At 31.9% G+C, this 120,320-nt stretch overlaps 3 protein-coding genes across 12 annotated transcripts; 1 reads left to right on the top strand and 2 right to left on the bottom strand.

Moving 5' to 3' along the window:
* Positions 1 to 44,293: 44,293 nt before the first annotated feature.
* Positions 44,294 to 61,018, bottom strand: LOC148603125 (transformer-2 protein homolog beta-like). 5 transcript variants are annotated; one of them, XR_015916436.1, is made up of 13 exons: positions 60,927 to 61,018; positions 58,329 to 58,501; positions 56,480 to 56,554; positions 55,706 to 55,720; positions 55,252 to 55,348; positions 54,052 to 54,096; positions 53,434 to 53,562; positions 52,306 to 52,365; positions 51,286 to 51,401; positions 49,583 to 49,597; positions 49,054 to 49,145; positions 45,156 to 47,068; positions 44,294 to 44,737 (listed from the first exon to the last, which is right to left on the bottom strand). XR_015916436.1 is itself a non-coding variant. In XM_088552105.1 (12 exons), the coding sequence occupies exons 1-12, from the start codon at positions 60,942 to 60,944 to the stop codon at positions 47,058 to 47,060; spliced, it is 846 nt and encodes a 281-aa protein (XP_088408231.1). In that variant the 5' UTR covers positions 60,945 to 61,018; the 3' UTR covers positions 44,294 to 47,057. The 5 variants fall into 5 exon arrangements, 4 of the variants coding, with proteins under 4 accessions (XP_088408231.1, XP_088408233.1, XP_088408232.1 ...); XM_088552105.1 differs by having other exon boundaries at positions 44,294 to 47,068; XM_088552107.1 differs by having other exon boundaries at positions 44,294 to 45,479.
* Positions 61,019 to 64,843: 3,825 nt separating this feature from the next.
* On the top strand, positions 64,844 to 71,361 carry LOC148603124 (aquaporin-11-like). 2 transcript variants are annotated; one of them, XM_088553987.1, is made up of 3 exons: positions 64,844 to 64,903; positions 66,844 to 67,480; positions 68,970 to 69,347. In XM_088553987.1, the coding sequence occupies exons 2-3, from the start codon at positions 66,847 to 66,849 to the stop codon at positions 69,209 to 69,211; spliced, it is 876 nt and encodes a 291-aa protein (XP_088410113.1). In that variant the 5' UTR covers positions 64,844 to 64,903; positions 66,844 to 66,846; the 3' UTR covers positions 69,212 to 69,347. The 2 variants fall into 2 exon arrangements, with proteins under 2 accessions (XP_088410113.1, XP_088410112.1); XM_088553986.1 differs by lacking the exon at positions 64,844 to 64,903 and adding an exon at positions 65,279 to 65,392 and having other exon boundaries at positions 68,970 to 71,361.
* Positions 71,362 to 77,619: 6,258 nt separating this feature from the next.
* On the bottom strand, positions 77,620 to 114,254 carry LOC148603123 (nostrin-like). 5 transcript variants are annotated; one of them, XM_088553982.1, is made up of 15 exons: positions 114,121 to 114,254; positions 106,036 to 106,121; positions 101,789 to 101,869; positions 101,123 to 101,185; positions 98,955 to 99,036; positions 95,586 to 95,648; positions 92,976 to 93,083; positions 90,779 to 90,895; positions 89,594 to 89,701; positions 89,057 to 89,176; positions 87,715 to 87,823; positions 86,480 to 86,568; positions 85,155 to 85,410; positions 83,264 to 83,356; positions 77,620 to 82,783 (listed from the first exon to the last, which is right to left on the bottom strand). In XM_088553982.1, exons 1-15 carry the CDS (start codon positions 114,145 to 114,147, stop codon positions 82,680 to 82,682), a joined length of 1,506 nt encoding a protein of 501 aa, XP_088410108.1. In that variant the 5' UTR covers positions 114,148 to 114,254; the 3' UTR covers positions 77,620 to 82,679. The 5 variants fall into 5 exon arrangements, with proteins under 5 accessions (XP_088410108.1, XP_088410107.1, XP_088410111.1 ...); XM_088553981.1 differs by lacking the exon at positions 114,121 to 114,254 and adding an exon at positions 108,969 to 110,024; XM_088553985.1 differs by lacking the exon at positions 114,121 to 114,254 and adding an exon at positions 109,804 to 110,002.
* Between the last annotated feature and the right edge of the window lie 6,066 nt (positions 114,255 to 120,320).

Below are 120,320 nucleotides of genomic sequence, written 5' to 3'. Positions count from 1 at the left end.
GTTCAAGTTTACGCCTTGTTCTCCCAACATCAAAATGACTGTACAAATAAAATCACTTTATCATACAACTACTGAAAGCAGGTGATAAAATGATGTGATTCTAAGCTTGAATATCCTAATTCAATTTTTTTGCTTCAATATTGATAGAAAAAGGAACATATGAATCCGTGTATGTATTAGCCAAAATATGTAAGAGGAATCAACAATTGTTAATGAAAAGTCATTTGCTTTTTTATTTCCCTTTTTCTGCCATTAATGTTGTATTTTCATTAGATGCTGTTTAAACGTATTGATTTTTTCGTCAGAATCATACTTTTGGTTTGGAGTACTGAAACATATGCAATCATATTTTATTTATGACAGGAAAGCAAAACGTCAATGTAAATAGGTCGGCTAAAACTATTTGCATAACTCTCAGAGATAAAGATAGGTTATTTTACGATATTGCCATATCAAAATAGATTTTAAAAAAATGAAAGTATTATCATAGGAAATAAAACCGTATCAATATCAATAATCACCCAACATTATCGTGATTGAAACTCATTCTTTCTCTAACTTCTTTTTCCGCTTTTCCCTGATTATCTGCTAAACTAAATGTTACTTTTGCTGTAAAGTAACCCTGTTGAGAAATAGCAATTTTATCTTCATTGAAACTGTCTAATACACTTACAACTAAAATTTACTTTACACATCGTTTTGGTCACGTAAAGTATTACGTACAAATTTGCCTTATTATTTTTCGGTATATTGTGTTTCATTTTTTTTATTCGACCGTATTTAGGGAGATTTGCTATTGGATTATTCTGATATGTAATACTAGATAATATGTGAGAATTCTACCTCGTTAGATTTTTTTGTGATTTGAAGTAGCTACTATTGTCCTAGGAATTCCTATAAACAGAATATGTTTTGCAGTTAACCTCCATCAGACATTGGTCATCATTAACCAAGATGTTCAGTTGATTATCCTTGTAGCGATTGTTAGAGACAAATAATTGGATTATTGTTGTTTTTCGTCTAATAAAAGAAGGATGGCGTATAATATGTATTAGAAATGAAATCATTTTTAGTATCCATAATCTTTTTCCAACAGCGACAGGTCAAAAGGCTATTCTGTTATCTTTGCCAACTAAGCAATTTTAGGTTACTCGGTTATATTTCTTGTCCTGAAACAAAACACGAAAATCCTCATAAAACGGAAATAATTAATGCTACTAACACATTCCACTTTGTTATCAAATAACACGCCATGTTAATTTACAAATTAACTTTTCTCTATTGCGATCGAACATTCTTTATCTCAGTATGCACAGTGAACTCTAAACAATAAAACGTGAAAAAAAGGTTTTAAAATGCTTCCATTTCAACGCACACCTTAGCTATTTCTCATACTTGTAATAAGCAAATGCCTTGTCTTAAAGACTGCTTGTTACATTTTTGTTATAATATATTTTGGTTAAATCACATATCGTCTTAACCAGCTACATCGAAACACTGAATACCAACGTAACAACGATTTAAAAAGAAGGTGTTACAACATTAGAAGCAACAAACAAATCTCAGGCGTCCCGATTTAATAAGCCGAGTTTTTTTAAAAAAAGACAAAGGCTTATTTATTCATGTCCAAAAAGACAACAAAATTTACAGTTCGCAGCAGTTGTGGTTAAATGACGTACAATTATGGCACTGTTATGACGTCATTACAATGAAATAATGCTACAAAGCATTATTTTCCTTATATTTATATATTTTACTATGTTATTAAAAAAATTATGTTATTACAACAAATTTGATATTTTTTAGGCAATATTCATAGTTTAATGCATCTACACCGTTACAGATCTGATTACCGACAGGAGCTATTCTTTGACAAAATTTGAATATGTAGAATAAAAAAGGGTCGCTTTTGGGTGCGGCTTTCCCCACTTTGAATCCCCTCGGTCTGAATTTTATATGGGTTGAAATTTAAGGAGTTTTAGACTTGTTGAACAACAAATTATAAAGGACAACGCTTATTTACACTTCTTTTTTTTTTCATATGAATAAGATTTTCATTAAATGCTACGAATATATCCGAAAAGCATTAGAATAATTCAGATGTACGTGTTCATTAGTTACATATGTGGTTATTGACAACACGTTAAAATATACTAAAATTTACATGTCAAAATCTGTATCATCCCGAAACTCCTACATCACTTCAAGGTCCATCTGCCCCTGGCGTGACATAATAATGGGTTGATGCCGCATGTGATAACAATTTTGACATGCCATGTTAATCATATAATAAATTTTACTATAATTCAAGTGTGTTCTATGTAGGGGTACGATATAGGATGTGATAAAGATTATGCGAGATAGATCTAGAGGTTTGATAAGTGTATGCAATATAGTTCTAGTGTTGTGATATAGGTAAATCGATATTAGGTCAAAACAATCACATATAATGCATATACAAAAATACAATTAAAATTTCCCGAGGTTCGTAGAATAGCGGAAAATATTTGTATTAATGTTGCGTAGAATATTTTATTTTTGGTCACATGTTCTATTAGAAAGTGCGGGAAGATTTTTCTGTTAAAGTCACTCTCTACTCGACATTCGTTGTGTCAAGTTTCTTTTTACATACATTTCGAATGTAATGTTCACATAAAAGAATAATATTAATATATATATATATATATTTTAACTTATATGATAATTATTTTCTGAATCACAGATTCGTTCCGTTTTAGTTGGTTATTAATTGGACCCAATTTATTTTTTTTTCATTTCATGTAACATTGATATATATTATCTGTAAATCGATCGTGTTATTATATAAGATTAGTTTTATAAAAAAGTATATTTAAAGTAAATGTATGATATAATGGTATATGTGACTTTTCAGTATTATAAATTAAATCGATGTAATTGTATGTAAAAAACTTTTTCTCTGGCTTTGATTTTAGTGGAAAAAATTCAAAAAGAATCATTATGATTTACATGATGTCAAGTAGCACATGACTATTTTTAGTGGATATATACATATACAGTTATAAAATGTAAATGTAATTTTATTTCGGAACAACACATACAGATTTGGTTTTATTTTCACTTAAAATTTACAGGAAGAAAAATTTCTAAACACATTTCGTTTTTGGTATTTATACACTTTATACCCCAACTTAATCAATATTTTCTTTCACCGATATACATATACCGGCAAAAGCCTTGGGACTGAAACATTATTTAATTAAACACGACACATACAGAGATGAAAGTATGAAGTATATGCTGTAAACGTACTAATTTCGGCGGTGTACTAATTTTCGCTATTTTCGCGCTGGACAGAAAATTGCGAAAAATAGTACACGCGAAATTGATTTTTAATACTATATAACGCTAATCATGTTTTGAAAACCGCGAAAATTGATACTCGCGAGTATGTTCGCGTGATAGAATCCGCGAAAATTAGCAACCGTGAAAATTAAAACGCTTACAGTAACTGTTTAAGATATCTTATGTCGATGCCATATTGTATAGACAGAAAACAAACTACTTATAGTTCAATACAAGGATGTTATTTCCATGTGTGTTTCTCTTAATTTATCTATTGATAACGTTTCGCTGTCAGATTATTTCAACCGAAAGAAACTGAGTTGGTTTTGCATGTCAATAATATAACAAATGATCTGATCTAAAATGAAAAAAAAAGTTCTATATTAATAACAAGGTTATAACGGCTTTTTATCAAAAGGAAAATTTTAATGAATTCGATTATCCGCTAATAAATAACTGAAAATGCAATAGCTTTAATACATTTTGGAAACATTCATTGGCAGGAAATTCAAAAATAATCTTTAGGCGGTTTCTTTACATATTTCGGATAAATACTCCTCACAATGTCAAAAGATATGCATAACTTCTTCACCTGCTACTATATATAAGGGATTTTGATCGATTATGAGGAGAAACCGGGAGATGAGGATACCGAATGTTGATTAAGAGTAATCAAAGGAACAAAGATTCTAGTTGAAATCAAAAGAATGTAATCCAGGGACAAAGACCAGACATGAAAGAGTAATCAAGGGAACCAAGGTTATAGCGGTAATCAAAAGAATGTATTCCAGGGACAAAGACAAGACATGGAAAACAGACATACACAACAAAGAACATAAAGTAACTAAAATCATACATACAAAGTAACAAAAGTAAATGAGCAACTCGGACTCCTCTAAAAACTGGGAGCATGGACCAGGTGCACCGGTAGGGTAAGCGCGCAATCAAGGGAACCAAGGTTATAGAGGAGATAAAACAAATGTAATACAGGGACTAAGACCAGACATGGAAAACAGACACACACAACAAAGAGCATAAAACAACCAAAATGATATATATAAAGTAACAAAAGTGAATGAGCAACTCAGACTCCATTAAAAACTGGGAGCATAGACCAGGTGCACCTGTAGAGTATTGAGAAATCGTTTTATTCTAAAACATTTATTCGATTCAAAATTTATAGAATTAAATTTCAAAAAATGAATTAAATGCAAATGTAATAATGTATTATGTTAAAATACAATTCTATATTCAAGAAAATGCAAGAAGAATTCTTCCACGAGATTTTTCTTTGGCATGGGGATGGGTTTATTCCGAAGTTCAAAAACTGCAGGTGGTGTATAAAAAAAATACCTAAAAATGTGTGTAGACACGCAAATGCATATATGAACTATTTTCATTTTTACTTTAATTATCATTTTTACTTGCTTATAATTAAACTTTATCGAATGATATGACAATTTAATTTAGTGAATCGTGTATTACCCGATGTTTAGTTTTTGCCATGTAACTTTTTTATTTCTAAATTCTTTCAGCAAAACCATTTTGATATGTTTGATTTTGAAAACAAATGGAATGGGGTTTTTACGCATTTGTAGAGTCATTATAGTTATTTCTTATTTATTTCTTCACCTTTTATCATTATACAATATTTGTTTATTATTTTTTTAATTTGTTGTTTTGTTTTTTTTTGTGTTGTTTTGTTTTGTCTGTTTGTTTGTTTGTTTTTTGTTGCTTTTTTTGTTGTTGTTGTAGTTAAGAAAATAAGAATTTCCGATAGTTAGAACGTTTAATGCATGTAAAGTATGTGAAGAAAGGTGAAACGTTTAACCGTCAAACCTCGCCTGAAAAATTTAAGTCATACCTCAGCTGATACATTTTTAATTAATTGAAACTAACTTGTCCCTGTTATTTCATGTCACGACGAAAGTAATTATCTTTTTATATGCCTAAAGTTCTGGATTTTCATATAGTGACAGTGTCATATTTTAACGACTCAGAGGCGTCTAGACAATTATTTGATTTTGTTTTTCCAACAAACTGCGATCAAGTTTCTTTACAACTGCACTATCGCTGGATGGTTTAATTTAAGTACAGGAAACCAGTAGTAAATAGAGTACCAGTCCATATAAAATTCAGACATTGCCTTTGGTTTAGGTGATTCATACTGTAGATAAATCCACCGAAATGCTTTGTAGGTCTTTACATAACGATAATGCTTTTTGTATTAAGAACTGTAATTATAGTAAATCATACATACATCTTCCACTTAAATCGACCAAATCGAGCCAATTCCATGTACAAATTATATAACATTTATCTCAAAAGTGTAACACCCAATTGAAAAATTAAGACCAATTATGTGATCAGAAGAGGAATAAAAGCGAGTTCGATGGGTTTCATCTCCCTTTCGGTTTTTTATAAAGACTGCTACCTAAACTTAAGATATGAAAAACTATAAAATCGTATACATATAAAAATTTCATTTTTGACGGTTGTATATGAGTAAACATATATTTGTCCTGATATCATTCTTGTCATGAGCATATAGACATATCGATTTAGTTATGTCAAACACAGTTAGTAATCATATCAGAAACACAATACGAGTTAAAGTCAGTAATTGTTGACCAAAGTGGAAGGTATATATAATTATCTGAAATGGTCGATCGTATTTGTTTCTAATTTTATGTTTGCAACATGGTTATCTATTTCTGTCCACCATACGCAAATATAAAGATTTATCTTTTGAAAGGAGACTTTGTGTTGATAATTTGACGTATTCAATACAAAAATACCAATTGATATTGCAAGTATTGATATACTATAGGACTAATTTTCAAAACTGCTTCATTAGAACCTAATCATTCTGAAGTCGTCAAGATTTAAGAGGCTCTGCAAGGAAGCAACAGGAAATGGTGTTCAATTCAAAACTCTTTTTTTTTCTTTTATTTTTTTTTTTTTTGAATTCCATATATTTATTTAATGAAACTGAATAATAAAACATTCACGTATTTGTCTAATAATTTGTACCATTTGTACCATTTCTTGAATTAATGTGCAAGAAAACTTATGTATAATATAAATCTATGGGAAATTTTGTTTTGTTTTGTTTTTTGTTGTTTTTTTGTATTTGTTTTTTTTTATTGTTTTTTTTTTCTTTTTTTTCTTCGGGGGGGGGGGAGGGTATCATTAAAAAACGCAAAATGCCCAAAACTTTGATACAGCGACTAATACTAAGAGTTGACTTTTATACTTAAAATATGTATGATTTGGGAAAAATGCGATTATTTGACATATTCATTTTTTCGACCCTTTTACTTGTCTTAGTCATACCTTTTTTTATCTTTCAACATAAATTTTAATTATTCGGTATACTAGTAACAACTTAAGACATACAATTTCATAACAAGAGTTTTTACCTTTGGCCTTTACCTTTGAACCTACATGTAAGGTTAAATAACAGCTTCTTAGGTGTTAGTCCCTGTAAGAATCAGGCAATAGGTGAAACATGAATAAACCCATCATTTTTAGGGTGTAATTTGACTATTTTCACCATCAGAATCAACGAAAACAGATAAGATTTTCCATATCATGCTGGACCATTCAGTTTCAATTTCTTTGAAATATACTAAAAATGAACATTCCAAGGGCAGATATCTCATTAAAAAATCTCATATTTCTAAGATTATACTGAAAAATTTCTCCAAATCAAATGATGCAGAGATCTAATAATGATCTTTTCAGTTTTTGTTTTTGGCTTCCAGTTTTTAGTGGAGTCCGAGTTCCTCATTTGATTTTGTTGCTTTACATGTATAATTTTAGTTATTCTATGATCTTTGTTGTGTGTATCTGTTTTCCATGTCTGGTCTTTGTCCCTGGATTACATTCTTTTGATTACCGCTATAACCTTGGTTCCCTTGATTATTCTTTCAAATGGATAAAGCATCCTTGAGTGATATTTTATTATTAAATCGGTGGGGTTTTGACATGCACTTAACAGCCGTTTTCTTGTTGTGACTTGGACTCTTTTACCTTTTCAGGCAGACTTTTGGCATTTGGTATGTGGATACACCACTTAACACGGTATGTTATAATATCATACTTGTTGAACTTTTACATTAACATTTGTCCTCAAGGTCAAAAACAGCATCTCTGACCATGCCTTTATTTCCTCCTTCGTTCAAGAGTATTCAAGGGATCCAAGATTCTAGCGGAAATCAATATAATGTAATCCTGGGACAAAGACCAGATATGGAAAATAGACAAACACGAGAAGAACATAAAGTAACTAAAATAATACATACAAAGTAACAAAAGTAAATGAGCAACTCGGACTCCACTAAAAACTGGGAGCATGGACCAGGTGCACCCGTAGGGTAAGCGTCGTCTGCTTATCTACAAACACCCACCGAGTTGCTCATAAAAAGTCAAGTTCTGGGTAGAGCAAAAGGGAAAGGAAAACCACGACACGTTGAACAAATCATTTTTCATGTTGCAGATGGATACATTGTAACGATCCACGAGTTGATGATGATGACCATAAAACTTCTGTAGTGATGACGTCAACCTTGTAGCAACATAACCTTGTTCCAGAAGCCTAATTGTATGAAGTCTAGCGCTATACAAAAATTCTGTGCAGTTACGGCAAGCTCTGGCATAACATATGAGTTGTAATATGAACACTCCATACGCAGGTACTAAAGGGATAATAGGAAAGCTTACAATACGGAATGAAAGTTATCACGTTTGTCGCAAAGTTTGGTCAATAGTTTTCTTTTAGTGTAAATCAAGATATGAGGCTGACTTCACAGTGTCTGTAGTATTCAAGTTCTTTGGGGTAGGTGCGATGTATCATATCCCCGAAACTAGGATTGTTTAACAATAATACGTCATCTATATAGCGGAAACTGAGATTAAAAGATCTAGCTAAACGATGTTTCGGATCAGATCAGCCATAACGCCGGCCTCATAAAAGTGAAGGAATAGGTCAGCAATATAACAGTATATAATGATTAAAGTTATTGGCTTCTTTCTGGCATGTTTTCATAAAATGAAATCATTTGCAAGCAGAACGTTGCTTCTAAAAAGAGTGTCCTTTAAAATGGCATGGCAAGTGCAAGGACAAGTACAAAATGAGCGATGTGAAGTGTATCCCCATGCCCCCAAAAGAACCTTGACTACCTCACATAGTTTATATTTTTGTATCCATTTTTTTTATAACATACAAAAGGAGAATACTAAAATATCTTAAAGGCGAAAGAAATAGCAATGCCTTATGTTTCAGCCTTTTTGATTTCATATGTATCAAAATTACTGATTTAAAATTTCATCACGTACAAGGTATTTTGTTTTTGGACGGGGAAAAATCAGGGTTCGATCAAAAGATTCCTCAATAAATTGTCAATGTAGAAGATTGATTTCCAATCGTAAAACGTATTAAGGATAGCCTGGGGAAGGTCAGATCATAGTTATAAACTATTACGTGAACTGATAATCTCCATAACAAATAAAAAAATGAAAAATCTGAACCTATAGGCACATGCATTTCTTTATCCTCCTTTGATTTGATTGTATCACTTCATTCTAGTTTCCCTTTCCTTTGTATATCAGATATTGACAGAAACAAAACATCTCAACCCTTCCCAGTTCCAAGTATCCTTCCTTTTTGTGGCATGAGAATGAGTCTAACATTCGCATACCATAACCCTATACACTGATCCTCGGATCAAATTGATGCAGGGAAGGTAACGTAAGCATAGACGGGTCTGAAAAATTCCCGACGATGTTAGAACTGTCAAATATGCGATTCCATTTTTTTTCTGTCGTTCCTTCGACGGTACTCGAATTTGAACCGCTGTGACATATATGGCAACACCGCCTACACAAATCCAGCGCCCTAGACCAATCGATCAATTAGGCTATATAAAATATAGCTTTCACTGGCCGGTTCATTTCTCCTCGTAGGATTAATCTAGGGCTGTAACTTAGTACACGATGTATGGTAGTACGGGACAGCTCATATAAGTGTTGCAATGTAGGATAGAAGAAAAACTTAACGATACATGCCACAACAAATTAATAGTATAAACTCACAATGTGACGACTTGATGTTTTGTTTTATTTAATTTTTTTTTTTATCTTTATTTATTTATTTATTTATTTATCTATTTATCTTGTCGTTCCCTCCGCTGGACTCGAAATCAAATCGCTGTGGCATCCATGGCAATTAAACTGAAGAAGAAGAGGTAACTGTAAATGCTCTAACATTTAATATCAAATCGGCGGCCACACCTTGGATTCAAGGATTAATTTGTGTCTATTTTTTGGGTTTTTTTTTTTTTGTGCAAAAATATAAATATTTAATTACGCGTATACCTTATTCCTTTTGTTGTAGTTCATTATACACTAATGATCTTTGTTCCATGTCGTTTTATTTGATGAATCCAGTATAGATTAAAACTTTGATAAAAAGTTCGCGCTGGGTGACCGAAGAAATAAAATACATGATATAGTTCCTTGGTGACATTGTCACCTGGGCAAATGACATAAAACCCTTTCAGCAAATCTATCCTTAATTTACTTGTGACTATAGGTAAAATAACAAAAATGATTAAAGATTGGAGGATAAGTTTGCAAGAATATAACACTATATACTGCCTTTAATATTGAATTATGATAATAATCTTATATCATTCTGGAACACGAATTAACTGGAACGGATCGAATTATGGGTGATCTGCTAAATTTGTTGTTTGACAAATGCATTTTGTTCGACTTGTCTGACAAGATAATCAAGTTATGTTTTTATTTTCAAAGTCGTTAGCTATATATTAAACATGATATTCCGAGTAATATATTATAAAAATGGTTTGTCTGTTTTGAAGATGATGAAATGTGTTCACCATTTGTCCCACACATACCTATATAGTACATTTACCGTATACACGCAAATAAAAATATATAAAAAGATTCATCGCAATATCCTTCAAGTATTTTTGTCTGATTCCAACTTTTCCGCTCCACAATGAAAAATGGTTACATGTTTGACATTAGTATGCAGAGAAACAAACTTTTATGATACAATGACAATGGATATGGTGAATATGTCAACGAGATAAATTCCCAGCCGGAATAGAAAGTGTCCGCTCAAGGCCAACCATGGGTCTTCAATGAATGACGAAGAAAACCTCACAGGGCAGACTGCAGCTTGCCCAAAAACAACGTTATACACAGGTACAGTGAAATAGTTGCCCCTATACACCCGAACAACATAAAATTAAACTGAAAGTGGAAACAAAACAGTAAATGTATGTTTTGTTATTGTGCTAACATAATGCCGTCTTATTACGATATCATTAGTTTGGTTTCATTTTACATTGTATGGGTGAAATATTGATGTTTGTGGCCTTGTAGATTTGATTGAGTGGTGATGAAATTTGACTTAGGTATCTAACAGTTGAGTTTTGATTTATATTTTGCCGCATTCAAAGAGGGGGGTTTGGCGTGCTGTGAAACATCGATTTGACCCACATTTTCGTTTGAAATGACTCAGACGAACCAAGATCATTGAGGTACCAGCTACTCCATTGGTGTTATATCTATTTTGTCACAATTAATTTGGACTTGACTTGATTATGGATCGGATTAGTTTTTAGACATTTTTATTGTTACCCTTAATTATTATTGCCTTAAATACTATAAACAATTTTGTTCACCTTTTGCTGATTTATTTTTCTAGTGTTAAAAAAACTTTTATTACCTTTTTTCTAAACAGTGTATTGATTAAAGTCAGCAGGAAATTTCCAATTTATTTTTACAGTGGAAGGTGGCATATCGTAATAACAGAAAAAAAACTGAATTGAAAATTTGGAAAAAAGTGGCTCTCCTCGAGAAAAGTGGCTTTCTTCAAATTATTGAAATTAATAAGACATCTGGTTTCAAATCTAATGAAAACAACGATGATTTTAAATTTAATTGAATAAGTTTTTAAAACACATAACTGCTCTCTTTGCAAGCGTCTCCTTCACTATGATTCATACTGACGTTATCGTTCAATCATTACCATCGTTTGTAGACATGCTTGGTAGTGCAAAAGACGATAACACTCTGTAACAGTTTATAACAGATTTATCACTTCTTTGCTTGTAAAAGGCTGTATTGATATAAATGGTTTACACATTATATTGTGTTCGGTAACTTTTGAAATGGTCATAATATCGGAAAGTATTTAAATATGATGTTTTCCTACAAACGATGCTTATAATCTTGTTTTTAGTCACTTTAATTCATGATTTATTTATTTATTTATATTATTTTATGTTTGTTTGTTCGTTCGATTTTTATTTGATTTAAGCAAAAATGAGGAAATAAGGGTACACCGAACAATAATCCGATCCAAAATCATGCAAGTCCAAAACAAACCTGACAAATTAGATATTACACCACTGGAACAGCTGGTACCGCAATGGTCCTGACGTGGTACAGGCATTTCAAACGAAAGAAAGATATGTTTCATAACATGATTTCAAAAAACTCATAAAGAATAATCTGTTTCTTTAAAATTATGCTACTTATATTTTCAGAAACGTCATTTGTTCAAAACATGTTTCTTAATATGTTTTCGGAAAATGAATCACACAAAGACTGAGCTACTTCCACATTATCAGAAACATAGGACACAAATTGTTTGAATTTTAAACATTTTATAGTGATAAATGTGATCGTTATGCGGGCGTTTACGGTCTAAAGCATTTCTTTTGATATTTTAAAAAAGCAAATTCTGGATACAAAGCCGGTCAGATAATGATAACAGCAACGCAATTGTCGAGCTTTCATATTTGTTTTGTCTCAAACGTATTTTACTTAAGGAGCAATCTTTATAAAAGATCAGACAGGAGGTGATTCAAGCATTTCAAAAACCCACCAACTTAACTGTTATAAACTAAGCAGACTTTTTGTATCGCGCTAGGGAACTCTAAAAATTAGGCTTCTGGAACAGGGTTATGTTGCTAGAAGATTGAAGTCATCACTACAGAAGTTTTATGGTCGTCATCATGAACTCGTGGATTGTTATGGCGTATCCATCTGCACCATGAAAACTTTTTTATTCAACGGGTCATAGTTTTCCTTTCCTCGTTTGTCCACCCCGTGTTAAGTTTTAAGTGGAGTCAGAGTTTCTCATTTGCTTTTGTTACTTTGTATGTATGATTTTAGTTACTTGTGTTATTTGTTGTGTACGTCTGTTTTTCATGTCTGGTCGTTGTCCCTGGATTACATTCTTTTGATTACCGCTATAGCCTTGATTCCTTTGTTTACTCTTGTGATCACTAATGAGATGTGCATAAAGCGATATAACTTCCAAAGGGTTGTGTTCCCATGTTAATAGCTAGTATGCTCAACATTTTCGAGACACACGAATTAAAAAATTGCAGTATCTTGGACTCAATACTTTACATTAAGGAAAATTAAGGAATAGCGAGGTAAATATGTAATTATCATCCAAAAATCATTGGCAAACTTCTCTGAATTTTGATGTTTTTTTATGCATATTGTAAACAAATCAGGGTATCAATACTCAAACTTTCACATTCAATCTGGTATTTCAATGATTATTGGCCATTAAATAATGGAAATATGTACAATTCAATCAAGGTATTTGTGTTTCTTTTGTTGAAAATAAAAGCAAGGAAACCATGTTTTAAAACAATAAATCTGTGATCCATAATCAAAGAAAAACTGTAAAACCACCATAATTAGAATAACCAAAGATTGATTGAGAGACCCGGTCCCACTAAGAACTGAAAGTGTGGACCAGATGTTACTTTAAGATCTTTTATTGGTATACTATATTGTCAAACTTTCAAATTTTATGGACTGTGCTAAAAATACGCTAATTTTGTAATTTCAGCAAGGTTATGTTTGATTAGGCTAGTTCTACAGGCTAAAAAAAGAAATAGTTACGGGTGAAGAGATTAAAATGGCATGCTACAAGATTGAAGTCATCACTAAAGAAGTTTTATGGTCGTCATCATGAACTCGTGGATCGTTACGGTGTATTCATTTGTACCATGAAAACTGATTTGTTCAACGTATCATGATTTTCCTTTCCTCTTTCGTCTACCCCGGACTTGACTTTTTATGAGCAACTCGGCGGGTATTTTCAAAAATCAGAGGACGCTTACCCTACCGGTGCACCTGGTCCACGCTCCCAGTTTTTATTGGAGTCAGAGTTGCTCATTTAAACTTGTTACTTTGTATTTTCTTTGTTGTGTTTGTCTTTTTTCCATGTGTGGTCTTTGTCCCTGGATAACATCCTTTTGATTTCCGATAGAATCTTGGTTCCCTTGATTACTCTTTTAGATCTACATTATTTTAGCAACATAAAACAAATGGAGAAATAAGATTTGATTAGACGTTTTCAACAAGGTTAAGCAAAATTCTAAATAAATATAAAATAGTGTCATTAGGTAATTTCCAGTCTAAATATAAATTTTATGGTTTTCAAAACTTTTCAAAACTGCATAAAAAAAATTATCTATCTGATGTTGTTAATTCAGTAATATGCCAAGAATTAAACGTTATTGCGTCTTAATGAGAGTACAGAACGACCTGTACTGAGAAAAATTTTCTAGAAAAAAAAACTTCTAAATTCTGAAAGGTTAAAGATGAGTTTCACATCTTACTGCCCTTCATACATATATACAATGAATCAAATGCAATGTTAGGTTTTTCTTGTTCCCTCTAACCATACCACAGTGACCTTGGCTTGGCTTTCCACGGGATTTTCACTATACGGTAAGATTTGAAATTAGTAGTGACATTATTTGAGGCATAACAATTAATGTTTTGGTAGGTTTTCGGCCGGGATCGTGTAATTTAGTTCAGCTGTTACCTGTAGATTCGAAATGATTATTTGCCTGATGTTTTTACAGGTATATGGTATACAATCCATAACTTAATTACCCTACACAGGTTACCAGGCTTAACATAAAATCAGTCCAGAACAAATATAACGCACCCAGGATAAGCCAGACGCAAATGATTAAAAAAGTCGTCAAAGAAAATGAGCCGAAAATGATTTCAACGATAGGATTGTGGTTTCATTCAAATGTACGTAGACAAATCTATAAGCCTTCATTTCCAGAGAATTGTATGTAACTATAATTCTAGTCAATAATTTCTGGCATTTACTTGTATAATCTTTCCCGTTTGTTAGCTCACTGTCTACAGTGAAGCTAAATTAATAGGTCTGTTTGTTTGGTTGTGACCGGAGTAGGGTTCGGAACTCATTTCTATTGTACAAAATCTAATTGATATCGCTTATTTGTATCATTCATTTACATATTTACAAATGATATTTACAGTTCAAGACAGATAATATCCGATATGGTTATCTGATATTTCAGGGTTTTAGAAAATATATTAATATTCATCCATGTACTTAATATCTTTATGTTTAATGTAAAAACATTTTTGAATTTGAATTTAAATATATTTATATGTTGGATGCATATTATACATGGAATAATTTAGTGTTAATTGATGATGCACACAATTCTTTTCAAATATACAGAAAACAAACGCTTGTGCCATATTTATGAGACAGCATGATATCTAATACAATTATTTTGTATTTTCATTTCCCTATAGCATGGCTGCGGGGTCATTACCTTTAATAATCATTTTCATCGCCTCAATATAGCTGAAATATTGCTGCTCGGACGTTAAACCCCAACATACAAACAAAACAAACCCATTTTAACCCTCATTGTCGAAAAGGGTGGGACAACATCCGATGCCGTGTCACGGAAACCATATGTTGACATTTCTAAAATATCAAATAAGTTTTTCTCATGTTATCATGTTATCGTAAATAAATGAAAGACGACGACAATGCGATACCGAAAACAAAATGCGTCTCGGGGAGGGGGAATGGTGAAAATATTCTTAAAACGAACACGTTTGACATTTGTTAACCGTTAAAGTAAGTTGGATCGAATTCAAGTTTGTCAAACAGAAAGCGGCCGTGTACATGTAAGATTTTTTTTTCAAATGATCAGACATGCTTGTGAAATCGGACGCTTTTGTAGAACCGGGCATGCATCTGAGTCTTACATCTTTGTGGGAGTTTTTAATTTTTTATCAATCATTTGGGTATATTTTTAACTATGGTTTTGTGTTGTACTGTTTTATTTGTTTTGAGAGGTTTCTGTTTGAAAAGTGTATAAAATTAAAGTATTTAACTCTGATTGTTTGACTTTATATCATATCCTATATCTGTTATACCTTTCATAAAAGTACCCAACTTCTTGCCTTTATCTTAAGTTTTTATTTGTCATTCATTTGGAGGTGTAAAATTTTTTAACGTCGTAACACTACTTTCTGTTCTTTTCTTTTTTTATTATTTAAAATTACATATATTTCCTGCAATACATCGAAATCCCCTTACCGCCCAGGTAACCGAATAAGGAGTTTCCTGTTCGTGCACGTCTCACAACCAGGGAATGTATGGGAGTAAAAATCACTCCCTTTTTTTTAAGTTTTTTATTTTTAAATAAAACATACTGAATGTATTTATTCCTTCTTTTTTATTTCTATCCTATCTAAATACTGTTTCAAGATTTTATTCTTGAGTATATGCTGAATGTCTGTTACTTACGGAATAGTGAATGACAAAAAATGCTAATTCTTTCTCGAATATTTTACCTCAACTGATTTGTTCTTGCGTTTTATAAAAAATCCCTAAAAGGGAGTACACATACTTATTTTTACAGACACCCTTTTAAATAAAGAGTAAATCTATTATAAAATTGATAGAATTGCCACTTTGTAGAGAATATATTAAAACAACGGAAAGATAAGTATATCAAAAGCAAATAAATCCCTACCTTTATTAAAACTCTTTGTTTTTCCCGAACATCATCCATGACATGAAATTAATAAATATCATTAAGATTATTGCGCTTTTGTTGAACATTTTACAAATTGAAGTATCAATAAAACATAATGAAATTCATTGATATTTATAAAATAGCATTAATATGATCATAAATGACAAAAATGAGAGGATGGAATGATTTGAAATTCAGCTCAAATTATTTTTACCCGTGTCTGTTTAATGTTTTGATATAAAAAAAAAGTAAGCATTTATGAAATCATACAAGAAGTCTATGTGAATATATTGAACATAAGCATAAATTTTAAGAAAGAGAGCAAATCTGAAAATATTCAATTATTAATACTGGCTAAATAAAATCTTCGTAGCTACATGGAACTGCACGTAGAATTTAACACAGAATACACATGTAAACCACCACTCTGTTTGACATCAAATGTCGACAACGTTCGTTTTTATTGCACATAATACTCGCGTTTTGAACATTGTGAATCATTTTATTGTTGACGCCTCTGTATTTTTTGGCCAATATTACATAATATATTTTGCTTCACCTTTTAAAACACAATAGTTTTGACTGTAAACAAGCCAATGTACTTATAATATTATCGTTCGTTATGCTTTAACTTCATTTCTAACTTCGTCTGAAAGTTTATTAGTGAAAGATCATGTTAATTCAGGAACACAAATTATACACGACTTTCTACTTTATTATCATCGAAATTTCATGTTGTCATAATTATGAATTGAATATTTAACCAGTATTTCGACGGCACTTAGCTTTGCTTGGTGTCTTTATTCACAACGTATTCTCGAAATATCAAAATGAATGCTAAAATTCAATATATTTATGTAACGCCGTTGAAGTAAATTGTCATTTTTGGCAAAACTTCAGCATTGATTCCAAACATTTTCAAACTACATTCCTTTTCATATTAACTTGTATGCGACAGTGTTGTAAAGAAATGTATAAGTTGCAGTAGTCTTTATAAGAATCAGGAGGTGATTCATTTATGTCAAAAGCTAAGATAATTTACTCCAGTATTTATTCATCAACAGTTGTAAATTTCAGAAGTAGTCATAGTTCGTCAAACGATTATTGCATTTTTAAAATAAAAATTAACTATATTGTGTATGAATTTGGCAGTCTGCAAGAGTTATCGTTCTTGTGGGAGCAAATGTATGATTTTCACAAAGTACAGATATGCATACAGAAAGGACTATAGTTACGTAAAAATTTTGCAGATGACGAATAAAATCGTTGTTTTCTGCATCATGAATCGACTCTGCCATCGGGTGTGTCTAGACTAGAAATGGATTTGTTGGTTTAAACAATCATTTTAATTTTTTTATATCAGTAATGAATATTTTATATCATTTCAAAAACATTGCATAATTTCATTTAACGTACGCAAAACATATCCCGTTTTTTTTCCCAATTGAACATCTACCTGTGTTCCTTCGACAATTGTGTCCCTTGATTGCATAAATACATGTAGAATATCAGAAAATATTATTTCTTTATCTTTAGAGGAAGAACAGCCAGAAATTGCAATGTTGAAAGTATTTTTTTCTTAAACTATGAAGTGAGCACGTTATTGGTTAAATAACGTGCGAGTTTTGATTGCTCTCGGGACGAAGTAAAATAAAGTGGGCGGCTGTTCACGCAGAGTTTACTTGAAGTGTAATTATATTACTAATTTTTGTTCAGCAAAGGCGTCTATACAAATTAAATTTCGATGTCGATAGAACAGTTCGGTTAGTATGATTAAAAACAATAACTTAATGATCCCACCTAGTATCAAACCAGAGATAGAACAAAGATTAGAAGATCAATTTAAACAGAAATGGTCAGGAAACATCAATAATTCTTAAAAATCCTAAACTACCGCTCATACAAGACATCACACTTGTATGAGAACTATTTTCACGCACATCATGATAAAGATATTATAACATTGAACATTGATCAATGAACTACCAATCAAAAGCGGCAGGAGCCAAAATACTCCCCGAGAATAGAGGATATGCCCGTTCTGTAGAGGAATTATTGGTTATGAATACCACTATGCAATGAAATGTTAACATGTACAAGCAGAAAGAAAGTTATTTATAGATCGAAAGTACACAACTCATCCTAATATTCTAAAATTCAATGCTGTCATGAACCAAAAGCAGCAATCAAGATCTGCAAACTGTAAATTCATTCAAGTTATCAATAACAGACTGGATTCTCTCTAATTTTCACCGCAACTATCTATTTCCCCAACAATTGTATAATTTATTGATATGTTAATTAATATGTTTTCCTTTATACCTTTGTCCAGACCTTCAACAGGAACGAATAAAAGATATAGGTTCTTACGCGAGTATCTTTTGAAGATCCGGAATTTCTTCCACGAGTGGGGCGCAAAGACGACGAATTTCTCACACGAGTGGAAGAGTCCTAGATCATCAACAAATGACGTGTGTAAGAACGTATTTCTTCTATTTTACAGCTAAATGCTGTAAAATTTTAATAAATATCAAAGAGTAATTAGCATATATTATGTGTCCATTACTAGGGACCGAGTAGCCATGTGCGATTAACAGTAACCACCCTGAAAATCCTGCTATAAAGTATTTTATTCTTAAGTTTTTGTATAATTTGAATATATTAACATACATTGTAAGACAAACATGTGGATCTGCTTACAAAAAGTTTGATTAATTTATTATTTAAATCTCTGAACTTTACTGGACTACTTTTCCTTTCCGTATTGCAAATGGCTATTTTACTCATGACAGACATGGTCGTGTGCACTTGTCTGTCATGGGCTGCCTGCCAGAATAACTACGAAAACAGAAGGAATGGTGTATTTAACCAGATTTTTGAGTGGCGCACTAATGTACGTTTTGAATTATTCACGTGTATGTACAATGTAACATTAAAGTTTACCTACCAATAAAACAACAACTTTTGACTTATGATATATATTTTAATACATTTATGTTACGTACGTTTCGTATTTCGTTTGAATATCGTAAACGAAAATGTCTTGGATATTAAGCTTACAGTCATACTACATGTAACAACTCTACGAACCTTTCTAAAAATGGCATTATCTAGCTTATTGTCCAGGTAAATTCGTTCAATCAAATTTTAGATCTGTATATTTTACAGATAAAGAATTTGTGTGAGTTAATTTTGTCTTTGCATATTTTGTAATTTCAGTAAATTGCATTAAATTATTTTCTATACATTTCGTAGCATTTGAGCAGAAAATATTTTACACTTTCAAGACATTTCATTAGAAAATCAAATTTGTTCCACTGTACAAAGTTACTGAATAACCTGATTTAGTGTCCTTCAATTTAATAGAATGTAGTTCTGAGAACTAATTAAATCATTTTTACAAGATTTTCCTTTCCATGCATGAAATAATGGATGTCATTCTATTCAGATTCTTTTGGTATGCCCTTTCCGTAAAGTTCAATAATTGAAGCGTTACAGTATGATATGAATGAATTTAAGTCCGTCTTTTTGGGGGAAATCTTATGGAGTCGTTGAGATCCCCCTTCCACACAAAAAAACATCATAAAAATTATATTTAGAATGCTGTAATAAAACCAACAGCTCAAACGAAAATGTAGTTTTACTTCATAAAGAAAACACGAAATAAACGAAGAAAAATCTGTCTTGAATTATTTTTTGGCTGTGATATAAATAAGGGCTATTGGAATACATTGCATAGTGTCAAACACATAAAGAACAAAAAAACAAATAAAATATATAAACAGCTTTTATGACAACATTTCAGTAAAGTCCTTGTGATAAGAAAAAGATACATGAACAGAGATGTTTATTTTAATATGAAAATAATTAGCATGTCAACTTGTCTGTTGAACTGAAAAACAAATAAACATTAAATTTTAAATAAAATGACGATATAAGATTAATATAAAAAGCTATTTCGAATTATTATTTGAAAGTTTAGTCATGATCAGAAAATGATTTGAGATATTTTCTTTAAAAATGTAAACTCAATCCACCATTAAAAAGACAAAGCTAAAACTTTGAAACTGAAACCATGTAATTTTCCAAAATTAAATTGTTAATTTCTAAATTTTGAAAACATTTCAATGTACTGTATATTGGTTGATTTTTAACCTCTTTGTCCTAATATCATTACAAAAAACCGATGTACACGTAAATAGGCTACATCAGTCAAGATACAAATCAGAAATTGTCTAGACATTTTATTTCTACTATTCAACGTACACTGGTTGTATAAAGCTGACATTGTCATTTATACACTGAATATCTTGTCATGAAACTAAGGTAATCATTTCCGATTTGACATTGGGTATGAATAAAAGATGAGTTTGCATTGATATTACTTATATATATTGCTTGTTGACAAATGTTTGAAAATGTCATTTATTTACGTTTACTCAATCAAAAAACAATTCAACCAATGTTTGTGTGCCTCTGAATTCGAAAAGTAGAACATAATTTTTTTTTCAAAAGATTTCATGGCTATCTGGGAAGACAAAACTGAGCTAAATATCTTACTATGATATTTCTAAAAGTGCCACAATATATTCTTTGAAACTTTTACTCAGACGAATGAATCGAAGAAACATGACTCTTCTCTCAAGTATAAGTAATCTGTTTTCTTTGTCATGTACTCATTAACGTTATTGACAATGTTGTAGATAAGTTCTTCAAACAATTACAAACGGGATTTGGGAATGGAAAAGATTGATTTGACCAGATATTTGCAATATTTAAAAAAAAATCGATGGAACGAAATTCGCCACCATAAATCAATTACATTAACTGCATAAAAGCATTCGACAGCACTGACAGGTACACTCACTTTGAACATTTTTAGGTCATGTCAAGACAATGAATCCTGCTTTTTAGCAATTTAGTTTCTTTACCTCACTTTCGGTTGAGATAGAAGACAATATTAGCATGATTGGCGTCATAATAAAGCGTTTAGACGTCTTCTAAATACGAAGGAATACCGACCAGCAGGTTCTTCTGAATAGATGTAATAATCACGAAAGAAACACTGCTAGAAAATGCAAGGCGACGACATCTTAGATGTAAGATTCTTTAATCATAACTAGCAAGAAAAGAGACGGATTTGTTTGCAGTTCACTGAGGAGTAAAACGCTGTTGTATCATCTCTCCTATCTTATTGCTGGTGATCTTAGACTAAGCACTGAGGAGATCTTCATTGACGAAAAAAGAGGATAACATGTTTAATGTTTAAAACTGTAAGAAAATGGTGTGTCGATGAGATCTTACACACGAACTACCTGGACAAATTGACAAACTCATATACAAGAGAACTGTCATTAGCCCTAACGACTTAAAAGATATGAAAATATATTGGCGAAATAATCTTCTTAAAAAATAGTGAAATCTGGAGATCAAACCCGTGAAGCAGAGAAAAAAAATAAAGTTATGAAACAGTAGTGTAAAGTATATGCTTTAAACGATTGTGAATATTGGAGAGTGACAAAAGAAGACGGGAGGTAACTTTTTAGTTTCCAACCGCTACAAACTTGCAGAGTATGTTCACGAAATACCATATCAAATTCAAACTCTTTAATCTATAATCGAAGTTCATAAAATATCAAACCAAACACTAGCACTTTGAGTGATTAAATGTTTTCAGCAAATGGAGAACATCAAGAAAAAACCCTTGGGTGGGCACTTCAAGATAAAAGACTAAACTGTCCACCAAAACACAATAACCGAAGAAAATAGATTAAAAGATCTGACATAACATGGCGTATGGCGAAAGTATAAGCTTAGGCACTCGCTATCTTTATCTGACGTTTCAATAGGAGCATAGAGGACAGGTCAGAAGTAGGTTATGCTGTTTTAATATGTCTATTTTGAAGTGAATAAAGCCACTACAGCCATTCTGAAATCGAAGAAAAGAAGGGTTATAAGAGTATACTAAATTGTTTGATATTGAAACTTATCGTATTTTCATTGATAGTTAAATACAGTAAATAAACTTCAAAAAGGACACCGTAATGCGGGTAATTTTTGCGTATTTTAGCGGTGTGTCCAAAACCGCCAATTCAACTAAATATAAACAATGCGCTTATGTGATTAGTGTACCACCGATGATTTTCCAAAATTAAAAACGCCAGATTTTTTTCGTATACACCGACATACGATATTATGGTAAAATAATAAAATAAGAAAGGAAGGAAATTGATAGAATTGAAATGAAATAGTCATAATGAATAGCTATATATGACAACAGGTTTTTTTTAATGCTCGTTGAAAATAATCATCTGGGTTGAACTGTAGATACTAGTGTCATATACTAGTACGCAGTTATTATATTACGTTCAGGGGAAAAGAAAAACAAATTAGTTTATCTTCATAATGACAGATCAATTAGGATATGCCAAATACATCGATCAAACATACCAAGAAAAGAAATAGGTGCTTGCTACCATTAATTATTGAAAAACATCGTAGACATGTACAAATCTTTGTCAATACAGGCTAATTGATTTGTCTGTGGAAAATAATCTTGATCATTATTGATTTGATTTCTGACTCATTTCTATGATTATCGATATCAGTAGAATGCTTCTTCAACAATGCCCATCATTTTTTGTTAGAAGTTGTTCATTTCCTGTCAAAAATGTAAGTACAACTTATGTTTTTGAAGTCAATACCTCAGTAAAAATATCTGACATAGAGAAGAGAACGCTATTGCGATGTCATAGACATCAGTAGATAGCTTCCGGTCTTGACTGGTCAGCATTACTCTTTAGGCAGGGAAATTCAAAGTTTTGGGCCGATTAGTAAAAGAAAACAAACATATTCAAAATTTAAAATGTCAGAATAAAACAGTCACAAATACAATAATACAAAGTGCCAAAGACAACAAAATCAACTAAATTGAAATATTATATATTAAAATATATTAAAATCAAAACAACATGTACAATTACGTATTTTTAATGGTGCAGACAAATCGAAACATTGGGCAACAAGCAATTAACTTTAAAGTGTATTTCTGCAATGCTTTTATTTCCTACATGTTAGGTAAAACATATACTTCATTATTATCTATTTCAATTTCAAACTTTCAATGAAAACAATGACTTAAATGAATGTTTCCCAGACAGATTGAATTTCATATTGCAATTACAAAAAGTAGAACGTATCCCGTTCTGAAATTGTGTAATGCAGAAAACGTAAGTTCGTTTATTATCATTTATAATGTACAGTGTCCGGAATGCAAAGCTATTATTTTAAAAACGGCAAATTTAAAAGCAACAATTTTATTTGAACAAAAAAAATTAGCCTTTTCTCTTTTCTGAAGTAATGTGTACAATTTTTCCCTCAATTATGTACACAAGTTAATAACCTTTAGCAAGGCACATATGTTCGCCAGTTTCTCGACGACCACGTAAATAACATCTATTTTCCTGTGAAAGAAAAGGTCTACTAATTCATTTGACACAAATGTGAGTGTTGTTTCCAATACATTGAAGGACACTTCACCGCAGGAATAGAGGACTAGGATAAAGGTATTTGTCGTTTTCTTGTGTCAAAATTAATTAGGGGAATTAATAACCATAGAGGTTTATTTCGTAGGTATTTCCAAAATCGAATTCAAAAAAGCTATTTATACAATTACTTTTCTTTTCCTTTATCATGAGCATATGACCGGTTTAAGAAAAAAAATGTATCTAGAAATGTTAGATATTTAATCGAATAAAACCAACATTTTCCAATAGGGTATGTAAGTCTCGTTCTAGTTTCATTTTCTTTACCGGAATTTACGACGTAGAATGTATTGAAAACCGATCTACATTTTATTGTTTACTTCCGTGTACTCGAAACGCTGTATAGCAATGTAAAATCTTCTATTTTATGTGTTTTCTTAATGCCTTTATCATGTGGATAAATATATATGTCATTTATTATCGGTATTTTTTACACAAAAAGATATTTTGCCCTCAACACTGAACTAAACGCTTTCTAAATGACAAAATGCTTTTGAATGGTAGACAAGGACCCATTTTCGTGAAATCACGTGGTCACATGACGAGACTTTACATGCCATTTTCAAAGTAGCAAATTATTATAAAAAATGACTTAGCATGCTTTGTTTTTTTTTTAAATCATAGATCCTATGTAATTTCTACCTTTTGTATGGCTAAATAATTGTACAAAACAGTGGCCGGTGTGACATATCACATCGGCCACGGTTTAGTTAAATGTAAAATAAAACATTCGCCGTTGTGTTTATTTACCAAAATGTTTAACTTGATAGTTTCTCACTACTAAGTTAATGAACTGAAATAGTATAACCTACTGGCTGAAAGAATGTCAACATTTTAATATCTTTTCAAGGTGGCCATGTTTATTTCAGATCCCCTATGAAGCAGATCACATATCAAATAGGAACATGAATTATTTTCACTATAACACCATATTCATCAGAAATGATAAAGTATAGTATTTGCATTATACTTAAATATACAAGCCAGTGTAAAAAAAATATCAAAAGGCAATTATGACTTCTTAGTTATTTTCTTTCCTTTTCGTTACAGTGTAAATAAAAATATATAATATATTTATTAGATATTCAGACCGTATGTGATGAATCTGTCATTTCTCACAATGTATTGGAAATAAATCGGCCCGAATTTGTCATCAAATCTTATCATTTATTCATGAATTGAGTCGAGACAGAAGTGATAACTGCAGAATTATGACACACAATTGAACAGCCAGACATTTCGGAAGAAATTTAGAATTCAGATACACCATTGTTATCTGGGTTCCCTTGGTGAAATTGTACTAGTTTCTGTCCTAATATTGACATATTTATACTATTCTAAATAGACGAGTGACTGTCAAGGTAAATTTTCATTTTTATGCATCACCCTCACATACTAATATGATAATTAATTGGTAAGAGTGAATAACCAAGATATTATCACGAGTGCCGAAGAACGGCTAGATTTAAGGAGTGTGCGGAACTTCAAGCGTTCTTGGCACGATGACCAATTGATTATGCTATTTATTATATAGATTTTCTTCATAATTTATCGATGTATTCAATATGAATTTTAAATTCTTTGAATGGCGGATTGATATCAAAGTTGTGACGTTTTGGCGGGAGAAAGCGCAAGAGTGAAATTACCGAATTTCTCTCACAGTGTGAATTATCAAAATTTATAACACTGGGAACATTCAATAAAACATTGTATCTAGGGCCTGAATCGCCTACCTGGCAAACCATGCCGTATTAACTAAGTAAGTAAAGGTATCATGCTTTGTTATCATGCTTGAAAAAAAAATTGCTGAAAAGAGCATATATTAATGAATGCTCTAAGTTCAAAACAGGCAATATAAAATGTTGGAAATGCATTCAAAGTGTTTTTAGAACCTCTGGAGTACATTTGGGCAGGGTCTGCCTATGTCCTGTCATTCCACCGGGTCTATGGGGGCATTAGCCCAGTATACAGTTGCTGAAAAAGAAGATAAAATGAAGTTAAATCATGGCTATCCAACATTTTCAGCATCACCATTCATATCAGGAAACCATGTTTACTATATAAACCAATTATCATTAAAATCAAACCAAGTATAAATATAAGCAAGAAAATGGTCGTACAGAACGATCTTTTATCATCATCATTCAGCTTGAAACACCTAGTGTCCTATTGAAACCAAAAACACAAATAATTAGTATCTGAGCAACTGGTGAAAATGGTCGCAAAATTGCCGCCAAAAAATTAATTTCAATGCTGCCAGTCAACTCAGAATATTATTTTTATCTTATGAATAACTTTCATTTTCATTATTCTTCAATAGCAAAAAAAAATGCAATTTGACCCCTATGTTCTATTCTTAGTAACGAAGGCCATGTTTTATTTACCAATGAAAAATTTTAGATGATCAGTTTGTGCAGGAAACCCTAAAAGAATTATGCCAACTTTTCATACATTTGCTAGAATAAGGGTGTTAACCATGCATTATATACGTAGTATGCATTCATTAGCCTAATTCAAAATACATGAAATACTTAACAAAGAATTTGAATATACCCATGATTTTGTTTTAGACCGTACCAAGCCTGTTGACGTAGTGTTTCCGGTATGTCATTTTGATATCATTCTTTTGAAAATAAACGATAAATTAAAATAAATATGTGAGACCAGATAACTATGCAAAAACTGCATTTATTCCTGTCTTATTTGTCTGTTTTCTTCAGATTTTGTTGTATAATAACAAAAAACAATGTATAATTTTCCTACTTGAAACGCTATTTGTATTTTCTCTCTGCTTTTTCTCTTTGGTCTACAGTAAATAGGGGGACATTAGAATAAAATTTTGTTGTTGTTGTTGTAAATACATAACAATATCTTTTTTATATCTCGAAATTTTCTGGAAAGCCTTACAAATAAAAAACATCTACATCTCAAGGCAAGTGTCACAATATTTTGTAAAACTCGAAAAGCACACTTCTCAAACAGTTTTGTTCAGGAATAAAAAAAATACTTTTTTTATATAAGAAAAACTCCTGAAGAATGACCTAATAATTCATTCGACAAGTCCAAAATATTGCAAATGTATCAAAGTTATGAAATAAGTTTACGGACCATTCCCTGAAAGAGTAATCAAGGGAACCAAGGTTATAGTGGTAATCATAAGAGTGTATTCCACGGACAAAGACCAGACATGGAAAAGAGACATACACAACAAAGAACATAAAGTAACTAAAATCATACATACAAAGTCACAAAAGTAAATGAGCAACCCGGACTCCACTAAAAACTAGGAGCATGGACCAGGTGCACCGGTAGGGTAAGCGTCTTCTGCTTTTCTAGAAACACCCGCCGAGTTGCTCATAAAAAGTCAAGTCCGGAGTAGACGAACGAGGAAAGTGAAATTGCGATATTTTTGAATCTCTAACAACATCCGTTTGAACTTAAAAGCACGTGATATTTTGCAGTTTAGAAAACCCTCACCTGTGTCAATAACTCAATATTTCTGCATATCACCCCGTACAAATATTGTTAATACTTAATAAATGTTCCGTTAGTTAATGTCTCTAAAATGATAATCTTGGAGTAATGTCAACATAATTTAAAATAAGATAAGCACATGATAACTAACAAGTTAAATAGATCGCTAAAGTATCTACTATTATGTCTAAACAATTTCTTTTCAAAATGCCACATGTTCAAAAAAATAATGGCAAAACATAAAAAACAAGTATATATTTCCAAAACATGAGACCTAGCTTGTTTTTTATATTAATTGGTACGATCCAATTTTCTTTAGTTCTACTTCCGGTTCGTCTGGTACGTCGACTGAGGCAAACCATTGGGTACGAACCAATAACGGAACACGAATCTGTTGTTCAAGTAGAACGAACCGTATAATGGAAAGCAACCCAGTAAACTATTTGACATTTGCATCCAAAATGTTCAATTATGAAAGGCTATTGCAGGACCCCAAGATTGAAGATTTGAATGCGAAACCATCTGTCTGTTCTTGCAAAAACTCTCTATTCAAATATGATCCTTCCGGTAACGTCATCACGGGAGATTTAAACATCATCGAAAACGAATCTCTCCGAAAGGTCCATTCTAAAGTACCGTAAACGGCGCTCCCTAAATTGGAATTATAACTTTAAAGTTCTAATGGTTGCCATGGGGGACTACGTAAGAAAATTAATAAAAAATAATAAAACATATGCATGTACTGCTACCACACTCTCCAAAAAGAAGATAGTGGAAAACTATTAGTCTATGCTATCCTCATTCGGTCTGTCTACCAACGACAATGATTGTGATCTTCCGTCTATGCACTGGAATCCTGAACTCCATAAGAATTCATACAAACAACGCTATATAGCTGGATCTGCAAAATGTACCACAAAACCTGTTTCAAACTTTTAACTCATAGCGGTCAAAGAGGGTCTCCAGTCCTACCACGATACGTGTTACTCCCGTAGTGGTATTAATTAAATGTGGATCCTGAACAATTTGAGATATTCTGGAAACTCTCAATTCAAGTTTATTATCAGAATATAATAGCATTAAAACCTGTGATTGTTGTTACTCCACAAAAGACGGTACACCTAGATACAAATGTGTAGTTCTTGGATGTAATTCCTCATACTTTGTGAAATAAAAACCCGAAAAGCAGAGGACGTTTACCCTATCGGTGCACCTGGTTTATGCTCCCAATTTTTAGTGGAGTCAGGGTTGCTCTTTTCTTTTGTTACTTTGTATGTGTTATTTCAGTTATTCTATGTTCTTTGTTGTGTGTTTTCCATGTCTGGTCTTTGTATCTGGACTACGTTCTTTTGATTTCCGATAGAATTTTGTTTCCCTTGGTTACTCTTTCTGATGTTTTCAATGAATGCCCTGTATATATTCATTTGATAAACAATCATATCCGTCTTTTCCATGAATTATAATAAAGTTATTCTTTTATAAACAAAATATCACTAAAATTTGGTTTTTTTCATCTTATTTTCTCTTGACATACATTTTTACCTGAGGATTACAAACACTTTTTGTTAAATATAAAATATGAACTTGTGTTCAAATTTAATTTTGTGAAGATAACTGTAATTTTTGCGGTGAACTGATTTTCGCTGTGGACTGAAAAGCGCGAAAAAATATTTCTTGCAAAATTTATTTTTAACATTATGGTCATTTTTTTAACATTATTGGTCATTTTTTTTAAACAGCGATCATTGATACCTGCGCATGTGTTCACTTTACAAAATCCGCGAAAATTAGCAGCCGCGAACATTATAACGTTTAAAGTTCCAGACGTTTAAACACATACGATGGAGCTGTGTAACAGATAATACAAATTCATAAAAGATAGTACTTGAATTTCTGGTTTGTATTCCGAAGCAAAATATTTTCCAATCATAATTTATAGTGAATCCAGTTGGTTATAATGCGATTCCGTTCCTTTTCTTTTGGCATTTATTGTCTCATAGAAACTGTTTAACAGCAGATTTTCGCGTACTTTTTTATTTTAAGTTCGTCTTTTATGTCTTAAATTGGTTAATACAACAATACTTAAAGCTTTATGGTGTGTATAAATATTAATCATTTTGGCGTTAACGTCAACAGGGAGTTAAAAACAATACTTAACAATGCTTATGTTGTAATTTTCTGAACTTAAAATAATTTAATTATCTTCTGTCTGTAGCATATCACAATATACTATAAAAGTTCACTATGCCATTTCCATGATTTGATCTGACTTTATCTTATCACAAATATTTTTTCATCTTCACACGAGGGGAATAGAATGATTTAATTTAACATGGTTTGGCGTTATCTAATCAAAACTTTGATCTGTTTCATTTTCAATAGTCTACACAAGGGAAATATTCCGCGAACACAAACATTTTGAAAAAGTCGTATACTTTTTGTTCGGACTTTTTAGGTTTTTTAAATTCAAAATGAAAATCTATTGCTGGTGAAACTAAAAATACGAATATTTATTGAAACATTGATAAATACACACAACAACTAAAAAAGGGAACAGAGTTTTCCATTTACTACAATTGCAATAGTGGACATCCAATACTAACTGAAATGTGTAAAAAGCAAATCAAATGAAATTTAATTTTTCCCGTCTTAATGCATTTGAACATTACGCCTGCAAATTGCATAGGATGAATATGAAATAACAAAATTACCGTGCTAATAAACTCTAGGCAAAGACAAAAGGAATTGTGAAATAGAAAGTAAATATAACAAGTAATATAAAGGCAAAAACCGGAAAGTTGGTAATGACTTGGTACATGTATTTTATTGGAAATGGTTGGTGAATAAAATGTTCATAGCGCGCTCAACCACCCGCATCCATTACACGCGAGGTTAGTTTTTTTCTGGTATAGTGCAACAGAACATAAAAAGATTCGTGTTCGTAGAGATTAGCGGAAAAATTAATCATACTTCGTCCCCCGATATTTTAAGTCTGATCAATTTGAGTGCTCCTATATCTCCAAAAGAACGACATATATGGTCCAATCTTCAGCCAAAAATGTCAGTGAAAAAATGTATTTAACCCTATGGTTTCACTAATTAAAGGTATGTTGCTAGTTAGTGTCACTCCGATAGTGATAAATATGTCAAGGAGTATTTCTAACACACTGACCTCCTATTGCTCGGTATTAGCAGCTTTTGTTTTGTTTTGTTTTTTGTTTTTTGTTGTTTGTTTTTTGGGTTTTTTTTGTTTTTTTGTTGTTTTTTTTTTGTTTGTTTGTTTGTTTTTGTTTGTTTTTGTTTTTTTTTTGTTGTTGTTGTTTTTTTTTTTTTTTTTGTTCTGTAGTGGTAAAATATATGGAATCTTAACCTTAAAAAAATTACAAGAATTGCCAATGTTTTGTGTGTGATTTCTATCGTGGGATAAGGTAGTATATAGTGTTAAAATGTCAAAATTTTAATTAAATTGATCTCAGCAAAGGAAAAATATTTGAGATTATCTAACAGATCTTTAGATTTGTTTTGAGAAACCACATATAATAAATACTACTAAGAAAATTTGCATTTTTTATGCTGTCCCTTTTTCATTGCGGATAAAATCTTGGTCAGCCGTACAAACAACACCTTTGGTGAACAAGTAGATAACCCTGCTCTGTTTTAATGTTTATATAGTCTTCTGAGTTTTTTTTTAATCTAGTAGTATTCAGACTTTTCACGTACAGATATAGTAAATGATGCGATAAAGGACTTGTGGTAAGCTATGACCATCCTCGTCAAAGGTTCTGCATTCGTATGTACGGTTACCCAAATTTTGGTTGATACCTATTTCTTTCATCGAGCATTCGTAGTAATACGCTTTACATGCGAAAACAATGTTGTTAGCAGATTCGTCTGCAGGAACAAAAACACACAGTTCAGGAAAGGAGACGTCATCTGTATGATTAATACCACTACCCTTTCTCAGTATTTTTGTTTTCCATCCTTGAGTGCGAACAAAATCTTGAAAACCGTAGGGACACTTTGATCATCTATTCCATCCATCATCTGTGTCAATAAATATGTATCATTGTTAAATGCAAGCTGACGGAACACACACAGTTTCGTCAAAGAAATGCAATTAATGTACAGTACTTGCATGGGATAATCGTCCCATCCATGAAAAACGTGGAAATGTTGATTTCGTAAATAGTATTTCAACTAGTGCCATGTGGTAGTTGTTGTAAGTAATTAAGGATCGCATACCATTCAAATATGTTACCCCCATATAATCTATGTTGTCCTGTGTTTCATGTTTAAAGTTTATTGAATCTATTTATTTAATATACAATGTACACTGTGATAACTATTTATTTCAACAGACTACATTTATTTCTGTACTTATTTTTTTTTTCATTTTATTTTATTCATTTGTTTGCTTATGCAATAATTGCTATTTTTTCTGTCGATGAAGAAATAACTTCAATCAAGTGGTGCATAGTGAAAAACCTGAGTGGCAAGTTATTTTTAAGTGTGCACCACGAGTATTGAGATTATTTTTAAAAGACCGAAAAATATAACAGTCATTCCTTCAAATTTAATTTTAGTACCGAAATTCAGCGAGCAAATCATTGAAAAAGGTTAATGACGTTACATTCACACACAAAATTCTTTAAATTATATTAAATTAAATATATATTAAATACATTAAATTATAAGCAAATATTGAAATTACTGCAAATTTGTGGTACGATTATTGGCATTATACAATATACACTTCTGCAAGGTAGAGCTTGGGTAGCTATACACAAAAACATTTCCTCGCGGAAGCGTATATTGAGCATGCTCTAAGCATGCTTATCGACTATACCACAGTTGGCACGAAAACGAAATGTTCTATTGATTTAGATGAAACGTACGTAAGATACATATTTTAATATTACACGTTGGATGATAAACAATTCGGGTTTACTATACAGAAATAAAATTTTACCAAAAGTAAAAAGAGTCATATTGTAAGCAAAGATTGGGTTGTTTACAAATATACATTATTCAATTTAAGTTGTATTGTTAAAGGTAAAATATGAAGCATTCCAAAACAAGTTTAGCGACAAATGGCAGATAAAAGAATGAGGATGCCAGACTTAAGTAGTATAGAACAAGGAAATGTATGTCTGTCACCTAAAAACATACTTGAGTGCATTTACATTTACCCAACAGGACAAACTGACGTAAGATGAGAGAGTGACGTTATCAGTAACACTTGATAGATAGTATTTAAAAACAAATACTGTCTGTTGAGTCATCCAACAGGGTATGTAAGTCTCGTCGCGTGACTCCGTGATTTCATGAGAATGGGTCCTCATCTCCCATTCAAATGCATAGAGATTCGTCATTAACATAGCATTGAGTTCAATGTTAAAAGCACAATATCTCTTTGTGAAAAAAATACTGATAAAAAATGACAAATATCTTGTTCTTCTGGATAAAGACGTAAAGAAAAGCATAAAATAGAAGATTTTGCATTGTGATACAGCGTTTCAATTTCCCGGAAGTAAACAATAAAATGCAGACCGGTCTTCGGATTTCGATACTTTCTACATCTAAAATTCCGGAAGGGAAACTGAAACTAGAATGAGACTTACAAACCCTACTGTCGAGACACAGTAATGATACTACTCATACCAACAAACGTCATATCATATTATTTACATTATAAATATTAGCTTGATCAAAGACCTTCTCAGGACAAAGTATAAATAAATATATCATTAGTTCTTGCTCCATTAGTATACTTCCTGTTGCTCTTGGTTGTACGAGTTTTCAGTGACAAAAAAATATTTGATAAATACCAATCTCTCGGCTTAAAAATACCGACTTACATGGTTTCAAAATCAAATTAATTCTGAAGAAATTGGCTTTTTAAACATTGTTTTGGAAGTGTATAAAGAGCCGATTCATATAAAACTAAAGAATGAATGTATTTTGCTTTCATTAAACATATATATACAGAACATTTGACTGATAACAAAGTCCCCGCACTTGTGGCAGGTATGTCTAAGAATTGTTACATACATGAAATCACCAAGTAATAACACGAACAAATTATAAATAATTGATCTTTCGTTCTAAGAATATTCTTGTTTTTTTTAAACTAAGAAACGCTAATTTAGATACGGTATACACGTGTTCCAAATACGAGGTAATACGACAAAATGATGTACATGTTTAAATGACTTAAATTGTAGACGAATATCGTAGAAATTCAATGTACATCCAAGCTTATAGATGTGTCTGCAAAAAATTATCCTGCAAATAAATTTTCTTTGTTGAATTAGATGTTGATTCCAACCCTTTTTTACGAGTATTATTGAAATTAATTAGATTCTTTTCTTCGATATCCGACTTTTGCCTGAATGATTTTTTTTCATTTCCCGTCTAACCTTTCAATAAAACAGTTAATCCACTTTGCAAATAGTTCAGTGTAAAAAATTGACTTCTCGTCAAGGAAGGCAATATCATAGTTCTGTATTTTTTTTCTAAAATTCGTCAAACAAAACCATGTACCATTGTCAAAGACAAACGTATATGTATTAAGCAGTATCAATTATTCGCCAAAGATTGGGATAACAAAGATTGTCTGCTGATACCATACGGCATCATATAAAAAACAAAGGTCTTTCTTGAATATTTAACATTTATACATAAAGTAATTCCTAATTAAAACCAAGTTTTGTGAATAAAGTCAAGAAAGTTAGGTTAAATTCCTTTCTTTCTGAAACATGTTCCAATTGTTTTTCTTTTAAGAAGTTTAAAACATAACGCACTTGTGTTCTAGTTTACGAGTAGTATTTTTGGTGTGTTGGTTTATTGTTTCAGTCCATTTGACCTTTCATTTAAAGCCTTATAATGCTAGTTTAACCCCAACGCAGATTTTATGCGCCTGTCCATAGTCAATTGTCTGGAGTCGGTGGTAATTAGTGTGTTATTCCTTCGTTATACGACTTTTTATTCATTTTTAAAAGAGTAATCAAGGGAACCAAGATTCTAGCCGGTTAAAGAATTAAAGAATGTAATCCAGGGACAAAGACCAGACATGGAAAACAAATAAACACAATTAAAGTAATTAAATAGTAATCAAGAGAACCAAGGTTATAGCGGTAATCAAAAGAATGTAATCCAGGGACAAAGATTAGACATGGAAAACAGACATACACAACAAAGAACATAAAGTAACTAAAATCATACATACAAAGCCACAAAAGTAAATGAGCAACTCGGACTCCACTAAAAACTGGGAGCATGGACCAGGTGCACCGGTAGGGTAAGCGTCCTCTGCTTTTCTAGAAACACCCGCCGAGTTGCTCATAAAAAGTCAAGTCCGGGGTAGACAAACGAGGAAAGGAAAACTATGACCCGTTGAATAAATTAGTTTTCATGGTGCTGATAGATACACCATAACGATCCACGAGTTCATGATGACGACCATAAAACTTCTGTAGTGATGACTTCAATCTTGTAGTAACATAATACAAGACGAAAGAGGAAAGGAAAACTTTATACGTTGAACAAATCATTTTAATTCGTTCTGTTACCGCGGATTTAATGATTTTTGTTGGTTGTGTCTTTCATAGCTTACTCAGATGCGTTACAATTGTTGAAAGCCTTTTGATGATCTCTGAAAGTGAAAATTTTGAATTTAGGTTATATGCTGGAGCATCCTTTATTACATTATAAGTAAAATGGCACTATTATTCCCTAGGCGACAATAGCAGACCTTTTTCTCAATTTATAACCTTAAAGACATGCGACAGCTTTAATTAAACTGTCGCTTTTCAAATTACAATTAATTTTCCGAGGCAAAAATGATGGCAATGTCATCTGTTAAATATGAGTATTTGTAAGAATCAGGCAAAATAGAAAAAATCAGAAACATGCATGTCAAAACCCCACCGATCTGGCCATAGAATTTCATTCAAGGATGCTTTCTCTATTTGAAAAGACCATTATTTGTTCTCTGCATCATTGGATTTGTTTTTAAATTTTTCAATTGAATGCAAGAAAAATTAGGTTTTCGACAGAGTTATCATCCCTTTAAATGTTCATTTAAACTACAGTGCATTTCAATGAAATTATATCTCAATGCAGCAATATATGAAAAACCTTGTTTTTCCCTGATTCTGGTCGTGCAAATAATCAAATTACACTACCAAAATGATGTTTTTTTTTCAAATATAATACCATGTTTCACCCATTGCCAGATTCTTACAAAGACTGCCACTTAAGTTTTTTTAGTGGATGGTGATGTTCACCTTTTTCTGTATTAACAGATATTTGTTTCTAAGTAGCAGTCTTTGTAAGAATCATGCACATTCTATAAAATGTGTTACAACCCAAAAAAGGCTACACATTTTTATTTCTGTTTTTAAGTTGCTTTATAGGTCTATATGAAGAAATGTATAATTCATTCCAATCAGTCTTCCCTTAGGAGATAATCCACATTGAAAATCCGACAGTCTCTATTGTATTTTAGTGCCATTTACTCATCTCTTAATTTTGAATTCTACAGTACATTCTATAATTTTTTTTATCTCCTAAGAACAAAGGTAACATGAAAAGCCATATCATGTATGTTAATTTCTGTTTACTACAACATTTTAAACAATATATCAAAAATAAAAAATATGTAGGCTTTCCACCCATGAATCACATTTTGCAAGATTCTTAGCTGGAGTGCTACTTAAATCTGTTGTAGCATTTGCAAAAAGTACTTAATGCGTTTTTGTGATGTGGAAAAGTAAAAATAATTTGAAATTAATTAATGATTCACCACAATTGTCCGATCATAATATCCGTTAGAAATTACGTCAGTATTTTTACAAAAGCAACGTAAATGGAGAGATGTAAACAGATGCAATAGACTAATATGTTATCATTGCAATATAACGCCAGATCATAAGATTATTTGAAGCAGAACGGATATTTCAGAAAGTCTCCGATATTCCCGTGGTCCTTATCCACAAATTCGTTATTTGAGCGCAAATAGATTCGTCCTCAATAGGCAAATCCAAAAATCATAATAGATTTACCTCCAAGGAGCTTCAATGCTCTTCCGTAGCTCCATTACGAAATGTGTGAAATTAAGATATCTAATGCATCTATTGAAACGGTCTAAAAAATTTTAATTTGGTTAGTGATAGTTTTATTGAAACTTTATTTTTCTGGAAGAATATTTTTAATTACAAATGCTATGGTTATTTTTCAAATGTATCCGATCGTGATTCGTCATTTACATATATTACGGGCTTCTGTAAGTATTAAGCTGCAATGCAATACCACTTCAAAGCAAAAGGAGAAGGGGCGATAAATGGTTTTATTGGCCTAAAATTCAACTGAAAATTAATCACAAAGTGTTGAATTCAATTGTGAATTTGGAGACTTGAATCCATCACAAATAAGAAAACATAAAGACTTCTGATAATTCATGAATTGAAAGGACAGAAAAATTGCTTAACTTTACACACATTCAGATATTCTTGGGTGCGAGTTTTCTGGACATAAACACATTTATGTCCAAAGAAAAACAACAAAATTAACAATTCTCAGCATTTTTTTTTAATGACGTAAAATCGTGTCATCATTATGACGTCATAAAAATGAACTTATGCCAAAAATTATCATTTTTCCTTATATTTATATAGTTTACCATGTTATGAACAACTTCCACGTTATTACAAGTTGATATTTTAGACAATAGTCATGGCTTACTGCCCCTACACCTATAAAAGTATCTTTGTGTGTTATTAGACACCAAAAGATGAACAGACTCTTTGTCTGCTGATAAAGATAAAAACCACTGTTTGGAGACCAATTATAACTGTGAGTAATTTTACGATAATTATTTCAATCTGTTTTATTTTGATGTATGCCAAAATTACTGATAAAGAATAGTCATAAAGATTGTTCTGTTATGAAGTTTAGTACACTTGGGAAGTTTCTTTATATGTTGTGCAAGTATTTAAGACGTCTGACTATTTTCAATTATACAGTTATCAGTTAAGAGAATGGTCAAAACTCAGGGCAAAGCATTTAAATATCTAGTTACGTTTTTGACATGTTCATTCCAACATTTGTACCGAGACTGGTTTGGTTTTTAGTTCACGAAGATATAGCTGCCTTGTGTTATCTGAAGCTCCTGATTTTACATTCAAACCGGGAGTATAGTGGAACCAGTTGATACTTGGTTATTAATTATTTTTTACAAAGTATGAGGAATCTCTACCAAGAACTATATATTTGAAAATAGATGTACCATCTTTTTGGGAGAAATATCGGTGTATAATGTTTTGAGTCGGGATTTTAACTGAGTATGGGGAATAGAAGTATAAAATGTTGAAAAATCAAAGGTTATAATTGTATTATATTCTGATAATAATCTTGAATTTAGGGTCTCCAGAGGATCTTTCGAATTTTTAGGATCCACATTGAGTTAATTCACTACGGAGTAACAAGTGGTGTGGTAGGACTGTAGACCCTCTTCAACACTGCCAGTATAGAAGTCAAAAGTTTCGAAAGAGTTTTGATGGTTCAATTTGCAGATCCAGCTATGTAGCATTGTCTGTATGGATTTTTGTGGAGTTTAGGAATCCAGTATATAGACAGTAAATCACAATCATCGTCTTTGGTAGAGAGACCAAAATATGATAGCACAGATTTATGGTTTTCCACTATCCCTTCTTTGGAGAGTGTAGTGGCAGAAAATGTCTTATCACTGCTATTTTCTACGGCTACTTCTGATAATAAACATTGGATGTTATACGTTTTGCAGACAAGAACAATGTTGTTTTGGGCTTTGTCTGCTGGTACAACAGCATATTTATCATGTATAGTAGACAATGTTTTTACTCCATCATGGTCTTTGAAAACTGATGTACCATTGACGTACTGAAAACTTTCATACGTTTCAAAATTAAAGGCCTATACCCACTCTGACAGAGAATCAATGTCCTCTTGTGCTCGTTCTATTCATTGTTTTGAGTAGTCCTCCACGGTATCCATAAGAACTTTAAAGTTAAATCCAATATATGGAACGTGGGGTTCGTTTTCGATGACGTATAAATCTCCCGTAACAACGAGACCGAAAGGACCATATTTGAATGGAGAGTTTTTGCAAGAACAGTCAGATGGTTTAGCCTTCAAGTCCTCACTTTCAAGGTTCTGCAATAGTCTTTTTTAATTGGAATTTTTGGATGCAATATGTGAAGTATAGGAATATGAAATAATCGGTATCGATTTGTCCTAAAATAATGGGGGAATTTTGTTGGTTTCGTTTATTGTGATGCAGGATGTTATCAAAATTAATTGTATCTATACCTTTGTTGACAAACGGGAGTGAAAGAAATGATCGTTTTCCTTCATCTTGATCTTTTACGTAAAACCTGTGAAGTTTTGTGACATCGTATTTTTTTTTTCTTTCTTTTGCCATATCGATCAATTTCAGCTTTTATGTATTCTCATTAATAGATTACTCAATCATTCCATATGATGTCAATTTTGTACAATTCATAGCAGAAGGTTCAGTTGGTTGAATGATTGATGATAGTTTAATGTCAATTGGCAAATATTTGACAAAGGAGAAGTATTTGGTCGGAATCAAAGTGGCCACTTTTAGGCTTTTATTCCCTAAATGGTTCCATTCAAAATCAATCCCAACCTTTCTTTTGGGTATGATACCTTGGAGTTTCATGCCCATTTATCTCACAACCCAAAATATCATTTCCAGTCTTCCTTTAGTGCTATGACACCTTGTAGTGAAATTATATTATTCATTCACTTTTACTTAAGTTAATAGTCCGACATCAGTGAAAAAAATCTCTGCATCGCGCGGCTTCATACGATCGGAAAAGTCGAACCCTGAACATTTGAAAAGTCCTTGGTTTAGGCCCCTAATTCCATAAAGGTTCAAGTCTCAACCCCCAAAATCATCCCAGTCTTCCTTGGTGGTATGGTACCGTGTTATACAATTTAAAAAAACATAAATCACTAAAAGTCAAGTTATTATCCCTTTCACTCAAGTTATCCAGAAGTAAAAAAAAACATACTTGTTTCTGGTCCCTTATCCTTAATAGCCAGTCTTCTTTTTATGGTATGGTACCTTAAATTATAATCACTTTTACTAAATTCCTTTTTTTTGTCCCTGTTCCCAAAAAAATTCCAAGTCTTAACTAACCCCAAAATCAATTTAAGTCTTCACTGTGTGATATGGTACCTTGTGAAACAATTTCAAACTAGAATAAAATGCTTCACATAGCGCAGCTTGACACAACCACTGAAGTCGCAACCCTGAACAGTTGGGGCAAGTATGGACACATCATTCAACTTGAGACAGCTTTGAATTTTTTATTACGATTAGATATTTGACAAATGATAAAAATTAGACCAGAACATAAGTGGCCATGTTTAGGTCGATTTTCAATCCCAAACTTCCTGTGGATATATGACACAATTACATAGTGATCCATTCCTTTCCACTCAACATATCATCCAGATATTATAAAAAGTACTTGTTTCTTGTCCCTTATTCTAAATAAGCAGACGATATAAGAATTGTGAGCAATGCTCTTTAACTTGATACCCGACTTCCCATTTTGATAACATGCACCTTTTGACCTCCATTTTTAATATCCCAAAGTTTACATATTCATTTGTTATAGAATATATCACCTGACACAAATTTTATTATTTATTTTGCAGTCTCTGAAGAGTCAATACTGACGAAACGCAAAGGAAATTGTTTATTGAAATACATTATTGCTTGCAAAAAATTGTTTTGCGTTCTTCCTACTCAATAAACAAAATGTCAGGAAAATGTTACCAACTTTGTTGCTTTGATTTTTTACAAAACTTCATGTAATCAATAACAAGTATGCAGCTTCTTTTCAGAATTGTAGGGCTTTTAGGAAAAACCTTGAGTACAGTAATATCCTTATTTCAACCACACTGTTGGTTTGTTGAAACTAAAAAGAACTGAGAGATGTCCGTCACACGGAGGAGTTCATACATCTCAAATTTACTCCTCCTACACCACTAAATGGAATTTAATGAAACTTTTATAGAATCTTTTAGTTGTGAAAATTAAGATATTTTGCATTGCATGCACAAAACAAGATTAATTTATGTCGGAGACGAATGATCTATTCTTATTGCTTTAACAATTTGATAACGTAGTGTCAACTAATCCTGGTTAAAATGTCCGAAGTTGTAATACCTGTTTTATACTCTTCAATGAAATAAACACAATAGCTGCTAATGTAGAGAACATAATCAATAAATTGACTGCTGTGGAAAAGTGATCATATTGTTTTAAACATTAATATCACAATAGTTTACCAGCCAATGCAAAAACGTTCGATATAAAACGAATGTATGTTCAAATTTGCTCTTCGACCAATACTTGTCTGCGTCCATACTTGCTTCTCGCACAATACCATCGCCTGAATATAGCTGTAATATTGCTGCTTGGGCGTCAAACCCCAACATTCAATCAATCAATCGGGCAATACAAGTCTGTGTCCGCACTTGTTATTTTGGTCAAAATCTAAAAAAAGAGGCGCACAATGGGAACATGTAATAAAAATTTCGTTAAAGTTGCACTCAATCCCATTCGGTGGTGCTAGGGGTGTAACGGATAAGAGATGGGTCCCCCTTATGCCCATATTCAGGAAGTCCATGTTTTGCTATATAAAGCCCCCTTTTTTCCATTGACTTGGCTCAAAATCTGAAATACGAGGTGCACCATTGGAACATGTCTTAAAAGATTCTAAGTAACTTTCATTGAATTCCATTCAGAGGTGCAGGAGGATTAACGGATAAGAGATAGGTTCCCGAGTAACGGAAGGAAGGACGGCCACCTCTAAACACTATATACCCCCTACTTTGCAAGTTGGGGATATAATAAGGGTAACAACAAAATTACCAAATACTAATCCATTCCATAATAAAGTAAACTCCAAATTAAATCTGACAAAATAAATATACTGCCGTCATGACTTGGTACAGGAATTTCAAACGAAATGGATGGTTAAAACTAGGTTTTACAGCGTGTCAAACCCCTCTTCCATTGTAGCGAGGATATACAGGTGGTGGTTAAATGACATCGGCAAGCCAAAATGTCATAATCGGTAAATACGTGGTCACATCGGCACCAAGAAAAAATTACAATAAAAAAGTTTCGCCCCGTGCAACATGATACGACCATAGCCAGTAAAACCGCTCACTTGAGGCAAGAGTTGACATCATCATAGTTTTTGAAACACTAAACATAGGGTCTTGCATTTCATTATAGACGCAACTCATTTGGACACAATCTTGCACAATATTTTGAAATTCAATTTAGGTAAGAAGATTTGATTCAGAGTATTCGACCCGTGCAGGTCCGGGTGTCATAAGAATAGGCTTGTAAAATGCGACTAAATAGTGCTCAGAACCCTAGCCAGTGGCTAGGGCGCTCTGCCCACTGAGCAACTGGGTTGTGTGCCCCAGGTGGTGGAATGGGGTACCCCTGGTGTGTTACATACTGGGGTTGTCAGGCTATAATACGGAAAATCTGACCGCAAACCATAGTGGTGTACCGTGTTGGGAAAGATGCCACGTTCCTCGCACGTTAAAAAACCCTACTGTGGTATTCTCCCAGAGTAGGAACCATAGGGCTCTGCCACAAGAGGCTAAATTGCCCGACACCACCCACCTCTACCTATTTCCAGTGGCAATCAAAATTTCTCGTCCCCATTATCCTTGTGTCCCATCCAATTTTTCTTTTCATCATCATTTCATGTTATTTTATTATCCACTTCATGTTCATCGCCTGAATATAGCTGAAATATTGCTGCTCAGGCGTTAAACCCCAACAAACAAACAATCACAGTGTATTCATGGATCACTTTGTTCCTCATTATCTCAAAAATAGTAAATGATAGGGTTATTTTGGTAAGACTACTTCTTAAAGCTCTTGTACTGAGGCTGGATTTTTTAAATGGAATCCAATAAAAAAATATTTCACAATTGCACCAAAAATAAAAAAGTTCAAGTTTTGTGGTGTGGTCCCCTTTGGTCCCTTCCCACTCAAAAACCATCAGAAATATCTGAAATCCGATTGAAAAATGCAGGCAGGGACTTTCATGAAGAATCTAATTTTTAAAAAAAATTTTAACAAAAAATACATACTTGTTTCTGGCCAACTTTGTGGCTCCTTACTCCTCCTTGTCTTAAGTCACAACCCAAAATACCAATCCCAGGCTTCTTTTTGTTGTATGGCACTTTGTAATACAATTTCAAAAAGATTCATTCACTAACAGTCAAGTTATTGTCTAGATATTAGGAAAATGCATGATTCTGGCCTTCCTTTTTGGCCCCTAATTTCTGAAAAGTTCAAAGTCTTTATCCCAAAAATCAATCCGTCTGACCATCGTGGTATAAAATATTGTGGAACAGCACCATAGACATTCCTATGCTTTTAACTGGAGTTGTATAGTTCAATTCAAAAAAAATATTTATTTTAGGCCCCTAATTCTAAAATGTTATAACCCAAAAAATCAATACCATCCTTTCCTTTGTGGTTTGGAACTTTGTTATAAAATTTTAAAAAGATCAACCAATACTCGAATTATTGCACAAAAACCACGTTCTATGGATGACAATATAGACGACAGTGCCATACCAATTTACAATCACAATTTTTGGCATTTTGCATTCGTACATTATGCAATCATTACTCATTGGTTTAGAAGAAATTGAGTATTTTTCAAAATAAAAGACTGATATCTGAAAAATAATTTGGTAAGACTTCGAGACTTTTTGAGGCACATTTCCTTATATCCCTGATTCAGGAGTTATTTACTAACAGTACAGAATTTCCTTATATCCCTGATTCAGGATTTATTCACTAACAGTACAGAATTTCCTTATATCCCTGATTCAGGATTTTTTCACTAACAGTACAGAATTTCCTTATATCCCCGATTCAGGATTTTTTCACTAACAGTACAGAATTTCCTTATATCCCCGATTCAGGATTTATTCACTAACAGTACAGAGATTCATTTACTAATAGTCAAGTTATTGTCTGGACATCAGGACAATGCATGTTTTTGGTCCCAATTTTTGCCCCCAATTTCTGAAAAGGTCATGTCTTTACTCGCAAAAAAAAAAACAATACAAACCTTCCTTTAGAGGTTAGAAACCTAGTTGTAAATTTTATTGAGATCCCTTAACTAATTATCAAATTATGACATACGAACTAAGTCCTATACCAAAATATGACTACAAAATGTTTGCAGTAGTTTAAAATCTATTGGACCCACCATCATGTCCCGAGGAACAATGTGCTAAAAAATAAAAAAGATTGGATAATTTTCATTCAATTTATCGTAAATGAACTAATGTTGATAGACACCAACAAAGACGACAACAGGGTGATACCATTATACAATAAAAAAAAAATTGGTGCGGTCCTATAAAAACCTTAGGATATCCTATATCTGATCGAAAAACATTGTCCTGGATTTTCAGGAAAAATTTAATAAAAGCTTTTGCAAAATTTACTTCATTTTATTGGGATATGGCAAGATGCAACTCTGTAAAATAATTCTTAAAACAGAAATTCATAAAGAACACATTGTCAACAGAATCATCAAAATCAGATTGACAAAAACCTAATTCTATCAATTCTAATTGCACCACCTATTTTTCTAATGACAACACATTTTATTCCCCTATTAAGCCCTGGTTTTCAAAGGAATTAGAGCATAAAATATCAAAATCTATAGGGACCTCTGCCACACCCCTAGGAGCAATGTGTTAAAATTTTGAAAAAAGGTCAAAATTTTCAATATGTTATTGTAAATCAATAAAAATTTACCGACACCAAGGCTGCTGACAATAATAGCATGATACCATTATACATCCACGAAGTTTTTTTTTCGAGCTGTATAGACTAATTATGAATTTGGTATGTAAATTTTCCTAGCTTTGATTTTTTTTAACTGGGTTGGTTTCTCAAATTTTATAAATAAACAGACAAAAAAGGAGGCATCATATTTTTATTGTAGACACATACATGTATTATAACAATCAAACGTTTCATAACAGTGTTCTAGGATTCCACTTTCCCATCACCCAGGGCAAAGTGCAATTTTGGTGCCGGAAATTTGTTAACTATGCTCCACATTCCCTTTGGTAAGTAGGAAAGTTGCATTTTCTAAAGGATTTGTAATATTCGCAAAGCAAATTTCAAGTTTGGGAAAGTTAATCTTCATTTGGAGTTTTCCCATGGAAACCTGGATTTTGAATAATCCTAGAACACTGCATAACCACTATCTTCTTCAAAGTCTAATGAATCTATTCCACTCTTTACCTGTCTTACAAAATATGAAACTCAGACAATCAGTCGTGAACACAACTGATTTGAAATAGTAAGCCACTTATAGACCATACCTCTGATCTTCATGAAGAGGCTTCATTTCTTCAGGCCTAAAAACAGAATTCATTTTTTAACTCCTTCATTTTAAATGCCACAAATTCAACCTGGTGAACTAAAAGCCCTGGACTTAGTTGCACATAGCTCAATTCAGTGTACATGGACTTTAATGATAATGAATCGTCTATTATGGTATGTAGATCTCATACAAATTAGTTGAACTTTTTGTGCAACATAGTCATGATCAACTGAACTGCTACCAAAGCAGACCAAATAGTTGGTCTCACCTAGAAGTTATACAACATCTGTTTTTCTAGTAATTGTCAAATTGATTTAAAAATAATAAAAAAATCTAGTTTTCAGACAAATTTCTTGGTCAAGACTTACTTTTAACTATTTTTTGTTAAGTGTCAGCTACATTTTAAATTCATTGCGTTTAGACATTTCCAAAAATCTTTGCTGAAACCTTACCCTCTCAGCTTTCAAAAAAATCTTCATGACCAGTTTTCTTCTTGCTTGTAACCTATCTTCTAATTCCAAAAATCAAATTATTTTCCTACTGAAATCTTCACGTCTTCAGATTTTTTAAACACATCTTCTAATTGTCATGAAAATTTAGAACAAAGCCAAATATCTTCTTCAATTTCTTCGTTCTTCTTCAACATATTAATATTACTGCCAAAAAAATCTTCTTAAAAATATTCCCTCTTCATTACACTTTCCTTATCAATCTTCTATAACCTCTTCATAATCCTGAATTTTTCTTATTAGTTCCACCAACACATTCTTCTCAACCTTTTATAATACAAAGAATATATGTTAATTCTCTAGTTTAAAACAAAGAAAATGAGTTTACTAAGTTCCTCTGTACAAAACTTCTTAACAATAAAGATACAACTTGTGTAAAACTACCAGTAAAAAGAGCAAGTCATTTTAACGGGATATCTATACATACTTTCTGAAAAATTATCTACATACCAAAAGTTACTTAAGTTTTTGGTCTAGAATGTTCGCCTTCATATCTTAGAAATGGCCTTTACATATTATACAATAAATTCCAAGACATTAGGACACAAGTTGAGATGAAGTACTGGTCTTAGGTTCATCTAAGATTGAAGTATATTTACAATTCATATCAAGTATGGGATACATATACTTTGTATTCTGAAATCTGTGCAATGTTTTTTTATATTTTTTACAAATGTAACAGATTCAAAACTTATTCTAATTCAACAGAGCTTTGTCAAAATGGCATTTTCAATTAAAACAATAAAATACAAAAATATTAATAATCAATAATTTCTTAATTTACAGTAGTAAGTCGTAATGAATATAATGATGGATAGCTTTAATAATTATCTCATTATATTCATAACAAGTTCTGGTCGAGAAAAATATTTTATAACAATTATATTATGCAAACAAAACAAAAGTTAACAACAAATTGTCAGAATAGCAGTTTTTTGTTTGACTTACTGCAATTTCTCTAGTATTAAAATTTCAGTACCAGTCTTTGTAAGAATCATGTAAATTTATCAAAATGTCCATCTCAATACCAACAAATTTGACCAGAAATGTCAAATCTATATTTCAGTCCAGTGTTATTTATTGTAGTGTATACTGCACTTGAATTGTAGTGTATACTGCACTTGCATTGTAGCATATACAGCACTAGAATTGTAGTGTATACTGCACTTGAATTGTAGTGTATACTACATTTGGATAATGAAATTACAGAACATATTTTGCAATCAATCATAAACAAAAAAATCAATTGTTCAATTTGGTTTCTTTTTTAAATTAGTTGTTAACTGTCGTTCTTTGCATAATAGTTATAAAACATAACCAAACATGGCAGATGACTCTGCATCAAGATTCAAGACAAAATCAACAAATTTTAAAGTTTTTTTTTCCAATCATGGCATTAATTAATTAAATGAAAACTGAAATATTGTATTACGTCATGGTCTAGAAACTAGCAGAAACTTACACTTAATGGAGATTGTTTACTTAATGAATCATCAATAACGTCAAAATTATCAATTTCTTCTTTATCTAAATAATAATCTTTTTGAAAACCTCTCCTGAACAACTGTAAATACTTAAGTATAAGTTATCAGAGAATACTTATTCAATGCAATTTCAAGAAACAAAAATATTGTAATTCAAATCCTGGCTGTAAAAAATGATTGAAAAGTGTAACAAAAAGTAAGATATGACATGATGTACAAAACCAACAAAGTTTACATGTGAATGATGAATATCAGATCAGTCATTTCATTTTGTTCTGTTAAATCATCCCTAAAAATAGGGCATGAGTTTCTGGACCAGCACTGTTTTGTATAAAATCTGATGATCTCTGCTTTGTTGATATTAATATCGACCTAGATAAAAGACAACACAGTCATGACAAGGTAATAAACCTGGCCAACTACCAATTTACATACAATATACCTGATTATATACAAATCAGGGATGATTTTACGCTGTCTACAAAGCAGAAATTGGCAAAACCGGAAATAAGTATACAGAAAAAAAAGAATCGTAACGGTAAAATCCAATTTGAAATAGCAGAATTCCGCTAAAAAGCGGAAATAAATCATCCCTGATAAACATACATATGCAAATTTTAAAAAATACTTTCTACTATACCAATATGAACATAGAATAAGTATACATTAAAAACTGTGAGTGACCCTGGTGACCATGCAAGAAGCTCACATTTGCCAAACAGTCATAAATCTGGCCATCAGTTAAAAACCTTTACAGAGCTTATGTAAGTTGATGACTTGTATACAGGTGTGTATTCACCGACATAAAATAAAATTTACCTTACCTTACCCTGACCTCAAAGGAACCAAGACAAAAATTCATAACGCTTATACCTGAGGAACAATCTTATCATCTTCCGCTGAATTCTGTCCATTTATTTCAATGAAGATTTTTTAAAATAATAACATCAAAAATAGCATATAAAGACCTACCAAAAAGGGCAAAAATTAGAACAAAGGTAAACAGAATTTCCTGCAAATTTAACAACAGATAGATTTCCAAATGTTGAACACTTTTAAAACATGTCAGAGTTTGGTGAAACCACATGATTTTGGAGATATATGTGAAAAACTACTGTCCAACCCCTTATTCTATTTTTAGCAACAAAGACATTTTTTGTAGATGGATCAAAAATCCCCACATCAGTTCTAGGCAGAATATCCTCAGAAACTTTCATACAATGTTAAGGCTAATTGGTCCAGTAGCGTCAGAGATTTTTGGTTTCAGATAAATAAGTGAAAAATTGCTGTCTGACCCTTATGTCCCATTTTTAGTAACAGCGGCCCAAGACCAAAATATCAACATCAGTTTGAGGCAGAATATCCTAAGGTACATTCATACTAACTTTGGTTCCTATTAGTCTAGTAGTGTCAAACGTAAAGATTTAATAACGTTATAACATAAAAAAAAAACAAAAATCATCTAAAAAAGGCAACAACAACTTGGCTTAACAGATTTACATGAAAAATTTGATCAAAACTAGATCTCATCAAGCTATAAAATTTTACCCCGTACTAGGATTTTGCTAAACATAACGGTTTTGGAGATATATGCAAAAACTGTCTGACCATTGTTCTATTTTTAGTTATGGCGACTACAATTTTTAACAGATCAAGAATCCCAATATCGCTTTTATGAAGAATATCCTAAGGACCATTCATACCAAGTTTGGTTTAAATTGGTACTGTAGTTTCAGAGAAGAAGAGTTTTGAAAAATTATTTAAGACTTCAAATATATATTATAACAGACTGAAAAATTCACAACTTACATTATATACTCTGTCCCAATTATGATCCAATGGAGCAGTGTGGTGAATACTCATCACATTTTGCAACATTATTATATATAATTAGTCTAAGGCCAAAATAGAAAGATATCCTAGACTCTCATCCCATCCTATCCTGACCCAATTTTTTCACCCTCCCTGAACAATTTCATTCTGATTTTTTCCTAATTAAGGTCAAATTGATAGCATGTTTCACTTAAATTGATAAAAATAAAAAATAAAATTTGCCCACCCACCCATAATTTTAAAAATTGGACGAGAATCTAGGATTTTTTTATGATGGCCTAATTGGATGTGGGAACTCTCTACATCTTACTGCTAGTGCATTAATATACAGACATACAGCATGCCTGATAAGGATCAACATAGAATGTTGATACAAGGATGCATATAAATATTAAGTTGCAATGCAGATTTGGTCACTCCCTCAGGGGGGGATTCAAACCCCTTCTCTGCTATAACATCAATGGCAACACCAACTGCCCTAAGTTCCAACACTCTAGACCACATGGCCTACTGAATAAACTTACGTGGTGAATATGATCTTGATCTGGACCTAGAGTAACGACTTCTACGGCTGTGGTAAGGTGATGGGGACCTATAGCGCCCACCGCCTCGACTACTAAAAAAATAAATCTTTCATGATAATAACTACATTACTTTTTGCCAAAGGTTGCCACGAGAAAAAGTTCAGTATTATTGACTTAACCAAGTTAACTAAGCTTATCTTGATTTTTCTTTCTGTGAAACAGCAATGGCAGGTATCTCTAAAAGAACTAAATTTTGTTTTCATGTGAATGAAGAATCTGAATGTTACAACCTATTAATTTTTGGACTTAAAAATTGCAATAAATGATAATCAATCCTTGACCTCCTAACTTACATGTAGGAATAACACATTCAATAGAAATGGTTTTTTTTTTCAATTCTTATACACGTTAAATTTTTCAACTACCGGTAATAAAAACTACAGACATCACAAGTAATTAGGATAAATTAATTATTAATTAAAGTTCTAGAGCCCTACTCACTTATTACTCTAAGGCACTGATACATTACCTTTCTCTTGGAGGCCTGAAATAATCAGACACAAAAAATTAAAACATTTCATACATTATTTGAAATTATTGTGTAATATTACATGAAATATTATGTAATATGAAATTTCATTTTACAACAAAAGCTTCATACTACAGAATAATTCATATTACATTTATTTCACTTTATTTATTAAAGCTTATACAAAATTATGTAATATTATATAAAATATTATTTAATATGAAATGCTTAACAAGGCACAGCCTGATACAACTGCAAAGATAAATCCTAGGATGAATGAGGATACAACATTCAAAGTCAAGGCAGCTCTAAATTTAGTTTGAGATTAAATGCTTGAAATTGGGTAAAATTCAGACCAGAAAACAAATGTTCTAAGAACTTTAAAACAAGTAAGAACTTTGCATACAAAATTTATTATCTTTAAGGAATAGTTTATGTCAGACCCCTTTTTTTCCCTATGTTTTTGCCAAGAAACATGGGAAATGATTGGTTCAGGCCATATTTTTTTTCAAAAATGATACGTGTCATAACCTCAAAAATCAATTTCAGATTTTCTTTTGAGGTACAGCACCTTGTGATACAATTTAAAACACTTTTACTTTTACTACAGTCGTTTATTGTCTTGTCATCAGGAAAATGTTTGTTTCTAGCTTCCTTTGATTCCTTATTTCTAAATGGTTCCAGAGACAACCACCAAAATCAATCCCAACCTTTTTTTTTTTTTTTGGTATGGCACAATTTATGTTTCATAACAGTGAGATCAAAATACTCATGAATTTATACTCCAGATAATGTATGGACAACAAATGTTCCTATATGACAACAGCATTAAAACCAATATCAAACACAACAAGATGTCACACACTATGCTGTGCTGAAAATACCCCCACTCAACTATTTCAGTCAAAAGGAGAAACGGTACAAGTCATCATGAAAAAGCAATATACCAAATATATAAGCATTCCTCCAATAGAAGTTAAAAATCTACTACAAAAATTTCCATTATGAACCACCTAAAAAATTACTAATAAATAACTTAAAAATTACTTATAAATCTTACATGAACACACAGACAGACAGATGAAAAAAGTGTTATCTATAAATCTATAAACCTGTCCAAACAAACATCTTTTGGAATGTGCAACTTGTTCAGTTTAGACAAGGCTTACATGGTGGTTTTCACAGGTTCATTTTTACTTATATACAGGGACTACAAGAATTGTCTGGATTAGACAGGTTTTCAGATTATTCAGGGTTCTGTTTAGACAGCCTTCGCTATATTTTGAAAGATTTGAAAATATGATTTGGTCCAGAATCCAAAATTAAAATGCAGATTAAAGCATTAATAAACTCAACAACCTAGGGTAAGGGACATAACTCTTGAAATCAGTGATCTGTTTGTATCATATTCAATTCCACCCAAGCCTATCAAGCTTTCACTTGAAACAAAATGAAATAAATCCAAGTTATTTCAATGCTTACATGAGATTGATGTAAAATGCTGAATACAAATGTTCCAATGATTTGTAAGAGTTGTGTCCCTTACCTTAAGTCTACCTCCTTAAATGTTCCTTTGTTTCAGGAAATAAAAGAATAAGTATGGGATCAATTTTTTTTTACAATTAGCAGCATATACAATTGTAAATTTCTATTAATTCAAAAATGATCTAGTTTTGCCTTGATTATTTTGATGATGCCCTTACGTCGTTGGTTTGCCTAAATAAATTCCAGGAGTTGGCGTGTGTGCTCTTTCTGTAATGGAGTAATCCACTCTGATTCTCCTCCCATCAATCTCTGTACCAGCACTTCTGTCTTTTGCCTACAAGTCAAATAAATACCATAGTTTATAGTAATTCAATTGTGGGATAAAATAATTAATACCTACAAAAAAGTGTCCAAAGGATATGGATATATCTGTGAACTATAATTCATATTATAAAATACAGATGTTCCCTAAATAGGACAACGACAAATGAAAATGACCATGAGAAAATGAAAGTAATTTAATATGGATTTTATTGGAAGTGCCATTTTGTTTTGGTTTTTGATACTGACTTTCTCACAGTAATCTCAGGCTTGTCCTAACGGGCTCGACCTGAGATGTGCATGATAAAGCCAGTTTCAAAAACCAATTGGCTAATATTCTGTATGTAACAAGAATTTATGTTAAAATAACACTTTGCACTAATATGGAGTAGACATTACTTTTATAAGTGAACATGGTGAGCTTCACTATCAAGTTTCATTTTTGCCCTCAAGACACGAATTAACGTGGATAATACAATCAAGGTTATAATTTTGTCAGATGGGTTAGGCACAGGAAATGGAGCAATAGTACAACAGAGAAGGATATGTATGTACATCCAAATTTTCCTAACTTTTATCAGATCATATTCACTTCTTTATTTAAAAATATTATAAAGGGTCAAAACTATTAGGAAAGAAGATGTTACTTACTGATATTTAACCTTTTACTGTATATCATTATTTCTTTGGATTATTGAAATGTTAAATTTTCTCAGTAAGGACAGTAATTTTTGCTACTTCCAGGACATAAACTTTTGTGTTGGCTTATTGGGGAACCTTCAGGGAAATTAAGATAAATGTTATAACTGTAAAGCTCACACCCCTTTGCACAGCTCAATATGAATAATTTTTAATTCTTCCCTCCTACTTAACAGCTGATAACAATGCTATTTTTCTTAACCTTTAAAAAAACTTACCTCGATTGCATCCTCAACAGTTTTAAAGTAAATAAATGCAAACCCTCGAGACCTTCCACTCTGAAAAAAAAAATAGGATTTTTTTATTACACAGTAATATATATTCTTCAGTAGGATTGATTGATTGTTGGGGTTTAACGTCCGAGCAGCAATATTTCAGCTATATTCAGACAATGAACATGAAACGGATGATAAAATGAACATGAAATGATGATGAAAGTAGGTAAAACACCCGAACATTGTAACAGTCAAATATTTCCATTTTTGTAAGAAATATATCATTGCAATAATATTTTGGTTTTTTGTTACATTTTTTTAAAACTTATAGTCATCAATGATCTAAATAAAGTTAAACATTGAAAACATACCTTTTCCCTTGAAATATCAATTTCTATTAATGCACAATTTTCCCTGACAAATTGGTTACAAGAGATAAACACAAATATACTATTTGGGGGTCAGCTGCAATCTTCCCTGTGGTATGTGGGTTTCTTCGTTGCTCATAGAAGACTGATAGGTACCCTTGGGCTAACATTTTCATCCAGGTGGGGTTGTTGTCTCTTTGACATATACACTTATTATTTTATATGTATTTACACAATATTTTTTGTGGTAATAGATCAAACAAGTCAGTACCATAAAGTGATGAAAAGTTAACTAATAAAATTCAAGTCACAGCTTTGAGCAGCAACCAAAACCATTTACAACATATGCCCAATTAAGCCACACACCAAATTTGAAATCAATCCTTCAAGAGTTTGATGATTGCAATTTAAGTCAGACCACACTTATTAAGGATATTTGCTGGTCATGTTCCGACATTTTTGTCAGACTTTTGTACTCCTCTGGTTTTATCCATTTCGTAGCATTTCAACCACTTTTCTTTTCATTATTTCATGAAACACACTTTTAATAGATACACCTTCTAAGTCAGAACCTATGAAAGATCTAGAGAAAACCTTTTCCCACCAAAATTTCAAATGCTTATATCTCAAAAATGAGCACACTGACCCATCCATTTTTCTCTTCTTAATGATTTCACATCCCTTTGAAATCATTATTTTTTAAAATGAGCAAATAACATTCTTATTAAAGTGGGTACTCAAAATTGTCATTGATATAACATACCTGTCTGTCATATACCACTTGTACTTCTGATATAGCTCCATATCTACTGAAAACATCCCGCAAGTCCCTCTCCTGTGTATATAAACTCAGACCAAATATACCAAGGCAACGAGTTGGCTCAGGTTTGTCCTAAAAAAGAAGCAAGAGAGACGCTTGCCCTAAAATATACTACTTTCATCTCATTATGACCTTGTCCATTTAGCAGAAAAAATCATAAATGTCAGAAGAATAGAAAATAAAACTATAATCCTCATTTTTGCTAAAATAAAGGTAAAAAAAGTTAAAGACGTAAATTTGAAGAGATGTTACCATTGTTTATGTATCCTTTAGAATTTTTCCGACAGTCGGTATAGTTTCGCTTTTTACCCTTTGACCATGGAAACGCAAGTCACCTGATCAAAATTCTGTTTCCAGATTAGCCAAATACTAATAACTTACTGGTGTTCGAAAAAGGAAATTGAAATTGCGGGCCATGCGTTATTTTCTGATGAAAATATAGGTTAAAAAAAACCCCAAATTTTACTGCGTCAGCTATCTTTTTTTAAAGATAGTACTTGTTTAAAATGGGGTTCAAGCAATGATTCCAGAGTGCTCAATTGAATATCTAAATGTACGTACCCTGTTCCCAACATGTCTTCTTCTGTTTGACATTGGAGAAGTGTCCTGAAGCAAAAAAATCAAATAAAACTATAAAGTTTAAAAACATTGGCACTTGAGGCTTCGGAGTTGACATTTAAAAATGAAAGCAAAAGGAAAAATCAACTAGAAGCAAGAAACATTATATCAAAATTTCATGACATTCAGTTCACTACAACTGAAATTGATGCACAGAAATGAAAAATAAAACAATGACAACAACAACGACATCATCATATCATCATGATTCATCTGCAATTTTTTGCAGTCGACAGTAACTCCAACAAGGATCAACAGATTTTCATGAAAACAACTCAATGGTTAATTACATCATGCTGAATTCTTTAAGTGAAAAGTCAGAATTTGCGGTTTTTAAAACTGCAAAAAAACTGCTGTTAAACATAAAGCTTATTATCACAAGAAATTTCAACTTCAAGATATTTGATTTAAACACGGCAGGGGCATTTCTTTAGACTTGTTAACTTCAACGACTACTGCCATACTGGCACTACTAAGATAAAGATCTGAATCCAAAATAGATACCTTAAACGTATTAATTTTCGCGGTTGCTAATTTTCACAGATTCTGTCAAGTGAACATATTTGCGGGTATCAATTTTCGTGGTTTCAAAAAAAAAAAAGATTAGCGTTATATAGTGTTAAAAATCAATTCTGCGTGTACTATTTTTCAAGGTTTTCTGTCCACCGTGAAAATAGCGAAAATTAGTATGTTTACAGTAATCGTAAAATACTTCACATGGCACCAACACTGACCACTAACAGGCCTGAAATACATTTTTCAGAAATTTTTATATAGTGACTGTTGGCCTGTAGTAGTTAATTTTATAGGCCCACCTACATTTGACAAGCCTTGGACCCCAGACTACTGCTTAATAGTGAAGACTGCAGTTGGGGGAAATATGGACAACCATTTTAACTTGATACAGCTTTAAAATTTGATTGGGATTAGACGTAAGGAATTCAATAAAGACAACAATTTCAATAATCTACCTTGTCAAGACTAACACATGTAACTTACCCTTCCTCCCCTGTATCTGGGTGGTGGTGACTAACACATGTAACTTACCCTTCCTCCCCTGTATCTGGGTGGTGATGACTAACACATGTAACTTACCCTTCCTCCCCTGTATCTGGGTGGTGATGACTAACACATGTAACTTACCCTTCCTCCCCTGTATCTGGGTGGTGATCTGCTGTAGCTCCTTCCATAGCCAGATCGTTTTGAGTAATTATTTCTCTCTTTATAATAAGGGGATCGACTAGAAAAAAGGTAAAACATAATTAAGAACTGAATTTATTTTTGTTATTAACATTAACCACAATGTTTTAAGAATTGTAACAAAAAAAAACCAATAAAAAACATCCGCTCTTTTGATCTTTCAATTGTTCACAATCATACGTTGTGAAGCATGTCAGTGTTTTTTTTATAAATAAAACATTTAACCGTACCCTAAGAAGAATTCAATATTGAAACCCAGGAATATGAGCAACTCATTCATTTTATGCACTACCAAGACACGATTTTTACTCAGACAACAAAAATTTCCTGATACCTAACACAGTCTATCATAATTTTCTAGCTCAATCTATGCATCATTCAATATGTAAATACTTACCTTCTACTTCTTGAACTGAAATTAAAATATTAAAGTTCTTAAATACAATGTAATACAGCTATCATAAATTAGTTACACCAAATTGTTATTAATACATCACATGACACTGGCATCTCAAAATATATAAGACCAAATTAATTTGTGAAAAGGGTATTTGACATTTTCCCAAAATTTTCCTATTATTCACATAGAACTACTGAGTTTTCATTTTGCTTCAATTATCAAAATGCTAGTAAAATATAACTAAATATTTCTACATGAATCTTAAGAATAATGATTCCTGACCTCATGATACAAACATTCCTTACAAGCTGCTCTTGTGTACATATATTTAAAAACAAAAAATCTGTGAGCAATGACTCACTAGTTATTCAATCACAATATATGGAAGAAAATAGTCATCAGTTATGAAAGCTCAGTACATGCAATATTGTATTTTATGAAACACTTAAAAGAGATATTTACCTCAGCAATGGGCCTCAGCCAATATCTCTTTAAGTGTTTCATAAAACATGATATTGCATGCACTGAGCTCCCATAATTATTTCATGCCATTTCTCTTAAGAAAGTATAAGACGTTTCCATCTTGATTTTTAAAACAAATATTTTGTATACATTTAATGTAGAATAGTCAAGAATAATCAGTCTTATGTATATATGTATGTGTTTGTTTTTTATGTCTTTTAAATGTCAACAAATGTAGACAAATACCTACAAAATGTATAAGATTTTTAATCTAATTAATATTGACTCTGACAATATTAGGGTACTTACTATCTAGAAGACCTTCTACGATAAGGTGACCTTGATCTTGACCTGGAATATCTGTTATAACTGTGACTTCTAGACCTATAGTACAAATACATGTTCATTAACATCATTTGAAGAATTTTATTTGAAAATTTATTATAATGATCAGTAAATTATGATATACAAGTAAAGTGTATGAACATTTCAATTTATACATGTATAATTGGGTATCAAAATTTTGGGGTATGATAAACAGCTCTTGTTATGGATTGTGATTATTTTTGTAGCCTTACTTTACAGCCGAATTTTGGCTGAATCCCATGGGGAGTCCTCCAAAATGTTTTAAAAAAATTCTTTTTTCCATAACAGAGGAAATTTCCCAATTGTTAGGCATAATTTATTGAAACCAGGTAACAGAAAGGCAGTGTTCCTAAAGAAGTATTTTTGGTTTTAATACTTTGATTACTTCTAGTGCTTGTTCATTCTTGGCAAGTCATAATCAAAAGTCCAAAAACCTATTTGTCAGGTCAATGCCAGTTTTCATTTCCATAAGATCAGATTCTATCCCTGTTACCAATCATCCCCTTATTGTGAGCAAAATCCCTCACAATTCCAAATATTACATAAAAAAAAACTAACAAAACAGGATGCTACAGGCATTCCAAAAATTGGACCATTGTTCAATAAGCTGAACAGTAAAAGTTCTACCTGAACAAATACCAGTAAGACTGGCAAAACTGATGAGGAAGTAAAAATGTGATACAGGACCTTTTAACTTATGTTTTGGTCTGTACACAATACATCCTAAGTCAACTACATGTACACTGTACAATCAAGGATGACACCCAACTTAGAGTAAGTGATAGATCTATCCATAATGCCATTCTAGTTAACAACTTCGTCCTGTTTTTTAAAGAATTTCATAAAGGGATCTAATCTTATCCATACACATAGTGTATGGCTATATATATATACACATGAACATGTAGTCAAAATTTAAAAAATGCTTGTTTTTGTACACCTTTTTCTTAAGGTGTATGGTATGGTACCATGGTGAAAAATTTTATCAAGATTTACTAATATTCAAGTCATTGCATCAAAATAAGTGTCAACAAATGCTAAGTGTATTCAAATGACGACAGCACCATTCTGCTGAAGGACTGTAAATTTTTTGTGGTCCTATAAAAACATGTGTTTAAGTACACAATATTGTACTAACTTCAATTTCATCGTGCAGCACAGCATTGTATTCATGTACATGTATAAGCACTTGTGTCATGCTGATTTCCAACAAATAGATCAAAAAGAAAGAAATAATAAGAATAGATCAATATCATGAATACAACTACAAAAACAGCTAGTGAGCTACTTCAAATAAAGCATGAATTAAAACTGTTAAGAACAAGAGACCAACTAATGATAGGTCATACATTTATGTTACACAAAAATTAATTTTAAATATCAGTCTTCATAAAAATCAAACAGCAGGTGATTAATGCATGAAAAAAAAAACCTCCAAACTCACTTTAATTTCTTGTTCAGAAATAGTTATGATCATATAACCAGCTTTTCATTTGGTTGTTGCACTTTTCAGATAAGTTCATTGTACATAAAATTTTCAATTGCAAGAGTTATTGTTCTTGATTTGGTTTGATTTGGTTGATTTTAGCGGGAGAAAAATGTATGACTTTCTCCGAAGTACAGATCTGAATAAGAAAGGATTATCAAAATGTAAAAAGATAACATACAAGTACATGTATGTAAACCGAAAATGCATCATTTGTTTGGTGGGGTTTTCTACACCATGAATCACTTCTACCATTGGCAGTGTCTGAATTTTCTATGGACTGGCACTTTTGAAGAATATATTAACCTAGAATAAGAATATTTCCTCCTCCTGTGACCCCTAGATCTGGATCTGGACCTGGAACGCTGCCTGTAATTTCCTCTCTCTGAGTGATAAGACCTACTTCTTGATCTAGAACCTCTGTCATCACCATGATCAGATCTGGAGTCTGGTGTAACAGATCTATCAGATTCTCTTTCCTATCAAATGTACAAAATGCAGTGTCAATAAAGAAATGAACAATTGAAGTGAAACTAAACAGTTCATGACATAACAAGACCCATAACATGTCTTGACCACTGTCACCATATGTTTGTCAGTAAACATGTAAGAATAAATAGTACACTGTTCAAGAAAATTTGGACACATGTACATGTAGTATGCACAAATGTACTGCTGAAAAATGGGTAAGTTAGACAGGTAAATAAAATGCTTCATGGTGCACAGCTACATGTTGAAACATTTGTATGCCCCCAGAGAAAAATATGGAAAATATATAAACAGTAAAAAAAAAAAGAATCGTAACGGTAAAATCTGGATTTCAATTACCTGAATCCCGCTAAAAAGCAGAAAAAATCTTCCCTGAAAACTAAGCAGTGTGCAAATTTCAAATTGAATGAAAAACATGTCAATACTAGTGTTGTCCGACGGAGTTATGCGTATCCTAGCTGCAAAATCGTAGCTCTTAGATCTTTTTTTTTCATTTTCATACATGTGAACCTACCAGCAGTTTTTCAAATCTACCGGAAATAGAACCTTCCTACCGTTGAAACAGAAAATCTATCGCTATCCGAACTGTTATACTGTAAACAAATTATGGAGGCCATTTTTTTTTATTTACTGAAGGAAAAAATCTGAGAGGATCGAAAAGCGGCATTTCCAGTTGATCTAAGGTAGACAGGTGAACATGTTAATTAGGGTCATTAACAGTAATTTAGAGCTTTAGTGGTTGTCAACGTGACATTATTTAAAAGGCATGATGATTATATAACAAAAGGAGATGATTGACAATTATCCCAAGTTTTAGTGGCACAAGCATAAATGATTAAACCATTTATTACCAACGATTGGGACTCATTGTGTAAATATTGATGTGGGACATCAGATCTTTTGATGGTTATGGAAACATTGACCATGCATCCACTGAAAATGAAATTGACTCAAAGTATGGCTTGATTTTTTTTTTATCCAAGTCAACAGATGAACTATGCGAATTTTTCAATTTGGAGCACTCTCATCAATGTCAAAATGCAGAAACGTAATATTTCAACTTCAGCACCTCCTGCCAAGAAAGCAAAGTACTATTTCAAATTCAATGCTGCATGGAAGTCAAAGTTAAAGTGGAGCCAAGCCAGTAATGACTATTTGAAATGAAAATTATTTAATTAACAGTAGCTATATAGTAATGATGACACTTTTAAATTAAAAGTTATTTATGTTTATGATGTTCTTGTAATGAAAATATTGTCATTAATATATAAAATCATTAAAAAGTGTTAATTCATCAAAAGGGTCATTCCAACCATTCAAATAGAGTATTCAACATTTTTTTTCATGAACAGACTTGAAACAAGGTTTTCCATAAGTTTCTCACATATTTGACTTGTTATGCTGTGAAAAAAATGCCATTAAAAGAACCTCCAGTTTTCAAACCAAATATCCAGCAGAAAAATGACAAATCTCCAGTTTTGAAGAAATGACTTTATAACGTACGGATATTGCGATCTAACATTTCAAAAATACAAAAAAATAAAGAGCTCTACGTTTCGCTGCTATGCACATCCAACAATAAATTACAACTGTCTTTCTTTGAATTTACTCAAGTTAATTTCAACAAAATTGGCAAAATTCCTTGCTTTTGATTAGTCCGAATTCCCTCTGCCCCTGCATCCCTTCTATTTTTTATTTGGATATTGATATATCAGGTTGGGGTCAGAACGATGTGCCATACAAAAAAGTTGGAGATTCAGCGGTACCACGGAGTACCACCCTTCAACCGCTTGTAACGATTTTCAAGCTGAAATTGTGCATGTCACACCTACCTAGTTTGATTCTGGAATAATTTTCCTGTATGCTGATACCAAATCTGCTACAAAAATTTCATTTTTCATCAAAGTTTTGATCATTTTCAATGAGAGACCCAGTTTTGTTAACATTTTGAACTGTAATAAAGAGTAGGCGGAGCTTGTTACTTTAGGAACGGAATGAAGCAGAAATGATTCTTAAAACCGGAATCTAACAGAATATTTCAAAATTCTGCTGAAAAATTACGCGTCCGCTACCATTCCATTTTTGTATGGCACATCGTTCTGACCCCAACCCGACACATCAATATCCAAATAAAAATAAGTAGGCTTGCAGAGTCAGAAGAAATTCGGACTAGTTTTTGATGTGGAACAAACTCTGACGTCCCACGACCCTAGCTTGTTTGTCGAATCAGTCGTTGGACGTCAGTGCAATCTCCTACTACGCGCTCCTGTGACAATGTGCGATTTATCACAATCAGGTATGCAACTTCAGTGCACTACAAAATGCGACATAAAAACTCGCTTTTCTGAAGTTCAAAGACCCTCTTGACACACATCTATAGGATGTATTCAAGCAAATTACAATCAAAATATCTACCTCGCGGTCAGAACTCATTGTGTAATTTTTGGACGCTCCTCTAACGTTAATTGCGGCAACAAAATGGTGATATACCGTAGGGTAGTAGTAATTAAAGACCTTAAAAGATCGGAAGAGATCTGAGATAACAGGGGAAGCCTGAAGGCGATTAGAGTGTCGGATTTTCATTTTATTTGCCTTATATGGTAGATCAGGGAGTGTATATAAAGAGGGAAAATCTACATCGAACACTGCCTTGCAATTTGGCTATTTATTAGTTAATTCTCTCAAATTTCTCCGTTAAAAATAGGGTAACTTTGCAGAGGGTGTTTGTTAAAACCACTGGATGTATTTTTAAGAGTGAAGTACCAAATAATAGAAAAAAATATTAGAGAATGACAAAATGTATTTTTTATCTATCTAAAACAAAAGGAATGTAATTATTTATAAGACAAAATTTACATGTTATTTAGACAAATAAGCAAAAAAATTACTTTTTAAAAGTTCATTAAGGATGATTTTTCATTGAATGTTTGTAAAAACTTTTGCATTTATTAAAATGACATTACTATCAAATGGAAGAGAAACCTCTGCTATAAGTCAATGACTTTTTTAAATAAATGTGCTTTGAATAACAATAAAATGTGACTAAATAAATGTACATATGTCTTGAGAAAGAAATATCAAAATTTTCATTTTCATAAACTATACCACCAGTAAGCTGTTAATCATTATGTCTCTGTTTGTTCAAACATATGACTTTACTACCAATTGAAACTTTCATATACATGTGTATGTTGTTTTATCACATGAAGCCATTGTGCACCTCATATATATATATATATATATATATATATATATATATATATATATATATATATATATATATATATATATATATATATATATATATATATATATATATATATATATATTTGAGGGGGGCGCATCTGAATTACTATTAGGGTTCTCTATATAAATATATGGTATTTAGGGAGGAGAGCAAGGGTATCCGTTCTCATGAATAGAAACTAGAAATTTAAAGTTAAGAAAAGCTCACGTTGTAATGCTTTACAACATTGAAGGCGCTGCTTATATTAGTGCATGCCGCTATTATGATGGATATACAACAAAGCTTACATAGAGATTGTCAAAAATTATAAAACAAATCGACAAACCTAATGAATAAATTGGTTGTATTTATGAAGTATGTGCAGTTTGTTGCAATCAAAGATGAGCAGCATGCAGAGTGGACACATTCCAGCTACAATGCACACAATTGTCATTTCATATATAATATATGTATACTATTCTATATTTATATTGTTCACACCGTGCATTGCTTATGGTTGATGTTTTTCACGTAATTCCTATTGGGATATATTGTCAAAAAAATATCCCATTTGTTTTCTCCGTAATTAATAATGTCCCGGCCAGATAAAGTACTCTTCGGACTTCACTTAGTTTAATATTCTAAGTAACTGTATTTTCTTGCACCATTTATCTATTTTGATGAAACTTTGCATGTCGCTTACTAATCAATCAGTCTATTATACAAAGTAAAGAAAATGAAAATTTGATGTTCCATTTGCCTCCAGACTTCTCCTATGAGCCCAGTCCTTACCCGGTCTTCTCTAGTTGTTAATTAATACTACCATCTACTGCATCATGGGAATTTTATAATGACTTAGTTTAAATATGTCGAGTTCGCACCCGAGTTCAACAGACCGTTTACATATTTCTCGGCGTTTTGTCGGGAAATACGAATTTTGACATATCATTTGAATGGAACTGCATCGTCGCTTAAGTTGCTTTTTGTCAAAGTAACGGTAGCGCTTGTAACCAACACAAACGGGAGTCGGTATTCGGGTATCCCGAGCCCGAGCTCAGTTTCCCCGAACTGAAAACGGTAATTACCGATATTTTCTTTAAATTGTGATGGGGTTCTTATTTTTTTAAAGAACTATAACTTAGTTTAATATAGATGTATTCAAATATTCAAATACACGAGAAAAACTTTATATCTCTTATATAGTTCTTTAAAAATCTATAGGTACCAGGAAGAGGAGGTTACTGGTGCTAAAAATACCTTAATTAAAGAGTGCAAAATCCAATCTACCAAGTTTCGTTGCATATTATCGCTAATTTGCAGAAAAAAAAAATAACATTTTATTTTTTTTAATCTAAAACTACTTGTGTAGTATTCTTGAAGGTTTATCAACTCCTTTTTTTTTAATATCGACGTCCTCGAATCTCATTTTAACAATTATTGAGAGAGGGCGGTATATAAATATCCCTGTCATGAAATGACAGAATTTGCAAATCATACAAAACAGACCAAATTGAAGATGAAATCCATTTTTTTTCATATATTGTCCTGCATACAATCAATATAGACAAGAGTTTATTAGTAAAATGAAAATAGCATATCAAATTTTAATTTAATTATAGAAAATAACATTGCATTAAAAGTACCAAAATGATTCTTAAGGCCACTGTTGATTATAAAAATCATTGTCTAGCCCTGATTGATTAACAGAAATACTTCACTATTCCAAATTAGTCATCCGCTCCCGCACATATGGTATGTATGCACACTGTTTTTTTGTTTGTTTGTTTTTTTTTTGTTTGCTTTTGTTTTTGTTTTTTTGTTTTGTTTTTGTTTGTTTGTTCGTTGTTTTTTTTTAATTTTTGTTTTGTTTTGTTTTTTGTTTCTTCTTGTTTTTTTTGGGGGGTTTTTTGTTTTGTTTTGTTTTGTTTTGTTTTTTTTTTTTGGTTTTTTTTTTCATGGTATTGTGCTTAAGTTTGACTTAATGATGACTAGAAGTTCAATGTGATAACAACCAGAAGTGTTATAAATAGCAAACATTCTCGCCCTAAAATGAAGGAAGTATATCCTTTATAGAACGTTAAACATAATTAATCTAATGCAAAAAATTCTTTTACCCAGCTGCAGCTTTCTACAACAGGAAGAAAAAAATGACAATACTGCAACCATTAAGGAAAGTGCCTAACATTTTTATGAAATGTATACTTTAATCATGTATGTAAAAAACTTCATATTGTTGACAGCTTTAGTTGAAATTCTCATTGTGAGACTTTCATACCACACAATTATCCTTAGACAACAAGTTATAATTTCTAGCTGTTCAATGTATTTATGTGTATTGTTAACAAAAACTATCTTTCACACTCACTTTGAGATTTTTCCTTTTTCATTTTTGAGGTTTAAATTGCTAATAAAAAATCCGTTTCTTCTTTTTTCAAACGCAAAACATTATCATGCATCTTACACCAATTTTATTATTTATTTTGCAGTCTCTGAAGAGCCAATTCAGTTCAAATGCACTAGAAACTGTTGCTTGAAATAAATGATTGCTTACAAAAATTAAGATTTATTCTTTTTCTTTTAACAAAAGAAACAAAATGTCACTCAGGACAATGCCACCAACTTAATGCTTTGAAGTTTGTAGTACTCAGCATGTAGGAAAAGTTCTAGTACATGTAATTGTATGTAATCTATTACATCTATACAGCTTCCTTCCGTAGTTCTGGGACTTAAAACTTCAGTACAGAAATGTCCTTATTCCAAGTAGAACAGTTGATAGATACCACTCTAAAAATAACAACAACTGATATCGGTGTTTCATAGATTTATGGAACACGAGAAAGCATAAAATTTCAACTTAAATTTGACATGTTTGATATTATTATTCTTTAACTGTAACACTATAATATTTAGTGTGAAAACATTAACACAAGTAAGTATGGTGTTGTCTTTTATTTCATGCCTAGAATTTTTTTTAAATGGTCGTTTAGATTTGAATCAGGTGAAAGGTGATATGTTCCTTCAATCAATGCACTCTAACTCCATCCCTTCAACATAGAGAGCAGAATCACGTTTTTTTTTCTGCATGAATGTTCAACATATCATGTGACAATCATGTGTCATGTCAGTTCTGTACTTTCACTTTGATGCGTAAACAAGGTCATATAAGGTTTGTAACCATTATCATTATGACTGAATACTTTTAGCTTGTCTCTCTATGACCTTCAAACTTCAAAGATGCTACCTCATATAATTTGAAATACTTGATGTATATTGATGTACCACATTCGGGACTCTGTTTTCCTTTTTATTTTAGCGTTTGTTTTTTTTTTTCATTTTAACACAATGTTCCTTCACAGTCTTGTTACTTATTTTTGACAAAAAAAAAGTTATTTTTATCATACCTAACCACAATATACAATTTGTTTTAGCTCCTTTGTTTTATCTTACAATTTTTCATGTTTGTTTGGTCAATTGCCACTTATTACTAGCACCTGAAGTTGAAAATTAATGATCAATTGAAAGGGAAATAACTCCACTTCAATTTCTATTGGGACCAAGTTCTTAGACTTAGTTTACGAAATCTTCTACTGCTGGACGTTCCACTTCTTGTTCCGGTTGCTTATTTCTGGTTTTTACTGACTGGATGCCATTAAAGGTCTGTTATGCTTTATCACATAGATACTATTTTCTTTGTTTTAAAGCTGCATTTTCGTACTACATAGTATATAGTTACATAGTTTTAATATGTGGATATTTTGCTGACTGACTTGATATGATACACATGATAAAAATGCAGTGTGTATGTGCTACACTGAAACATTTCTACTTAGTTTTAATGTACATGTGTGGAAGGTGTTTACCAGGAATGCATAAGACCCAAACATAAGAAAACAAGTCCTTTCATTTTAGGGTACTTTATGAATTATGAAAAAGTACAACCCTGTAATAACAATATATTTTTTTATATCAGAATAAATACACTTAATTAACCCCATTAGTGAACAATATTCCACATTACTTTTTTTACATGTATGTGTATATTACTTAGGGGACGACCATTCTTTGGGGGTGGGGTGGGGGCTGGCAATTTTTTTCAGGCCAGAAATTTTATTTCTAGCCTGGTGTGTCAGATTATGTATTTTCATCAAAACTTTGGCTAGATTATTTATTTTCCATATTCATAAAAGAGTCTATTTTTTTCTATGAAAATTTAAATGTGCATATCCGAGTTACCAAAATATGTGGTTTGGATTCTATATCAAAGCATGTGTTACTTTTTAAGTTCATTATTTAAGACATTATTAAATGAAGTTTATTCCCTATAATACAAGCCATAGTCTCTACTATATCAGACAGATGGCATTTTTGGACCGGAAATACGTCTTAAAATTTAGAAGGAAATGTGTGAGGGACTTGTAAGGTATCGATAGATTCACATATCTATGTATATGAATAAAATCTACAATTGCAATATTAATCTACAAATTGACCCAGTGAAATCATTTATGTACAGAGGATTCAACTTAATTATATACCTGATTATTGCATATTTCTGTTAATTGCATAGCATTTTCAAGTTCCAAATCATTTCCCACCTCTTCCATGTTAAAAATTCCTCTTATTTGCATCTAGGTCTAAACAGACATTCCTGTTATTATTATTATTTATTTTCCTACATAATCAGAGACAGATTATTTATTTTAAAATCTGCCAGGCCCCCCTAAGAATATAATGGTTGTCCCCTTATTTGCTATTATTATTTACTGCTCAGCAATCACTTAGAGCATGAGATGCATCTTATAAATAAATACTGGTATTACCATTACATACTTCTAACTAAATCAAAATAAGGAGTTGTACATTCAGGCTCCATATTTCTACAATTGCTTGGACTGAAAGTTAAACTAATGATAAACAGGATTTCCTCTGGACATATTATGTTATTTGTAATAACACTAGAAAATATATTTTCCCTGTGCTTTCTACTGTCATCATAAATCACACAATAATTAGTGATGTCAAGGTCACATTAGTTTCACCAAATTACCAAAACTTCTTTCATATTAGATTACTGTATATTAAAATGATAATAATCTGTTATTGTAGATAATGATGAATTGGAAGGAAGTTACAAAAGTAGCTATTGGTCTTGAGATGCAGTACTTACCTACAGCTCTTTCTGCTGTACTGTTTTGCCTTCTTGCCATGTGCCTTTGTTTTTTGATGCACCGACTAACAGGAAGTTTCTTGCCAATCAGTATAAAGATATATGGTCTGGATTACTTCAAGTCTGTAGCCTTTTGTACCTACCCAATAGGTTATGGTTTGACTAGAGTGTACCATGGCCATATTGGATATGGTTTGATCATGATTCCAATTAATGTCTTTTCTTTGATAATAATGCCAGATGGGAGCATTAGTCCGGTTGAACAGTTCTTACTATTTGTACAAAACAAACAAACATTCTTCAAAACTGTTTTAAGAATTCTGATTCAAGTTACAGGTGCTATTTCTGCCTTTTATCTGGCACAGCAAATTATGATGCTTGAATTTCATGCAGACTATAAACAGATAGTATCAAAAGCTTGTGTATCAGATCTAAAGATTTCAGCACTGACTGGGTTTGGATTAGAAATGTTAGGAACATTTATTGAAGGATGGTCTTACAGACAGCAATGGTCCAGGAATATTCACCTTGACATGATAGTGAAGTCATTAACAACAGTTATCATAGTCTCATTAGGTAAGTATACATTCACCTTGACGTAATAGTAAAGTCATTCAAGCTCATAAGGTAAGTACACATTCACCTTGACATGATAGTAAAGTCATTTAGTCTCACTAGGTGAGTAATCATTCAGGACGTGATAGTAAAGTCATTTAGTCTTATAAGGTAAGTACACATTCACCTTGAGGTGGGAGTGAAGTCATTTCGTCTCATTAGGTAAGTACACATTCACCTTGAGGTGATAGTAAAGTCATTTAGTCTCATAAGGAAATACACATTCACCTTGATGTGATAGTAAAGTCATCTAGTCTCAAAAGGTAAGTACACATTCACCTTTACATGATAGTGATGTCATTTAGTCTCATTAGGTAAGTACATATCCACCTGGACATGAGATCGACTCATTAGGAACAGTGATCCCAGTCCCACTAGGTAAGTACACATTCACCTTTACATGATAGTAAAGTCATTTAGTCTCGTTAGGTAAGTGTAAAGTCATAGGAACAGTTATCATAGTCTCATTAGGTAAGTACACATTCAATTTGTCAATGACACCAGAATGAAGTCATTAGGAACAGTTATCCTAGTCTCATTAAGGTGTCAGTCTCAATCATTATGTACATAATATGATACTTAAAACACTGAAATTTATTCATTTGGTAGACTTGATGCAAGTATCATGTGCTATTAAATATTTTTTCAAACTGTAATCATTCAGTAGTAACCTATAAATACTAGAAAAGCTTGCTAAAATTATATACCAGTGGGTAAGCTTTGTTGGTTAAAAGCTCTGCAGAGCTTCTTTGTATGTTTACTAAAATTCAACTTAAAATAAAGTTTCTTAGTCTGAATCTTAGTAACTATCAGCATTAATTTACAATTCAGTAATAGTTAAATATCAATAGATGATTCTAAAATAAAAACCAAAGTAATCTTAAAAACCAGCTTCTTGTATTTATGAGTAATCTTGAAGATGTGTTTATACCAATGTCAACTGATAGTGAGACACTTGGGAAACTTGTATTTAATGCAGTAGAATAAGGATCAAAGTTCTTCCAGAACACTTATAGTAGGATACAAGAGACATTTGATAGAGGATGAATTCCTCATAATGGTATTTAATGTGAAATAAAGTCATCACTTGGAAGCTTCAGTCTGACAGTCAGTCACGTTTTTCAGAGCTTCCCATACAAAGTTTGGTATATTCGTATCTTCACTAAAAAGTGTTTATTTTATGGTCTTTAATGATTTTTTGAATTCAGATACTTTATTTGTTTCTGACATGCCATAAGAGCCCAAGCGTAAGAGTAGCCAGAAAGTCCAAATTACAACACTAAGTTATACCAGTCTCACTAATTTGTTACCACTACGTTGTTTAGAAAAAGCAACAATAGGGGAAAATAGCGACAAGAAGATTTTTAAATACATCTTTATATTCAACTTCATCCTCTTACAGGTTACTCCTGACTCATATTACTAACATTAATTTTGCTCCTTTATTCAGGTGTTCATTTGACTGGAATGTACATGCAGCCTGCCTTAGCATCTGGGTACACATTTGGATGTCATGGTACAAGTTACATGGAACATATTTGTGTCTACTGGCTAGGACCATTTATTGGTGGATGGTTTGGGTGTAAGGTGGCAGAAAAAATCCACATTCCACATTATAAAATTGCACCTGTTAGGTCTGATGATGGTGATCAGAAAAAAGGGAAGAAAAGATTGTCCAAAAAGAGAAATTAGGTGTCAAATGATTTTATACAATTGCAAAATTTTTGCAGTCATATAATGGTATCATGCTTTCATTGTCATTGTCATCATCTGTAGACACTTTCATTTCCTCTCAATAACTTGAATATAATTGTATATATCTTTATGAAATCATACCATTGATTTTTTGAGGTTGTGACTTGAACTGTTTAGGAATTAGGGGCCAGATAAGGGACCAAAACAATCATGTTCCCGATATTATCTGGACAATAACATGACTCAAGTAAATGGATCTCTTTGATATTTAATGACAAGGTGCCGCACAATACCAAATGACTGATTATATAGATTTTGGGGTTATGACAAACTATTTTGGAATGAGGGGCCAAAAAGGGGTCCAATAAATGTATTTTTTATGTTCAGACAGTAACTTGAGTAAATGTGAATGAATTTGTTTTAATTTTACCATAATGTGTCATTTCACAAAAAAGAGAGTTGGAATTGAATTTTGGAGTAATGACTTGAACTGTTGAAAAATAAGGGGCCTAAAATGAGCCAAAAACCAAACATTTTTTAAGTTTAGACAATGCATGACTTTAGGAAAGTTGATTGGACCTCTTTGAAATTGTAACAGAAGTTGCCACACCACGAATGAAAAGACAGGATTAATTGGTGTGGGGGGGGGGGGACTTCAACTATTCAGATTTTGGGGTGTAAAAAAGGGGCAGAAACAAGCATTTTTCTGATGTCCTGACAATAAATTAAGGTCTCCATGGAATTATATCACAAGGTACCAAGAGGAAACAAGGATTAATTTAGGGCTATGTTACTTGTATTGATTAGGAATTTGGAGCCCGAAAGGGGCCACATCATTTCTTGGCAAATACATATCCTGTGTCAAATATTTAATCTCAATCCTAATTAAGAGCTGTATCAATTAAGCATGAATGTTGTGTCCATACGTGTTAAATTTAATTACATGTTCAAATCTGTATTAGTACAGTGTATTAATTATATTTTAATATATTTGTCCATGAGATGAGGTAAAAATACTTGGATGGAATTGCACAAAACACATATTGTTCTATTTGTAGGTGTTACTCAATATAGTTGCATATTAATTGTTTCTTTCTAGTGAGGTAAGAGTATTGGAACATGTTAAATAGGTTTCATTTAGTTGAATATAAGTGTATTATACTAATATAATTATTGTATATTATGTGGTGAGAAAGTTGATGATTTTCAATTTCTACAACTAGCTGAGTGACTTACAAACTGATATAAATAAGTTTTTAGGGACTTATATTTATTATTCTCTTTTTATTACTAGGTATATTTTCATAGGTGGATCCAGGGAAAGTGGGAGTTGGTTTTTAAGCATGCCTCTTATGAAATTGAAAAAAATTTTCAAAGTCAATACTCAGAATGTTATTATAATGGGACATTAATTTTTTTGTGGCTATCAGGCGCGGATCCAAAGATTGGCATATTGGGCGTACGCCCCCCTAAATCGGTAAGAAAAAAAAATTTCACTACAAGTTTCACCCCATAATATTTTTTTCCTTGCTTTACACGACATTTAATTCAATTAACGCCCCCCCCCCCAACTCAAACCCTGGATCCGCCCCACCACCATTTTGAATTATTGACCAAAAAGAGACCAGCAAAAGTAGCTTAATCAAGTGAAACAAAACTTGACACAAAAAATAGGGCACTTATACACTTATTGACTGGGTTTGAGGGTAATAGCAGTTTTATTGTTCCCGAGGTACTATCTATTGTCCAAGGCAATGTGGAGGACAATAGTTAGCACAGAGGGGACAATAAAACTGTTTTACCCTCACATTCAGTTAATAAAATGTTTTATTAAACTGAAAAACTCCTGAGGTCTCTCCCATCACATCATTTGATTTAAACCAATGAAATGAATGAGACAAAAAGAGTCCAGGAAATTTAATTGTCAAATTTTTCATCAAGGGAAAATAGTCAAAACTATTTCACTGGGAGGGGAAACAGTTATCTAGACGAATTATAAGAATAAAACAGTGAAATTACTGTGATAATTTTATATAGTAAAATAAGTACTGAAGTATTACAATTTCATATTAAATAAATCGAAGATCACAGCCATTCAAAGTAAAAATATCATAATAATTAGGAAAAAACTTGCATAAAGCCAAAACTTGGTTTTAAATTACTACACCACAAGAGTTCTGTAGTAGCTTGATTGAAAATTTCAAAATGAAGGCCATTCTAAGATGACCTTTTGCAAACATTTAAAAAAAAATAAGGAAAAAAACATTGAGTCGTAGAAATGCTTTTTAAATCTCCTATGACAATGAAGGAGTTTTTTGGGAGCTTATGTTATGCTGTTGGCAAATAAATCTTGTTCAATTTTGATTAACAACAATCCAAGTAATTAAAATAGTTGAATCCTTACCCCTCACAATGTATCTCTTGATAGGTTACAGTTAAAGCTTGCATTTTTTTTTATTTTAGCTCGTTTTACAAAATTACTGATCTTTCTTGCACTTTCATCACTTTTTTATACCTATTAAGGAATGTTTCTTTTGTTTGAAAAGGTTGTATGAAATAACAACAATTTATACTTAAGGAGGTAGACCTAGGGTAAGGGACACAACTCTTAAAAATCATTCAGACGTTTGTATTTAGCATTTTACATCAATCTCATGTAAGCATCAAAGTTACTTGGATTGCTTTTATTCTGTTTAAAATGAAAGCTTGATAGGCTTTGGTGAAATTGAAAATGATACAAGCATATCACTGATTTCAAGAGTTGCTTCCCTTACCATAGGTCTACCTCCTTGATTTGACTTTTTCTAAATCTCTTATTCTCTAATCATATTTTGACTATGTCAGAAACCAACTCTGTGGCACAACAAACCTTTTCTCCTAAAATGAGAGATTTGTCAAGATTAGATCGAGTCTATTACTTAACTTTATGTTCTTATTGGTTTTGTTGAAGTTATCTACACATACCATACATCTTACTTGTGAATATCCCCTCATTCACACATCATCAATACTTAACTTTGAGTGTCAGTACTTACTACCTCTGTCAATTAACTAACAAAGAATATTCTCAGGTTCTCTTTTGGCACAATTCAACTAACACACACAGAACATTTTCAGGTTCTCTTTTGGCACAATTCAACTAACTAACACAGAACATTTTCAGGTTCTCTTTTGGTATAAGCCTATGTTTTACCTCACTTGTTTCATGCATGTATGTTCATTGAATAGATTCTGAGGAAATATTATGCATTTAAAGTCAACAATCTCAGCCCTCAATGCTTACTAATGTGAAAGTATTGTTATTCATGGGGTTCCAATTTTCGTGGTTTTTGTGGGTACACCAAACCACGACATTCGGTTTCGAAGGAAAAGAAGATTCCCATTGATGTGTATCCTTAAAACCTCAAAACCATGAATTCAAGAATCCATGAACAACTTCTGTAATCCATAAAAATTGGTTTCCATGAATTACAGTACTTTCACAGTACATGTAATTTGTTTTGCTCAGATATTGTGGCGTCTACTTACATGAATTGATTACTTATTATATATAACAGGGTAATTTACTTTAAATAATTTAGTAAATCATACATGTAACATGTATTTAGTGTATTGTTTTGCATATTTTGGATCTGAAATCCTAGAGTAAGTAAATAGTAGACAATGTTATGTACATAAAAAGTATTGATGGAAGTTAGATTAAAATATATTTCAAACTAAATCTTAAAAACAAAATAAAATTTACTATAAGAAGGTGAATAAAAATGCTTTCAAATTAGACAGCAACAATTTTGTTTTGTTTTTTTTTGTTTTTTTTTGGAGGGGTGGGGGGATAATTCAAAAAGGTTGTTTTCAGTAGATGGTGAAAAAAATTATTTGTTTTTGATTGGCCTTGGAAAAGTTATTTTTGCTCAAGGTAAAGAAAAGTTTGGCTCAGAATAAAATCCACAGCCCTCCTCTCTCCCCCAGGGGAGAATTCAATATTTCCTTTAAACACATTATCTACTTAGAGTCTAAAATCAAAACTCTCCACATGATTTTCAGACTGAACATTACTTTTAGCTAAGTTGGGTGCTTTTTAAATATGTTGATTTTACTGTTAATCTTTATGCATAACTTTTATTGAAGTAGTACTCAAGCTAAGAATCATGCAAAATCTGAAAAAAATGTGATACACACCAAAACAGACTACATATTTTGATTTTTGTAATTAAGTTGTTTTATGGGTCTATACTATGAAATTTGTAATTATTCATTCAAATCTGCCTGCTCTTAGGAGATAATCAACATTGAAAATCCAGTAGATTCTATTGTATTTGAGTGCCATTTACAGGGTTATCTCCCTTGATTTTGAAATCAACAGTACTTTCTACAATTTTTATCTCCTAAGAACACAGATTATATGAAAAATTGAATATTTATTTCTGTTCACTTTGGCAATTCAAACATAATATCAAAAATAAAAATATGTAGGCTTTTAACCCATGAATCAAATTTTGCATGAGTCTTAGCTGGATTGCTACCTAATAAAACTTTTTATTGTTATTATCACTGAATTAGAAGCTGCAATAAATCAGATTATATTTGGGTTTTATTTTGTTTACTTGATGCAAATCATTTATAGTACACAATATTTTAATTGTATAGTAGCAGGCCATGGATTTGGTTAGATTTTACCTTTATGAAGACTTCTTCAATGTATTATCTTTTTCATTAAGGTTTACAAGCTTAAAAAAGAAGGCAACCAATTATCATTCTAGTCAAACCAAATTTGAATTTATTACCCTGAGAGTTCAAATATTAAGGTTTAATGTTCACACAATTAATTACTAACCACTCCAGTTTCTGTGTTGATACTTCCTTTGGAAAAAAATGGATGCCAAGTTTTAAAACTTGATGGGGTTGTTGATCTGAGTTCCCTTGACTTACAATCCTTGGCAGCAACTTACCACTTTACCATAAATTTTTTCACATGCAGATATAATGAAAGGGGGTAAAAAAATTTCTGTAATATTTGATGTGAGTGGTTTTCTTTGTTCCCTTAGTTTGGAAGAAAAATCAAAAGTCAGGGCAGATTATGACCAAGAAGTTTATAAGATGGCATTTCAGACTATAATTAGATCATTTTCCCCCCAATTTTACACAGAAATTACATTTGTTTTCAACAAAGTGAAATCTATGGCAAGCCGTTGTGGAATTTATTCCCCATTTATTGATATCAATAAATATTTAGTAACATTAATCACAAAGTTGTTAATATGCTCAGAGATCACCAAAAGGTCTTCAACAAGTGTAAACACACTGTTCAGTAAGCTATGAAAGGCCTGGACAACAAAGAAATTAAATCCATGGTAACTGAACGATGACAATTCTTTAAAACAAATTAAAAAGTAAAGAAATTACTTGAAGACAAACATCTTTTGACTGTGGACAGACACCTGAAATTTGTGATGGGATTGAACTAGTTTTATAAGACCTTAATAACCACCTCCTTCAATGTAAGGTAAAAAAATTAATTGAAACAACAAACACATCTTAAAGTTAACTCAATAATACAGCCAATCTCTATAGGAAAAAATCCTTCACTACTATTCTGGTAGACTTGATTTGGAGAAGTAATGTCCAGTACTGAATTGGCAAGATTTGATGTAGTGCAGTACTAAGCAAGGGTTCCCAGGAGCCTGAATCTCTCACATGTTTAAATTTTTACCTTTCAAGGGCAATAACTCTAACAAAGAGTTACCCAACAATTTTGACTCAAAGAAGACCTTAGTAGGACTTTGGATCATTCGATCAATTGAAAGTTTCTATCTATTATAGTTTTCAAGACATTAGCTGAAAACTGCTAAAAATATCATTATTCGCCTTTCTATTAAGGGCAATGACTCGAACAAGGAGTTTGCAGACAATTTGATCCCCACAGACCAGGAGTTGTCTGACAACTTTGATCCCTTGCAGATTATAATAGGCCTTATAATGAGGATCATTTAGACAACTGAAAGAATTTGGCTAAACCAAAAAGTTTTGGATATGTATGAGAAAAACTTCTGACCGACCCCTTTGTTCTATTTTAGTAACAGCAGCCATGTTTTTCGACAGATAAAAAATCCTCACATTATTTGTAGGCAGAATACCCTAAGAGAACATTCTTACCAAATTTGGTTTTAGTTGATGAAATAATGTCAGAGGAAAAGTTTTTTGAAAGATATAACATTAAAAATAGCCAAAAAATATTGAAATAGGGGTGATAACTCCATCATGGCTAAGCAGATTAATATGAAAATTAGACCACAGATAGATCTCATCATGCTGAACACTTTCACCCTGTCAAAATTTTGCTAAACCTGACAATTTTTTAAATTTACAGGAAAAACTTCTGTTCAACCCCTATATTTTATTTTTAGTAACTGTCACCATGTTTTTCGACCAATCAAAAATCCCCACACCAGTTCTTAGCAGTGTACCCCATTGAACATTCATACCAAGTTTGGTTCTAATTGGTCAAGTAATAGACACTTGTGGATGCCATTGGGAAAATAATATATTTTCACATTGTTTTCATACTGAATTCCCTTCCAACTTAAAGATTAATATTGTCACAATTTAGAATTACGTTGTTTCATTGGTGTCAATAGGTTATTTGAAGAAAAATCTTGGGTCATTCAAAGCAAAATGACAAGTGTGAATTCATGTATGTCAGAGCAGAAAAGTTATGAAAAATTAACGACAGATGCAAAAAGATGGGAATAGCTCACCTTGCCTTTGGCCAGGTGCGCTAAAAATTATGTAATTTTTGCATAGGGATGTAATTAGGGGTCAAATATCTCTATTTGTGAAAACAGAAATTGTGTGATTTGGATACCCCTGATACAAAAGCTTTTATGTGCCTTCATTAAAGAATAATCAAGGGAACCAAGGTTATAGCGGTAATCAAAAGAATGTAATCCAGGGACAAAGACCAGAAATGGAAAACAGTCACACATGTACACAACAAAGAACATGAAGTAACTAAAATCATACATACAGTATGAGTAACAAAAGTAACAAAAGCAAATGAGCAACTCGGACTCCACTAAAAACTGGGAGCATGCACCAGGTGCACTGGTAGGGTAAGCATCCTCTGCTTTTCTAGAAACAAGTACCCACCAAGTTGCTCACAAAAAGTCAAGTCTAGGGTAGACAAAAGAGGAAAGGAAAACTATGACACGTTGAATAAATCAGTTTTCATGGCGCAGATGGATACACCATAACGGTCCACGAGTTCATGATGACAACCATATAACTTCTAAAGTGATGACTTCAATCTTGTAGCAACATAACCTGTTGAAATCTGTAATTACAAATATGAACAAATTGGACCAGTTGTGAAATGTAAATATCATAGGATGATGCTTCATGAATAGATTCATCCTAGGAATGGATAAACAACAACAGGGAAGTCAAAATCATCCCTTTTGTCATAAATTGTAGTATGAAGGGAAGCATTTTCTAGTGTAATATTCAAATCAAGAATAAAGGTGTATGAGTACTATTATTGTTAAATTTGGTCAATTAAAGTTTACAATATACAAATTTACCTATGGCTTAATGACCTGTCCCAAGAAAGGAATTTCTGGCCTCTGTATATATTGGGTTTTTTTTACTTTCGGTTTACTTCAATGTTGCTGGAGTATATAGGGCAACTATGTCGCTACACCTGTGTATAATGTTATTTTGGGGCCAGCTGCAGCCTACCCTGTGTGGTATGAGGGTTTTTTTGTTGGTCATTGAAGACTGAGCTGATATTTTTCATCACGGTTGAGTTGTTGTCTCTCTGATATATTCATATCCATTCTTGTTATATTAGATACTCTGTCAAGATGGGAATGTAAAGTAATATTTCTGCATGAATATTATACTGTATAAGATGCAAAACCTTTGCTCCTAAATAACCTACATCACTTTCTGTCAAGTCTACAGATGATGACGGCATTATTCCATTAAAAGACATTTTTGGCAATCATATACCAATTAAGGAAAGTCTTCAAGAAAAGTAAAACCAAACATACAACCCAGTATCCATTCAACTCAGAACATGGGCTAGTTCTACTAGAAGGGTTATCATACCTGATTCACTGGATACATCTATTCAACTCAGAATATGGGCTAGTTTTACTAGAAGGGTTATCATACCCTGATTTATTGGATACATATATTTAACTCAGAACATGGGCTAGTTTTACTAGAAGGGTTATCATACCCTGATTTACTGGATACATCTATTCAACTCAGAACATGGGCTAGTTTTACTAGAAGGGTTATCATACCCTGATTTACTGGATACATCAATTCAAGAATATGGGGTAGTTTTACTAGTAGGGTTAGGATACCCTGCATTACTAGTCACATCCTACATGTTGCTAAAGTTTCAAGCCATATATATGTAGTTTAATCATTTCAACATCATAAACAATAGCATTCAAATAACATGACCTGGGTACTTTTATAGATATATAAATATATGTTATAATGATGTATTGAAAGAAATAAAGAAGTCATTTTACAAAATAATATGAAACAGAAGTTCAGGTAGACACAATAAAACAAATAAAACACCTTAAATAGCACTCTGTTAAATCATTTTGTGGCTTAGGTAGTTATACAGCAAAAATTAAAAAAAAAATATCCTAGATTCTCACCCCTCCTGACCCAATTTTTTTACCCTTTCTGAAAAAAATTATTTTGATTTATTTCCCAATATAGGTCAATTTCTTTCAAATTGACAGTATTTTTCATGTAAATTGATAAAAAATGAAAAAATTAATCCACTTGCCAACCCCAAATTTTGAAAAGTGTTGAGTGAAAATCTAAGAATTTTTTTATGATGGCCTTGAAAAAAACAGACTAAACACCATAAATAACATAAGTAAAACTTGCAGAGTACAAACAGAAACTACTGAATGAATAAAGCAATGGACTCCACTAGAATCTGGGATTAGGCTCCAGGCACCCCTTTAGGGTAAGCTAAAAAAATAATATGTCTGTTTCCTGCCACCCTACATATCCTAGTTTTTTGTTCCTACCCTAAACATGTCATGTCTATTTTGACTCAAGCACTGTAAAAAAGTAGATTGTGTCTAAACTCAAAGTAAAATGTTTTTGAAAAATAAAATAGCTTCCCAACCTACCTACCCTAATTTTTTCCTTGCTGGTAGCAGGAAACAAGATTATTATTTTTTTTTGGCCTAAGCACCATCTGTCTAGAAAAATTTCAATCGTGAGGTAACAGTTGTACAAATCTCATGTACAAGTATTGCACAGACCATTTACAACCTTAACAAATGCAAGCAATTGTTATTTCATCCTACCAGAAAAATGTTTTGTATTGTTGTTTAAAGGAATTTGATAATGTTCAATCCTGATAATTGATAAGATATTATACTTCACATGAAATAAATATAAAATTGAACTACGCAGGAAAAATTGCAACACATGTTTTCATATGCTTAGGACTGATATGGGAATATATGTTTAGGACTGATATGGGAATATATATGTTTAGGGCTGATACGGGAATATGTTTTTGTGCCTATAAAATCACATGGAAACAAGAGTTTTCCTAAATCATCTGAAAACAATACCATTTTCATACATTAATTCCTATGGAAAACATACAATTACCATATGATTTTTACTTATCTGTTTTTCATTAATTAATTTGAAGTCCTACATATGTTTTTCATATGTTTTTCATGGCAGTCTTATCCATATGAAAAACAGAGATGAAAAACATGTTTTTCAAAAGTTTTAAAAGCATATGAAAAAACATATTTTCCATTGAAACATCTTTGACCGATTTGGGCAACTTAAGTTATTATCATGACAACTCTCATCTCAAAAATGTTTAGGGGGATTTAATTTTTGATACAGCATAGGTTTCAATAACAGAATGACTGGTCATTAATCATTAACCCATCATTTGTTATCAGAATCAGATCCAACATATCAAACAAACCCAAAGATTTAATTTGGTCAATATCAAGCAAAGCTCCATTCTTGACCCTTCTGACCTTTTAGAAATTTAAATTCCAAATAATATTTAGCATATAAAGAAGTCTAAAGAATTAAATTAACTTGAAATCAAATGAAATTTAATTTTGAACAAAGTTGGAAAACAGAACCTAAATTGAATTCAGCATTATAAAGAAAACATTCAAAATTCATAGTAAGTAAATGACTTCTTTTGGGTCCTTTTTTACCTTTACTTCATAAGTGATTAAGGTCAAATGCAGAACCTTGTATACAATAGTATAACTTTATTGTGATCCAAGTACTTGTACTAAAGAGGTTACTGTTTAGAAACCAGAATTTCTTTTTCCCTTTTTGGCCTCTACTTCCTAAATGATTAGAATTATAACTCCAAAACTCAATGCTAACCTTCCTTTTGTGGCACAGAGTCTTGTAGTTTAATTTCACATACTACTTATACATTTAACGTTCAGAGACAGCATTAATTTTTTGTCCTAAATTCCAAAATGGTCAAGGTAATAATCGTGATACCAGTAATCTATTGTAACCTTTTTATGATATACAACCTTGTACATGAATTACAAAATTATAGAGGTCTTTACACATATGTGTATATTCAAGTTCATGTTAAAAAAAAAAAAATTTCTATGACAACAATGACAAAACTACACCGAAAACATCGCTATAATATCACCTGACTGAAAGTCACATACAATATTTTATCATTACCACAATAACCAGTGAAAGAAATTAGTAGTAGACCTACGGACCGAGTCTATGTATAATTAAGCAAGTCTATGAAGAAATTGGCTCAATTTCCTTTGAAATCTACAATGCGGTCTACATAAAATTATGGTGGGTCTATGTTAGCCAAAAATTAAGTTTCTAACACTGAGTAACTGATCAAAACATTCAAACTGATTTCTAAGTACAGGTTAAGGTGTAATGTACAAATCACAAATGCCAGTTTCTTATTCATATATCACACATCATAAAAATTTAATTGTATTAATACAGAAGACAAAGTAACTATAAATAACTACCAGTATCAGATTCATCAATTATGCTTATGATTCATGGAGAAAACCATTTAACAGTAAAGATAAGGTATTAGACTTGCATTAATTTTCCCACAGACTTCTAAAGTGAAGTGCATATTTTTAGAGTTTAAAAAAAATACATATATAAACTGATTAAAAAAAACTTTCACTAATGTAGCATTTTTAAAGACATGTACAAAATAAACTTTCCACAAAAAAGTAGGGCGAGTCCACAAAAATCGGAAAGAAAAGTAGACTTGAATTACGAATAGCCATTTTCTCTACTTTCACTTTCGTTTTACACTCATCAAACCTACCTTTTCATCGGAACATTTATGTTATTATTTTAAATTTCTCTTAACAAAAACTTTGTTATCTTTAAGAGTTTTGTTAAGTTTATTTTGTAAATTATAAACTTTAGTTTCTAAAGAGACAAAAAGAAAACACAATATATTTATACTCTGTATGTTTTGATGTACATCCTCTCAGGCATATGAAATGCAAATCTGGTACCATAACTGATTTCAACAAATGTTAATTTTGAAAACATATATTTTACAATGACTAAGAAATAGTATGTTACTGGTTTAAAAAGGGTATTCACAAATGTCACCAAATAATTTCTCCTGAGCTATTGCTCTTAGCTGAACAAATAGTTAAGTACCATTTCTTTCACTGTTTCATGGTCTTCTGACAGATTCTTTTTTTTATTACTACAACTACACCATCAAGTTAAAAAAAATTTTTTGAATATATAATTAAAAAAAAACAACTTTAAACTAAGTAACAAAAAATGATGTAATTTACACTTTCAACCATAAAATCATAACTACAATGCTTTTGTAATAAGAATTTACATTAAATTACAGTTGAACCGATCCGCGCAACGATTTGACGGATCAATGACCACTGACTGACTGATCGCTGACGGATCAATAACCGATGACCGGTGACCGATCTGATCACACTTTTGTTATGTAAAATGACTGATTATCTGCTTAAAATAAAAGAAATGTGAAATAAAAGTAAAAATTGTAGTTTAAGTCTTTTGCATTATGTAAATATGTGTAAAATTGTTAAAGAAAACAACGAAAACCGTAAAATACATTGACCGCCCTGTGGTCACGTGATGCAATCAGCGGTTTAATGGATCGGTTTGACAGATCAATGACTGATCAGAAACTGGCCGGTGATCGATGACTGATCGCAATTTTTGTTGCATGGATCGGTTCAGGTACTGTAAACCCCAATAAATTTAACTCCTTTTAAACTTAATGACAGATTTACACAGCTACAAGATAAAATTATTACAAAGTTATTTCAGAAGATTTCTGTTAGAGCAACGAAGTGTAATAACTATATCCAACAGTGAGATGTATATCAAAAGTTGAACCATTTCAATTATAAGCAAATTTGTTTAATAAGGCATTGTATCCTTCCAGTACATAAGGATGTTCTTCACTTTTAACTTCCATAACAAAGGGTAGTTTCATTTACATTGTTAAGTGTAAGTTTTTTTGTAAGAATCAGGCAAAATGGGAAAAACTTGAAACATGCATGTCAAAGCCCCACAGTTCTGACAATACAATTTCATTCAATGATAATTTCTCTACTTGAAAAGACCATTATTTGATCTCTGCATCACTGGATTTGCTCAGAAAATTTTCAATTGAATCTTACAAAAATTTGGTTTTAAAGAGAGTTATCTGCCCTTGAAATGTTCATTTTCAGTCCTTTTTAATAAAATTATTAAACCAATTTACCAAAGTGATATGAAAATTCTTTTTCCTTGGTTCTGTGCAAATAGTCAAATTAAACTTTCAAAATGGTGGGATTTTTCATACTACGTTTCACTCACTGCCTGATTCTTATCGATACTGACACTGTACAAATATTCCTTGCAGTATATCATTGCACTCGCAGTTAGTGCTAAATGTTATTTAGAGAATATTCCCAAAAAATAAATGTAATTACTTTATATCATTTTGTGTAATCCATGACGTAAATGTGTTTTTTTTTCTTAAATTGCCAGTTAAAAACTTGCAAAACAGCAAAACAATATTAATTTCATGACTTATATTCCAGGTACTAATAGGTTCATGATATTATGTAACTGATACCTGTAAAAGTTCTTAGCACTATAGAGTTGCTGAAATAGGATTTAATGATTTAACAATATTTTCTAATTTGCACAACAGCCATCAATTACATGTTTGATGCTTTTAACGCCAAAGCTAAGACCTAAATATAATTATGCTAAGCATTGAGTATCAGTTATTTGAACACAGCATTTTACTTCCTGTTTGTAGTCTGCTGGATGATGTCACTTAAACATGTTGTAAATCCTGCCCATGTGTTTTAGTCAACTTTCCTGCACATGTGTAGTAAGATCAACTTTCTGCTCACATAAAGTAATTTTATATTTCCTCTACATATGTTGCTGGGAAGATGCCAACTCTACCACCACTCTCACCTTGCCACCATCCATCTTGTTGCTTCTCATACAAATTAATAATATCCCCTGAAAAGTTAATCACAGTTAACAAATGATCCAGATGAGATGAAATAATTTGTGTCATTCTCTGTAGTACTGTGAAAGTACTACTGTTCATGGGGTCCCAATTTTTGTGGTTTTTGTGGGTGAGCCAGACCATAAAATTTGGTTCCCAAAAAAAGGAGATTTCCATTATTGTTTATACTGAAAACCCAAAAACCATTAATTCACAAACTTGTGAATCTTTCCTAATCCATAAAAATTGGTATTCACAAATTAAAGTACTTTCACAGTAAATGAAATGTTCTTATTTCAACATGATAGGATTTCTAAAATCATAGATAATGAAAGTGAAAATGAAACAATACATACAAAGGCCAGAAATTCCTGACTTGGGACAGGCACAAAAAATGTGATGGGTTAAAATACTTTGGTGTGATGTTTTCAGTAGGATTTGGATGGGGAATGAACACATAAACCTGTAGATATTTAAAAATTATTATGTACCTTCATGGATAGAGAGTTCATCAGCTTGTGCAGCTTCATAATCATACAGTGCTCGACATTGTCCAATTGATGTTTCTTCAAATTCGTCGTCAGCTGAAAAAAAAATCAAGTACTATCTTTAAAAATGAAGATAGCTGATGCAGTAAAATTTGTTCTTTTTACATATAATTTTCTACATTACATTCAGGAAATAACACATGACACGCAATTTTAATTTTCGATAGTTTTGTCAAATGCAACTAAGTTATCAGTATTTGGCCAATATGGAAACAGAATTGGATCAGGTGACTTGCATTCCCATGGAAGAGAATCTTTCAGGTCAAAGGGTAAAAAGCAAAACAATACTGACTGCGTCGGACAAAAATCTGTGAACTTATGCCCACTAGCCATTTACCCCTATTTTAGTGAATGCATTATAACCATATGGTAAAATTACAAACGGGAAATTGTAGTCACCTAAAATTGCAATCAAATCCCCTAATATATTCTACCTATACAATGCTTGTGTCAAAATATCAAGCAAAGTTCACCCTTCATCTAAACAAATTGCAACAGAAAATATATTTTATAAAATTTAATCCATTATATTGGCATTATGACCCAAATAAGCACAGAAAAACGTCTAACAAAATTTAACGAGCTGAAACCTCAAAATAAGCAGTTAAATTTTCCTATGGAAATTAACATTGGAAAGGGGAAATGACTCTGTATGCATAAGGAATAATGCTATGTATTTGAATCAAAACATATTCTGTTGCAATTTATTTAAGTTTAAAATTTTTTTTGACTGGACCATCTATATTTATACTATAACAATATGATAATTACAATTTACATCAATGCTAAATTTGTTTGATTTCATATCTGTTACACGATAAAACTTATTACATGTGAAGTAACAGTAAGTTATGTTCTTTGTAGCTACAATAGTGTTGCAGAATTCCTTTAGAAATCTGTGCTTCCCCACTGGGTTTAAGGAGGTAGACCTAGGATAAGGGACATAACTCTTTAAATCAGTGATATGTTTGTATCAAATTCAATTTCACCAAAGCCTTTCAAGCTTTCCTTTGAAATAGAATGAATTCAGTCCAAGTTACTTTTATGCTTACACGAGATCAATGTAAAATAGTAAATACAAACATTCCAATGATTTGTAAGAGTTGTGTCCCTTACCATAGGTCTACCTCCTTAAATGGCAACTTTGAGCAGCCACAACCTCCACTGAGCCATCTGAGTGGATTGTTCCATGTGTTTGTAGAGGGCTTTGAGGTCAACAATACTATAAAGTGCACCACTAAGCATCTAAAAAAATTGAATCCGCGAAATTTTTTATACCTTTTGGCCTCACGATCACCATATTTAACACCTGCCAAAATAACCTGCAGTAATTCATTTAGTATTTTTGACTTATCAAGAGTCACCACAATTACGTATTAATTCTCATATGACATCATACAAATTACAGACAGATGCATGAATGGATGAGAAGTCAACGTCGCACGTGAAGTGGAAGTAAAATAAAAGAAAATGCAAAATTTATTCAGATTGACAATCAAAATAGAAGAACAATGACAATACAAATGGAAGTACAAATATTGTTACAAGTTTTCATTAAAACCCATAAAACTGAATTCATGGCAAATCCTTGTTAAACAAAAGAAAATCACATACTCAATCAGATCAAAATCAAAATACAAAATGCAAGATGGCATTCCATGAAAATCCACTTAGTGCTTTAGGAGAAATTGAGGTTACAAAATTGTAACAGAAGAAAGAAAGGACAACTGACCACTCTATATATATAAATATATATATATATATATATATATAAATATACCACCCTTTCAACCAGGAAGTAAAAAACACTGTTAGAAGATCAGATGTTACATACCAAAACCTGTTTCATTCTCATTTGCCTGACTATCAAGAGTGGTAAGAGTAACTGATGTCACATCATATCCAGAATTTCCCTCACTAGCCATGTTTGCAGGTAACTTCAATGCAGATACTTGTAGTCCCTGTTTGTCTCGTGATGACTCTATATACTGGGCGAATTTATGTTCTAGCTTCTGTTGTCCATCTAATTTAGCAAAACTATTTGCCAATTTATAATGACTTGCTTCTAAGAAATTCATCATATAAGTAACCTACAAAAAATGTTTATGTGCTATAATATAAAGAATATTTTGTCTGGTATTTTTTAATCTTACAGTTTGAGGTTTGAGGGGTTTTGAAGGAGTAAGAGATAAAAATGGGTACCTTCTCAGGGGCGGATCCAGGATTTGAGTGGGGGACAAAAATATTATGGGGTGAAACTTGTGGTAAAACATTTTTTTCTTACTGATTGAAGGGGGGTGTACGCCCAGTGCACCAGTCCTTGGATTCGCGCCTGCTTCTACCTTGCAAACAAGTTAATGTCCAAGTACATGCTGTACTTATAGAAACCACTTATTTTATCAGATGATGAAACCTCAAATTCATTCAAGGAACATATGGCATGACCTAATTATCATTCTCAGGAAGCTTGATGGAAACCCATCCAGTGGTTTAGAGAAAATTACGTGTAAGTGTTTGTAAAAATCAGGCAAAGTGGAAAAATCAGAAACATGCATGTCAAAATCTCACCGATCTGATAATGAAGTATCACTCAAGGATGCTTTCTCTATTTGAAAAGACCATCATTTCATTTCTAAATCACTGGCTTTGTACAGAAATTTTTTAGTAGAATTTTTGAAAAATGAGGTTTTTGACAGAGTTACCTGCCCTTGAAATGCTCATTTTCAGTGCATTTCAATAAAATTGTAACTCAATTGTCCAGCATGATATGGAAAATCTTGTCTGTTTTCCTTGATTCTGATGGTGCAAATAGTAAAATTATACTATCAAAATGATGGGTTTTTTTTCATACCATGTTTCACTGACTGCCTGATCGTTACAAGTACTGACATTTAATGAGTGTTGGACAAATGACAGGCAGACAAAGGATGAATGAAAGACATTTAGAATTGATTATCTATTTATTATATTAATATTTATGTATATATTTTGTTGTTATTTGAAAGAATATCTTATTTCAGCAGAATTAATATGATCCATCACTGACACTGAGTAGTATGTACCTCACACAATATGTCATATAAAATGGCATGTGCAAACATCAGAATTTGCTGCACAAGTCAAATTTGATAAACCAGTATAAATTAATATGACATTTACTTGTAATAATCTTTGTTTTGTTTCCTCTTGCGTCTCAGCATCAGCAAAACCAGGTCTCTGATTATATACTTCTATCAATTTTTCTACTCCTGCAATATCAAAAATGTCATAAGAATTAGGGCTAGCGGCGGAAGGCACTTTTATTCTTTGTATATGGGCGGGCATTCAGGTCTCTTGACAATATATAGAGTTTAATACAAAATATCTATAAAACTCCTATGAGTGACTCCCCTGTTGAAAATATGCCTTCTCCAGGGACCTCATACCATTTACTGAAACAGCCCTTAGCTAAACAACAACAATAGTCGAAAGTTTTCATTTTTGTTTCTTGAGAGGTTGCACTGTTAAGTGTTAAACCATCAGGTTTGAATAACCATTCTGATTATAGCAATTATATATAAGTTGTGCATAATATATAGAAAGGTAGATAATTTTCAATTAAGTTGGCTAACTTTTTATTTTACTTATGTTTTGTGTTGTTCATATGTCTCCAACATTTTTCAAACTTGAATTATACTTTGTGGCTCTCCGTCAAATGAAGAATTATTGATTGTATAGGGCAAATCAGCTTCCAATAGAAATATAGATCAAAAGGAGAAAATGTACCTGGATAGCACATACCCTAAGAAAGCAGAAAACCACCATTGTAAACCAGGGTTTGAGATGAAACCCAGAAGGACAAAAAAATGAGAAAGACCTTCTGGAGAAGATCAACAGAACAGGAGGGAAAACAACAAGGCAAGACTTGGGGTCAGATTGACGAGCTCGTCCAGCACCAAAGAAAATGGAAATCCTTCATAGACAACCTTTGTCTTGCAAAGGATTGAAAGGTTTAAGTAAGTCAGTCTCTGTCAAAGGTCCATCAAATTATTCAAGGAAGGTCTATTAAGTAAGTCAGTCTCTGTCAAAGGTCCATCAAATTATTCAAGGAAGGTCTATTAAGTAAGTCAGTCTCTGTCAAAGGTCCATCAAATTATTCAAGGAAGGTCTATTAAGTAAGTCAGTCTCTGTCAAAGGTCCATCAAATTATTCAAGGAAGGTCTATTAAGTAAGTCAGTCTCTGTCAAAGGTCCATCAAATTATTCAAGGAAGGTCTATTAAGTAAGTCAGTCTCTGTCAAAGGTCCATCAAATTATTCAAGGAAGGTCTATTAAGTAAGTCAGTCTCTGTCAAAGGTCCATCAAATTATTCAAGGAAGGTCTATATGTAATCTGACTTTTCATTTATTCTGTTACCTTCTCTCCCCTTCTTTTCTCTTTCTATAGACTGTCGTATATATAATAAATAATTCTGTAAAAAGTTTTTCCTACGTTCTGGTTTCATAGAAAACTGCATATCTTCTGCCTGAAAATTAAAGTTGAGTAATTGTAGACTCAAAAACCAAGTATTTTGTATTTTAGATCCATTTTAAAATTTAGCTAGGGTGCTTATTATGGACCATGGCAAAGATAGATGGATTAATGGGCTTTGAAATACTAGGCATTAATCACTCTCTCTCTATGCCTATATCCATTACACCTTGTAAGCAATCTCACCTTTACATTTCTCTACAGATCTGGATAAAACTTACATCAATGGTTACTGCCATCAATGGGGGAAATAAAGTAGTATCCACATAATATATTTAAAATAACAACAGTTTTTAATTCAATACAGAAAGCATTAATGAGTTTGATAGGGCCAGATTTTATGTTCTGTCGAGAAAGTTAAAACAGACATTACTCTGTTTAGCTGTGACATCACAGTTGTTCTGGCTAAAAGCTGTTAAGGGAAATTGCAAAAATTTTTCAAGAATTCAATTTCAGAAGTAACATAATTCCTGATTGGATAAAAAATTTTGTTCATCATCTAATAAATCAGATTTTGTAATGTGATGGTGACGTTATCGACTTATTTTAATGATTACTTGTTGAATTTTGATACTAAAATTCAATTGTAAGGAATGACTGTTAGATTTTTTTTGGTCTTTTTGAAATAACCTCAATGTCTGTGATGCACACTTGAAAATAACCAGCTAAATAAGGTTATTTAGTGTGCACCACATGATTGAGGTTATTTCTTCACAGATAGAAAAAAAAAATACATAACCATTATTCCTTAAATAATAGCCAAATACAGAAAATATCTGGCAGTAAGAATAATAGAAACAATGAAGTTGCCGATACGTTATGTACCAGTCCAAAATTCAGACACTGCCTATGGTAAGGTGATTAATGGTGTAGAAAAACCCAAGCATCAGACATTGCTTTTTTGGTCTACATGTGCTATATTTTTATGTGGTAATAGTCCTATCTGTATTTAGTTCTGTACGTATGAGAAAACTTAACTTTAAATTCCCACTAAATTCAACCAAATCAAACCAAATCAAGAACAATAACTCTTGCAAAGTGCTAATTTTATGTACAATCGATATGAATTTTAACTCAAAAGTGCAACACCTAAATGAAAAACTAAAACTGGTTATGTGGTCCATAGGTGTTTCTAAACAAGAAATAAAACTGAATTCATTGGGCTTTTGACATGCATGAATCACAACCTGTCTGATTTTTATAAAGGCTGATGCTTATAATTACTTACATAACAATCAACCAATATTTGTTCTGAAGGCATCACACCAGTTCCTTTCTGTTGTATCACTGTTTGTAGGTCACCTTGCAGATCTACTGACATAACAGCTTCATTTAACCTATCACAGTTCTAAAAACAAAATAATCAGTTTTAATTATAAACATTAATACAGTCCACATTACATCCAATAATAAAAGGACATGTGACTTACACTAATTAACCCTGGTATGGAAGTCATTTAGGGTCCCATCACAGAGAGGGACTGTCATGTACTGATCAAACTGTAGTAAATTAGGATTCCATTACAAACATGGACTGTCATGAACTGATCTTATGGATTCATTAAGGGTCATATTACAGTGAGAGACTGTCATGTACTGAACTTACAGATTTCATTTATGGTCACAATACAGAGAGAGACTGTTGTGTATTTATCTTACTGTAGTCATTTAGGGTCCCATTACAAAAAGGGACTGTCATGAAGTGATCTTACAGAAGTCATTTAGGGTTCCATTGCAGACAACCAATTTTATGTACAGATCTTACCGTTGTCATTTTGGGTCCCATCACGGACATATGACTATTGTACTGGTTCAAATATTCAGACATTTTAGCAATTCTCTCCTCTTCCAATGTTTGTAATTGTGTACTTCCCTGTTGATAAACATAGCCTAATTAGAAATGATGAGATATACAAATAAAACGAAACTAATACTTTACGTGCCTGTCCCTAGAGTAATCAAGGAAACCAAGATTCTAGTGGAAATCAAAAGAATGTAATCCAGGGACAAAGACCAGACATGGAAAACAGACAAACACAACAAAGAACATAAAGTAACCAAAGTAATACAATGTAACAAAAGTAAATGAGCATCTTGAACTCGAACTATTAACCGGGAGCATGGACCAAGTGCTCCAGTAGGGTAAGCGTCCTCTGCTTTCTAGAAACACCCGCTGAGATGCTTAAAAAAAGTCCAGGAACCTGGCATCGGTTTCACAATAAGTCATACATGTGAAATTGATCGTAAATCATGATGTCACAATGCTATTTTAGTTTATGACGTCATTACTTAAGATCAACTTTACACTTACGACTTTTTGTGAAACCGACGCCTGCAGTCGAGTGGTTGTCATTGTTTTGTTTTTTTTTATATTCTTAGTCATTAATTTTGTATTTTTTATAGATTTGGTGGATTTTCATCTTTTATGAACAGTTTCACTTCATTTATTTTGTGGCCTTTTACAGCTTGTTTTATAATATGGGTGTTGCCTGTCATTGAAGACCTTGTGATAACCTCTAAAGGTTGAATTGTTCATTGCTTGACTTTTGGTGACTGTATCATTGGCAATCATTCCACATCTCATATTTTTATATTTGGTTCTCTACTACTAAAGCTTTAACATGAAAAAAAAACCAACAACACAGACAACAACTTCATAACATTACAGCAATTGTTTGTGGTTGTAAAAAAAAATAATCATCCATTTAACATTGCATATTACATTTTGTCATTTACTTCAAACTTATTTTTTTTTTAAAAAGGGGCCTAATATGGCCCTTACTGCACCGAGTCCTTTTAGGTCTTTCAAAGGACAGCAAACAAACAAAAATTTACCTTAAATCATTGGTAAAGTAAAGTAAAGTACTGAATTCTAAAAGCGAAAGTATTTATTGTGATTTATTTTCATTATATGAATGCATTGTTGGAAAATTTATGAAGAAATACATACTTTGTATACATTAAGGTCCCATTCTTGTCTGGCTGCTTCAGCTTTCTCACACAACTCACAGTAATCTTTATCAGCTTTCTTCAGAGATTTAATGTACTGATCACATTTCTTGTCCAACTGAAATCAATAATTAGGTACAGGAGGAGATATATCAAGACATTTGTTGTAGTGTAAAATTCGAAACTTCTATAACACTGTTTCCTTGTACATGTACTAAACACTGAGCTACAGTATATACTTAATGGTGATATATCAGTTACTGTGAAAGCACTATTGTTCATGGGGTATTAATTTTCATGGTTTCGTGAGTACGCCAACATAAAGGATTTGATGTGTAGACTGAAAACTTAAAAAACACAAATTCAAGAATCCACGAACTTGTGCTTCATCCTTAATCCACGAAAATTGGTATCCATGAATTAAAGTACTTTCACAGTATGTCATTACAAAATCATACATTTTTGTTTATCTGTTTACGTGGATATTTATCATGTGTACATAATAATTTAATTTGATCTGTAACAAGCTTTCTGGTTGGTTGTTTCTCAGGTTATTTTGTGTAATCTGGCTTGCTACAATGATGTTAATATTATTTTGTCCCATTCTGCAATTCAAATAATTCAAAATAATGTTTTGATTACTGGTACAAATCAGTTATTAATATCTGAACTGTCATTCATTAGGAAGTAAATTATAAGGAATGTTTCTAATTTTTGGACAGGTTATATTCAATAACCTGGTTTGGGCCAATTTACACTTTTTTATCAAGAGAAATCACAGCACCATACAGTATCAAAAGCATAAAAAGTATTTTTCTTCTTTAATCTAACTAAACAAAACAGTAAATGCATCATATATATACATGTACTTTATATGGTAGAATGTTTTTTCATGAAACAAAATTGGTTTTAATGAAGTATGAGATAAAATCCCAGAAAATATGCCCAAAAAATAGTTATATCTGATGTAAAAAGCACCCAATACAGTTATCGGCCAGTAATTTATGGGTCTTTCCATCTTTCATATTAAAGTAGGATGTTACCTTGAAGCCAAAATTACCAGAAATTTTGAGTGCTGAATATGACATTTACCTAAAGGTGTGTTTACACTTACTGAAGACCTTTGGTGATCTCAGAAAGTATTTTTTATTTTGTATTTCTCTTATTTTGCTTCAATTTTCATACCACTTGATCGATGTGGAAAAAAATGATCTCATCACTAGTGACTTTTTTGTTCTCATAGTTCCATTGGCTTAGAAATCGACTGTCTTGGACTCCATCTTGAATGCCTTGATTGCCATTGTAGTTATATTTCAGTTAAATGAGATAATTTTGGTGTTTTCTTACCTTAAATAAGAATTATGAAGGGACTCTGGAAGATTTGAAGTGAAAAAACCTTTGAAATCGTCTGGTTTCTTTTGTTTGGAATATTTGCATTTGTGTAACGTCAACATGTTTCCTACGAATTGGAATAAGAACGTTTCGCACACTTTCATTTTTGGGTATTTTTGACATTTTAAGGGCATTAGAGAAACAGAATCTACGCTCAAAGCTTGTTGACTATGGATTTCTCACATCTCATGAAATAAATTTTATAGTTTGAATAGCTTGGCAAGCCTCACGATCAAAACTATAAAATTTATTTCACTGGATGTGAGAAATTCCATAATCAACTCATTATCATAGATATTTAGGTGATACACTGGTGCATTTGTTATCATGGTTATGTTTCACCAAATCTGTTTTCACATATACATGGATGAATATATGAGAAGTGTTCTTTATATATTCATTTATCATGAGGTCATACCCACAGGCTTTGTTATTTTTTGAAAGCCTAATTGCATTTTGATTTTTCAGTTTCTGTGATATTACGATTTATCATTTCATTAAAGCTCCTGTGACTGAGCATCAGGTGCTTGAATATTTGGGTATTTTTTTCAATAACAAGTACATGTATAATAAGAAATGGTTTAATTATGCAGCCAAATTGATAATTACTTTCACGTCCTATAAAAGTATTAATTTTCGGTATTTTCACGGTGGACAGAAAAGCACAAAAATAACACCGGCAAAATTGAGCATTAACACTATATGAAGCTTACTATTTTTTGAAACCATGAATATGCTCAATTGACAGAATCTGCAAAAATTAGCAACCACCAAAATTAATATGTTTACAGTAAAACTAGATTTACCTTCAGCATGTCTTTGTCCGAACATTTCTTATTTCCAGATTTGGCATCTGTTCTAGTATCCTCCACCTTCTCATATTCTTTAGCACATGCGAAAGCTGCTTTCTTGGCCTGTAAATTAAATATGTACAATTATTGCCATATATTAGCTATCCATGAATACAAGGGAATACTGTATCAGGTAGTAATTTGTATTTTTGTATTGCTTGAGACTTCAAGTGCGCTATATGTATATCACAAGGGATGATATACCTTTATACCATATATATATAGATTTTAATACTGTGAAAGTACTATTGTTCTTGGGGTACCAATTTTCTTGGTTTTCATGGGTGAGCCAGACCTAAATAAAAACCCTATATCACATACCTACATCACACTCTTCAACCTATATTGCATACCCTATATTACGCCCCTTCTCATAACACTTGAAGTGTAGGCTTTCTGCATTGTTATACCCAGGAGCATCCTGATGGCAATAGCAAAATTCTAGTTCACCAGGAGGATGATCATCTCATTTGCATCAAGAACCAAAGTCGTCATGTCTCATCAAAATCTTATATGCTATGGAAAAAATATTTTCCAGTAGATATTAAGTCATGGTATTGTAAATGCAGAGCTGCAGCAAGGGTTGTTGGCATGAGCTCCTATGCAGCATCTACTATATGGTACTTATCACCAACCTGATGTCAACTTAGGTGTGACCCACTGGATTCTTCATCTCAATTTATGCTGATGCTATACCGGGAGATTACTGACAATAATGACACCAATGAGAGTGCAGTAGAAGAATAAACTGACAATTAAATTGTTATACATGTACCGGCACTTGTAAATGTCGACATAGATATAAAAGAACTATGTCCAACTACAGCTCTTTTCTCCACAATTACATCCTTGATGTTCTTGACTTTATTTTATTGCTATGTCTAATTAAACAACATAACTTGCATCACCCATAACTTTTTTATGTTTAATTGTAAAGATTTTAAATTTGGCACTAAACACTTCATGTTGGTACAAATATTTAAAACAACTTTGGCTAAAATCTGAGGTTGGCAGTTTTTTTACCATTTGTGGCCTACCCCTTTGTATGTATGCTTTGTGGGCTTCAAGAAAGCTTTCGACAATACGTTGTGGAGGATCATGAAAGCATAAGGCATCCCTGATAAACTTACTGAGTATGTCAAAATCATGTAAAAAAGGGATGTTCTGTTGTTAATGGCACAGGCATATATGAATGGATTGACATAAAATCACGAGTTAAGCAAGGATGTAACATGTCAGAGGTTTTTGTTCCTTCTAACAATTGATTGGATAATGAGGCAAACAACGGCTTAAAACAACACAAGTATAAGGTGGAAAAGATGACAAAACTTATTAGTTTAGACTTCACAGATGAGAGTACCATACTCTCAAACACAAAAGATCAGATGCAGAGATAAGTTAACTGTCTTTACAGTCATGCAACATTAAAAGGACTAAAATTAACACTGCAAAAACAAAAGCACTTTGTATAAATATAAGGAACAATCAACCCTACAAAATCAGCAGATGTTTCTATTGTTTTCTTTGTATTCACACTTAATAAACAAATATGACCCATCTTAGTATGTTATTGATGGCAGAAAACAATCCAAGTTTTATTTTCATAAACATTTCCCTATAATTATGAAGCTATCCACTCAAATCAAACTTAATCGATAGATTTTTATAGTTCATTTTATTGTTGTATTTTCCCATGACAGTCCTAGGATAGGGGAGGGTTGAGTGCTTAAATACAAGTTTAACCCTGCCATATACTTTATGTGTCTGTCCCAAGCTAGTAACCTACAGTCCAGTGGTTGTTGTTTTTTTTTTTTGTGTTCTTTGTAATTCCTATATAGATTAGGTTGATTTTCGACTTCTATTATTAGTTTCACTTCATTTGTTTTGGGGCTTTTTACATCTTGCTTTATGGTATGGGTTTTGCCCATCATTGAAAACTGTAGGGTGGCCTGTAGAAGTTTGATTGTTTGTTGCTTGGTATCTAGTGAAAGACGGTCACATTGGCAATCATACCACATTTCTTATTTTCATATTAAATTACAAATAAAAGGAAAACTTCAACTACCTGTAATTAGCTTTATTACATTAAAATAGTCCTTTCTCATGTTTACAAAATGCAAGCCATTTTAGTAAGTTTTTCAAAGGGACGTAACCCACCAACAACAAACAACCTGGTTGTGGGTCTCATTGGGGAAAGGGAAAACACTAAACATTTTTCTTGTAAACTTAAATTATTTTCTCTTCAGTAAAAACCTGAATGGCTTGAAAAAAGTATCCAAGTACTTACCACATCTCTTATAAATTTAATAATTGAGTTTGAAGTCTACTGCCGTCCATTGCTCAAATTGGACAGTAAACCATTCTGAGGGATGACAAATTTGTAGAAAATTACTCCCCTTTGCTTAAAATCTTAAAAAAAAAACGAGCCAAAGTCAGGAATATGAAAAAGGACTATACAAGTTTCATATGAATTTGACCATTAGTGTACCACTCTGGCAACAATACTAATACATTACTTCAGATATTATTGAAGAAAAATATCACGATAAGACATTAAAGACTTACTTTTAACTCTTCCACCCTTTTGTCTGTAAGGTTTTTAAGACTTTTATCAACAGCAGACTCAATCTGTAAATGACATTGCACATACATGTACATGTATCTATATTTAAGTAGCAGTCTTCATAAGAATCATGCAAATTCTGTAATATGTGATACACCCCAAAAAAGGCTATATATTTTTTTTTTAGTTTTGTTAATAATTGCCTTATATGACTATATGATGAAATGTGTAATTATTAATTTCAATCTGTCTGCTCTTGGGAGAGAATTAAAATCAAAAACCCAATAGTTTCTATTGTATTTCAGTATCATTTACAGAGTTATCTCCCTTAATTTTGAATTCTACATTACATTCCATATAATTTTTATCTCCCAAGAACAAGGGTCATATGAAAAACCACATGTTACTTTCTGTTTACTATAACATTTTTAACAAAAGATCAAAAATAATAATATGTAGGATTTCCAACTATGAATCACATTTTGTATGATTCTTATCTGGAGTGTCACAAAATAATAAATAAACAAAGTTTGGTATAAGACAGTTCTTATTAAGTAGTTGTCTTTGTAAGAATCATGCAAAATCTGAAGAATGAGATACACCCCAAAAAGGCTACATATTTTTATTTTTGTAATTAAGTTGTTTTATGGGTCCATATTGTGAGAAGTGTAATTATTCATTCATATCTGTCTGCTCTTAGGAGATAATCAACATTGAAAATCCAATAGATTCTATCATATTTGAGTGTCATTTACAGAATTATCTCCCTTAATTTTGAAATCTACAGTGCATTCTATATAATTTTTATCTCCTGTGAACATGGGTTATATGAAAAACCACATGTTACTTTCTGTTAACTATGACATTTTAAATAAAATATCAAAAATAAAAATATGTAGGCTTTCCAACCAAAATCATATTTTGCATGATTCTTATGTGGAGTGCTACTTAAAATCTGCAATCCATATTTTATGAAAAGGACTGCTAAAATGATTGAGGATATAGAAACTAAATGAGGAGAAAACTAACAACAGTCATGGCGATACTACTTTGTCAACATATAAGGCCAAATTAAAAAAGATTTGTGTTTCCTATTACCTTCCAACCTCTTTTTTTTAGCTTAATGTAGCGTATCCTAAAGTTTTTTTAATCACTTTTCAATAAGCACTGTGGAAATCTGAATGTTTCTCCCATAGAAGCAATGTAAAAAAAAGCAATGTAAGAGTAATCAAGGGAACCAAGGTTATAGCAGTAATGAAAAGAATGTAATCTAGGGACAAAGACCAGACTTGGAAAACAGACATACACAACAAAGAACATAAAGTAACTAAAATCATACATACAAAGTAACAAAAGCAAATGAGCAACTCTAGACTCCACTAAAAATTGGGAGCATGGACCTGGTGCACCGGAAGGGTAAGCGTCCTCTGCTTTTCTAGAAACATCCGCCGAGTTGCTCATAAAAGGTCAAGTCCGGGGTAGTCAAAAGAGGAAAGGAAAACTATGACATGTTGAACAAATCAGTTTTCATAGTGCTGATGGATACACCATAATGATCCCAAGGTTCATGATGACGACCGTAAATAGTACATATGCTTATATCTCTTGATGCCAATGGTAGAGGTGATACAACGTGCAGAAAAAACTATCAAATAATTGACACTTTTTCTGTGGAGATACACCATATTTTTATGTAATTATACAAAAGATCTGTATTTAGGAGAAAATCGTATATTAATCTTCCTCTGTATGAAAAAGTCATGTTAGATTTTAGCCTGAATTATTTCTTAATTTTCAGAAAATACTAGAGTAAAATGCTAGTTTTCCTGGTTCTTACTGACCTGAAATATTTTTTTTCTCTGCAGAGAGCAGTGCCAGGATAGAAAACAGAAACTGATGATGACATTACAGGGAAATAATTATAAACATTTATTAAATGGCAATTTTTATTTGCTGATATATGACATCCAATACACCCAATCACTTCTTTTAAGTTTGGTGTTGTCTAAAAACCAGGCAGGGGTGATTCATTATATAGCAAGATATTCAATGAAACTGCTCAATTACATTTTTTATCTCAAAAACAACTCTTCCTATGTTTATTTCCTTGAGTCTGCTACATATCATGAAATATGTTTTGACTGGTCATAGTGTAATAATTTCCCATACTTTTATGTAGAAAAAGGTAAATTTTATGTGTAATATTTCCAGTGGGCAACTTTCATTTACACTTTCCTACAGTTTCTATAACGCCTAAGGATTTAAAATAGTTGGGATTAAGAAATGATTGAATCACTAATCATAAGCATATGCCTGGTTGTAAGCCAGAGCTGTATTTAAAAGATGGTCATAACTGTATAGGTTGTCAAGTCTCCAAATTCCCCTACAAGTCAGAAGAAAAAAACAATGATCTCCCCTTTACAAACCTGAATCAAGAGAAAGTTCTGAGAGGCAGATCTCCTGCTCTAAAATTTTCAAATGTAAACACCTAAGGTTAACTGACTGTATGATTCTTTCCTGGACACATGTATGTACAAGTATTTAAGTACCAGTTTTTCTAAAAATGAGGCAGGAGGCAATTCATGCATGTTAAAAACCCATTGAATTCATATTTAATTCTAGTTCAGAAATCGTTACTGTTTACATAACCAGTCTTAGTTCTTTGTTCAGTTATTGTGCTTATGAGAAAAAAATTATATTGATTGTACTTGGAATTTGCATTTTGCAAGAGTTCTCATTCTTGATTTGGCCACATTAGGTTAACTTTAGTGGGAGATGAATGTATGATTTTCTAAAAAAGTGCAGATCTGAAAGCAGATAAGCTTATCGTTATTTGAAAGTATAGCATATGTAGACTGATTTGGTGGGTTTTTCTTCACCATGAAGGCAAGCACTTTACCATAGGCAAGTGTCTGAATTTTATATGTACTGGTACTTAAGTACACAACATCATATTTGTGGTCAATTAATTAACACTTCGTTGGCCCCAACTAAAACATTCACAGTATAGATAACTGTAACTTATGTCATGTTAATCACCTGTTATGTTCAAAATTAGATATGCTTATGTAAGATAATAATGATAATATATACTAATGGTTTGATTCACACCTTGTCCTTTTGCCTCAGGGAATACATCACCTTGCAACAAGGTGGGTTAGTAAATAATGTAAAGTACTGTCTGTTTATTCAAGTGAATGAGCAAAGTTGTTTGCTAAAATATTTAAAAGAATGCTGCTCACATACCAAAGCAACAGACAATGGCGTATAATGTTCTTTATCTTAAATTCTAAGTCTTAAAACCTCATGGTAAAAATTTTCATACTACATGTAATATAAAAAAAATGCAGGTTATTTATAAGCTGACTTACAGGCTTCCTGGCTTTAGTTTGTGTCTCTACCAACAGTTTTAAAGGTTTACTTATTTCTTCTATCAAAGCTGCACCAAGGTTTCTGCAAACAAACACAACTCAATTTAAAACTAAAATACTAAGAGCTCATGACGTAATAGGGTATGCAAGTCTCGTTCTAGTTTCATTTTCTTTACAGGAATTTTGGATGTAGAACGTATTGAAAACTGTAGACCGATCTGCATTTTATTGTTCACTTCCAGGTACTGGAAACGCTGTATAACATTGCAAAATCTTCTATTTTATGTTTAATCTTAATACCTTTATCATGTAGAGATAGATATTTGTCATTTTTTGTCGGTGTCGGTATTCTTTACACAAAAAAATGTTTTGTCCTTAACATTTAATCAATGCTCTGTAAATGACAAATCTCCATGCTTTTGAATAGTAGACTAGGACCCATTCTCCTGAAATCACAGGGTCACATGACGAGGCTTACATACCCTATTACCCATTGCTTCAGATGAAGAAAGGTTAATAAACTGAAAGTTCAATAATCTTCTGTTTTAGAGACCTCATACAGAAACAATTTTCCTTCATGCACATCTACATATGATACCAAATCTTCCTATAAAATTTCATTGTATTCTCCAGAACAGTTTAGGAGGAATGCACTCAACAGGTTTGAACATGTTAAATTTTGTAAGCATTTAAACCCCATAGGCTGATTCAAAATCCAATGCAGCTATTTTCTTTATCTATGATTAATCTTCTTTTAAACCATATATTGATCGGACAATCTCGAGCATTTTATATATGAATCTCAATATTCAAAGTTATTTACGATTGAAAAATATGGATTTTCCAACCTCGGCAAATGAACTTGGTAGTTCTGAATGGCTTCAAGTCAGTTTCTTCAACTGATCATTCAAATTAAAGTGTGACGACACAGAAAATGAGGATGGGACTGTAAAAGAACTTATATTCTGTTTAATTAAACAACTAAGGGTGACAGGATATTGACCACTCATTACGGCTTCTTCACTGTGTCACTTGACCAATAGAGAGATTAAACTTAGAATACACTTATTCACAGAAATAATTATTCATTGGCATCTTAATTTGGTAGTACAGTTCTACCCAATAAAGCCTTGAAAAAAAGTACCTAAAGAATACACATTAGCAGACAGTAGCTGTACTCAGTTAGTCAAATTAAACAGATATAAGGTAAATGTTTGTTTTAGATTTCACTATTGATGATGTAGGCAAAAATACTGGTACTGAAAAACAACACAAACACAAAGCAAATTGTAAGTGCAGCTCTAAGACATAACTTCACAAAGAAAGCCTCTAGTTCATATCTCTTGTCCAAAGCAAAACAATACTGTTATAAGCATGTTAAAATGAGGGAAAAATCAGAAAAGGGATTTGTAGCAAGACTATACATAGGGTCAAATAATGTCCACTCAAAATTGATGAAAAAATAGAACTACAAATTAATTCCACCTACCAATGTTCAAAATTGTGATAAATCACATTATTGTCATCATAGAATTTGAAAAAAAAAAACAATGATTTGTAGTTGCCATGTAGACCGAATTACAATATGAATATAGAATTACAATTTACACTTAGGAAATTGCAGCAGAGCTTAAATATTTCAAGGACATAAATAAATGTTCAAATAAGTTACCATATTCATGAAGATGCTAGATACAGGGGTTTCAAATTACAGTCTTAATCCCAATGGAAACATTTTGTCTTGAAAATAGGATAAAAGCTTAGGTGTCAGTCTGTAAGATTCAGGCAGTGGGTGAAACATGGTATGAAAAACCCCACCATTTTGAATGTTCAATTTCACTATTTGTACCACCAGAATCATAGAAAAAAGGGCAAGATTTTCCATATCATTTTGGTAAATTGAGTTATAATTTCATTAAAATGCACTGAAAAGGATCATTTCAAGGGCAGATATCTCTGTCAAAAACTTCATTTTTCTGACATTCTATTGAAGGGTTTTCAGAGCAAATTCAGTGATGCAGAGATCAAATAATGGTCAAATAGGGAAAGCATCCTAATTAAAATTATATTGTCAGATCAGTGGGGTTTTGACATGCATGTTTCTGATTTTTCCCATTTTACCTGATTCTTACAAAAACTTCCACTTAATCTACATTAACACACGTTACCTGTGGAGATCTGCCTCCTGTTCCATCATTGTAGACACTGCCTTCCATCCTTCTGATAATGTACTGTAAACATACATGTAACAATAATCAAAGAAAAAAAAATGCAATCTTATGGAAAATTAAAAAGAGCGGTACCACTTCATGTAAACTTTTTCAATAGCTTCTCAATTTTCTTCAGAGGTACAAATTTCTGGGTTGCGATTGTTGAAAATAAGTCTTTCTCTCCTGCTATCCAGGTAAAAAAAAAATACATGATAGGAAAGCGTCACACTGAAAAATAATCATTTTAATCGGATAATTGTTTTGCTAAATTACATTCTGGTTTATTATCTACATGTACATTTATAAGAATTTGTAAAGAAAATAAATGAAGGCAAATAGATGCCAAGGATTACAAAGCCACCTACATGTATAGTCACATGAATGTGTGTTTATAATACCATTAACATATTAATTTTTGGCATGTTTAATTTTTCGCTATTTTCACAGCTAAAAATAGTACCCACAAATTTGATTTTTAACACTATATAACACTTACCAATTATGGGAACTGCAAAAATTGATATTGCAAATACAGTCACTTGACAGGAAATAAGCAAAGGGCAATATTAATATGTTAACAGTATATCAATGCATTATAGAAAACTAAGATGTAATTGTATTTACCCTATATTATTAGTGGTGGCTTTCAGCAGTTTAGCACTTAATTTTTGTAGACTCTTGGCATAATGAGTTTCTAAATCAGACCTGTAATATAAATAAAATATTGTACAAATAAAACAGAAGCATGGTAACAAATAATATAGCTGCAAACATGTAGCCATTGAGGTTGCTTGTTCTTATTTTTTGTATTCACTATTCGCAACCAAATGTTCAAATCATAAAATATTAAACAAAAAACAGTAGAAGCTATGATTTGGCAGGTATAATTAACAATAACTTTAAAACACAACCTTTACAGATTACCATACATGGAAATAGGATGTAAAATATATGTACAAGGGATATATTTATAAACAAAATACAAAACAACCAAAAAAAATTGAAATAATTAAGGATTGTTTTTAACTGGTTTAATTATTGGATATAAACGACTTTAGGGTGATTTTGCTGAATAATCCATGAAAGTTATGGCATAAAACTGACCAAAAGTCGTTTATATACAATTACCTAACCAATAATTGAAAACAATTCTTATTTTTAAAACACACAAGAAAACAAAAAAGAAATTGTTTTTCTAATGTGAAATCAACTTTTTTTTTAACATGGATCAATTCTGTCATTGTCATTAATCAATTGTGCAATTTCATAATTTACAGGCATGCTTTTAAGTGTATTGGATATAAATGAAGTAGTTCCACTGTAATGGGGCATGGCTTAAATATCAAGTTAGGTTATACAAAAATGAACAATGTTGCTCGATAACGCTGCACTATTTAGACTATCACAGAATTTAAATATTCCTTGATGTAACAGTAGTAGGCTTGTATCCACTGAAGAAACATTGTTTTAGACACCAAGAAATGAAAACTTTGTGTGTTATACATGTAGTATCTGAAATTCCCACCCCAATTTTTTATTCTTTTTGTCAATTTTTAGGGGGGGAAGGGAATGAGAATCTACTAACTAATTTTACTTGGCCTAATATTAACAGAGCTACACTGTTTACAGTGCCTGTATTTTATCAGTGAAAACTATCTTTTTATCTATTTACTAAATCAAAGTCTCATTAAACAGGAAGTTAAAACAGACATGATATCAAAGACTTTTCATCAAGTATAAAATATTTATTTTACATTGTGTGTAATCTGCAGCAATTATTTAACAATTATCATAATTTATCATAAATGTATTAAAACAAAGTACATGTATGAAGTTTTTATATCAATCTTTAATATCAGTTTTGTTCAATACTTGCACTTATGAATATTTATTTTTTAAAGTGGAAATGCTGATTGATGTTTTATTTAAAGTTCTGATGTTTAAGAGGTAGTTGAATCACTGTCAAAATTTCAAAACAAGTACTATCTTTTTTAAAAAAAAGGTAGAAAATAACACATGCCATGCAATTTTAATTGTCGTTACAGTTATTTCAAACGCCACTAATTAAGTTATCATTATTTGCCATTCAGGGAAACAGAATTGTGATCAAGTGACTCATGTTTCTATGGAAGAGCATCTTTAAGGTCAAATGGTACAAAGCAAAACTATACTGACTGCATCAGAATAAAGAATGACCAGTGATGTGTTGGGTTACTGAAAATCTTTCAACTGATTAAATAGATACAAAATGTAAACCAATAGGGTTGAACCTCTTATCTACATGTACCATAAGTACACCGCTAATGCTAGAGGGACTTCAATGTTTCATTATCTCAATTCTATATATACAATGCAATCAAAAGTATAAAAAATTAACCAAAGTTTTCTGTTGATGTTTAAAGAAAATGCAAAGTAATCCTCTGTTTTACAAATAAGGCTATAAATTAGGCATAACTTTCTGTCACTGACTTTAAGTTAACTAGAAAACAACCTAAGCAAAAAAAAATAAAGACACTGAAAACATATAAATTTTGGGGTTGCTAATTTTCATGGATTCTGTCAACTGAACAGAGTTGCAAGTATAAATTTTTGCATTTTTACATGAAATGATAAGGTTTATACATGTATAGTGTTAAAATCTTTTTTGCTGGTACTAATTTTTATGGTTTCTTTTCGCTGCCAACATAGTGAAATTTAACATGTTTACAATACAAACATATACCGGTAACCTCTACAATATCTAACCATATATAATAACTTCAGTCTGAAGACCAAGACATAATTTATCACCAGTATTTCATCCACCATTGAAGAACAAGCTTCATCTATCTTGGTAGGACAGGACCAAGGGATACTTTCATCTCGTTTGGAAGGACAAGTTTCATCCAAATTGGTTGGACAGGACCCTGGGGTACTTTCATCTAGTGTAGTAGGACAAGACCAAGAAATAATTTCAGCTAGCTTGATATGACAGAACCAGGAAATACTTTAATCCATCTTGGTAAAACAATATCAGAGATCACTTTCATCTACCTAGGTAGGACAGGACCCCAGATACTTTCATCTAGCTAAGTAAGACAAGACCAAGAAATACTTTCATATAGCTTGGAAGACCAACATCAGGGGACACTTTCATCTACCTTGATGGAAAAAGACCAGGAAATATACTTTAATCTACCTAATTAGGCCAGGACTAGGGAATACTTTCATCTTCCTCAGCTGGTAAAGACCAGAAAATACTTTCATCTTCTTTAGTTGGCAAAAACAACGATGTATAATGTTTTTAAGTCGGAATTTTAACTGAGTATGGGGAATAGAAGTATACAGTGTTGAAAAATCATAGGTTTTAATGCTATTATATTCAGACAATAGTCTTGAACTGATTGGCTCCAAAAGATCTTTTGAATTTTTCAGGATCTACATTGAATTAATACCACTAAAGGAGTAACAAGTATTGTGGTAGGACTGTAGACCCTCTTTGACAGTTGTGAGTATAAAAGTTAAAAGTTTTGAAAGAGGTTTGGTGGTACAATTTGCAGATTCAGCTATGAAACGTTTGAGTTTTGTGATATTCAACTTTTTACTCATTATAAAACCAATAATTACGTCATTATGTATTTATTTCATACAACAATACAAGTTTATTTTAAAATCCCATCTGCTACATATCCACTCAATAATGGAGATTTAAACCTTATATCTATTTATATTGACAGAGCTGATATCAGATACTTCAAATTTCTATGAAAAACGAAAAAAGCAGATTTGTATGAAACACTGTAACCAATACAGTGTATTTTCAACTGACTTTTTTGTAGAAAAGCAGTGCTCACCTTTAGCCACTAGCCTGATGCCCGGGGCTAATAAAAATTGATTGGGGCTACTGAAATGATGTGTACTTTTCTTGTTTCAGGCTAGTTGAATCCTATACAGTCCTCTATTATTCGGGCTAGTTGTTGAGAATTTTGAAGGAAAAGACTGTGAAATGTCATTGTTTGACAACAAAGCTTTAACAGCATCTCTACTATATTAGTTGTAAAGAAGGTTCAACCTATTTAACCTATTTAAAATTAAAATCAGTTTTTTTTAAGGTAGACAATTTTTTGGATAGTAAGAAAATTTCAAGGCTGGAACTCTCAAATGGCATGATACAAAATTTCAGCATCTTTCACAAGTGTATAAGAATTAGCAATTAAATTATTTATTAAAATATCCACAAAAAGCAAAATACAGTTAAATTTACTTTTTTTTAATAAGTTATAATTACACTTAATAATCCAAGAAACAAAAATTATTTTGATGTAGCCTTATCTTAAACTGAATAAATCACCCTCTAAATTTTCCAACATGATTTATGTAAAAACAATAGATATAATAATGAATATAATTACATGTACTTCCTTCTAAACAGTGAGTCACAAAGCTAAGTCATAACTAAAGTTAAATTAAAGTCAATGCATAAAATTCCATGTTAAAAAGGAAAAAATAATTAGGTACTGTGAAAATTAATCTGTTGGTCAATGGACACAGAAGTATTTCTAGCAATTTTTTTATTTACATGTAATGGATACTGTTAAATACTGTAGGAGGAGTTAAATGGAATAACTGTATATCCTGAACAGGACAGATGGACAGGGATAAAACAGTATGCCCCCAAACTAAATGTTACAGAGGCATAAAAAAAAACCATTCTATATGTTTTATGTACACATAAATTCAACATTATCTCAGGCAAAAATTAGGAAATTCTATAGATGAAAACATAAAATATGATCCATCCTAAAAATAAGTTAAAACAGAGAATAAGAAAATACATGGAGTGATATATGACAAGAAATATTTTAAAAAGCAGGAATATAGGCATGTGTTACCTTTCTTGAATAATAGTTGCCACTTCTTTACAAAACTCACTCCCCTGTTTTATGAACTTTCTCAGTTCTTCAAACCCATTCTGACCCTGAAAAAAAAGATATACATGTATGATCATCATTGATTTAAGCACTCTTGTGATCATGATTCCATAATTCATTCCAAAAAGTAACATGTACAATGTATTAGCACATACATACACATGTACTAATATGTAACTACTGCATGTTTGGTAATAATTTTCATTGCCTTCAGGGTTTGGCCCTCAAAATCTAGTTTCCAACTGAATTGGAAGAATTTATTCACATTAAATTTTAACAAATAAGAATTTTGAAAAATCAGAAAAACTGATTAATTTACAGAATTGATATACATTGTACCTCCAATTTATGTTTTTCTTCAAAAGAAACTTTTTTAAAAACCCACTGTACAGCATCATCCATTGTGGGAATAGCCATAATTCAGTCAAATAGAACAAAAATAGTTAGTAGAAAAGGAAATTAGTTTCTTACATTACATTGGCCACGCATGCATAAGGAAACATGATTCATCACCATATTTAGAGCTCCAACGTGGGTGAGGTGAAATGACATTATGCTTATATATATATATATATACTTTCAACTAAAATACATGCCAATGCTCCTAACCAAGTGCACGGTCCATTGATTTACAAAATGGGTGCTCTTACTATAAAGAGATCCAAATTTTCCTCAAGAAAAAGTGAAAAAAATAACACTAAATTTGTACACTGTATTAACAACACAATGCTATGTTGAACATAACTTGTTCACTTAGCATCATTTGGCAACAAGTTCTCTGGTTTATTGTGTTGGTTACAGCTAAGACCCTGAATCAATTAAGAGGTTCTTTTTATTTAACTGAACCATCAAGATTTTTCATTCATTTTAACTAAAAACTTATTAGAACACTCATATTTTAGGTCAATATTGAAATATCATTTTTTTTAAGTTTGTATAAAGTCTGAAGTGATTACAATAAAATAGACTACATGTACTTGTCTTCATGTAACCAAAGGTAGAAATGAAATGTATAAAAATCAGTACCATCAAATCTGTCTCAAAGTTTTAAGTAAATATGAAGAAGTTCTGAAGGAAAATTTACTTCATACCTGATTAGCCATCCTGCACAGGTGAAAAACAAGGAAGTAAGTTACAAAGAGATAAATTTAATTATTTTCACACATTCTTTGGCAGACTGTCCAAAACTCACTAAATAAATATATCAGTTAGGCCAAGTAAACTAAAATAATAGATTCTCATCCAACCTTAAAAAAATATAGGGACGTTGGGAAGATTTTATTTTTTTATTTCTGACGAGATAGTTGCTAGCTTAATTTTAGCTATTTGAAGTATAAATATGTTCAAAATTCATAGCCACATCAGTTTCAGAGAAAAAAATTTTCAATTTTAGTCACCAAAAAAAGAAAAATTTTGTGTGTTATAATATTTCAATACTACATGTACAAACCGACAAGGAAAAAATATTAAATTAATTTTAAAATTTCTACCCCAATTTTTTTATTGTGAATTTTAAGGGCTGAAAAGGGGGCAAGAATCTACTAATTAATTTTATTTGGCCTTACAAAACATTTTGCATAACCCAGATCTTGGATTGATAATTTCAAAATTTTCATGACTTTCCTTTCCTTCAAATTGGAAAAAGGAAAATTTTTAAATAGTATGATGAAATCACAAAACTTAAATGACCAGTATACATGTATATGTGGTATGAAGGTTTCCTCGTCGTTCATTGAAGATCAATGGGTGGCCTTGGGCAGGAATTTTCATCCAGGGGTTGATGTCTCTTTGACAAATACACCATACATATTCTCGTCATACGTAACTCCATACATTGTACATTGTATATTATTTGTCATCCACAGTTAAAATTGCTTTTTTTACTAACATTCAAAATATCAAAAAACCTGTCTTGAAAGACAACTAAGTTTCTAGCTTGGACAAGATTTGTTAAAGATGGATGGTCAAACTGGTCACTATAAGGGTGCCCACCTACATGTGTATTTATATGAAGGGCCCTAATAAAACCCAATTTAACTGAGATGACATCATAGGAGTATAAAAACTTGATAGATTGATCTAACATTAGGACAGAATTAATACAAGCACACAAATTAAAGTCACCATAAACAGTGACCCTTTTTGTAATTGCATGTGTAAGTTTGTGGAGGTAGTTTTTATACTTGAAGAACTTCAATGTAAGTAATTGTCGGGACATCAAGAAAATGTTTGTTTGGAGCTCCATTTTGTTAACTACAGTAGTTCCAGAACAGTTCAAGGTCAATCCCAGCTCATTTAGTGGTATGAAATTATGTGGTACAATTTCAAATCTACATTTAAATGTAGGATTAAATACTTATTCTCACATTATTATCTGGACACAAATGTTTATGAACAACAACCATGTCATCAATATACAACTGAATTTTGTTTTGGTGGTCATATAAAAAGATGTAAAAAGCAATATATTTTCTTAGCTTTACAGGAACAAGTACATGTATGTGTTTATAACTGAAGGGTGACAGTGACAATGTAATGATGTCAAAAAAATTTACTCCCAATTACATGTGCAACAACTAAAATATACATGAAAGTTGTTATTTGCATGATTTTTTTTTCCTTCAAATTGTACCCTGATAAAAGCATCTGCTATAATACACAATATACAATCACCAAAGATTCTACCCTTCAGTGCACTCAGCTTGGCTGATATCTGACCTTAAGGTTACATGCACCTTAATTCTGTCTGGCAGAAGTATATAAATGTATACCATAAAAATTTATGCTCAACAAATACACAATTACAACTATTTATAAAACATGCACTTCAAACAGGTGTGGTATTGATAAGATGTTCCAGCTTCATTGCTTATTAATAAGGCAGAATAATTTACCTGAGTGATTGAGTTAAATCCATAAGGTGATCTCATTTCTCTAATCCAGCCCTTTACCGGCTTAGGGAAGAAACTTTTCTGATGTTGTAGGCATCTGTGTTTTGGTGGATTACAAATGTGGCAATGCTTGCAAAAGGGGTGGATGTTGCTCATTGTTTAACTATTTACCCCTTTCAGTAAAATGGAATGCTCCATTGAAAATAACCTAGTATCATTAATATTAATTACTTCATATTCAACTTTAGGAATAATCAACACCACAACGTACACATTATTGTGGAGATTAATATGATATAAAACACCTTAATTTTTCCATCCATCTTTTTATGATTACATGTACATTTTTTGTATTTCACTGTAGAAGTTTATTCATTTACATGTCAGTTCTACTTTCCGCACATTCCTCTTAGGCAAAATAATATAATAAGTCTGGTTCCTGCTACCCTACCTACCCTTATTTTTTGTGCCTACCTTAAACATTTTAGGGCCATTTTGTCTCAAGCTAAAGTCTAGATTGTTTTCTCATTAACTCAATGTAAAATGTTTTTGAAAAATAAATAACTTCCTTACCTACCTACCAGTACTCTGTTTTTTCTTGGTGGTAGCAGGAAACAAGACTTTCATATTTTTTTGCATAGTACATGATACTCATATTTTTTTATCCAAAATAAAATTCTTTGAATATCTCATCATCTTGTTGACATCTTCAATTACTTTTGAAGTCACACTTAATTACAGACGATATAATCTATTTTATAACTATTAGTACCAATGTATCAATGTAATCTTCAAGCTAATTCCATGCCACTACTACTAATTATATAAAATGCCTTACAATGTATCTACAGAAAACTCATAATCGTTAAGCCATTATTTCCAAAGACAGAATTTCACTTGCAATTGGTACCTAATAACTGGAATCCTAGAATACAGTAATTCAGTAAGAACTTCAACAGTTCAATAGAAGATAAATCAATGTCTTGTATTTTGTTATCACAATAAGAGAAAACAGTATTATGTAAACTATAAGTCCTAAAGGTTGTTTTGTACATGTATACACAAAAAAATGTGTGTCAGGATAATTGGCAAAGACTATATTTGAAGGCACTGTTGGGGAAATTCTTGTTATGTTTGTCCATATTAAAACTACGTATGCATACATATGGTATTTTCTCTTCTCTGAAAATTTTGTGAATTTGCAAAGCAAATTTTCAGTGAGATTGTCATAAAGTATGATAATAAAATGTCATTTCTGTGTTTATTTTCATTTACCGGTAAACAGATCCATATCATTATAAATAATTTATTTACTTACTAAAGGTGGAATAGAGAATAGTCATGAATTGCTTCTCTTACGGAAAAACTCTCTCTTCTCATTTTAAAAGTGGCATTTTTTTTCAATATATATGTAACATTCCATTACAGTAAACAAAAATTAAGTGTATTCAGACTCTAATAAATCAAGATATTTAAGTAGCAGCCTTTGTAAGAATCATGCAAAATCCGAAAAATGTGATATACCCCAACAAAGGCTACATATTTTTATTTTTGTAAATAAGTTGTTTTATGGGTCTATATTGTGAAATATGTAATTATTCATTCATGTCTGCCTGCTCTTTGGAGATAATCAACACTGAAAATACAATAGATTCTATTGTATTTGAGAGGCATTTACAGAGTTATCTCCCTTAATTTTGAAATCTACAGTGCATTCTATATAATTTTATCTCCTATGAACATGGGTTATATGAAAAACCACATGTAACTTTAAGTTTACTACGACATTTCAAACAAAACATCAAAAATAAAAATATGTAGGCTTTCCAACCATGAATCACATTTTGCATGATTCTTATGTGGGGTGCTACTTAAAAACTAAGTAAGTACACCCAATGCCCTAACACTGATAAAGGAATTAGTTTAGGATTTGTGTTTTTCATAAATTGCCCACCATTGATTGTATGACCAGAGTTTACATAAAAAGATGTAAGAGAGTGGTGCATTTCAGAAACCCAAGTTTATATGGGTTCAGAAACTGAGTCAACTTAAAAAGATATAAGGCCAAATAATAAATTTGTGATTCCAGTGGCCTGGCTGATCCTAGGCATTTTTTTTGCAAAAATGGGTTCAGAAGCAGAGATGAGTTGCAGTAACAAGATGTTTCAGTGTTGTACTTCAGAAAAAGGAGCATAATTGTACCTCCCACAGAGTTCAAGGGATCACACATTCCTGGTAATGTGCTCAAGAACACATTATCTCCTTACAACATACCAAGCTTCATGAAATTCTCTAGCTTGCAGGAGTTGCAACGACAAGCAGAGATGGGTCCGATTACTTTCAATGTAATTGATTAAATTAATGATTACATTGGCAAGTAATCATGATTACATCTGATTACGATGAATTTGCAAATAACTATGAATTACTTGAAAGGTTTGAAACATTTTGTTTTTGTTACATGTATTTGTATTTTCTTTGAATTAATAACAGGTAATTTTTTTTAAAGTATAGTAGAACATCAACCTTCACCAATTTATTAAACCACCAAGATGTATAAAATAAATACATGTACATTTTCAATACAACAATTTGTGACTTTCACTTGATTTTTAAGAACTATTTCACTTGACAGTTATTTGAATATAAAAAATTAGCCATAATACCCTTGTACTTTTGTACTTCTTACCAAATTCATTAAAACAATTTTATAGGATCTTTTGAAAACTCTTACATACTGTTTTTTTTTCATTAGAATAATTTCATTTTTTTTTTTTACTTTTTAGTATTGAATTAACATTTTGTAATATCTTCACAAAAACAGGAGAAAAAGAAAAAGAAAAAACAAATGAAATTTTACACAAAGAAGCACTGAATGAATAACAGTCATTTTATTCTTTTTTTGTTGTTGACATAATGCATTAATTATCTATAGATACCATTTGAGGCTTTAATATTTCAATTGTAACTAACATGTAATCTTAAAGTAATCAGAATTATAGGGTATTTGGAAAAGTAATTGATTAAATTAAATCAAATTACATGTAATCAAGTTTTCAGTTGATTAATGATTACTTGAAGAAAAATAATCAATTACAACTGATAAATGATTACAATTACAATTACCCCATCTCTGATGACAAGTCACTTTAGACATGTACAACATGTAATTCTAAGGGGCATAACTCCAGCAAAACTACAGGAATTATATTTTCTACGTAATGTACATGTAATATGCACAACTACATGTACATGTACGTAGTGTGTTCTTTCTACATGAACAAACATAGTGGTGTGAAATTCTCTTCAAAAGTTTCCACATATTGGAAAAATGTTAGGCAAAACCTGGTGTACAGTTTTTGTATAACCCAAATTTTAAGCCTCATTCACACATTGTTTTAATTTCAAGTCAATACACTGTTATTGTCTATATAAATTCATGTACTATTTACAGATTCAGATATCATCTTCAATATTCATGCAAACAATGTGTGATAGGACAGTGGTTAGACATACTTGATTAAATGATGTTAGTCTTTGAGAAGAGGAGGAGAGTGTATGGACATTTTGAGACTTTATAACTGATATTTTATTATGTGAACTTTTGATTAAATTAATATGTATAAGAGGTGAAACAACTATACAAAACATAAGAACAGGTACAAAATAACTCCCAATACATAACGAAATTCCAATGTGGACAACAGATATCTGTATATATCTGTACATTGTGTAGAAGACATTTTTACTTAATATTTTCCAATGCATCATCTTTATCCGATGTTTCAAAAAAAAATAATTTTATCTTGGCTGAAAATATAAATATACAACATGTTAAAAACGCATGGAATGTTCTTGAAATTTTAGTTTCTACAAAGGACCACAGTGAATGGACATTTTTCATATCTGCTGTCTGGAATGGGTACATACATGTATATAATGAGTATTTTGTATTAATTCTGAATGAATTTTAATCGTTAATTGTTGCATTCAAAGACCTCTCTCAGATGACCAAGTGCTTTCAGAAAACAGATACATCTTAGATATCACACAAATATAGAGGTGAATGAGCTGGAACTGTATTACTGAAGCCTTATGTTCCCCTGTGAGAGAGTTAAGAATTCAGTTTCAATATGATCAGATTCTTGTGTGGACTAAAATTTTCGATATTTTTGAAGTGAACCAGCATATTATCACCTGTTAGTGACAAGGGCAAGTGATTCTTTACATTAATGACATACTATGAGGTAAAAATTACATGAAATGTTACAAATATTCAATATTGCTCCAATTAAATATCAAAATCTTAAGGAAGTAGAAGGAGTATCACTATAACTATTTTAATTAAACTTATGGAAAATATCCTTTACTGTTGAAGATATAGAAAATTTTAAAAATATTGAAATTATATGGGAGGTAACTGACATTTTGAATAAACAAACATGTGCAACATGCAATTGTTTATACCAGTAGTTCTTCAAAATTTACACCTGTTAACTTGAAAATATTTGTAAAATTAATTGTGCAGTAGAAATTAATTATTAACCAATGATTGGCTGTCCATAACATTGTTATAGATCCAATCGGGATTCATGTTCTACTTTTCAATCATTATCCAATAACCCTGGTCAGCTGATTTATCACCGATAATTACCTGAGGGTTAATTACGACAGGATGTAGTTAATGAAGGTGACACTTCTTAATTGGCTTGGGGTAATTTATTAACAAGACGTCAAGAGTGGAAATCTTAAAGGGCTATTCAGATAATTGTAAATGGGCACTAAGGGGGCACTCAATAGGGGCAGAGGGACACGGGCATGATAGGAGTGTGGCGCGGCGCCCCTCCATTTTGCTCTAGCTAGGACACTGATTATGACTTGTGTCAGTGTGTATATTTTGTTTTTACCCCTGTGGCTGTGCAGTGATCAACAGGTATAAAGAATCATAAATCCTAATAATTTTATGAGGTTAACTTATATTTTCCTCGGAAGCCTGATGCATAGTAAGATTCAAACAAAGTCCCATACCAACGGTCACAGCAAACGTCATGCAACTTGTAAGTACTTTGAAGTAGAAAATATTTGAGAACGATAAACATAAATTAATCACATGAAAGAAAAAAATTATTTAGTATGATTCAAGAGAACTACTTACTCTAAAATGGTCTCTAAACATTGCCATGATGAAATTATTCCATTTTAGACACAATTACATGATGCACACCAAAAATTACTTTCATACAAGTGTAACTGGTTCCTGGGCTCCTTCTCAATGACAAAACCAGTCAAAATCCGATTCAACCACCTTGGCTAACTCGGTCCATACAGATTTTCGTCCCATAAGTGTCTAAAAATTCTTTTGGGTTCGCATACGATGGCGAATCTAGAGGGGGTCCTAAAGTTGCAATCTCCTCTTTTCTAAGAAATTTTTAAAAACAAATTTCAAGTTCAACTTACTCGCTCTTGCCCCGCGAACACGATTTGACCAAAATCCCGATATAAATTGTGCTTTAAAAAGTTTGAAAACACTTCCAAACCAAAATGCATTCTACAAAGCAGATGAATAAAAAGATGATTAGAATGACAAACACATTCTTCATTTTGGATGAACTTTCCTCTAAATAAGATCTTTTTCCTTATGGTATTTACTTCTGTCATCTATAGAATGGATTAAATAAAAAAAAGTGATGATGATCACAATGTAGTTTTGAAACAGTAGTAGTATGTGAATACGTTTATGTCTTTGATGATTGGGGCTTTTTACGGTCTTGACTATCCTTACGGATCTTGCACGACCGCCCCTTACGGGGATTCTGTTAGTAATGCCGGTTAGTAGTAGAAGGTAGCGGAGCCCAGCCTTCGGGATATCTGACTGAAGAACTCAGTCAGAGTATGTCCTACTAGCGGCTGGGCTGCCGTGTTGACGCTCTGATCTACCCATAGACTCCACGTGGGTCCGAGAGCGTTTCCCCACTCTAACTTTGGGAGTACGTCAACGTGTAGAGTGTTTTTTTGTCCTTGGACATGACATTTTTTCACTAAAAGTAATACTTCTAAATTGGAAAAAAAGTAATCAAGGGAACCAAGGTTATAGCGGTAATCAAAAGAATGCAATCCAGGGACAAAGACCAGACATGGAAAACAGACATACACAACAAAGAACATGAAGTAACTAAAATCAAACATACAAAGTAACAAAAGTAAATGAGTAACTCGGACTCCACTAAAAACTGGGAGCATGGACCAGGTGCACCGGTAGGGTAAGCGTCCTCTGCTTTTCTAGAAACACCCGCCGAGTTGCTCATAAAAAGTCAAGTCCGGGGTAGACAAACAAGGAAAGAAAAACTATGAAAAAAATACAAGAGAGAGTCTTGCGGTTTATATATGAAGAAAATGAGAGTGCATATGATGACCTATTAGAAAGAGCTAAAGTACCATCGCTTAAATATCAGAAGGATGCGTACATTGGCTATAAAGTGTTTGACGATTCTAAGCAAACTGTCATCGCCATGTTTGCATGATCTCCTTGTTTTTAAAAACTCAAATCATAGTTTTCGATATTCAAATATTATATATATATATGGCAAGCCAAAGTGGACAAAAATGAATATTTTGTAATATTAGAACATGAATTTGTAATATTACAAAATCATTTTTTTTTATATTAGAAAAGATTTTTTAATGTTAGAAATTCTATTTGTAATATTAAAAAAGTCATTTTCTAATATTACAAATTCCTGATTTAGTAATATTATAAGATATCACACATTTTGTAATATTACAAATTGAATTTGTAATATTATAATATGAATTTGTTATATTAGAAAACGAATTTGCAATATTAGAAAATCAGTCACATTTTTTAATATTACAAAATGATTTTCTGATATTAAAAAATCGTCTTTGAATACGACAAATCCATTTCTAGTATCAGAAAATCAATTTCTGATATTCAAAAATAGTTTTTTAATATTAGAAATTCAATTGAAAAAAAGATGATTTTGTAATATCAAAAAAGTGTTTTGTGATATAAGAAATCCAATTTGTAATATTAGAAAATGAATTTGTAATATTAAAAAATCATTTTTAATATTAGGAAATGCTAATTTTTGTCCACTTTGGCTTGCCATAGATATACCATGAGTACGAACAAATACTTATGGTAAGAACTTTTTTAAATATGCTGCAGCTGTTTTATGGAATAACCTACCTGATGAATTTCGAAAAATATCAAATTTTAATCAATTTAGAAACATTATAACAAAGAAAAAAAAACTTTAAATGCACGGCATGTGCTGACTCCATTTAGGTCAACATAAATATATATCTTTAATATGCTTTTATTTTGCTTTGTTTGCCAACTCTTATCATATATGTATCTCTTGTATTGTCCATTATTTATTTGCATGCTTTGTTGTTATATTATGTCAGTAGAGCTTTTGTTTATTATTATGTCATTCTTATGTCATTATTATGTCGGTATTATTTCATGCCGACTCTAAATAAAACTTACTTATTTATATTAATTTATCTTTTTATTTATTACTAAATTCTATGTATTACATTACAAGATCGTATATAGTGATAATATACTTGGTCAACTGCAAAAAGGCCCTTATTAAGTTAGATGTAAGAGGGGTCAGTGTTAAATATTAGAGGCCGGCTGTCATCCATACACTAATACAGTATAACCCAAAATTTTAACAAATATGTCACGAAATTGTCCGTCCCAACGTTGTCCTTCCTAAAAATACTCATGGGTATTTTCAAAAGTTGGCAAGTATGGAGTGACTACAATAGTAAAGTAAATTCCGTGAAGTAACCTCATTGATGTAAATGTTGTTTGGGACTCTCAACCAGAGATTTTAAGACCACCCTTTTCGATCATACTATATAGAAGAGTTTCACCTTGCCATTCCCATTAGAGATGTAGATTTCTATGGAGTGACTATAGTAGTAAAGCACATTCCGTGAAGTAACCTCATTGCTGTAAATGTTGGTTAGCACCCGTAACCACAAGTTTTAATTCCCTCCCTTTCGATCATACTATATGGAAAGGTTTGTCATTACCATTTGAGATGTAGAATTCTGTGGAGTGACTATAATAGTACAATAAATTCCGTGCTGTAAATGTTAGTTGTGACTTGCAGCAAGAGGTTTTAATACCCCCACTTTGATACATTGTCATGGTAATGTTTGTGTCCTCTGTTTTAATGGCCGTTTTAAATAAAAGCAAATAGTTCTAACATGTCTAAAAGGATTTAATAACTACATTAAATCTTGTTCATTCAAACCAGTGGCGGATACTTGCAAATTTTAAAAATTATTGAAAAATTGTTCAAGATACCCTCAGAATGCAGGATTTGAGGTTTAGCATTTCAAACTTTTCTTGGGGGGGGGATGCCCCCAAATCTCTTAGCAAATTCGGATCACTTCGTGACCCTCACCGATGATCCTGTCAAGAAATATTTTGGGTCCCCCTTACCTAAAACTCTGGATCCGCCACTGCGAACTTTTTGTGAAATTTACTTCACATATTTCTATATGTTTAAACAATCATTCTCACAAATTCAGGTTTACTTTACATTTTAGTATAAAATTAGATTCATCTTCAATAACTCCATATTTTTTGGCATATAGTCTTTCAATACGCGGAGTTTTATCATATAGACCTTTTTCAATTTCAAGACTATGGTCACTGATTCTGAATTTAGTTAATATACTGCTAATTGAGAAGTCATTAAAAAGTATATATAAGTTTCATTCTAATGAATTTTCTATTTCTTTAAAAAGGCTCAACTAGCTGCTCTCATCAAGTTATCCAATTTGTTTTTAAATAATTCTATACATTTTCAGACATTTCTCTTGTAATAACTAGTTTCAATTGTTCAACATCCTTTTTATATTCCTACAAATAACAATTGTATCCATTTGAGCACTGTCTATGCCGTATTGTTTTACCTATGTGTACCAAGAGTAAACTCCTTGTGAATTAAGATATTTTGAAAGCCAGCTAAAATGCCTCCTTAATTTATGGGTGTAAGTTTTCAATGTATAGTCTAGCAAGATATAAAATAGCTTGCGTGTTCATATAATTTTCAATAAGAAGTCAGTACAGTTGTTATTACTCCGATAATGAAGAACATTTTTCTGTTCCCGGGAGATTATTACAAAATAGCAAGTATTTTTTTTCAGTGGAGATCTATCAATAAAAGTGAAATGATCAATATTACCATTTCTAAGTACAGCTCTCTGTTTTGCCCTATGGTAAACAATAAAATATTCCATTAAATATATTTCAGCGTTGTAGGTCAAAAATAAGTCTGAACAACTTGTCAAATAGATCAATGTTAAGAGAAGTAGGTAACAAACCAAATTCAAAATCTAAATCCTTTTTTTTATTTCCAATTAATTACCACAATATGACATATATGATTGAAACAATAATTTAACAGAACCTCTTTAATCCATACAAAAAATGGTTGAAACTCTATGAATCTATGCGATAGCTCCCACCCAAACATACGACCTAGAGATTTGGTCAGCTGATTATAAGATCAGCTTGAAAAATTATTTTTGAAAAAAACACAAAATTTGACAATAAGACATATTTAAGTGTGTACAGCAAGACCTCTAATCTAGCAATTCATACAGAATTAGGACTCGTACTATTATATTTCAAGGCTCTAAAGCTTATGTTTAAATAATATAAACGACTAATGATAATAGAATCACCTACAGAATAAATATATAATTTATCAAGATCTGCATTTGAAGAAGATTCAAAAAAAACTTAGACACTTTTAGAAGTGCAATTTGATAAAGAAATAAATGAGCATTATTTTATGAAACTCTATGAATCTATGCGGTAGTTCCCATCCTAACCTACGACCCAGAGATTTGGGTAGCTGGTCATATGAGATTAAACTTATGATTCAAATAACTCATATAAGAAATAACGAATCAGAAAAACTGAGATTTTATAGCAAACTTGTATAAAATTTTGAGCTACAAAAATACTTAGAATTTAACATTAAAAATGTTTACGCTTAAAATGTTATGAAACTAAGGCAAAGTGGGCATAGCTTATCCATTGTAACCGGCAAGTATTGCAAGCCAATAATACCATTAAAAATATTTTTTTCTACATTCTGAATCAGCTCACCTTTGTAATATATTGTGGAACGTGTTTCTTTTATTCATTTTTACCAGATCTATCTGCAATATTATCAAAATCTTTAATAAAAACTGCGGTGACTAAAATTACAACTAAATATGGTATTAGTTTTATTTCCAATAATTCATAGGTAACCATGGCATACGAGCACTGGAATTTGTTAAAAACAAGTTTGGCAAAGACAGCTTGATGGGTATCCCTACAGAGCTACCCTACAACACATGTTTATCATCAATACATGTCCAGATACAGTCAACGCACACGATGGTCAGTCGTCTTGTTAAACGTGGATACCAACACAACCACCCTAACAAATAACCCGAAAGTAATGTAATGATGCTGCTGCAGACAATGAGATAGATCTAGATCCGAGGTCACACCAGTACAATCAACAAGGAGGAGGCAGTGAAACTACGTACACCAGAGTGGAACTACGATAGCAGGTAGATAGTAGAGTTATTCAATTAAAACCACTCTATCACAAGAGGTCGCTGTCCAGACCTGCTTTACCGACCGAAAACTATTACTGACATCAACCTCCAAGACAAATGGTGCACGAATACTGCTGGAGAACAGTAACCTGACTTCCTGATGACAACATGCACCCACGCATGCTAGTATCTTCAACCACCAGTAACTTGAGACATCTTGCTGCTGCTGATTCCAAATTCTATGATGGCACCTTTTACACATGTCCTTCATTGTTTCATCAGCTGTACACTATTCGTGCCATGATATACGATTCCGTTTTTCCACTAGTATTACGCTTACTATCGTGCAAAGACCAGACCACATACATCAGATTCTTCAGCCACATCAAAGAGATTTCTTGATAACTCAACATCATTCTTCAACCAATAAAGCAGTCACTAATGTATTCCCAGGTCTGCTATCAAACGATGTTTTTTTTTATTGTATTCAAAGCATCTGGCGCGAGACCCAAAAGTGTGGACACAGACCTATCATAAAGACAACGCCAATATCACTTAACTTGTGAGGTGAGCAGCAGTACTGCCACTGGTTTCTCAGAATGAAGTAGAAAAGGTAGAAGCACAAGACATCAACAATTAAGCCAGACAAAGTACCCGGCACTACTACATTTATAGACCACGTTACCGAATACCGGGTTGATAACAACAGTTTTTTTTCACAAAAACAAGGGGTCTGACACAAGATAA

The sequence above is a fragment of the Perna viridis genome, chromosome 11, assembly GCF_037379345.1.
Source record: "Perna viridis isolate PV_CMFRI_1.1 ecotype Kerala chromosome 11, ASM3737934v1, whole genome shotgun sequence".
NCBI lineage: Eukaryota > Metazoa > Mollusca > Bivalvia > Mytilida > Mytilidae > Perna > Perna viridis.
Note: the sequence above shows the minus strand (reverse complement) of the source record. Positions and strands in the feature narration are given on the sequence as shown.

What these genes read in the sequence shown, in the direction of transcription:
- LOC148603125 (XM_088552105.1), bottom strand. An exon ending in CCAGATACAGGGGAGGAAGG is followed by an intron (nt 54,097 to 55,251) that starts GTAAGTTACATG and finishes TTTTTGCTTCAG; the next exon opens with GACACTTCTCCAATGTCAAA. An exon ending in AAGTGGTATATGACAGACAG is followed by an intron (nt 52,366 to 53,433) that starts GTATGTTATATC and finishes TTTTTTTTTCAG; the next exon opens with AGTGGAAGGTCTCGAGGGTT.
- LOC148603124 (XM_088553986.1), top strand. An exon ending in AGTTATCATAGTCTCATTAG is followed by an intron (nt 67,481 to 68,969) that starts GTAAGTATACAT and finishes TCCTTTATTCAG; the next exon opens with GTGTTCATTTGACTGGAATG.
- LOC148603123 (XM_088553981.1), bottom strand. Translation starts at nt 109,121, where the DNA reads ATGAGCAACATCCACCCCTTTTGCAAGCATTGCCACATTTGTAATCCA. An exon ending in AAAGGGTGGAAGAGTTAAAA is followed by an intron (nt 93,084 to 95,585) that starts GTAAGTCTTTAA and finishes TTTAATTTACAG; the next exon opens with GCCAAGAAAGCAGCTTTCGC. An exon ending in TGAGAATGAAACAGGTTTTG is followed by an intron (nt 83,357 to 85,154) that starts GTATGTAACATC and finishes TTTTTTTTTCAG; the next exon opens with CTGACGACGAATTTGAAGAA.